The sequence below is a fragment of the Schistocerca americana genome, chromosome 8 (genome assembly GCF_021461395.2).
Source record: "Schistocerca americana isolate TAMUIC-IGC-003095 chromosome 8, iqSchAmer2.1, whole genome shotgun sequence".
Taxonomy (NCBI): domain Eukaryota; kingdom Metazoa; phylum Arthropoda; class Insecta; order Orthoptera; family Acrididae; genus Schistocerca; species Schistocerca americana.
In genome coordinates, this window is record NC_060126.1 from 522,025,841 (window position 1) to 522,131,135 (window position 105,295).

The window sequence follows — 105,295 nt, forward strand, 5'->3', positions numbered from 1 at the left end:
ATTAGCTTTCTATTTATTATACGCTTTGAACTGAATAACCTGAATCTTTAAAATTGATAGGTGGAGCAGATTCATCGAACAACGAAATAAAGTAGTCTGAATATCGACTCTGAAATTCAAGCCTCCCATGGAAGTTTACGAAAACTTGCACTAAATTTTTAAGTTGAACCGGTTTTTTAGATTACAATCCTATTCTTTTCTTAAATAATTCAGTGAGGAGGATATCTAGATAATTCACATGTACATGGCTTTTATTCACTAGAAGGCTACGCTACTTTAGAATGCATTCTGCATAGCTACATTGACAGTGATAAATTTCACTTTTGCCTTGAAATATTATTCAAAGTATATTTTATCTGATAGACTGAATAACTTCTAATGCTGAAGTAAGGTCTAAGTGAAATCTATCACAGAATTGGGGTCCTTAAAGTGGCGGTTGTGCCTTTTATATTTTCTAATGACTACACCGATGTCTGAAAAACGCGCGCAAGCTTCTTTGCAATCTAACAGAACTGAGATTTAAAAGTATAGACCTCGCGTAAAAAAAGACGCTCAAAATAAAATGTGTTATACCCCAGAAGAGGACGGACAGTCGCGTAATCAGATACTATGGTGTTCATTGTCTTTGTTCTAGACTCTGCCGTACGTTTATCCATATTTAAAGAGAGCTGTCAGCCATTAAACCAAGGGAAAATCTTGTGCAAGTCTTTTTGCCTTTCCTTACCAACTTCCAACGACGATACCCTCGTGTATGCAACAGCATCGTCAGCGATCAGTGTTACAGTGCTGCTGATCATATCTGATAAATTGTTTGGTATCAGAAGTTACCCACTAAACAGTACAACACGGGGTCAGTTATACGCATGATCGATAAAGATTACAGCAGGTATTTCAGCCGTGTGAACTGGATTACGGTGACTCCTGTCAGCATCAGGTTTACTGCCGTGCGTCTCGACTCGATAATATTACTTACGGACTTGATGCGTGCTTAGTGGTGACAAAGGAAGGCAATAACTAAATCTAAATCGTGTCCTACGACCCAAAGGAGAGTAATCGTGAATTGCTGAAAGAGTTCATTTAGTACATGGAAACAAGCCATGCCTATTATAGGGCATTAGACCGAAAAATATCAGAATAAAGCGAAGAGGAATGACGCAAGCAACATTTTTCCAGAGGACATAGCAACAGAACGTGATACGGGGTAGTCCTCATTTTTTAAAAAGTTAATACGTTGAAGACAGATTGCAGAAGAGGAAAAAATTGAAATGAGCGTGTGGCGTTGTTGCCCGGGAAGCCTCATTCGGAGAAGTTCGGCCGCCGAGTGAAAGTCTTACTTCAGTCGACGCCACACTGGGCGACTCGGGTGCCGGTGATGAGGATAAAATGATGTTGAGCACAGCACAACACAACACCCAGTCCACGAGCGCAGAAAATCTGCAATCCGGCCGGGAATCGAACCCGGGCCCAATGCATGGGACGCAAGCACGTTGCCATTTATTTATTTATTTTTTCAGCTAAGCAGGCGAACTGCAGAAGAGAACAAAAGATAAACTGGAAGGTGAAATTTCCTGGGAGGTTAAAAGTGTGTGGCGAACAAAGACACGAACCAGAGACAGTTGCAACTCGCGGGCAAGTGCTCTACCGACTAAGGTGCCGAAGCCTCATAGCTTCACTTTCGCCACTACCTTCCAAACTGCACAGGAGTTCTTATGCGTAACTTGCAGGGCTAGTGCTCCTGGAACAAGGGATATTGCTGGGACAGGGGTTGGGTAGATCGGAACGCTTGCTCGCCAAATGTACAGTTCCAAGGTTCGGATCATGGTGCGGTACACTCATCTAATTTGCCAGGAAGTTTCACATGGGGGCGCACTCCGCTGTAGAGTGAAAATTCAGTCTTTTACTGGAAGGTAGTTACAAATCCGACTCTATGGGGTCAGTAGCCAACTTGTAACGATCACCTCGAAAAATTCGAGCTGCGACCACGAAGCCTGATGTCGGTGTGTGTCTTCCTCTACGTATTCTCCCTTCAGTGTGACACATTTTTTTTTTTTTTGCAACGTCGGTTGACTTTGCAGAGACCTTGGTTGTAGACGTCTGCATTTTCGCTGTTAAGGAAATACACTGCTGGAAAAAAAATTAGTAGACAGTATTAGAGGTTTCCAGTTCACTCAAGATTTATTGTTGCAGTGGTGCGTATGAAGTAATGAGATGATTACATCTACAGATCCGTAGGACAAGTGATTCTGACGTACCAGGTATTGACCCATGCTAAAACACCCATTGTAGTACGCTGTGTAACCTCCACGGCCGGCGATGCAGCCGCGGACTCTGGCATCTGCTCGATCGTACAGACAGCGAAAACTGTCCTGGCAAACATTATGCTGCGCCGGGTCGACCTCGTTGCATAATTCTGTAAGAGTTGTTGGTTGACGAGTTAGTTCAGTCATCAGTCCCCTGCAACTTAGAACTACTTAAACCAAACGAACCTAAGGTCATCACACACATCCATTCCCGAGGCAGGATTCGAACCTGCGACCGTAGCGATCGCGCGGTTCCAGAACCGTTCGGCCACACCGGTCGGCTGGTTGACGAGTTGCACGAGTCACTTTCGTCCCATGACATTCCACACGTGCTCGATAGGACACAAGTCCATAGATCGTGCCGGTGAAGGAAGTTGCTGCACGTTTTGCAGAACACTCTGAGTTTCAAGGACCTGCGTTATCTTGCTGGAACAACATATCAGCTTCCTGTTGCAAGAACGGCAAAAGAACGGGCCTCTCGACATCCTGCGCCTACCGAGCACGGGTTAGTGTCCCCTCCAGAAACACCGCAGGTGAACGAGGGTTGTAACTTAAATCGCACCCCAGACCGTCAGGCCTGGTGTGGCGCCAGTTTTTCTCGGACGAATGCACTGTACGAGACGGCACTCGCCACATCTACGTCATACGCACATGCGGCCATCACTCGCGTGCACGCAGTGTGGTGTGCTTTCTCCTAAGTGATTCTTCGACAGCGCCATCCCAGCCGTGCACGTCGGTGCTGTGGCGTGAGTGGAACGTGGGCTGGAGGTGTGCTCGCTCCTAGTCCCACTGCTGATAACCCGTTGGCTACAATTCGGGTTGACACGCCTGCGCTCACAAGCCCTCTCACCTGTGCTGTGGTGGCTGTACGGTCTGCCGCTGCCGCCATTACAATAAGACGACGCTGGCGGGCGTCTGTGCTGCGTGGATATCCAGAACCTCGTCTACCGGTTGAAGTGACCACAGATACCAGCATCGTTGCAAAACTGACGCAGCACTTCCAACTTATGCTTCAATTCTCCAAAAGGACCTTCCCGCCACTCGGAAGGCCACAATTTGACCCCTTTAATTCGCTCAGTTGGCTGTAGGAAGCTGGAGTGCGTCTTCATTGCCTGCTTGCTTCCCACTTCTGCACCACACTGAGCCTTCTCCCTACGAGCATTCCCTATTAAGTGGCAGACGCAGATGGCGCCCTGGTATCTGATCTGTGCCACTGCGCTGAACGGACGACGTCGAAACCATTATCACTAAATCTAGTATCCCGCAGGTGGCAAATGCCGTCATCTAATCCAAATCGACGTCGTCTTTCCAGGTGCACTAATTTTTTTTTTTTTTTTTTCCGGCAGTGTATGTTCCGTCTTTAAGATCACCTCGTCGTATTCATCTGACGAAGAAAGGAAAGAAGTTAGTTGGTGTCGTGTTAGGGGAATATGGTTGGGGGAGGGGGGGGGGGAGGAGGAGGTGTCCAATGGAGCAGCGCGTGCGGCTGTGTTTCGTGCAGAGCAGCCTTGAAGCGTGGAGCAGACACACACCCTTTTCGACAGCTACCGTGAAGGCTCCGTCTTGGACGCCACCCGTAACCTCGTCAGAAGATCTTGGAGTATGCTGCTGTAACGGTTTGCCTCTTAAGAACGTAATCTGTTTCTACCACGACAGGCTGAAGAAAAATCAAGATAAATTCATAGGATTGTCGACCTGGAAAAAGCATTCGACAATATAAAATAGCGCAGGATGTTCGAAATTCTGAGAAAAATAGGGTGAACTATAAGGGACGACGGGTAATACGCAACATGTACAACAACCAAGAAGTGACAAGAAGAGTGGAGGCCGAAGAACGAAGCGCTCGGGTCAAGAAACGAGTAACACAGGGATGCAGTCTTTCGCTCTACTCTTCAGTCTGTACATAGAACAAGCTATAACGGAAGTAAAAGAAAGTTTCAAGGTTGGGATCAAAATTCACGTTGAAATGATGTCAGTGATAAGATTCGCCGATAAGATTGCTATTCTAGTTGAAAGTGAAGAAGTATTATAGGAGGTATTAAATAGAATTGACTGCCTGATGCATACAGAATTTGCATTCAGAGTAAATTGAAAAAAAGACAAAAGTAATGAGAAGTAGCAGAAATGACAATACCGTGAAACTTAACATCAGAATTGGCGACCAAGAATTAGACGAAGTTAAGGAATTCTGCTACCTAGGCAGCAAAATAATCCGTGGTGGACGGAGCAAGTGGGATATAAGAACCAGCCTCGCATTAGCAAAAAGGGCGTTCCCGGCGAAGAGAAGTCTAGTAGAATCAAACGCAGACCTTACTTTGAAGAAGAAATTTCTGAGAATGTACGTTTGGAGCACAGCATTGCATGGGTAGTGAAACATCGAGTATGGGAAAACCGAAAGAAGAGAATCGAAGCATTTGAAATGTCCTACAGAAGAATGTTGAAAATCAGGTGAACTGATGAGGTAAGGAGTGAGGAGGTTACCGTCGAACCGGAAAGTAAAGGAGTATACGGAAAACATTAATAAGAAAAAGGGACAGAATGATACGAGACGTGTAAGTCATCGGGGAATAACTTCCATGATATTAAAGGGAAATGTAGAAGGTAAAAACTGTAGGGGAAGAGAGAGGTTGGAATACATCCAGGAAGTAACTGAGGATGTAGATTGCCAATGCTAATCTCTGATGAAAGAGAAGAGAGGAATTCGTGGCATCAAACCAGTCAGAAGAACAATGACAAAAAAAATTCACAGCATGATACTGAAAAAAAAGAAAAAAAAACGCCTCTTTCGGAGGTGGTGCGTTCACGATTCCTCTGGTCGGCCGCTCCTCTGACTCGGGGTCGCAGAGACGGACCCAGCACTCGTCCGTGGCGATTGGACGGGATTACTCTGAGATAGCTGCAACATTCCGGATTTTAGAATGGGAATGTTCAGACACTGCCATCTTTGTCGTGTTCAAGATAGTGAAAATCGATCCATTACTGATTTTCACTTTTTCCACTATCGCCTCGATTTTGATAAACTTGCCTTAGAGCACCATGGTTTTCACTTGTGTTATTCCCGGTCAGCCATTTCGTTTTTCGCCGTTCAGACCTGTTTGTTCACACTGAGAGCGTCTGCGCGACTTACTATTTCATATGAAGGTGTATTGTTGCTGCCCGCTCCCAGGCACTCAGCAAGGATTTTTTACACCGTTGTTCCACTTAAAACACAAAAAAAGATTTACCACACGATACTCCACTTTATCAACGGCCGTTTCTTGGTCCCGTGGCATGATGCACTATTGTGACACAGGTACTTGCGTGTGTACTACAACTAGAGACATGCACTGCAGACAAACAAGAAATTAATTACCAAACTTCATTTCTAAGGTGATAATTAAAACTTTAATACCGCCTCCTGTATTACAAATGAGATAGATAGACCACCGCCCTAATATTGCAGACGCGTGTAGGTCTTCAGATCTTCTGCCGATTGCAAGACATGGTAATGTTGCTCTGGGTCTTTTGTATGGCGGAACAGCAGCTGTTACGATTGCATCCCTTTTATCTTATAACTTCTGTCAGTATATCCGGATTTAGCTTTTCGTTAGTTTCCCTAAATCGCTTAAGGCGGATACTAGAGTGTTTCGTTTGAAAAGGACACGGGCGGATGCATTTCCCATTCTTCCCCAGTCCGAGTTCATGTTCCGTCCCAAATGAACTCTTTGTCGACCTGGCGTTGTCACCTAATGGTCCTTTATTGACTATTACCAAAGGACTTCAGAGTGTGAAAAGGGTAAACACATTTCTTCCTTCATCAATAGGTAATGATGCTGATCACATGACTTCGAGTAAGTGAAAATGGAAATACGTTTTTCGAATCGTTAATCAGTCTTTGCACTGTCCATAACGCGTCTTCTTCTGCATTTTTTTCAGTGCAAGAGCTAAGTGAACTACGTGTGTTCTATGCTTAAGACAATGAAATCAACGAGTGACGCTTTTACGCTTGTGCTTGCACCCTGTGCAGGCGATATGGATCTTTGCTTGCTTATCATGCACGCAGGTATTTGAGTAGCCAACCTGATTCGTCTAGATATTGGTAACAGAGATCACTGTGGTGCAAACTTTCGCCATATAACCTCGAATTCCGCAGTTGTGTGTTTCCTTTTGAACAAATAATACCTATTATTCTCTATCGCCCACTGAATGCAAAGCTGTCTGAAGCCTCATGGAACATTAATTGAATTTGGCTCTAACTTCTATAATAAAGCGGACAGCGGGATTTTTCACAGACTTCAGAGGGGCCAATGTGAGCACAAAATTTGAATATATGCCGTCTCATACATTTTCATTCCAGAACAATTACGGTTAATGAGCTTATCAGTATTACATGATGTGTAGGAATGCACATTAGGTAGACGTTAAGTGTACCAAGTTGAATACAAGTAACATGTATTCATAAAATGGAGCGAACTCCTCAACTTCACGAAACATTCAACACTCAAAAAATCCTATCACTACGTTTCTCTTAGGGGTATCAGTTCTCCGCAAGTGATCAGTATTCAGCGAGAATTAGGTTAAGTGAAGAGCGCAACATGGACATTCAGGTGCTACAAAAATTCACGCACTCGAAGGTTATGGTTGGTTCAAATGGCTCTGAGCACTATGGGACTTAACATACATGGTCATCAGTCCCCTAGAACTTAGAACTACTTAAACTAACCTAAGGACATCATCACACACTTCCATGCCCGAGGCAGGATTCGAACCTGCGATCATAGCGGTCGCGCGGTTCCGGACTGTAGCGCCTAGAACCGGTCGGCCACACCGGCCGGCGAAGGTTATGGAAAGCCTAGTTCACCATCTCTAGCGCAGTTCGGGTTGTGAAAATTGGCTTATGACACGAAGCTTCATTGGGATTACGATGAATGAAGTGAATCGTGGTCTGATGAACCAAGTGGACCCCAACTGAATCATGTTAAAGGATAGGAAATTTCTCACTAGCGAGATTCCCGTAAAAATGTTTCCGACAAATGAATTAACAATTACAGAAACATCCTTTCACGAAAAAAGACTCACTCCCAACCAAAATCAGATTCAAATCGTAGACAGGCGTGGGATGTCACACTCAGATGAGTCCCGAACAGCGACTGATAATTCTGAATAACATTCTGCCTGCCCCAACTCCATGGACAGAAACAGATAAAAACTTGGCGGTGGCGAACCGACCAATCGACAAAGCAAGTTTGCAATGTTACTAGGTGTCTCCTCCAAGCAGGAGATGGCAGACACAACGCTTAGGCTCTCTCGACATACACATGTGCATCATACTCAGCAAGCTATCCAACGGTGTGTGGCGGGGAATACTTGTGGTACCACTCACTGATCCCTCCCTTCCCTGTGCCACTCGCGAATGGCGTGTGGGAAGAGTGACTGTCGATAAGCCTCTGATTTCTCGAATTTTCTCTTCGTGGTCATTTCGCGAGATGCACGATGTGGAAAGAAGTAATACGTTGCTGGACTATCCCCGGAAAGTTCCCTCTCGATATTTCCATAGTAAACCTCCACGTGATGCACAGCAGCTCTCCTGTAACGTCTGCCGACTAAACGATCCCGTGACGAACATGCCGCTCTTCGTCGGACCTTCTCTATCTTTTCTACCTGGTAACGATCACGGATTGACGAAAAATACTCAAGAATCGGTCGAACAAGCGTCTTTCATGCCACTTCCATCGTAGACGACATATGTTTCCTTTACATTCTTCCTATGAATCTGTCTGGCATCTGCTTTCCCTGCTATTTGTTTTATGTGATCATTCACTTTGGTCGGTCCGGATAGTTACTCCTAGACACATTACGGCAGATACTGACCCCAGAAATTGGTCATCAATAATGTAGTTGTACAGTTGTAGACTTCGTTTCCTATGTGTATACAGTATGTAAATTTACGTCCCTGGTCAACATCGAGAGCCCGCACCATTCATCAGTCCTCCGCAGTTCGTTCTGCAAGTCGATACTGTTTTGTGGCGTTGCTACTTCGTTATGGACAACCGCATCATCGGCGAACAGCCTTGAAGAGCCTCCGACGCGTTCTACTAGATCATCAGAATCAACCTGAGAGGGTTGGCTACAACTCTATGGATGTCATAGAAGAAAAGAGTGAGCCAAGTTTCGCAAGATCTGTGTTTGCGGAATCCATGTTGACTTTCGTTCGCAAAATACGTCATAATTCTTGAGAGAAAACACATTCTATATTTATAAAACTGACTAACGTGAACGGTATAGGCCTATAATTATGTGCACCTGTGCTACGACTCTTCTTCAAAATGTTAAAGACCTGCGCTTTTTTTCAGTTGCCAAATACCCTTCGTTGCTCCAGCGATCTACGATTAACTGTTACTAGAATGGGAACACGATCTTTAGTGTAATCATTTGTCAAATCGTACAGATTTGTCGTCTAGTCCGGTGCCTGTCCACTGCTGAGCTTCTATTGCTCCTTTTCTACTCCGTGAACGGCTATCTTAATATCTGCCATTTCGGCGTTCGTACGATCTTCCGCGGTGATACAACTTCGGAAGACGGAATTCAGTAGTTTGGCCTTTGTTATTTCGGTACCGGTATGGTCACTGAGTGAATGAACAGAGGATTTCGATCCGCTTACTTGTTTTACGTAAGACAAAACTTCTTAGGGTTTTACACAGATGTTGTGAGTACATGTCCTTCTGAAGTTACTGTCGTCTACTGTACGAAAAGTATAATATGGAAATACTAATATTTACAATGATGTATAATACACAGATAATGAGTACAAAAATAAAGATACTTTTGTAAAAAAAGTCAGGAATGTAATGTGGAAATGACGTGGATGCTACAGCTGTATGTGAGTACTATAATACCTTACAACGCAAGTCGCACAGCAACTTTCAGTTGTTACAAAAAAATGGTTCAAATGGCTCTGAGCACTATGGGACTCATCTATGGTCATCAGTCTCCTAGAACTTAGAACTACTTAAACCCAACTAACCTAAGGACATCACACAACACCAAGTCATCACGAGGCAGAGAAAATCCCTGACCCCGCCGGGAATCGAACCCGGGAACGCGGGCGTGGGAAGCGAGAACGCTACCGCACGACCACGAGCTGCGGACTCAATTGTTACAGTTGGATCTATTGAGTCGTTTGTTTTTTATCCAACACTGAGCACTGAAACATGTAACTGAATATAAAACCACCTCAAAATGGTCACAAGCCAAAAACCGGTCGCATATTAAATAAAATCATCTCCTATTGTGGCTGGTGGCTGTTATTATTCTATAACAATAAAGGAACAGTCACGGAGTCCAACTGCATCCATTATGGATAAAATTCAAGAAATAGCCGGTTTCTTTTTAAAATTTTTACAAACTCTGAAGTATTCGATAAAGTCAGATACTGTTAGGATTTGCTAATTCTAGAGCCTAACGGTTGATGTTAAATTATCCATGAAAATATCAGAGCTGGTTGAATGGTGTGTGTGTGTGTGTGTGTGTGTGTGTGTGTGTGTGTGTGTGTGTGGAGAGAAGTGAAAATAAGAACCTAGTTTGTTATGAAGCTATTCACTTGAGAGGTGCAACGTTTTTTATGCGGTGAAACCGCCTGTGTTCAATCACGGAAGTAGTAGTGCAGATAATACTGCTGCTCAGTTTCCCCGGTATTGCTTGCGACACCATAAATATAGGGTGAGAAGTGGTCTGATGGCTCCGTGACAAATGTCGGACTTCAAGTCAGGGTCCAATACTGGACACCATTAGGTTTGTTCACGACGCTGTAAGTGACGTGATTCGTAAGAGAAGTGATTGAAGCGCGATTCGAATTCCAGGCTAAACATTAAGTTTCCCTTTATAATTGTATGGGTAAGCGAGTTGGTAGACCAAAGGAAGCCAAGGGTTCAAATTCATATGGTTCAAATGGCTCTGAGCATTATGGGACTTAACATCTGAGGTCATCAGTCCCCTAGAACTTAGAACTACTTAAACCTAACTAACCTAAGGACATCACACACATCCATGCCAGAGGCAGGATTCGAACCCGCGACCGTAGCTGCCGCGCGGTTCCAGACTAAAGCGCCTAGAACCGCTCGACCACCCCGGCCGGCCTGAAGCCAAGGGCACAGTGCCTTTACAATAAGTAGTGCTAGAGACTACCTGTAGATCCATGGGCACTTCTACAAATATTCTACCTGTCTACAACAGCGAACGAGGAAGAGAACGGACAGAAAAGTTAAATAATAGCTCAGACAAATATAACAAATAAATTATTTATTACTAGAGAATTACATTATTACAAAGTAGAATTTCGAATTTCAATATTCATGTGTTTCGCAAGTGCTTCAAAATACATCATTTACACTGACAAGTATGTAAAAATATTGAGTGTGGTGACTTAAACGTGTAATGGATGAAGAGGATAAGGAAGGATTATTATTATCATCAAGTAAATATGTTTCATAATTTCGCTATAAAAAGGTATAATTTAACTTATTTTAAATAATATATTTTGCTGTTAATTTTGCTAACGTGAGTCTTGGAGAAAGTGGAGTGTGTCATGTGTCAAACGAGGAGGAGGGGGGGGGGAGGGGGACAGTGTTTAACGTCCCGTTGACAATGAGGTCATTACAGACGGAGCGCAAGCTCGGATTAGCGATGGATGGGAAAGAAGTCGGTCGTGCCCTTTCAAAGAAAACATCTTGACGTTTGGGTGAATCGATTAAGGGAAATGACGGAAAACCTAAATCAGAATGGCCGGACACGATTTTGAATTGTCTTCCTTCCGAATGCGAGTCCAATGGAAAAAGAGTGGTGCTTTCGGGTGTTACCGTTCGGATTTTAGTCTTAACCTGAGATGTACCCGCATAACGTGAACATGAGCTAGAGCACAAAATGTGCAGTTTCACTGCAGTTATGCTGACATATGATGTGACTGATGCTGCGTTCGTGCAATTTATTGTTCTCAGAGTTCTAAAATGAAATGTTAGGCAGTAAAAGACCATTTCTTTCTTGGAAAATCTATGCTCCACATAAATGTAGCGGTACCAGTTAAAAAATGTAAAGTCCTCGTCGCAGTAGAGCCGAATAGCAACTAGATAAACGGTTTCGATTGAGCAACAATCATCTTCTGTTCATACTTCCACTGTAGTTGATTCCTAAACATAAGACAGTCTTAACTACCACAAAACCGTTGCTATCAGTAACTTGCCAAAACATCCAAAATCTGACCCAGAGCATGCCTTTCGGCGTATAGTACCAGATCACGAATGTTAAAACACGGTTGTATCAACAGCATCCGCACAGTCCCATGTGATGCGGAATTGATCACTATATGTCGCGAGAGCCGAACACGTCAATATAAAACAGAAGCAACAGCAGCAGACTGGGTCGGTAAAAGTAGCCCGGTCACTTGGAACGTGGACTAGTCATTGGGTCACTGTTGAGTAACAGATCCATTAGTGAAATTTCAACCCTTCTAAAGCTGTCCAAATCTGTTGTTGATGTGGCTGAGAAGTGGAAACGCAAAGGGACGACCAAAGCGAAACCAAGACCACGTAGGCCTCATGTACTGGCGCACACAGGCCGCCGATCATGCGGAGGGCGGTTGTAAAAAAAAATCACTTGTAATGAGCGGAAGGTGCCATTTGTGAGATTCAAAGTGCTGCCGGTACTTCAGCTAAGACAGTGACTGTCCGTAGTGAGCGTTTGTGTGATCAGTGCTAGGCGGCACTTGGGATGATGCAAAGAGCGGCGAGACTGGACAGTGACTGGCTGGACTTTTGAATCACGCTATATGTGGCAATCTGATGGTAGGGCATGGGCCTGGCGAACACCTGGAGAACGTTATCTGCCATCATGTGTTGTGCCAACAGTGAAGTGCGGAGGAGGTGGTGGTGCGGTTTACGGGGGCGTTTTTCGTGGTTAGGGTGTGGTCCCGTTACTGCGCTTAATGACGCGGTAAATGCAGGACTACATTAATACATTTTACACCAGCATTAGGCACTGCGTTCAGTGGAGGAACAGCTGGGACACGACGGTTGTATCGGTATGACAGTGCGGACTGTCGCAAAGCAGATCTTTGAGGCACTCGCTTGTGAACAGTAACATTCTTAGAACGGACTGGCCCACCCAGAGTCCCAAATTGAACCCAGTGGAACAGCTTTGGGATCAGTCAGAATGTCCACTTCGTTGCAGACCTTAGCCGCGTCCAACATCACTACCTTCTCCAGTTCCGGCGCTTGAGGAAGAGTGGGTTACCGTTGCTGCACAGGCAGCCAGACACCCAACAGAGTTCAAGCAGTCATAAAGGTGAGGTGTGGACAGACCCGATATTAATGTCCACTAATTGGTGTCCCGATACTTATCACAGTATGAGGTGTGCAAGAAAAGTAATGAGACTGACAGCACTGAGAGCGATCTGGCAGCGCTGTGTTCTGCTTCTGCAGACCGCTCTGTTCATCCCCCAGTCCGAGTATCAGCTCCGTACGGCCATCACGTTATTTTTGAGAGCGCCATCAATGAAGTCACGTTTTTGTTGTGTGTTACTAAAATGGAGCAGCGGAATTTAGACCAACGTTGTAACATCTCGTATGCTTGGGAAATCCACGAGTGTGACCTTTGAAAAGTTGAAACAGGTCTGTGGGGGACATTTCTTGCAAAAGCACAAGTTTTTCGCTGTCACAAATCCTGTTTGGAAGGCCCGCTCAGGGAGATCTTCGGCTTCAAAAACCAACGAAAACGTTGAGCGTGTGCTTGCTGTTTTGAGATCAGACCCATGTTTAACAATAAGGATGATGGGTGACCTGTTAAACTCGCGCTTCCACCGTACATCAAATTTTGAACCAAGATTTATGCCAAATATGTGGCGACAAACCTCACAACTGAGCACAAGTACAGTCTTGAGAGGGTTGCCAATCATCACGAAGGAGATCACAGGTGGTGAATCCTGGATTTTTTAGTACGATTCTTGGACAAATTTGCAGAGTCAGGACAGGCACACTGAGACATCTCCTCGACCGAAAAAAAGTTGGATTGAGCAAATCAAACATCAAAACAATGCTGATTTGTTTTTTGACAGTAGGCGTGTCGTGCATGAAGAATGTGTTGCTCCAGGGCAAAATGTCAACGAAGGTATTTACAAACATTGTCCTAGAAAGGCTCAAGAAAAGGGTGACTAAAGTGATACTGGACATTGCAGACGAGTGGATGCTGCACCATGACAACGCCCCATGTCACACGGCCACTTCCATCATGGAATTTTTGACCTCAAAACTCATTACTGTTGTTTCACAGCCCTCCTATTCACCTGATCTGAGTCCGTGATTTTATTCTTTTTCCCGAAATTAAAAAATCTCTCAGAAGGACGTCATTTCGGGACTCAGGAGAACATTCAAAAGAATGTCATCGACATGCTGAAGGCTCTGTCAGCTGCTACCAAGACTGGGTACGACTACTCCGCCGGTGCATAGCTGCCGGAGGGAACTACTTTGAAGTGGACAAGATTGCTGTTTTAAAAAAAAATAAAAAAAAGCCTGGTAATCAAAAAGCCGGTGTCTTCATTGCAATGTTGCGAGTATTCAGTCCAGTTGTCAATCGTGTGATTATTGCCAAACATGTTTCGGAACAACATTATCCCATTTTCAGGTGCTTAATGCCATTAGGCCTCATCACAACTTAGAAACAAGTTGGACACGTGCATTTTCAACTCAAACCATAAACATAAAACATCACAAGCAGGTGCATGCATGGTTGACGGGGTCCAGTTTGCGACTGTTGTGACGAGGCGTAGTGGCTTACAAAAAAATTAAGCCCTTGAAAATGGGATAATGTTATTCCGAGACATGTTTGGCAATAATCACACGATTTATAACTGGTCTGAATACCGTCAATATTCCTTGAATAACAGTTATATGTTGGCTGGACATCAGTTACTGGCGTCACAACGGTTCTCAAACACCTGTTATAGTGTAATCCTGAATGAAATGTTCAGTGTGCAGCGGAGTGTGTGCTGATACGAAACTTCCTGACAGTTTAAAACCGTGTGCCGGACCGAGGCTCGAACCCGGAACCTTTCCCTTTCCTGGGCAAAGTGCTCTACCTACGGAGCCACCGGAGCATGACGCACCATCCGTCTTCACGGCTTTACTTCTGCCAATACCCCATCTCTTGCTTTCCAAAATTCAAACTTCACGGAAGCTCTGCTGGGAAACTTGGAAGAGTAGCACCTCTGGAAGGAAGGATATTGCGGAGACGTGGCTTAGCCACAGCCGGAGGAACGTTTCCAGAATGAAATTTTCACTCTGAAACAGATTGTGTACAGATATGAAACTTGCTGGTAGATTAAAACTGTATGCTGGACCTAGACTCTAACTCGGAACGTTTGCCTCTCGCTGGCGAGTGCTCTATGTACGGAGCCATCGGAGCATGACTCACGATCTATACTGACAGCTCTAATTCCGCTAGTACCTCGTCTCCTACCTTCCAAATTGTAGAGAAGCTCTCGTGCGAAATTTGCACGACTAGCAATCCTGGAAGAAATGCCTTTGCGGATACACGGCTTAGCCACAGCCGAGGCGATGTATCCAGATTAAAATTTTCACTCTGCAGAGGAGTGACCGCTAATCGTAAGTCGTGCTGCGGTAGCTCAATCGGTAGAGCACTTGCCGCGAGAGGCGAAGGTCCCGAGTGCGAGTCTCCGTCCGGTACAGAGTTGTAATCTGCCAGAATGTTTCGCCTCGTGTACTGTATTTTGTAATACACTAAGTAATAGAGATCGTCGTGTCATCTTCGTGTGACGATGTGTGACGTGTGGCATTATTGGCGTCTGTGCGATTGTCACAGACGATACGTCGTCTGTGTCGGTTGAAACAGTACAGGAGACGAAAGAAGTGTCTGAAGGAGCCGCACAGTGGTCGGTGAAGCGGCCCCAGACCTGCTGCCGGCTAGGCCCCCTGGTGGTCCTCCCGGATGAGGTCGGCGGCGCGCTCGGCCAGGGCGATGACCGGCACGTTGGTGTGTCCGGAGGGGATGAGCGGCATGGCGGAGGCGTCGACGACGCGCAGCGCCGCGACGCCGCGCACGCGCAGGCGCTCGTCCAGGACGCCTCGCGGCCCCATGGCCGCCGTGCAGCACTGGTGGTAGATGGTGAAGGAGAGGTGGCGCGCGGCGCAGCGCCAGTGCGCTTCCGAGCCGGCGGGCAGGCGCGCGCACGCGGGCACCGCCAGCGGCAGGGTGCGCGCCCCCAGCCGCCGCAGCGCGCCGCCCCCTGCCACGCGCTCCGCCGCCCGGATGCCCGCCACCACCAGCTGCAGGTCACGCGGGTCGCTGAAGTAGCCCATCTCCAGCACCGGCCTGCGGGCGCGCCACACCTGCGTACACTCTGGCCCACATTTGGCTCCCACTACGGGGAGAAATTGCCACTGCTGCGTTATTCGTCTAGATCTATACAGCCTGCAGGCACATCGCACATTCAGTCCGCAGTACAGGGATAGTGTGCCACTGCTGCATTGTTCGTCTAGGCCTACACAACATGTTGATATGTCACAACTGCATGCACTATGGCCCACTCTCTCCCAATACAGGGAGAGCGTGCCACTGCTGCGTTGTTCATCTATGTGTATACAACCTGTGGACATGTCACAAATGTAGTTGCTGTGGCCCACATTCGATTCCCAGTACAGAGAGAGCATGCAACTGCTGCATTGTGCATCTAATACAGGGTAGTATTGGTAAATGGGGTACGAACTGTAGGAAACGATCCGTCGCAGGGTACGATGCTGTCAAGACCGTAGAAAATGTCGTCAAACATGCCTGCAAGCAGTACATTTGGCACCTTGCCAGCAGCGCCGAGGGTCGGAGTCGACGGAATGGTGAGGTACTTTCCAACGGGCGTAATGGGGGAATCCTGAGTACACTTCGTACAGTTTAGAATGATACAAGATTAAGACGATCACACGTCGACGAAAGCGTCCGAGAGAAAATCGCCGGCAGATATCGCAGAGAGGGCTGTGTGCGCCCATAACGTACAACGTAATTAAAGCTCACAGAGGGGCGGATTAAGGGAGAGTAGATATTTAGAGAGTAATCCGAGCAACTGGAATGCAGTGATGCTCTTCAGCGGCACCTGATGGAGCAATAGACACTTCAAATACGAGAAGATGGTGATAGACTCTGGTGCAAACTTGGCAATTTCAAGCTAAGTAGCAGTTTTCAGTATTCATTAGTACAGCTCTGAACAGAGACTGCCAGTCTGTGCCCAAAGAATTATATTACAGAAATTTTACTCAACAGCAAGAATAAATTCTTGTCTCTTGTACTATAGGCTAATTGGCCCTTGATTGATAGTGAATTACTTCAAAGTGTTGATGATTCATGATTTAGGACAAGTAGTCACTAGGTAGCAGACTGAGTGGCAGTGAAAGAATGTGTCTCTGACGAAGCCCCTTACTAATGTTTGTTGAAGGAACCTGACATTTTTTTATCAGTTTCAGTCTGACACCTCAATAAACAAATGTGTTGATAGGAAAATAAACCGATTGACTAAATGTAATAACTTAATACGCCAGCCCTCTCAGTTTCATGAAAATTAACAACCTGTTATAACTGGACATCCATCCCGCCCAAGGAGATTTCCTCCCTTTCACCTCCGCTATAAAGATCGACAAACAAGTTAACTAAACCCATGTAATCGTTAACTTCCTCATTCCGCTGTGCAGATAACACCGAAACCAAAAGAAAAAATAGTTGGTGTAGGGAAACTGCGCTGGAATGTGACAAAGCTAAAAAGGTCATATGGGATATGGACTTAGGTCCAGAAATGCGTTCCAAGAGGGGTACGCCCACCTGGACTTGGAAGATCTTTGCAGTGTAGGTTTCAGTAATCTAAAGCACTCGTGAGATCGCCCAAGGCAAGTGAGAATATTCTGTCTGTACTGCTGTTACAGGTCCACACTCAATAGGGTAGTGAGCTCGAGCACTGTCATGTAGTAGCCACAATCCCTGTGTGCCACCAAAGGCACTTCTTGCAGCAGAATGTAAAGATATTCGTCGCCCTTTAGGTCTTGTGGAAGGATGACTCCTCCCATGACGCTTTCGCCAATAATCCCCGCCCATACAGTGAAGTTCAATCAGTGCTGATTGTTCGCTACCACAGTACCATCGGGATTATCCGAAGCCCACAACTGATTGATGCGGAGGTTGATGATACTGACCCTCCTAAAGGTAGCCTCCAACAAATTTCACGCCTTATGTCCAAATGAGGCTCTGTTTCTCCTTATCCTCCTAGGGCTGGTCCCTTGCAGCATGTCCCCATGTAACAAAATCACCCTGTATATAATCAGCAAGTAGACTCGTAAAACTACGGTAGGCTACGCTAGACTACCACACTAAGTAGCTGTAGACTGCGGTAGTTTATCTTTGGTCGGTTGAGGTTGTACCTGCGTTAGCTGTACGTCAGGTATGTCGCATACCTGTACGGAGTAACCTCACAACGATCGCTTTGTTTGTTTTATGTCATCACTGGCTTACTAGATTTCCCTAGAAACCAGAAATCGTGAACTGTCTAGAAACAGAGAGAGCATGCATAGGTGGCCTCGCAACTTACGACATTTTAGTTCTGCTTAGTTATCTTCCTGTCTCTTACTTAAAAATAAACAGTATTTCTAGCAAAATTGAAAATTTCAATGTTCAACTGAGATTTTTATTCGAGAATGTTTTATTTATAACGTCAGAAACGGGGGAAAGGAAAAAAATAGCTATACCACGTAGTGCTAAAAAATGAAATTTCCAAAAAAAAAGTAAAAAAATTCAAACATCGCTTCAATACTTCGTCGAACTTACATAAAACATGTTTTTTGTTCATAAACAACTTTCGTATTTATCAGTAATAACAGGAAACTCTTGTCATTTATAATGTTGATCAACATTCTATTGAGCACAAAATGGCAGCCGGCCGTTGTGGCCGAGCGGTTCTAGCCACTCTAGTTCGGAACTGCGCTGCTGCTACGCTCGCAGGTTTGAATCCGGCCTCCGGCATGGATCTGTGTGATGTCCTTAGGTTAGTTACGTTTAAGTAGTTCTAGGGGACTGATGACCTCAGATGTTAAGTCCCATAGTGCTCAGAGCCATTTGAACCAAAGAATGGAAAGCAGAACGATGGAAGGAGTATATAGAGGGTCTATACAAGGGCGATGTACGTGAGGAGAATATTATGGAAGTAGAAGAGGATGTAGATGAAGATGAAATGGGAGATATCTACATCTACATCCATACTCCGCAAGCCACCTGACGGTGTGTGGCGGAGGGTACCCTGAGTACCTCTATCGGTTCTCCCTTCTATTCCAGTCTCGTATTGTTCGTGGAAAGGAGGATTGTCGGTATGCTTCTGTGTGGGCTCTAATCCCTCTGATTTTATCCTCATGGCATCTTCGCGAGATATACGTAGAAGTGAGTAATATACTGCTTGACTCTTCGGTGAAGGTATGTTCTCGAAACTTTAACAAAAGCCCGTACCGAGCTACTGAGCGTCTCTACTGCAGAGTCTTCCACTGGAGTTTATCTATCATCTCCGTAACGCTTTCGCGATTACTAAATGATCCTGTAACGAAGCGCGCTGCTCTCCGTTGGATCTTCTCTATCTCTTCTATCAACCCTGTCTGTTACGGATCCCAAACTGCTGAGCAGTATTCAAGCAGTGGGCGAACAAGCGTACTGTAACCTACTTCCTTTGTTTTCGGATTGCATTTCCTTAGGATTCTTCCAATGAATCTCAGTCTGGCATCTGCTTTACCGACGATCAACTTTATATGATCATTCCATTTTAAATCACTCTTAATGCCCACTCCCAGATAATTTATGGAATTAACTGCTTCCAGTTGCTGACTTGCTATTTTGTAGCTAAATGATAAGTTATCTATCTTTCTATGTATTCGCAGCACATTACACTTGTGTACATTGAGATTCAATTGTCATTCCCTGCACCATGCGTCAATTCGCTGCAGATCCTCTTGCATTTCAGTACAATTTTCCACTGTCACAACCTCTCGATATACCACAGCATCATCCGCAAAAAGCCTCAGTGAACTTCCGATGTCATCCACCAGGTAATTTATGTATATTGTGAATAGCAACGGTCCTACGACACTCACTTGCGGCACACCTGAAATCGCTCTTACTTTGGAAGACTCCTCTCCATTGAGAATAACATGGTGCGTTCTGTTATCTAGGAACTCTTCAATCCAATCACACAATTAGTCTGATAGTCCATATGCTCTTACTTTGTTCATTAAACGACTGTGGGGAACTGTATCGAACGCCTTGCGGAAGTCAAGAAACACGGCATCTACCTGGAAACCCGTGTCTGTGGCCCTCTGAGTCTCGTGGACGAATAGCGCGAGCTGGGTTTCACACGACCGTCTTTTTCGAAACCCATGCTGATTCCTACAAAGTAGATTTCTAGTCTCCAGAAAAGTCATTATACTCGAACATAATACGTGTTCCAAAATTCTACAACTGCTCGACGTTAGAGATATAGGTCTATAGTTCTGCACATCTGTTCGACGTCCCTTCTTGAAAACGGGGATGACCTGTGCCCTTCTCCAATCCTTTGGAACGCTACACTCTTCTAGAGACCTACAGTACACCGCTTCAAGAAAGGGGGGGGGCGAGCGATTTTAATTGTTTCTCTATCCCTCTGTCGTCTATTTCTATATCTACCATTTTGTCATCTGTACGACAATCTAGAGAAGGAACTACAGTGCAGTCTTCCTCTGTGAAACAGCTTTGGAAAAAGACATTTAGTATTTCGGCCTTTAGTCTGTCATCCTCTGTTTCAGTACCATTCTGGTCACAGAGGGTCTGGACATTTTGTTTTGATCCACCTACTGCATTGACATAAGGGCAAAATTTCTTAGGATTTTCTGACAAGTCAGTACATAGAACTTTACTTTCGAATTCATTGAACGCCTTAAGAGTTTGACAGAGCACTGGAAGACCTGAGTCGAAACAAGGCCCCAGGAGTAGACAACATTCCATTAGAACTACTTAGAGCCTTGGGAGAGCCAGTCATGACAAAACTCTACTATCTGGTGAGCAAGATGTATGCGACAGGCGAAATACCCTCAGACTTCAAGAAGAATATAATAATTCCAATCCCAAAGAAAGCAGGTGTTGACAGATGTGAAAATTATCGAACTATCAGTTTAATAAGCCATGACTGCAAAATACTAACACGAATTCTTTACAGACGAATGGAAAAACTGGTAGAAGCCGATCTCAGGGATGATTAGTTTGGATTCCGTAGAAATGCTGGAACACGTGAGGCAGTACTGACCCTTAGACTTGCCTTAGAAGAAAGGTTAAGGAAAGGCAGGCCTACGTTTCTAGCATTTGTAGATTTAGAGAAAGCTTTTGACAATACTGACTGGAATAGTTGCAAATTGTGAAGGTTGTAGGAGTAAAATACAGGGAGCGAAAGGCTATTTACAATTTGTACAGAAACCAGATGGAAGTTATAAGAGCGAGGGGCATGAAAGGGAAGCAGTGGTTGGGGAGGGAGTGAGACAGGGTTGTAGCCTATCCCAGATGTTATTCAATCTGTGTATTGAACAAGTTGTTCAGGAAACAAAAGAAAAATTTGGAGTAGGTATCAAAATCCATGGAGAAGAAATTGAAAGTTTGAGGTTTGCTGATGACATCGTAATTCTGTCAGAGACAACAAAGGTCCTGGAAGAGAAGTTGAACGGAATGGACAGTGTTTTGAAAGGAGCATATAAGATGAACATTTAAGATGAACATCACCTCCGTCCCCGGTAGCTGAGTGGTCAGCGCAACAGAATGTCAATCCTAAGGGCCCAGGTTCGATTCGAGGCTGGGTCGGAGATTTTCTCTGCTCAGGGACTGGGTGTTGTGTTGTCCTAATCATCATCATTCCATGCCGAAGTGGCGCCAAATCGGAAGACTCGCACCCGGCGAACGGTCTACCCGACTGGATGCCCTATTCACACGATACTTTCTAACAGAAGCAAAACGAGGATAATAGAATGTAGTCGAATAGAATCAGGTGATGCTGAGTGGATTTGATTAGGAAATGACACACTTGCGATACTAGTTAAGTTTTGCTATTTGGGGAGCAAAATAACTGATGATGGTTGAAATAGAGAGGATATAAGATGTAGACTGGCAATGGCAAGGAAAGCGTTTCTGAAGAAGAGAAATTTGTTAACATCGAGTATAGATTTAAGTGTTAGGAAGTCGTTTCTGAAAGTATTTGTGTGGAGTGTAGCCATGTATGGAAGTGAAACATGGACGATAAATAGTTTGGACAAGAAGAGAATAGAAGCTTTCGAAATGTGGTGCTACAGAAGAATTCCGAAGATTAGATGGGTAGATCACATAACTAATGAAGAGGTGTTGAATAGGATTGGGGAGAAGAGGAGTTTGTGGCACAACTTGACTAGAAGAAGGGATCGGTTGGTAGGACATGTTCTGAGGCATCAAGGAATCACAAATTTAGTATTGGAGGGCAGCGTGGAGGATAAAAATCGTAGGGGGAGACCAAGAGATGAATACACCAAGCAGATTCAAAAGGATGTAGGTTGCAGTAGGGACTGGGAGATGAAGAAGCTTGCACAGGATAGGGTAGCATGGAGAGCTGCATCAAACCTGTCTCAGGACTGAAGACAACAACAACAACAACAACAACAACAACAACAACAAGAACCTTTTAGCAGGAATAATCATCTGTAAACGCCGTTTGGTTGTTAAATGTGATTGCGGCCGCTACTTTTTCAACTGGTGTAGTACTTCGCCTTCGCACATCTCGTACGACTGGGTAGTTTTCACTGAGCACATAGCCTGTACTTTGGCGTGTTTTCTGCTGGGTGAGTGAGACGGCGAGTACTCACTGGTGGTGTGGGTCGGACGAGGCGAGGCGCACCCTGCCGCGGCTGCGAGGCCGCAGGGGGAACGGCACGACGGTGAAGCCGTGCTGGCCCTCGTACGGCCGGAACACCGCGTCGTACACGTCGTCCCTCAGCCCCGACTGCCAACACACGGTCGAGGGCTCAGCAGCGGAACTGCCTGCAGGGTGGGCCGCAGCGCGCTACAGCGCCAGCAGCTGTACATCGTAACCTCAATTGAGGGAGGGGCTTATTGTACAGGAATCTCCCAAGACAAGGATCCGTACGTGTTGTAGGAGACTTGTGGTAGTGTAGCTCTTTGAGTTTTCATTTGGTATTGCAGCTACAAATTAAAAGGGGGAGGGATCAGAGGGAAGGAGTGGCAGTGAGGTCGATGGGCAGGGGGTAAGGGGGAGGCCGGGGTGAAGTGAGGAAGCTCGGGAGAGGGATGAAGGGGGCAGACAGAAGGAAGAAGGTGGGATACTGGGGTTATGAGAAGGATCGAGGTGGGTGGCCGGTGTTTGGGTGGTGGTGATGGGCTGGGGGTGGAAGGTGAGAGACTGGGGGAGAGGATGGAAGAAGATTTGAGGATGAGTTTGGGGCAGGATCGTTGGAGGCTGAGCAGAAGGGAAAAAAGGTCAGGCATTGAGGAGGGGGGAATAGGAATGAGATGCCAGGAGGAAGGTGGGATAAAGTTGGAGGGTGCAGTTCAGTGACAAGCTGGAAGTGGGGAAAGTGGAGGTGGAAAGGTATGAGGAGAGGAGGAAAGTATGAGGTCGAGGCAACGAAGGTGGGTGGTTGGGGTGAAGGGGAGACAGGGGTCGGTGGCTGAGCATAGAGGGGTGGGGCAGGGGGTTGCGGATTGGAAGCACAGTGCTATAAAGAGGGAGTTTGCCGGTGGCAGGACTCACGGCGATCCTGATGAGCACCGCGTTCATTTCGGTGACGGAGGCGAACAGCAGCTCGACGTCCGGGTAGCCGTCGCCGTCGGCGTCGTAGAAGGCGGCCGCCTCGGCGCCGCCCAGCGTGGAGAAGGGCCCGCCGTGGCGGCGCAGGAAGGCCAGGTAGGCCGAGGCGTTGGCCAGCAGCTGCCGGTCCTGCAGGTCGCCCGTCGCGTTCACCAGGAACGTCAGCCCGCCCAGCGTCACGTGGTCCTGCGCACAGGCCGGCTGCTGCAGAGGTGGGCTCAGTAAGCAACCAGCCCTGGGAAGGGCTGCCGCAGAGCTGGCCAGCATCGAAGATGCACAAAGTCGTGATTTCCATGAACTAGTCAATTGGTGTCTACATCTCCCACATGCTCTGTACCGAGTACTTCGCTGTCTCTTTACGTTTGAGTCACTAAGAGGAACAGACATGTTTACTTACCAGTTGAATGCAACACAAAGTGGTCCACACTGCAAAACAGCCCGTGTTCATTGTCAAATATTAACCAAAACACAATTCGGGAAACACGTGTGCGTTACTGTTTACACAATAATTTGAGACATAAAGTATTTCTACAAAACCTCCGGCAAAGTCTGCATTGTAACACTTGTGGCAAAATGGTGCGAATCAGGCTCTGTAGCGAAAGAAAGTGTACCGTCTGAAAAGAGTTCGAACACAGGAAACATGACTCGAGTCTTATTACAAATACTTTTCAGGCCAGTTTTATTTTGATGACCGTGTACGAGCACACCAGCCTCTGTTTATGCGTCAACGTCGTTGTTAAATGTCAGATACGGGATGTATCGCTGCGTGGGTCACATATCCAGAGCCTAAAAAAAAAAAGACAGAGAATGTGGTATTGGAGAATGACAGAAAATGCTTAGTAGATAGATAACATAAGAAACCAGGGAGCCCGGGTTCCCGGGTTCGATTCCCGGCGGGGTCAGGGCTTTTCTCTGCCTCGTGATGACTGGGTGTTGTGTGATGTCCTTAGGTTAGTTAGGTTTAAGTAGTTGTAAGTTCTAGGGGACTGATGACCATAGCTGTTAAGTCCCATAGTGCTCAGAGCCATTTGAACCAAACCAGGGGGTCTTGAAACGAGTTCGGGAGAGAGATTTTGTGACAAATACCCTTTTCAGAAAATATAGCATTCACAAGTGTCTTGCACGTGACACTATACAAAATAAAATCGAAAGTAAACTTGGAGTGAGCAGAAGATAACAACAGTTGATACACGAAGATCAACAGAAAATATTAGCAATTGAAAGAAGGAACTGAAGCTGGAGATAAGTGGTAATAATGAACCTTAATTGAAGCCCGTAGATAGACGCACTTTGCTGACTGTGGACCTGCCAACAGCCAGAGCATTATTGATTATTCTGACAGGATGTACCTTGTACGTGGTCATTAACTGCTGAACCTGTGGACAAACCGTCTTATGCAGTGTCTCCCGCAGCTACAGTTCTGACGTGCGCACGGCAACAGATGGGTTGCCGACATTCACCGTAGCAGACAATACTCTACACTGCTTTGACCAGTTGCTGCGAATGATGAAGAGCGAAGAAGTGCAGTGTAACAATGTTCCATCCAATCAATGGTGAGAACCGTCGGTGCCAACACTGATGCGCCAATGCTTCACAATCAGGTGATGGGCAAATATTCCAAAAACCCATAAAGTCTCCAGTATGTCCAGAAATCTAGTTGCCTAAAATCCAGTAAATAATTTGAATTGTACTCATCTACCCTATCATTTTATGTCTGTAATGTTTATTAACCCAATACGTTGCTTCAAACAATACACCTTTCTTTCAGTAAATCAAATGCTCCGAGTACAGGCTCAGCACTTAACTTACTCAACGTACCTTCCTCCAGCGTGGTGAATTTAGTCGTTGCCTCTGCTGCCTTCTGAGAGCCCCAGTCAGTCAGGTGTTCATACTGTACATCACTTCCGTAGAGGTACTCATTTTACTTTACGCTAGTGTGTTGTTTGCAAACTTCCTGGTATCCGTTACCGACACTCAGGGAGGGTTAAAAATTTGTAACGGCACGAAGAAATCGTCGGAATAGAATGAAAAACACATTAAAGATACTGCATTCAGACATCGCTCTCACGTACTTACAGATTTAATAAAAACGGAACAAAAAGAGTGTACCCATCATGACTTCGAATAAACGACATGTTTTACCTGTTCGTGAACTACTTCCCGCCAACTACATCCTATACAAAAGCCAGTGATGTTTACTGGTTACTGCAACTTACAGGCTAGGGAGCCATTTTCCTGTTCTGCCTCAAAGAAAACATGAGCACACGGATCATCATGTGTTGTGGCATTATCGTGTTGAAATATAGCAGCAATTATGTATACTGAACTCAGTTTCAGCTGCCGTACTTTTGGCTTAACCTTTGCTCTTGGAGTATGCGAAATTACCAGCACTCCTCTCCATCGATGATCATTCAAGTTTCTGTAGCATCTTACCCTATACTCATTGGATAAAAGGTACTGAAACGCGCCTACATTATGTACTGGACATTCTGTAACTAATTCAGTGGAAGGCGTACGAATCAGCAGATAGTCGCACTGTCTGAGGAATGCCGCTCATCTGTGGTCACAGTGAGGACCACACAGGTATGACATGGCTATCATTTTACGCACTTGTCGAACAGTGGTCTTGTGGAAATCTTACATGCGACGAGTTTTGTTCCCAGCAGTAACTAAAAAATGGCTCTGAGCAGTATGGGACTCAACTGCTGGGGTCATCAGTCCCCCAGAACTTAGAACTACTTAAACCTAACCAACCTAAGGACATCACACACACCCATGCCCGAGGCAGGACTCGAACCCGCGACCGTAGCAGTCCCGTGGGTCCGGACTGCAGCGCCTGAACCGCACATTTGCTAGCAATGTATGGAATAAAACAGTTAACGCGAAAATGTCGTCCTGAACTTAGTACCAGTGTACAATGGGGTCGAATCTATAGAACCTGAAATGTAATACCTTACGCTGTTCTCACACGGACGTGACTGTCATTGACAAATAGACCGAACATGGTTTTCTTCTTGGTTGGTTTCCGGTAAGAACCAAATTGGCTCATATCACGGAACGTGCTCCTCATCGTGATTTCATTCGCGACCGAAACGATCTCCAAGGCAGATTTCGGCTGTTTCTGGAACAATAACAACATAGTTCGTTGGCGAAAATGGAAGTGCATAACATTTCCGCGTTGATGACATTAAAATGCACATTTCCTCACTTGACCGCATGCTATCCATGTTCTTTTGCTTGTATTATCCATGCAGCCATACGTATTATAAAAACAGATGTATGCATGTGTGTGTGTTCCACATCTCCTAAACCATTGGACCGAATTCAACCAAGATTGGTACAGATATCCCTTACTCCCTTACTATCAGGCAACAATCGATGTGAAGACAAGAACCACATACTTAAAATAGTTCAGGAGATAAAAATAGTTGAGGAGATACAAAGTCATAAACATTGAGACGCGTCAATAACCAGCGCGTCATGCATGACGTTTAAATTTATTACTTTGTTGCTACTAACTCTCTTCGTAACATACACTGAAGCGCAAAAGAAACTGGTATGGGCATGCGTATTCAAATACAGATATATGTAAAAGGCGGAATACGGCGCTGCAGTCGGCAACTCCTATGTGAGACAACAAGTGTCTGGCGCGGTTGTTAGACAGGTCACTGCTGCTGCGACGGCGGGTTATCAGGATTTAAGTGACTTTGAACGTGGCGCTACAGTCGGTGCACGAGCGATGGGGCACAGAATCTCCGAGGCAGCGATAAAGTGGGGGATTTTCCCGTACGACAATTTCAGGAGTGTACCGTGAATATTAGGAATCGGTAAAACATCAAATCGCCGACATCGTTGCGGCCTGAAAAAGATCCTGCAAGAATGTGACAACTACGATTGAAGAGAATTTTTCAACGTGGCGGAAGTGCAACCCTTTGGCAAATAGGTGCATATTTCAATGCTGGGCAATCAACAAGTGTCAGCGTGCGAACCATTCAACGAAACATCGGTATGAGCTTTCGGAACCGAAGGACCACTCGTGTACCCTTGATGATGACTGCTCGACACAAAGCTTTACTCCTCACCTGGGCCCATCAACACCGACGCTGGAGTGTTGATGAACGGAAACATGTTGCCTGGTCGGACGAGTCGGTGTATGGAGACAACTTCATGAATCCATGTACCCTACATGTCAGCAGGGGACTGTGCAAGTTGGTGGAGGCTCTGTAATGGTGTGGGACGTGTGCAGTTAGGGTGATAAGGGACCCGTGACAAATCTAGATACGACTCTGACAGGTGAAACGTACATAAGCATCCTGTCTGATCACCTGCAACCATTCATATCCATTGTGCATTCCGACGGCCTTGGGAAATTCCAGCAGGACAATGTGACACCAGACACGTCCAGAGTTGCTACAGAGTGGCTCCAGGAACACTCTTGTGAATTCAGACACTTCCGCAGGCTACCAATCTCCCCAGACATGAACATTACTGAGCATGCCTGGGATTCCTTACAACGTGTTGTACAGAAGAGATCTCCAACCTCTCGTACTTGTACGGATTTATGGATAACCCTGCAGGATTCATGGTGTCAGTTCCCTCCAGTACTGATTCAGACATTAATAGAGTCCATGCCACGTCGTGTCGCGGGGGCCCTACGAGATATTAGGCAGGGGTAACAGTTTCTTTGGCCCTTCAGTGTATTTCGCAACTGTATTCACATAAGCCGCTGAATGCACTTACCAAATGTATCATTGTACGACACATAGTTCATGCCATATTATCGTGATAAACCCTGAGATGTGTGAAAAAAATCAAGTTTTAATAAATTTATTATTTGCTACTAAGACACTCCTACAGTCGAATCAACTTAAGGAAATCCGCGACACCTGGCAGCGCTGTTGGCAGTTTTCAGCTGGAAAGCGCAAACAGCTGTAGGTGAAAACAACAACAGTCTGTACAGCTATGAAGAGGCGTTGCCACGGAGACGTCTACAAAATCACGTTGTAGACACGCAAAGCAGCTGCTTCAAAGGTGTTTTCACAAGCTCGTGGAAGTGAAATTTTTTCGATGCCCTTGATCGTCAACTTTCGCACTGTGGCGTCACAAAACTCGACCAGCTCAACGTCCCAGGCGTGGCGCGAGGGCTGCCTCGGCGGCCGGGGCTCCCGCCCCGCTGCTGTTACCTGCAGGTTGAGGCCGACGGGCAGGTCGCGCAGCACGGGCACGCCGTGCGCCTCGAGGTGCCGCCGCGGCCCCACGCCGCTCACCATCAGCAGCTGCGGCGTGTTGACGGCGCCCGCAGACAGCACCACCTCGCGGCGCGCGCGCACACTGCGCCGCCGGCCGTGGCGCTCGAACTCCACCCCGGTCGCTCTCAGGGTCGTCCCGTCGATGACGACCTTCCGAGGAGGAAAAGAAACACAAATACTGTGCGTCCTCCCAGTAGCAGCTGACTGCGAATATCAGCACGCTGGCGACAGCATGCGCAACCAACACGTTCCAAAACGCCGCGCATAATTACGGATTTTCCGATGCTCGTACCTCGGGTTCTGTTGGTGATAAAACGGAAGGATCAAGTATTCTGGATAGCCGTTGAGCTAGGGACCACATTGTACACCCAACAGAAGGATCGTCTAGAGTACAGGGTCAAAGTATGAATATACACACTTGCTCCTACTTAGGCAAATGCAGTAAATCGGTTCGTTCTCTTTGCATTTGATGTGGTCTACGGTAGACTTGATGGGAGGAGGCACCGTTACTTCATGGGTGGTTCTTCGGAAAACGTACAAAAAGTTTTTTTGCTATACTTTTGCTGTCACCAATGGACCAAAGCCCAGCCGAGGATTTCAAGACGGGTATGCGCAGCAGATGGCTGAAATTTATGCTATATATTCGTAAGATATATTACTACTTAATTATATCTGCAAATAAGACAAAGATGATGGTTTTGAAAGGAAATATCCAGTCAGGTCGAAAATAATAATAATAAATGAGAAAATTTTTAGGACAAGTATCTACTTTAGTTATCTAGGATGTGATGTTGGTTCTAATTATGACAAAGACATTCAGAAAAAGGTTAATAGATATCAAGCTATCTGCGGAACAATTGGAAGAATTCCAGCAAGAAAAACGAGAAAAGAAACACAAATGAAACCCCATAGAGTTACGGCTATGCCTACTCTTGTATATGGTTACGAATGATGGACAGTATACAGCCAGCAGAGATCAAGTTCCTGAGTCATATAAGAGACTGTAATAAAATGGATAAAATTACGAATGAAACAAAGAGATCAGATTTAAAAGTATTTTCAGTCAATGACAACATAGAGGAGAATAGAATGAAACGAAAGGATCACGTTGACAGAATGACAGAAAACATAATGCCGAAAAAGATAATTACTTATCGGCCGAATCGAAACACAGAACTATCTTGACCTCGTAAGAGATGGGTAGAGATCGGAAAATGGGATTACAATACCTAATCCTTGGAAGAGGATTATTATTATTATTTCTTTTCTTTCTCAGACCTTATGTCTGGTTAAAAATGGAAAGTGACGCGGACCTTGATCAAGCATGACTTACTTTTAACTGTACGGTATATGTTACATTGCATTTGGGAACTTACGGGTAATTGAACAAGTATCAATAATTACAGATTTCTGTAGTTGTATATATAACTTTGGATGTAGCTGTACTGCTTTGATGTACTGGTGGATATTGTGTGGTATGACTCCTGTAGTTGATAGTATAATCGGTATAATGTCAACTTTATCCTGATGCCACATGTCCTTGACTTCCTCAGCCAGTTGGATGTATTTTTCAATTTTTTTCTCCTGTTTTCTTTTGTATATTTGTTGTATTGGGTATGGATATTTCGATCAGTTGTGTTAATTTCTTCTTTTTATTGGTGAGTATGATGTCAGGTTTGTTATGTGGTGTTGTTTTATCTGTTATAATGGTTCCGTTCCAGTATAATTTGTATTCATCATTCTCCAGTACATTTTGTGGTGCATACTTGTATGTGCGAATGTGTTGTTTTATTAGTTTATGTTGTATGGCAAGTTGTTGATGTATTATTTTTGCTACATTGTCATGTCTTCTAGGGTATTCTGTACTTGCTAGTATTGTACATCCGCTTGTGATGTGATCTACTGTTTCTATTTGTTGTTTGCAAAGTCTGCATTTATCTGTTGTGGTATTGGGATCTTTAATAATATGCTTGCTGTAATATCTGGTGTTTATTGTTTGATCCTGTATTGCAATCACGAATCCTTCCGTCTCACTGTATATATTGCCTTTTCTTAGCCATGTGTTGGATGCGTCTTGATCGATGTGTGGCTGTGTTAGATGATACGGGTGCTTGCCATGTAGTGTTTTCTTTTTCCTATTCACTTTCTTCGTATCTGTTGATGTTATGTGATCTAAAGGGTTGTAGAAGTGGTTATGAAATTGCAATGGTGTAGCCGATGTATTTATATAAGTGATTGCTTTGTGTATTTTGCTAGTTTCTGCTCGTTCTAGAAAGGATTTTCTTAAATTGTCTACCTGTCCATAATGTAGGTTTTTTTATGTCGATAAATCCCCTTCCTCCTTCCTTTCTGCTTAATGTGAATCTTTCTGTTGCTGAATGTATGTGATGTATTCTATATTTGTGGCATTGTGATCGTGTAAGTGTATTGAGTGCTTCTAGGTCTGTGTTACTCCATTTCACTACTCCAAATGAGTAGGTTAATATTGGTATAGCGTAAGTATTTATAGCTTTTGTCTTGTTTCTTGCGACCGACCGAGGTGGCGCAGTGGTTAGACACTGGACTCGCATTCGGGAGGACGACGGTTCAATCCCGCGTCCGGCCATCCTGATTTAGGTTTTCCGTGACTCCCCTAAATCGCTCCAGGCAAATGCCGGGCTCGTTCCTTTGAAAGGGCACGGCCGATTTCCTTCCCGATCCTTCCCTAATCCGATGAGACCTATGACCTCGCTGTCTGGTCTCCTTCCGCAAACAACCCGACCCAACCCCTCTTGTTTCTTGCTGTCAATTCTGTTTTCAGTATTTTTGTTAGTCTTTGTCTATATTTTTCTTTTAGTTCTTTTTTAATATTTGTATTATCTATTCCTACTTTTTGTCTGTATCCTAGATATTTATAGGCATCTGTTTCTTCCATCGCTTCTATGCAGTCGCTGTGGTTATCCAATGTAATCTTCTTGTTTAGTGTGTTTTCCCTTGACTATGCTACTTTTCTTACATTTGTATGTTCCAAAAGCCATATTTATATCATTGCTGAATACTTCTGTTATCTTTAGTAATTGGTTGAGTTGTTGATTTGCCCGCATCTCGTGGTCGTGCGGTAGCGTTCTCGCTTCCCACGCCCGGGTTCCCGGGTTCGATTCCCGGCGGGGTCAGGGATTTTCTCTGCCTCGTGATGGCTGGGTGTTGTGTGTTGTCCTTAGGTTAGTTAGGTTTAAGTAGTTCTAAGTTCTAGGGGACTTATGACCACAGCAGTTGAGTCCCATAGTGCTCAGAGCCATTTGAACCATTTTTTTTTGAGTTGTTGATTTGTTGTTGCCAGTAGTTTTAGATCATCCATATATAGCAAATGTGTGATTTTGTGTTGGTATGTTCCAGTAATATTGTATCCATAATTTGTGTTATTTAGCATGTTGGAGAGTGGGTTCAGAACAAGGCAGAACCAGAAAGGACTTAATGAGTCTCCTTGGTATATTCCACGCTTAATCTGTGTTGGCTGTGATGTGATATTTTGTTTGGATATTAAGTGTGGTTTTCCAATTTTGCATACTACGTTTAGAAACTGTATCAATTTAGGATCTACTTTGTATATTTCCAATATTTGTAGTAACCATGAGTGGGGTACACTATCAAAAGCTTTTTGGTATTCAATGTATGCGTACTGTAGTGACCTTTGTTTGGTTTTAGCTTGATGTGTCACCTCTGCATCTATTATCAGTTGCTCTTTACATCCTCGTGCTCCTTTGCAACATCCTTTTTGTTCTTCATTTATAATTTTGTTCTGTGTTGTATGTGTCATTAATTTCTGTGTAATGACTAAAGTTAATATTTTGTATATTGTTGGTAGGCATGTTATGGGACGATATTTAGCTGGGTTTGCTTGATCTTTAGGTTTCAGATAAGTTATTCCTTGTGTAAGTGTTCAGGGAATGTGTATGGGTCTGCAATGCAACTGTTAAATAATTTAGTTAGGTGTGAATGTGTTGAGGTGAACTTCTTTAGCCAGAAATTTGCTATTTTATCTTTTCCAGGGGCTTTCCAATTGTGAGCAGAATTAATTGCTTGGGTGACTTCATGTTGCAAAATTATCACTTCAGGCATTTGTGGTATCATCTTGTATGTGTCTGTTTCTGCTTGTATCCACTGTGCATGCTTGTTATGTTGTACCGGGTTTGACCATATGTTGCTCCAGAAGTGTTCCATGTCTGTTATGTTTGGTGGATTGTCTATTTTAATGTGTGTGTTATCTATTGTCTGGTAAAATTTCTTTTGGTTTGTGTTGAATGTTTGGTTTTGTTTCCTTCTATTTTCACTTTTTTTGTATCTTCTAAGTCGTTTGGCCAATGCTTGTAATTTCTGCTTCTTTTCATCTAATTGCTCTATCATTTCTTGTTGTGAGATTTTACCTAACCTTTTTCGTTTTTTGTCTGATATTTCATTTCTTATAAATTGTGTTAGCTGTCCGATGTCTCTTCTCAGTTTTTCTATTCTGATCTGTAGCCTGTGTTGCAATGCTGGTTTTGTGGGTTTCTTCTGTGTCTTGGTTGGTTCTGATCTCTGCCTAGCGTGTCTATTTAGTGTAGTGAGTGCTCCTATATAAATCAGTAGTTGTAACTCTTCCATAGTTGTATTTTCATTTATTTTGTTGTGTATGATTGTGTTGATAGTTATTGTTTTTTCGACTTGTGGGTTATTTGGTGGTCTATGCAAGAATGGTCTAATGTCTGTATTTGTGTGTTTGTATTCTATATATGTCAACTGAAATTTTTCTTCTATATCTAACTCGTGTGTCACTTTGCGTTCTATTTGTGCTTGTTTTCCTCTGATTGTTTAATTGATGTGTGTTGTTCTTTTTCTGTTTGCTCTGGGATGTTTGAGTGCATTACTGTATTTGATTGCACATTATTTTGTTCTAGTATTTGTTGTACTTGTTGTTTGATGTTTTCTAATTCTGACTGGGGTATCCCGTTATTTTTTATTATTACACGGATCTGATCAGCTAGTCGTTGTTCTGTTAAAAATTTTAATTCTGGGTATCTGGTAATAAATGTTGTGTGTACTTGTGATCTTTATCCAGTTGTGTTGGTACCTAAATTTGTTGCTTGGTAATAACAGAACATGAGGTGTCGGTTGACTTCATCTGACCATCTCTTTTCCTTGTAGAGTGGTTGCAGGAAGCATATCCTGCAAAACACCTCTATTTGGATTTAAATCATTTTCCGTGTGGCTAGCAGTGTCGTTACCATTGTGGACGGGCATAGGGTTCAAGCGTCGTCCCCGACCATGACTGCGCTTGTCCGAGGCTTCATTAGTTCTGTCCTGAACCAAATAATCACACTAGAAGGGGGGTTAGCCCTATTAGTGGTTTGGGTTTGTTCTTTTCGTCGCCTTTTACGACTGGCAGAACATACCGGAGGCCTATTCATTTCCCGGGCCTCCTCGGGTTTTATTATTATTATTCTAAGAATCCGATCTGAAAGGTCCTTTAAAATGTTCTTAATGTCTTTATCGTTTCGAAGATACAGTGTTTCAAAATTATCTTACTTGTATACGTCAAATAGGCACGTAAAGACCAATGTAAGGCGAAAACGTAGTTTATAAAATCGCGTAGCATTGAGAAATATGACGTAAAGTGTCTCCGTTATCATCACAAGGGCTCTGTGGACCTCTACTTGTAGTACCGAAGCACATACAAAATTTTTTGTGTTCGTAAAATCGGGTAGGTGTGAAAAATTAGTTTGTGTTATTTTACTTTTACGCAAGTAAACTATGTTATTTTAAGGACCAATAAAGTTCTTCTCATATGAGTCACCTGTCCTGTTGCAGCAGGGAAAAGGCGACCAGCGAAAAAATTCTCCTATCAGAGCATAAAAAATGTGAATGTGCCGCTTAAAAGACTCTGACTGAAAAGTGGGGCACCAACTGCTTCATTCTACCTTTCTCAGTATATTTGAAAATTTTCACAAAAAATTGGCATGCTGAGAGATAAGGAAGACAGCAACATTCGCAGAGAGACGGAAAAAGTAATAAATATTGGAACATAGCACACAATGGTTACATAATAGAAAACGAAGGAGACAACGGCAGTGTCTGAGAAAGAGGGGGACACGGTGGCAGCGGAACGCAGTTGACAGTGACAGAACAGTGCCAGGAAAACAGTGAGGGAGACAGTGCATGCCAGGGGCGGGATGCGCAACCAACATCCGAACTCCTATAGGAGTTCCGAAATCTGTGAGTAGTGGGTTCATGGGCGGTGGTCGGTGCGGTGCGACTTGTGGGAAGTCTTTCCGGATAGCTGGGGCGGTTAAGGTAACCGTTCTAGAGAGACCGAACATCTGGGATCGATTACCGGTCCGGCACAAATTATCAGCTGTGTCCGTTGCATAGCCAAAATGCCCTGTGCGACTGGAGGTCATTATTTGCTTTCTCTTTCCCATCCCGTTTCCTTTCCATTTGTTTCGCATGTTTTCATGACTGCAGATACCTAGAAGACACGATGAATTGCACGAGAGACTGTCTACCTCCTGAGTAAGAGGAGTTCTCGCATGACACGACTTCCAGTTTATAGAGAGGTGGCAGAGGATTGTAATTAGGCTGAAATAATCTTTGTTTTAATTTAGGCCACAGTAGGTCGGGAGTTTCAGATGTGGTTGTTGTGGAAGTCATGGGAGGCGTGTTACATTGTCTTCTTGCTTACTACATCAAACTTAAAAATTCTCCAGGTGTGTGAGTGGGGGCGTTATATTCAAAGTTTGTCCCCACTGCTGACAATAATACCTGTACCAATGAACGGCCATGGTAGCCAAAATTGCTTTCATAGTTCTTATCAGGCAGTGTAACGCAGAACCCACTGAAGACCATCTTGCTACAGCCCAAACTGAGACAGAAGCTGAGTCACAAGCCACAGTAGTGAGAAGAAAGTCTTAAGTGTGATCTTCTGCCGGTGTTCTCTGTAAACACACGCTGTAATACGTGGACACTCTAGAAATCGACTCGGCAGACCACATTACATAGGTACTTTGTTCGGAATGCCAGCTCTTGCTCTCTTCACTTAACTGAAAACTCGTACGGAAGGAGACGGCGCTGTGGTTGAAACATCCGTCCGGCTTTAGGTTTTCTGTTAATCGTCAGAGGCAAATGTCGGGGTAGTTAATATGCAAAGTACACCCCTCTCGAAACGAGTTTGTGCGCTATCTTTAAGGACCTTATTGTCGACGGGGTGCTAAAACCCCAAGTTTTTCACACCTATAACGTGCATTCATGTTGCGTATGAGACTGGACGATAGCTTATTGATGATGATGGTTTTGTGTGTGGAGTCTCGGACCATAGTAGGGTCAGTGTGTTACCTTGACAATCACATTAGTTACAGTGATCATCTTACTAGAGACAAAAATAGTCCTTAGTAATCCCGTCTCTCCACCAGTAAGTTGAATTCTTCTCTCCTCAACATTAAATTCATCAAACTAACTTTACCCGTAACTCCTGCTGTCATGACACTTGACGCAGAGGCTCGAGGTACCGGATGATCCGGGGCACTCAGTTAATCCTCGTCAGAGGTCTGCGGGGTACGACGCGACAGCAGATCTAAGATACACTGATGAGCCAAAACATTTATGACCACCTGCTTCTTTGCAACGAAATACGTCACTGATCCTGCGTATCATTTACCCGACAGTCTATTGTTGGTATGGTTGTGAAGGTATGTGGCATTAGATGTCTACGGACAGGTCTGTAAATCATGTAAATATCGGGCCGCCGATTTGCGTATGCGGTGATGATGGCCGATAGCGACCCAGATGGCTTCCATAGGATTTGAATCAGGTCAGCATGGTCCCCGAGACGTGAACGTGAGTTCACTATAATGCTCCTGAAACCACTGTAGCACTGCCCTTGCTCCGAGACACCGACAGTTATACTGCTGAAGGATGACTGACATCAAGCATGTCAGCGTGTCTTCAATTACTACCACAGGTTCCGTGCAAGCGAAGGAGAATGTCTCCCATAACACACACTGCTCCCAGCAGCCTTCGTCCGTGGCGCGCTCACGTTTCGAGCCGCCGTTCACCTCAGTGACTGACTGCGTCTGAGACGACGACCAGCGACCTGGTTCACCGGAAGAGCCGGCACGTTTTAGCCGGCCGCTGTGGCCGAGAGGGTCTTAGGCGCTTCAGTCTGGAACCGCGCGACCGCTACGGTCGCAGGTTCGAATCCTGCCTCGGGCATGGACGTGTGCGATGTCCTTAGGTTAGTTAGGTTTAAGTAGTTCTGAGTTCTAGGGCTGATAATGACCTCAGATGTTAAGTCCCGTAGTGCTCAGAACCATTTGAACCATTTCGAGACGTTTTCATTCATCGAGCGTCGAACTCCGATGGTCCCGTGCCCACTACAGTCGTAACTGACGATGTCGTTGGCTGAAGATGTGAACGTGTAGGGGTGTACAACGAACTGTGTGCTGCGAAACAGTTGTGCGTGCACCAGCATTGTGCTCTTTTGGCTGAAGGTAAAGTGGCGACATTGGACTGAGCAGCGTTGGGAATTTGTGCGGGCACTGATAACCGCGCAGCTGAAGGCCCCACAATCCAGTCATCATCATCATCATCTTTCGGCAGAGATGCCACAAATGACCATTATCTTACTTTACAGAACAGGCAAGTCTCCAAACACCACGTTCTGTGAAGAGCCGTGGACGTCCAACCACTTAGCTTCTAGTGGTAGTTTCTCTGTTCTTTTACCTCTTTCCGTAGTTGCTTACGACAGTAGCACGCGAACATCCGACCAGCTTCGCCGTTTTCGAGATACTCATTCACAGCCCCTGCCTAATAATAATTTTCCCTTTGTCAAAGTAGTTTGTCTGAATAGATTTCCCCATTTGCAACGTATGTCTTCGCTAGAGCGATCCTGCCTCCATGTCTGCTCCGCTTACGTACTTTAAGTTACCACGTTACGCGGTCGGAACGCCACCAAACGGAATCCAGTTGGCGGCGAGCAGTTGTTGTAATTTTTTAGCTTGTCGGTGTCCATCGACACAGCGGCTATATAATTGAAAGTTTATACCAAATGTGGATTCGAACCCGGATTTCCTGCTTTTTGCGAGCATTTGTGTTTAACTTAGTCCGTTTCAGCACGTTTCCAGATTTGCCTCAAACGTTTATAAGCACAGATGTTTTCCCTAGTTCCATAGATTCTCTCACGGAGTAGCAGCACTGGCGAAACGGATTTGGTGGATCGCGGTTCACCCTACTGCAAGAGGTAAATATTAATTAAATTCATTGAAACGAAGTGGTTGGATTCATGGGAGGTGAAGTCAGTGAAAAACAAATGACATGAAACGATATCGGCAAAAACCGGTCAGAAATGATGGATCCGCAATTTAATGGAGGACATATCATTGTATTAGCGAATCGAACTGATGTGTACCAGTTGCGTCATGATAATCCATTATCCCGATTCTTTACCCCTCCCGCCCCCCACCCTGTGGTCCTATTAAGTAAACATACCCCGCAGGAGAGCCTCGGACTCTAGTGTCCACCTGTCGGATGTCCATGCTAGAGGAATTTGGTATTGGCTAATTGAAAACATCCATGTCTTTCAGAGAGCTATCGCGGTAGCGACTGTTGATTTTTTTTTTGTATTGTTTGATTGTAGTTAATTTCAGCAGTCTCACTGCAATAAAGAGACTGCAAACATTCTTGCTTTGACGCGCTCGAGTTAGGCTTCTGACAGATGCGGTCTAAGATTCGAATATACAATTCCTTTTTTCGGTGGAGGTGGAGGGTGGGAAATGGATGCGATTTAATTAATAATGCTGTTAATGAAGCCTCCCTGCGTCGTTAGTACGAATGCTATTTATGTAAACATAACGCATATTTTAAAGGTTTATTTGTTTTGTGGGAGGTGACATCTGTTACTTCCGTATTTTCCCGTGGCCCCCCCCCCTCCCCCCCACCCCCGCCCCAAAAAACAAAAGCTTTTGCATTTTAATGTTATCTTGCTAATAAACCGAAAGGGTATTGTGCGAAAAACAACGTAGAGAGAGTGCGTCTTTAAGACGACATAGTGTGATAACAACGCAATCTCTGTCGTTATCCGTCTATGAGGAAAACTGAAAGACAAGTACAAACGTTCGAAAAGCATTGCTTCATCTGGTTTATAAGTGGAAGGTAACAAGTATTTTCAAATACGGGAAAAAAGGCACATGAGAAAGCAACGCTTACACCCTAAAGAAGTAACGTTATTATTTAGTGACTGTGTAGAAGAGTGCTTCACTGTTGCTCATTTTTTTCTTTCTTCCACATCGGTGATCAGGTGATCTGTTGAAGGAAGGAAGGAGAAAAAAGAAAAGGAAAGAAACGGATGAGGCGAAGAGGAAGGAACAAATATGACATTTGGTGCACCTGCGGCGGGGCGGAGTCGGTCGTCCGCGTTTTTGTTGACGCTATCGTTCAGTCCACCTACCTCGATAAGATACTTGTTCAATGTCCCTTCACTCTGTGCTAGCAGATGCGTGCTAGGCAGTGTAAAGCAGCGTGGATGAAACCACTACCTAATACCTGCCACACAGAGGCCGAGTAACTCGAGTTGAAAATCAGTTCCTGAAAGTTCATGATTAAAAAACTGGGCGTTCTGGATCTCCAGTCTGCATGCACAAAAGCGTTGAAAATTACATTAACTCTGCTTCTTATTCATATTGAAACACATGAAATGGCTATCAAGTCCGTATTTAATATGATAAAACGTTATCATCCAAAGTTCACTGCTTTTATAACAAATATTCATTCGAAAAGCAGCCAGAATTTTAGTTAGTCCGACCCGACTAATTTTCACCTTCTACCAGTCACAGACCCACAACTATTCGCGAGTTAAAATTTCGCTCGTTTCAGTGGTCTTCTTCGTAAGAGGTGCTCTCCAAACTATTCCCTACAGAGCACGAAACACGCCTTGCGGAGATGTTACTACGATCAGAAAGTTCACACGCTCATCTCTCTCAAACTATTTAACTTAGAAACACCACACTTTCTTTAAAATGTTCGTAACTCCAGTCGCTTCAGTCACGATATGTTCGAACCGAAGTTAGCTCACTATTTCCTGACCTTACAGACTATTTTTTAAGGAGCGATCTAGCATCGTGTTGTTCGTAGACCGGCTAGCAAGCGACTCCTCTCGACGTACTCTCCTCTTTTCGGGCGGGAACAGCTGAATTCTGATTGGCTGTTGTTCCAAACGACTAATCAGAACGTTCCTACCAGATCATTCTCGCGCCAAATCTTGCCTTATCCAGTGACTAATTTGACTGTAATTAATGTCAGCAGAACTTCAAATTCCTGTATTATGTTTAATCAAAATAAACCAAGTGCGAAATATTCTTCAAATTGATAAATATACTTATTCCGGTTCTAACTTCCATTCTGGCTGCTTTTATACAAAAGCAAGCACACACCGACATACGTCACCTGAGTAGTGGTTGCAACATAAATTTCCCACGGTTCGTTAGTACAAGGTTTTACGTAAAATGAAATATTAAATTTTAATGTATGTCCCACATAATCATTATCACGCACTCACGTGGCAAAATATAATCAGATAATAATTTTGACCGATTTTTTTGTATTATGTAATGCACTGTGACTAAAGTTTTAGAAAGAAAATTGTAATTAATTGGTTTTTATGCACTAAAAAAAATGAAATGATCGTATGGCATTGTTGGCCGGGAGGCCGCATGAAGGGAAGTTCGGCCGCCGTGTTGCAAGTCTTTTTTAGTTGACGCCACTTCAGCGACTTGCGAGTCAATGATGATGAAATAGACAACACCCAGTCATCACGAGGCAGAGAAAATCCCTGACCCCACCGGGAATCGAACCCGGGACCCCATGCGCGAGAAGCGAGAAGGCTACCGCAAGACCACGAGCTGTGGACTTCACGCACTGATATCTTTGGAATGACTTCAAATGATAATGAAAGTCAATCTGATGTTGTTCCTAACTTGGTTAAAAAAAAAAAAAAAAAAAAAAACTAGCGTAGGTTTTAGGACTTTTAGGTAATTCTCTTTATCTCCAGAAATATAATAAATAAAAATCTGAAATTTCGACAGCATCATTCCATCAATAGCAAAAGGCTGTGTACCAGATTTGAACAAAATCGGATAATACCTAATATGGATTATCTAGATTCGTAGAGGGTATCAATCTTCGTATCGACTGAATGTTACGCTATGCAGTTCTCCCGACAGGCAGCGTCAGCTGTGCTGTGAACAAAGCGACAAAAAAAAAAAAAAAAAAGACATCCTGCAGCCACTGTACTAAACGGCTGTGTGCCTTACTGCAACGAATGTTATCTCGTAATAAGTTGCTGCGTTACACACTGTATTAATGATATACTAGCCAAATATCAATTTTTACAGAAATTGCACTCAATGTTCCTTAAAAGCGTGCTTTTTTCGGTGGGCCCTCAGTTTTTTATCTTTTTTTGTTTACAACGACTTCGTAAGGTAAATGACAAAACCAACTGTGTATGTTACCTGGTGTGTTCTACAGAGACACCAGTCTGTAAGTTGCAGGTATTGTATCGTATTGTATGTTAACCGGGGACCTAGAAACGACGGAGAGGCTCCGTCCCCGCCGCAGCCGCAGTGGTCCACAACCCCACGACGACTACCGCAGTCCACTTCACCCCTCCGCCGCCCCACACCGAACCCAGGGTTATTGTGCGGTTCGGCCCCCGGTGGACCCCTCAGGGAACGTCTCACACGAGACCAGTGTAACCCCTATGTTTGTGCGGTAGAGTAACGGTGGTGTACGTGTACGTGGAGAACTTGTTTGCGCAGCAATCGCCTACATAGTTTAACTGAGGCGGAATAAGAGGAACCATACCGCATTCGCCGAGGCAGACGGAAAACCGCCAAAAAACCATCCACAGACTGGCCGGTTCACCGGCCGGGCGGGTTCGTGCCGGGGACCAGGAGCCCCTTCCCGCTCGGAAAGCCGTGCGTTAGACCGCACGGCCAACAGGGCGGGGCAACTTGCAGGTACTGCAATGACGCTGTACCCGAAAGGTGAGTGTAATGAGACAGGAGGGAGGCTGGTGTGAGTGTGCGGCTTACCTTGGTGACGAGGGAGCGCTTGCTGACGTGCAGGTTAGGGCGGTGCCTGGCCGGCAGCAGGTAGGCCCTGGACGTGCTGCACCTGGTGCCGTCGCGGGTGGTGCCCTGCACACGTGACAGGTGATGAGTGACGGAGCGGCGCTGGAACTCGTGGTCACTTGTCAGAGAGATGAGTAAAAGAGCGGCAAATGTAGATAAATAACAAGTGGACTAGCATAGTACAGGGAAGATTGTGTTCACACCTCACCACCCACCCTCCTGCCGGCCGCTTATATTAATGAAACTATTGTGCAGTGTCTTAACTGTCACGTGTGTTACGCTACGTCCGTGCAAAAGTCCCGCCCTGTCTCGACACGGCGTGGATTCCGAAAGTGGTTGGACGTCCCCTGCAGAAATATTCAGCCGTGCTGCCTCTATAGCCGTCCGTAACTGCGGAAGTGTTGCCAGTACGAGGGTTTGTGCGCGAACCGACCTCTCGACTACGTCCCATAAATGTTCGATGGGATTCACGTAGGGCGATCTGGATGGCCAAATCATTGGCTCCAGTTGTTCAAAAAGTTCTTCAAGCCATTGGCGAAGCGTTGTCGCCCCGTGACATGGCGCATTGCCATCCATAAAAAAATTCCGTCGTTGTCTGGGAAAATCATGAATGGCTGTAAGTGGTCTCCAAGTAGCCGAACACGACCAGGATCCACTTCATTCCATTTAAACACAGCCCACACCATTAATGAGACCGGCCTGTACGGTGTCTTGTAGACAACTTGCGTACATGCATGCGTCACACTCGAACCTCACCTTCAGCTGTTACGAACTGGAACAGAGACTCATCTGACCAGGCCGCAGTCTTCCAGTGTCTAGGACCAACTGCTATGGTCACGAACCCAGGACACGATACGTTCGTCGTATATCCTCTCATTGATTGCTGCTGTTATTCCGCGCAGTGTTGCTTGTCTGTCAGCACTGACAACTCTACCCAATCTCCGCTGCTCCCGGTCGTTAAGTGAAAGCTGTCGTCCATTGCTTTGCCCGTGGTGGGAGGTAATGCCTGAAATCTCGGCGCTCTCTTGACGCTATGGATCTCGGAATACTGAATTCCAGTGTACCTCTCTTTTACACCTTGCGTACGCGATAATACCGCCATCTGTCTGCGTGTATATCGCTCTTGCACGACTTTTGTCGCCTCAGTATCCTCCGCAGAATGTAAGAGTCGATGCCTACGAAGAGGTATCTGATTCTCTCCTTAAAGCATGCTGCAAATGTAGAAGGGGAAATTCAACAATACGTAAGCACGCCCATCTCTAGCTACTCGCGAGGGATAATTTGACGCTGCGTTGTCCCTTTTCCTTTCACCTTCCTTCATTTATTCTGGCTGTCGTAGAAGCGGTGTCTTAAGTTTACATTATTAAACATGGTTCTTTCCTGTTACGGCTTTAAAATAACTTATTTTTTATTTATTTTTGCTGAAATTTCCAGTATTACCACTCATCATTAGGCAGAAGTCTCAAATATGAATATAGACATTGGCCTAAATATAGCCCCTAGCCCAAGCATCAGCGGCTATATGAGTCCAGTAAATAAACATTAAATTGGCTGCTGTAACGCAAACATTTATGTTAAATAATTTTACGAAGCCTGTGGACCGACCCTACTTCAAACTATTAGTTTCCCTGAGTCGTTCGAAAGAACAGACACCACTTACTCGTATAACTAACTGAAGCGGTTGGGTTTACATGAAGAGTGCTGGCATGAGAAGGTACTGGCAGACGCGTATCGCGAATGACCAGGTACTGCCAACCGTGGGAAGCGAGCAGACATGGCGCAGAAACTCCTCTGGAGGCCGTGAGGGTTCCGGGACAGGTGACTTCAATGTCGGATGAAAAATGCTAATGTGACTATAACAGATAACGCTGTTCATTATGAACTCACAAATAAATTTACTCAGTCTCTGTCCGTTTTCCAGTTCCGCACTTCGATAAAACTTTTACTCATTGTCTGTAGACAAAGTGGTAGTCGACCAAAGAACTAAATCCATCTTTCCAAGCATTGTGATAGGGACAACATTTAAACGTGGTAGAGCGTGTCGTAAAAAAAGTTATGTTTCCGCTGACCGTTCGCTATTTTGTTCTGGACACTGAAAAATGCTTTTGGATGAAAATTTCGTAAATTACTATTGCCACTGTATTGGCAGTAGCAGTTACAAAACAATATCACGCTGTACACATTCATTCGAAAGTGCTGTTATTAATTATTTCGCGTGGGTTATGTCGGAAGATATACATTTACTACACTTTTGATTGTAGGTAAAGTGCTTTATCGTATTTTGTCACATATTGTGGTACAAAAATAAAAAAAAATGATTATAAGAAAGAATAAAAACAAGCGAGATGCCACACTGGAGAAGACTTGGGCTGCCATTCGGGAAGCCGAGAATTCCGATTCCTGCCGGTTCATCCATTTTTAGGTTTTCAGTGGTTCCACTGTATCAGTTAAGGCCTATGCGGCGATCATTACATTCATAAGAACACGGTAGATTCCGCTCTCCAGTGCTTGTTCTATCCCAGTTTGTGTTCTATCTCGAATTACTTTCGTCGATACGACGGCAAATCCTAATTATTGATCCTTTTGATAATAATGATATTATTATTATTGTTACTGTTGTTGTTGCTTTACCTACATCGTTGTTTAATTAGGAAGCGGTTCACTGGGCATTTTGAGAAGGAGATAAAATTTCGTAAGCAGTTATTGAGTTCAGACATGAAAGTCGATTGTCTTGCAAACAAACTACTCTTGGTGACGCCTGACATTAGGAATGTAGAAAGCGATCTTTATGTAGTTTGTTGAACTTTAATTTGCTTTACAAAAGTTTTTAATACCCAGATCGCATTTACGTAAGAAGATTAAAATTTCATGGCTGACTAGTTTCGTATGATCGCGTAGGCTCCGCGGCCAGATCCATTCGACATGAAAGTGGGTATGGTACCGCGTGATATCGTATAAAACTACTGGTGGAGAAAAACCAACGTTCTGGCCATGGTTGCAGCAGCCTTCTTCTGGGTGTCGACATTATTATTATTTTCAATTCTGCTGATTCAAATAAAATACCTAATGGGATGAGGAAGAGGATTTATCCCTTCAATAATAATTGTATCTAGACTATTAGTGAAGATAGGAGCTGCACCATTCCATTTCTGATTCCCAGAAGTTATAGGTGCATCAAGCTGAAATAACTGCTTAACACTAATAACATAACAAAAAGAATTGCGCTGTAACCGTGGCCGAATCGTTGGTGTTTCTGCAGCAGTAGTTGGATACAGTATGACGCGCTACCATGTCCATAGATTCGTCACAGCAATTTTCAGATCTCTGAAGAAGCAAAATGCCGAAAATCGCATTACGAAGAAACATCATTATAAAGTGATATTAAAAGTATAATTTTTCAAGAAAACACAGAATACAAAGATAAAGAGACGTATATAAAAAATTATGTGAACGTGATCAGAATTGACTGTACAGAGTTACACTGACAAAAAGTTTAATGCTTTTAGTACAACGTGCCATGGTCATATTGTGTGCAGGTTAAACGCTAACTGATATACCAGTAATAAACATCGAACAGGGGGGTGCACTTGTGGAGAAGGCAACATGAATAGGAAATGTAATTCTAATAACAACAACAACAACAACAGCAGCAGAGGTCAGCCTGGCTGGACTACACAAAACAGCAAATGGCTTATCGTAATTTTGTCCACACCGGATAATCTTCAAAATTTTGTTCAAAATGTGTGTGAAATCTTACGGGACTTAACTGCTAAGGTCATCAGTCCCTAAGCTTACACACTACTTAATCTAAATTATCCTAAGGACAAACACACACACACACACACACACACACACACACACACACACACACCCATGCCCGAGGGAGGACTCGAACCTCCGCCGGGACCAGCCGCACAGTCCATGACTGCAGCGCCTTTCAAAATTTTAAAATGACTGAAGGGAACGTCATGACTTGGCTATCAAACCATCTTTCGTAGTAAAAACGGTGTGACACTGTAGTCGAGTGTCATGCGCGTAGACATAAATTTTTATGCGCGGCTTTTTTACCTACGTTGTTATGTATTGCCGTTCCTTCCAGATTATTAGCTTTCAGCTTCATATTTTGTGCTTTCTTCAAAGATTTCTACTTTAAAGATTTCTACTTTGAAGATTACTTTATAAAGAGGTTTTTCTAAGGCGATTATCTGTATTTTCCTTCTTTACGGATCTGAAGACGATTGTTACTAGCAACCGAAATTACTTAGTCATCATATTTTAATCTTCTTATGTGAGTGTGATTTAAAAATACTTTTGTAAAGAAATTTTAAATTTTCCAAAACATATTACTCTGTTCGATAGCCACATTTCAGTGCGGCTAACGAACTTGGCAGCTATACTGAGCTGCCATTGCTTGTAGCATCGGTATTAGGGAAATAAACACGCTTAACTTAAACGCAGATATTTGTTCATCTTGAGGTAAAACTATCGTCTGCCTGAAGACCGATTTGGACAGAGCGCTGCTTTAGTCGGCGTGGTTCTATTGGAGATAATGTGCTGTTTTCCCCACTGAGTAACTTCCGCAGCCAGTCACAGCCAAAGTTGGAAGTGTAAGTGGCGGGAAATAGTCGTAGGACCGACTGGGGATGCAACGCCAAGTCGTCTGGGTTTGTAATCGGATATACACACACACACACACACACACACACACACACACACCCTCCCCCATCCTGAGCAACGTCGAGAACAGTGACATCTGGATAATTAAATAAAGATTTGGTCACAATTTAGCGACACGTGCGATGTTTTAATGTTTATCTGATAGTAATGGGTCAGGATTGCGTACGGGAAAGTTGTAAGCACCTCCAGAAGTTGTATGCGTGGCGCGCACCTGTAGACGCTGTAAGACGTCGTGGTCTCCTGACTTTCATTGCTTACATATTCCGCCCTCACAATCATATTCCGCACATCAAGACGCGTCATTCGAACCCAAACTCGATAAGATAAAGTCAATGTTGTATGAATTCATGTAAACGATATGAAAATAACTAATAAATCGCAAATGCGCACCGAGATTGAAATACTCGAGGCTGGCGTACACACACACACACACACACACACACACACACACACACACACACACATTCAAGACACGACGGTCGCAGGGGCTTTTAGTTCGGGAGATGCAAACCGCATGCTGGGGGGCCGGTCCCTTCAGAGGACGACTCAGCCTATCTACGTTGGCGCACGACCGCCTGTGTAGCGGGCAGCGTGGGCCCAAGTGAAAGGGGGGAACAACCCTCTGTTCAGCTTAAAAGCAAATTCCGCTACATTGTGTGGGAGCGGCCAGCCTATGCATTCTTTACAAAAATAGCACACAGTTTGAGATTTTCACAGGGAGACAGCAAACGCCAAACGCCAATGCTACAGGTTTCCGGATTGGTCGCCTTAAACGAAACGTCATTCTCCCGTTTTAGAAGCGCAATGCTGATTGGAAGACGATATTTCTGACACGTTGAGCTGAAGGATTAATGGAAGAGACCCAAAGATATACCCCTTCATGTCTGGCGTGCAGAGGCGCCTTTCCGCTGTCGCTCTTGGAGCGAGGAACAAGTCTCTCCTCAGTACTTCACTGGGAGAGCAGCTCCGTCGAGAGCGAATCGAAGGGCGACTCTCTATATTGAGTCCTTGCGATTAAGCGTTGTTCACTGTGTTGGCCGACACACTTATTGTGTGGTGTAAATGGACAGAGTTATAGTTAAACGCCTGCGAGCGAATTTTGAGTGGCATCGCGGTGGACTGGTTCTCTGACCGGTGTACCATACCCATAGACTAGGGGCGAATAGGAATCCTTGACTTCATCAAGGCACAGGGACAGTTTGATCGGCGAAGGTCAATCCAGATAGAACGAGAGGTATCTTATTTGTCAGCAGCGAGCGGCGCAGACAGCAGTCATCGCAGCTTACGGTATTGTGCGCTACAGATCTTGTGAGCCCCATATTTCCTCCACAACAGTACACTTCACTGCATTTCTCACGCGACATCCTCGACCGTACCTAGCAACATTCTAAAGGATAATTATTCAATTTGAGTAGGTGCGCCTCTCAGCCATTCTGCCAAGTCAACAACCATCTTAAACTTTCTATAGAAATTTCATTAGCGAATCCTAACCTTGAGAGGTAACTTCACATTCCGAAAAGAACCAGGATATAAACTGGAAACATCCCCCAGGCTGTGGCTAAGCCATGTCTCCGCAATATCCTTTCTTTCAGGAGTGCTAGTTCTGCAAGGTTCGCAGGAGAGCTTCTGTAAAGTTTGGAAGGTAGGAGACGAGGTACTGGCAGAAGTAAAGCTGTGAGTACCGGGCGTGAGTCGTGCTTCGGTAGCTCAGTTGGTAGAGCACTTGCCCGCGAAAGGCAAAGGTCCCGAGTTCGAGTCTCGGTCGGGCACACAGTTTTAATCTGCCAGGAAGTTTCAGGATATAAGTTGTTCAATTTGTAACTAAAAGTCCCATTGTGATTTCTCAGAATTTTTGCAAAATAAATAATAACTTTCGTTAGTTTCATGTTTTTCTTACACTAACTAGCACTACTCCAGTACCCAAGTATCCCACTAGTTACGTAAAGAAATTTTGTGAATTTTTGTGTCATTTCCTTACAGCGGACGACTCCGGAAGATATTTATTGCTGGAAGTTTTTCAGGCATTTCTCTTTAGAACGTTAGGAGCGTCTGTCTGACTTCTGTAGTAGTGTGGGGGTGGAAATTGCATCTTGCAGGAGCCACAGGGTAAAGGGTACATCTCAGATTAAGCCGTTGCTCAGAATGACAGATCAACCCCACACCTCAGAACGCTGTGCCAGACGAGACGTGTGTACCTGCAGGAAGCTGACGGCGGCCTGGTCCTCGGCGTTGTAGTCGGCCAGCGGCAGCCGCAGCTGCTCCTGAGCGGCCGACACCCACGCCGTGGCCAGCGGCGTGCGGAAGGACGGCCGCTCCACGGAGACGGGGCCCGACGTGCCTCTGAACTCAGCGTCCGCCGCTGCGCACAGTAGCAGAGGGGCAGAGAGACCAGGGGGTCAGCAGCAGGCGAGGCAAGGTGCAGGCTGCGGAACTAGGGAGCAGACTCTAACGAAGACAAGTCAAGTGCCGTAACCCTCTCAGTGGAAGAGGGGTCAACATAAGCAAACACTTGTCCCGGCGTATCTACAGATAATCGACTGTTTTCCAGAAAACGACCGTCAAAGTTTTCGAGGTAATTTCTGTGCCCTTTACGGAATATACAGTCAGCCGAAGCTGCTGCACAGTGGCTAGAGTCGCGGCTTTACAGTTTCGCGTCCATTGTTCGATGCCTGATTATTACTTTTATTTCTGCCGTTCATTCATCTAACCAAGTCCGTAGAAGATTAAAACACGAATGTTTGCCAGTGTATACTGAAGTAATATTGCTTCTTTTCGTTTATTAGCTGTATATGTCTCGTCAAAGAATTTAAAAAAAATGGAAAAATGGTTTAGAATTGTTTTCGGTGAAATTCCTGTGGTGTATACTGATTCATGAGCAACTGCATGCGCCAGTTTTCGGAGAAGTGATCCATTATGCGACGTTAGCAGTTAAATAACTGCCAACGCGTGCAGTCTGCAGCAGTGTCAATGACGTTTCTTTCCCGAGTGAAATTCGTACGAGGAGAGGCAAACCTGCCTTCGCGTGATGCTCGTACTGTTGGGAATTTCTCTGTGTCGATTGTTTGTACGATCGATATCGTCGAAGCGAATGCACCGAGTCGTCCTGAAGAATAAGCATATAAATGAAATATAAGAATAGGAGAATTAAGAACTGATATAAGAATGAAATATAAGAATACGAGAATTCAAAAACATACCTGAATATACCATACACGCATTTATTAGATAACATATGTATGACAGTTGTTGTCTAACCCAGTTCTAATTTTACAATTCGTATAATGCCCTTCCATCTCCTGCCTTGATAAAAACGCTAGTGCAATAACCTTCTACGGAAACTTGCCTGTCATACAGGAAACTCTTTCATTTGATCATGATGAATAACTTGTTATTGAGTAGAAAATAAGAATAATTACGTACATTTTTAATGTTTGTACATGTAAACACTACTTGCATAAAAAATAATTGATTTGGTTACGTAAAAATGCAGAAGTTAAAGGGCTAACACTAAACGATGTGCGGTTCTAATTAAGTGGAGAACAAACAAACATGGATAACACGTCGGTTCCCTTTTTCTCTTTCACATTTTATTTTACATTTCTCTCCCTACCAATGCTACCGGTAATCCTACAATTTACTAAGTCATTCATGTACTCTACCAAAACTACCGAACCATAGCTTTGATAGAACGCAACTTCGCGCTACATACATTACAGTTTTGTAATGTGGTGAAATTAGCTAATCGCTAAATTATGGAATAAAGTGGTTATTACAAAAGTTAAACAGCCTACGCAGGAAAATAACTTCGCTCAGGAAATCCACAGCGGCTGTGAATCCGTCGATTGTTGGTACACCATGTGATCAAAAGTATCCGGACACCTCACTGAAAATGACTTACAAGTTTGTGGCGCCCTCCATCGTTAATGCTGGTATTCAACATCGTGTTGACCCACCCTTAGCCTTGATGGTAGCTTCCACGCCGCCTGTTGTGGCCGAGCGGTTCTAGGCGCTTCAGTCTGGAACCGCGCGACCGCTACGGTCGCACGTTCGAATCCTGCCTCGGACATGGATGTGTGTGCTGTCCTTAGGTTGGTTAGGTTTAAGTAGTCCTAACTTCTAGGCGACTGATGACGTCAGATGTTCAGTCTCATAGTGCTCAGAGCCACTTGATCGATTTTTGAACAGCTTCCACTCTCGCAGGCATACGTTCAGTCAGCTACTGGAAGGTTTCTTGAGGAATGGCAGCTCATTCTTCACGGAGTGCTGCACTGAGGAGAGTGGTATCGATGTGAGTCGGTGAGGCCTGGCACGAAGTCGGCGTTCCAAAACATCCCTAAGGTGTTCTGTGGGATTCAGGTCAGGTCTCTGTGCACGCCAGTCTGTTACATGGATGTTATTGTTGTGTAACCATTCAACAATTGGAAGCATGAAGATACTTAAAACATCAATGTAGGGCTGTGCTGTGATAGTGCCACGCATAAAAACTAGGGCTGCAAGCACCCTCCATGAAAAACACGACCACACCATAACACCACCGCCACCGAATTTTACTGTTGGCACTACACACGTTGGCAGATAACGTTCACCGGGCATTCGCCATATCCACGCCCTGCCATCGGATCGCCATATTGTGTATCGTGATTCGTCACTCCGCGCAACGTTATTCCACTGTTCAATTGTCCAATGTTCACGCTCTTTACACAAAGCGAGGCGTCGTTTGGAATTTACCGGCGTGATTTGTGACTTATGAGCAACCGCTCGACCGTGAAATCCAAGTTTCCTCACCTCCCGCCTAACTGTCACAGTACTTGTAGTGGACGCTGATGCAGTTTGGAATTCCTGTGTGATGGTCTGCATAGATGTCTGCCTATTACATGTCTCTTCAACAGTCCGCGGTCTCTCTCTCTCAAGAGACAGGTCGGCCTGTACGCTTTTGTGCTGTACGTCTTCCTTCACGTTCCCACTTCACTATCACATCGGAATCAGTGGACCTAGGGATGTTTAGGAGTGTGGAAATCTCGCGTATAGAGGTATGACGCAAGTGACACCCAATCAACTGACCACGTTCGAAGCCCGTGAGTTCCGCGGAGCGCTCCATTCTGCTCTTTGAAGATGTCTAATGACTACAGAGGTCGCTGATATGGAGTACCCGGCAGTAGGTGGCAACACAATGCACCGTCACCTAATATGAAAAAGTATGTTTTTGGGAGTGTCCGGATACTTTGGATCACATAAAGTATATGTTGTAGTTCCATTTGAAGAAGCAGTGTCGGTTTCACAATTCGGCAGCTATAAACGTTAAAAATTACTTGCGTACTACAGAAAATACCCCATACTACATGCTGTAACTTAGCGCAAACTACACCTCGATAGATTTACTCACTCTGGGCGTAATACCGAGCGAGATGGCACAGTAGTTAGCACACTGGACTCGCATTCGGGACGTCGGCGGTTCAAATCCACGTCGGCAATCTTGATTTAGGTTTTCTGTGATTTATCGCTTCAGGCAAATGCCGGGATGGTTCCTTTGACAGGGCACGGCTGACTTCCTTCTCAATCCCTCCCGATGAGATCGATGACCTCGCTGTTCGGTACCCTCTCCCCAAATCAACCAACCAAACAGCCTGTTCGTATTTTGGGTGGACAGTCGTGGCTACCCCATCGTGTTTGAGGTCAGTTTCCGCTATACGCGAAAGGCTGTTCGTGTGCCACACGCGTGCCTTTTCTTTATTTTCGAAAGCTGTAATACAAACTGGGCTTCTTACTAGATTCATACACTAGGCAGATGGAAGGTATGTTTGAGTTTTGTAGATAAATGTAGCACTGCCTGCCATCCAAGATAATGGGCGCACACAGGTAATGCTAGAAGCTAAATATTAATTACTAGTCACTCCTCCGTCACTTTCTCTCCTACTTTTGCCTCACCATAACTTACACGCCCTATAAACAGATAAAATCTCAAATGAATATTGCCACCAAAGCACAAATACCGTGACAGAATGATCCACCTCGTTAGTTGGCAATACTTCTTCATACAGCGTAAATACATGTAAAAACGGAAAACGTTTAGTGGGGATAGGAAAACATGCACATAAATGCTCACAATAGGACAGCCTAGATTTTAGGATATAACCAAATTCAATTCCACAGCGGCATAGTTTTGAGGAAAGTACACACTTAATCTTAGTGGATTGTTTAAAAAGTTCTGTAATTGTTTTTATTAACTTGACAATAGGAGTTTAATTTAGAAATGCGTTTAAAGATGTTTTAATGTGTACCTATTTTATAAACACACCAAAACCAAATTACATGTTACTGGACACAAAGTGTGTTCAAAACTAAAACGGGCAACACGCATATGACTGACAGTATAAAAGCTGTTTATTTAGTCGCTGAGACAAATGTTGCACACGAAGGAGCAGTTATCAAGTTAGCGGCTTAAGGAACCAAAGACGATATACAAGGTAATTAAAATAAAAAAATTACAAACTGGCATGACACATCGGACTACAACAAGGATCAGTACAAGGGTCGCAAAGTCCGTCCGGGGCTACTAAATGGCGTTGCAGTCAGCCATGGGCCACACCACAAATTGACTCTCGCTACAGAAGACGCTCCAAGTTTTGCCCAGATACATCGAGACACGCCTCACATCGACGCTGCATTGAGCAGCTCATCCTCTCAAAGATACTTGATGTACCTCGAAGATACCCTGTTGTTGATGTATCTCTAAGAGATCCTGCTGCCGTAACAATCCTACACAATAGGTCCTCTGGCGATGTAGCAGGTGTTTCGCACAGAAGGCCCTCCAGATACCCCCACAGGAAAAAATCGATTGGAGGCAGACTGGCTGATCGTGGCGGCCGTGAGACAGTGCCACCGAGACCAATCCACCGACCGGGAAAGGTGGCCTGCAGATGTGCTCTCACTTGTCTCTGCGTCGAATCGCATGGGAACATCATTCAGCGTGTCCGACTGAACCTCTCGCAGGAATAGGAGATACGTGCGACCGTGAAGTCGACCCGGGAGAATGTACGGTCAAATCGTAGTCTCCGACGATGCCAGTCTACACGTTACCGTATCGCCTTCTCGTGGCTTTTGCCACCCAATAACCGTGTATAAAACAGGGTACGTGTAGTTACTTGTTTCAGGCGATTTTGTAACCACTGCAAGTTTTAAGTTTTTCAAGAAAGGGGATAATACGGAGTTATTACTTAGGGTAAAATGGTACGTTTTTCGGAGTGCAACCCTAATTATTATAAAAGAGGACTTAGTTGGCATTAAAGGAGTCTTCCGCTTTGTTTTCTGCAGTGTGTCCGTGTAACCACTGAAAGTTAATATTCACAACGTGATCAAACGTGTGCGACTGCCGTGATTGTGGCAAAAGTTCATAACGGCGTACGTACTAATTGCCGGCTGAAGTTACGTGAACTCGCACTGAGGTACCCAAGATACCGACGCACCGTGCTTACCACATTTAACGCTACGGTTTGGATATGACAATGCTTTCCGCCGGCCGCCGCCTGTTAATAATCAGTGCAAGGATGCTGTTCAAGCCAAACCCAACAAATTACAAACACGGATACTACCTGCCGTCACACTCAGGTGCCATTGCAAACGGCTCGGACACTTGGTGCAATGCAGCGGGGCATTCTCTTCCAATGGTGCATGTCATCGTATTCTTCAGATTTGCTTCTATGCGTTACATTGCCTTATCAAAACTTAAGCAAACGAAAGACAAGATCGACAAAGACCTACATCAAATGATGGTCATGTAGAAGAGAAAGACGGATTTTTTGCTCCTGTGGACAAATAATAATGTACTGATCGCACTGACAATTTAAAAATTCGGTGGACTAAATTTAATAGAGTACAAGATGACCATATTCATGTATTAAAAATGGGAACCTTAACCTGCCCATTTAGTTTATCCCTCGCAATATCATATTCACGATGCGACACAGAAGTAGCATCGAGATTGAAAATTACAGGCTCCAAGTCAAGTTTTCGGCAAGGGACTAACGCGGCTACGATCACATCACTGAATCTCTCCTGGGAGTCCAGTAGCTTGTATCCGACGCACCACCGCCCATTTACCTTATCCGTCGCATCCTCTCCGCCTGAAAATAATACAAATTTTCAGACGGAGAACACCTTGAATTTCCCTCGTATCTGTCGACATGTGCTTTCGTTCCGTGTGAAAATATTTTGGACAGAATCATGTGAAGCCGTTTGGTTCAAATCAAATGGTTCAAATGGCACTGAGCACTATGGGACATAACATCTGAGGTCATCAGTCCCCTAGAACTTAGAACTACTTAAACCTAACCAACCTAAGCACATCACACACATCCGTGCCCGAGGCAGGATTCGAACCTGCGACTGTAGCGGTCGCTCGGTCGCAGACTGAAGCGCCTAGAACCGCTCGGCCACACTGGCCGGCGAAGAGGCAGTTTGGAATCGCATCTTTACTTTGTCAGCTAGTGCGCGAGCACTGCTTTAGACGTAAAGTTTGTTTTGTCAGCATCTCGCAACACTTACTTACCACAAAATTCATCTGCGTTATTCTGTCACCAATATGTGTGTAATTGCTTTAATATAAACATCACTAGGCGCATAACGTCTTATCACAGCAACAATTTTGGTGCGCGAGAACATTGCAAGGGCGGTATCTCTCAGTTGTGCATATGAGCGCACCGTCAGAATCTTCTTGTACTTGATGTCCGATATCCTAGCAGGTACGGTGTTGTTGCTGTTCGCAGATGTTACGTTACGTTCCATGCAACAAATTACTTCGTTTTTAATACTTGTCTGTGTCTCGCAAAGATCCTGCCCATGTCGAACAACGTTTCATAACCAGCAGCCTCCACGCCTCTTAATTAGGGCTTACTTGCGTGCCAACAAATCAAGGACGTTCCTACTTGAGTGCCTGATAATTTAAAGGAATATACACGAACGAGAGAAAAAAACCTGTTAATTATGACTGCATTACAGGTATATCTGTTAGTATGAAATCCGAACTATCCCGATATTTCACTTCAAATACGCAACACCAGATCATGTAGCTATCAAGAAATGTGTTCTGTGGTGAAAAGAATAAATGTATTAAGTGTGGTAGGCATTTAAACGTTCCTAATCTAGTGTGACGTATTACATTTTTTTTATCACATAACTGTGCTTCTTTAAATGTCCAGTACAACAATCTCTCAGATGTCTGTGCTTCAACTAAAGTACTCTTATGGACGAAATAAATGCACCATAAAGTGAGAATGACAGAGTTGCAAACGGGGTGGGCAGTTTCTGAATCGGAAGACAATTCAATAGTTCTATTTCCACTTTTGCGTAACGCACACCTGAAAGGCACTCCAGTGTTACCCATAGGTCACCCACTGTGTGATATTTTATTTTGCCTTGATCGCATCCTGATACATTTCGGCGCTTGCTGTCGCCCTGGTGGATACTGAACTCGGAAAGAAAAGAATTTCTCACAATTAAATACAATTCTTTGGCATTAGTTACTCCATTTGCGTCTTTTTCGTACAAGACAAGAGCGGCTTGCACGACCATGTTGGAAGATTTGTCCGGTGAGCGGCACGCCTTGTTCCTTGACCAGCTTGCGTAACACGGCTCATCACGGTCTCAGCTGACGGTGCGAGTGCAGTCTCCACTAGTGGTGCGCTCTCAGTACGGTCAGCAGTGGCTGCTCCTCCCACCTGGTGGCCCACGCGTGTGTCTGCACGCTGGAGCCAGGGCGATGGGCAGTCGGCAGCAAATCTGATAATTAGGTGACCCATCTCGTCCGAGGTGTTGGGCATCTAGTCGGAAGGCCTATTCAGCTTCCAGCTGGCCAACCCTTCGGCAGGATTGAAATACCTTTAATTCCATGAACTGTGGTCGTCAGCTCCATGACGGCATGTTTACCATATACTAACTCAAAACAAGACTCGGTTTAATAGACCACTCACTGGAGAACTCAGATACATTTGTCGGGGGCTTATTGTTTTCCTGCACAATGCAAGTTTCTTACTACGTCCTCGACATGGCACTTAAGACCATTGCCCACGGTCAGTTCGCCATGAAAAATATGTCGTATGTCGTATCTTTACATATACCTACACAGAAGCGCCAAGGAAACTGATATAGGTATCCGTATTCAAATACAGAGATATGTAAACAGGCAGCATACGGTGCTGCGGTCGGCAACGCCTATACAAGTGTCTGGCGCAGTTGTTAGATCAGTTACTGCTGCTACAGTGGCAGGTTGTCAAGATCTAAGTGAGTTGGAACGTGGTGTTATTGTCGGCGCACGAGCGATGGGACACAGCATCTCCGAGATAGCGATGAAGTGGGGATTTTCCGTTCGACCATTCACGGGTATACCGTGAATATCATGAATCCGGTGAACTATCCAATCTGCGACATTGCTACGGTCGGAAAAAGATCCTGCAAGAACGGGACCAACGACGACTGAAGAGAATCGTTCAAAGTGAAAGAAGTTGCAACCATTCCGCAAATTGCTGCAGATTGCTCCCATCAACAAGTGTTAGCTTTCAAACGATTCAACTAAACGTCTTCGATATGGGCTTTCGGAGCCGAATACCCACTCGTGTACCCTTGATGACTGCACGACACAAAGCTTTACGCCTCGCATGGGCCGGTCAACACCGACACTGGACTTTTGATGACTGGAAACATGTTTCCTTGTCGGACAAGTCTCGTTTCAAACTGTATCGAACGGATGGACGTGTACGGCTACGGAAACGGCCTTATGAAACCCGGTACCCTGCATGTCAGCTAGGGACTATGCAAGCTGGTGGAGCCTCTGTAATGATATGCGGCGTTGCGGGTTACGGATGATTCTTTCGTCGTAAATGTTTCATTACTGTCTCTCGTCGTCCTGTTCACTACAAAAGTTCCACCAACCTCACTACGGCGTCAGATCACCAGCCCGTTTCTCTGCATACGTAGATACTGTTCAGACGATGTTAAAAGCAGCGTTGAAGTAAAACACCGTCAATACTTACGTTTGCAAAGTCCCCGTAAACTCTAGTAGCAAGCTATCCTGTAATATCTTACAACAAATTTCCTGTGGAGGGGGACTGCTTCATCTCTTTAGAAAAATGGCAAAATTCTGCAACGAGTTCCTTTATTTCTTTTGTTTCAAAACTAAACACTTCCCATCAGCTCGTATTTAATTAACGAATAATACCAGTGCCCTCAGCTCACAGTCCATACAACCCAGTACACACACAAGGCAGCCAGGAATGTACTTAAGTCAGACCTGAATTATTACGCGATTTACAGTCATTACTCTGCTACAAAATACGAGTTTCACATTCGGTCCTTTTGCAGTGGATTTGTAATAAAGAATAGCTCGCCACATATTCCATAGACGAATATGAAACATGCCACGCGGAATTTTACAAAGGCGGAAAGTTCACGCGTGGTTCTCTTTCCAACAAAACAATTCAAAAATTTCCAAACTTCACAAACCTGTCCGTAAATGCAACTGCTATTACGGCCACTCAGTCTGGACGCGAGAAGCTAATTATTTCTTCATTTTACACACAACAAAGACGGAAGCGTTCAGCATGACCTGCACGTCCGATAGCTGACTGGAGACTCCTCACTGCCGTTCCTTCCGGGGCCTATAACTACTTGCAATGCGCGGGAAATGATTACCTCTGGTTGGTTGTACAAAATGACCAAACAATCAGAACAATCGTTCGAGTTCTTTCTCGCGCTAAAACTGTCGTACGCCTGTCAGCATTCACAGATGCACTTGCGACACTTCATAATGCAAATAAAAATAATGTTTAACAAAACCAAACGAAAATAAAACTAATCTTCAAATAACTTTAGAAAACTATTACTCTGCAAATGGCTATTCTGGCTGCCTTCTTAGAAAAGCAAGTACCCTTGGGCATACGTCATCAGCACGGTGGGGAAATTACATTTTTCATTGCAACTTGCTTCTTAACACTTTCCCATGACATAGTTACGTAATGTTTAACATGAGATGATGATGAATTTCTTCGTATTTCCCACATACACAATCTCACTCACTCTCATTTGCTCACAGAACAACACATTAAATAAATACTGATCTTTTCTGCATTTTATATTACGAAAATGAGAAATAGTTAACGTTTTTAATTACGAAAATTCAAACAAATTGACCTAGCATTTTGTGAACTTCAGTAATGATTCCAAATGACACTAAAAGACAAACTGTTATGAATCCTAACTGACTTTAATCTTACAAGTCTCGGCTTGGGGTGTTTTAGGTAATTTTCGCTAACTCTGAAAGTATGCCAGCTAGATAGCTGAGATTTTTACACAATCTTCTTTTTAATAACAAAGGGCAGTATATTGACTTTTAACTAAATTGAATAATATTTCATACAGTTTATTTAGATTCTTCAGGGCTTGAGTATTCTGTCGCTCGAACTGACACAGGTACCGCTTTCCACAGCTAGGCTAGCGACAGGTGCGTTCGAGTCACGCTAAGATACAAGCGGCTGTTTCTGTCACCGCCAACGGCTCCAAAGCTACGAGCCGTACTGCAAAGTAGTGCAAGAAATGCTATTGCGTATTGACTCGCGACGTGACAGCGTGTGAAGTTGGAGTGATATGGGACTCATGGCACATCTAGATCCAACTCTGAATAGGTGACACATACGTAAGCGTACGTCTTACCACCTGCATCCATTCATGTCCGTTGCGCATTCCGACAGACTTGGGCAATTCCAGCAGGACAGTGCGATACCCCAGGCGTCCAGTATTGCTACAGGAACACTCTTCTGAATTAAGACACTGTCCCTGACCATCAAACTCTCCCTACGTGAACATTATTGAGCATATCCGTGACGCCTTGCAACGTGCTGTTCAGAAGAGATCATCACCCCCTCATACTCTTACAGATTTATGGACATCCCTGCAGGATTCACGGTGTCGCTTCCCTCCAGCACTCCTTCAGACAGTAGTCGAGTCCACGCCACGTCGTGTTGCGGTACTTGGGTGTGGTCTCAGGGGCCCTGCACGGTGTTGTGCAGGTGTACCAGTTTCTTTGGCTCTTCTGTGTATTTGTCATCATACGCTAGTGTACTCTTTCTTAGTATATGTTATGAGATTGTACACTAAATTCTTGAAAGGTTCTAAGGTTGTTACGCGCAAAGAGCGTGAGCCAGTTGTCAGCTGAAAGGAGCGTATCAAATAAATTAGCGGTAAAGAACGTAGCTCTGTAGTGAGAGAAACACATACGATCGGATTTTACAACTATTGTTAGATGCCATCGATAAAACAGATTTAGTTTACAGCTTCAGTGGGATACGATCGACTCAGGTCAAATGTTGGTTTTCATATTAATTTTCAGCTGTTGGAGTAGTTTTTGATATCACACTTTCTGATGTCTGCCTTAATCACACCTACAATGGATTTCAGTATATAGCAGTATGCGGTATTTTATTTCTAAGTTTTAGTATGTGGCAGCCTTTTTTATACTAACTGTCAACATGTATTCAAAATGGTTCAAATGGCTCTGAGCACTATGGGACTTAACTTCGGAAGTCATCAGTCCCAGAACTTAGAACTACTTAAACCTAACTAATCTAAGGACAACACACACATCCATGCCCGAGGCAGGATTCGAACCTGCGACCGTAGCAGTCGCACGGTTCGACTGTAGCGCCTAGAACCGCACGGCCACTCCGGCCGGCAGCATGTATTCTTTCATGTTTTTAGGGTTTCATGTACCTGATCATTGTCATCGACAGCATTAACGTAAGGGCTCCTTCGTCTGGAGTTAAGTCAAACTGACGATTTAAAAATCAATTTTCCTTATAAACTAATCGATCAAATTTAATGATAGGTTTCTGTGATAGTCTCTGCCGGCACTCATGTCTCAAATTTATGCTTTCTTCGGGGTACCACGGCCTGAAAATTTACGCTTCCCCACTGACTGCTGATACTGGGTTCAATCATTTGAGGTACAGGACTATACGTTACTGGGAGGAAGAACGACAGGACGTTGGTGACAACAAGCTGCTCCCCAGCCGTGGCTTAGCAGCTTCCAGCCACTGCTGCTGACACGTCTCCAAATAGAACATTCACCACTTCGATACATACAGTCCTCTGCCGGGGAGAGAACCCAGCAGTGTGTGGTACTTGCGGCGCCCAGTGCGTCTGTTGGCCGCATTTTTTGGAAGAGCTCCCAGTTTTCTCGTAAGACGGGAGTTCGCGGTTTGCCACTGGTCCTAGCGTCTTATCATCTTTTGGATATTGTAGCTGTTCTTAATTTATTGGTCGTTCGGTTTGAGTAGTCGAGTGCTTACTAAATATCCGTTTATGAACCACAGTTTTACATAAAAGTGGCAGGAAGGTACACTTAGCGTGTTCCAATCAAAGCAACAACTACAACAGCAACTGAGGTTGCTGTTAGTAAAGAACCACACGGTCCAGTCACATTAATGTGACCACCGCCTGTGTTCGATGTCAACTCGCAGTGACCAGTCACAGACAGCAAGTCGCAGCTCTACCACTGGAGGGTATATAAAGGGTCGGGGTGGAGGGCGGGACGCGGAAGAATGTGCAGCCTTTGTCAAAATGCGGAAAGGAATTATCTGACGTCCAAAAGGGCACGATCACTGTCTTTCGAGCTAAGGGTGGAAACGTTGCGGAAACGGCCAAGTTTGTAAACTGTTAGCGTGCCGCCGATATCCCGTGCGTGGGAAAATGGCGCTATTTATCGAACTTCCGCCGAGGCAACTTTGGTGCAACATGGGCCACAGATGACGGGGGTGAAGGACTGCTGCGAAGATGTGTACGGGCGAACAGACGTGCAACTGACAGCCCAGATGAACCGAGGGGCTGCCAACAGTGCCTCGTCAGAAACCGTTCATCGAACGGCGCCTCTGCAGGAAGCGACTGATCCACGCACTCACGTTGACAGCTGCTCACCGGCGACGAAAGCTGGAATTGACACGCCAATACCTCAACCGGACGCCCACTGAACGGCGACAGGTGGCCGTCTCAGATGAAACAGTCCTATGCTCCATCGGACAGATGGCTTTTGGTGGACATGGCCCTTCAACAATCTTCGCAAAAATTGAGGGCAGAGGAGGGAGCGACGATATGTTCTGCGGAGTGATTTTGTGTCACTACGTGGGTGATTTCGTCATTGTGGAAGGCACTGTGGATGAACTCAAGTAAGCATCTATCTTTGGGGACAACGTCCTACGTGGAGTTTGACGATCTACCAACAGGACAATGCAGTGTGTCACACGGCTCGCGGTGTCCTTGCGTGGTTGGAAGAGCATCAAGATGATTCTGCCGTACCCTCCTAGCCACCAGACCCCCCCCCCCCCCCCCCCCGCGTTTTAAACCCGGTTGAGAATCTGTGGGACACCATGGATCGGGCTGTTCGCACCATGGATCCTCATCCGAGAAACCTATTGCAGCTGGCCATAGCACTGGGCTTTGCCTGACTGCACGTCTCTGTTGGTACCTTCAAGAACGTCACTGACTATCTTTCTGCAGGTTTGCTCTGCAAAAGGTGGTTGTTCAGGCTATTAACAGGTGCCCACATTAATGTACAGGACAGTGTTTATTAAGCGTCAATCCTTTCCATTTCGGATCTCGTCTGATTTATTTGTATTAAAATGTTACTGCATTCCTGTTGTAGCAGTGTGTTATTTTTCTTGCTGTTTGTAATGATCATTTAAGTATGACTTTATAATAGCTTAGGCCGATTGCTAATGGCCTGTACTAGCATATTGTGCGTGTTGAACATAAATGTGAAACTGCAATATGCCTGGTGCGTCATGTAATGCACGGAGAGGATTCTGTATTCGCCAGACTTTTCAGTCCAGTACTGTACCCACCCCGGTGCTTGCCAGGGTGGCAGGCTCTCGGCAGTACTCACCCAGGTCTGGAACGCCGGAGACGTTCTCCAGCTTGCGGAAGTAGGGGAGGAGGTCGTCGTAGCTCCAGCCGGGGTTCCCCAGAGCGGCCCAGCCGTCGTAGTCGCGCCGGTTGCCGCGCGTGTGGATCATGTAGTTGACGCTGCTGGAGCCGCCCAGCACCTGGAGAGCGGCGCGGGTCTTAGCCATACACAGTGGCGCAGGTGGCATCTGTAAGGGTCTCTGTAGTGTAGCGTGTTAACACACTGAGGTGACAAAAATCACGGGGTAGCGATATGCACATGCCGAGTGGCTAGGGCCTCCCGTAGGGTAGACCGTTCGCCGCGTGCAAGTATTTCCATTTGACGCCACTTGGGCGACTTACGCGTCCATGGAGATGAAATGATGATGATTAGAATTACACAACACCCAGTCCCTGAGCGGAGAAAATCTCCGACCCAGCCGGGAATCGAACCCCTTAGGATTGACATTCTGTCGCGCTGACCACTCGGCTACCGGGGGCGGACTGCACACATACAGAGGGCGGTAGTATCGCGTACACACGGCATGAAAGGGCGGTGCACTGACGGATCAGTCATTTGCACTCAGGTGATTCGTGTGAAAAGATTTCCGACGTGATTATGGTCGCACTGTGGGAATTAACAGACGCTGAACGCTGAATGGTAGTTGGAGCCGGATGCATGGGACATTGTTTTGGAAATTGTTAGGAAATTGATTATTCCGATCCACGAAATCAAGGGTGTGCCGAGAATACTTCTCACTAAACCAACGAGAGTTGCGGCGTTTGCGTGGAGTTGTTAGTGCTAACAAACAAGCAACACTCCGACAAGTAACTGCAGGAATCAGTGTGGGACGTACGATGAAGATATACGTAGGACAGTGCGGCGAAATGTGGACTTCAATAGGTATGGCAGAAGACGACCGACGCGAGTGGCTTTGCTAACAGCAAGATATCACCTGCTAAGCCTCTCCTGGTCTCGTGACCCTGTCGGTTGGACCCCGGCTGGAAAACCGTCTTGCGTTCAGCTAAATCCCGATTTTAGCTGGTGAGAGCTGATGGTAGGGATCGAATGTGGCACTGACCCCACGAAGCCATGCACCTAGGTTGCCAGCAAGGGGCTATGCGAGCTGGTGGTGGCCCCAACAATGGTGGGTGCTGTTTTTACACGGATCTCAGTCTATCCATTATTGAAAACCGTATACACAGGCAGAAAACGCCTCAGCGAACTTCAGTTAACAATGAGGTGATGAAAGTAATGGGATAGCGATATGTGCACATACAGACGGCGGCAATATCGCGTACACAAAGTGTAAGAGGGCAGTGCATTCGTCGAGCTGTTATTTGTACTGAAGTGAGTCATGTGAAAATGTTTCCAACGTGATTATGGCTGCACTTCAGGGACTAACAGACTTAGAATGCGGAGTGGTAGTAGCACCCAGACGCATAGGACATCCAGTTTCGGCTGTCGTTACGGAATTCAAGATTCCGACATCCACAGTGTCAAGAGTGTGCTGAGAATACCAGATTTCAGGCATTGTCTTTCACCACGGGCAATACAGTGGCCGAGAGATTTCACTTAACGACCGAGAGCAGCAGTGTTAGCGTTTAGAGTTGTCAGTGTTAACAGCCAAGCAACACTACGTGAAATAAGCAAAGAAATGAACGTGGGATGTACGAGGAACGTGTCCATTAGGTAAGTAGAACTGAATCTGGCGTTAACGGGCTATGGCAGCAGACGAATGACGTGAGTGATAGTGCTAACAGCATGGCATCGCCTACCGCGCCTCTCGTGGGCTCACACCCTCATCGGCTTGACCCTAGATGACTGGAAAACCGTGGCGTGCTCAGAAGAGTGCCGATTTCAGTTGGTAACAGCTGATGGTAGGTTTTGAGTGAGGTTCAGGTCCCACGAAGCACGGACACAGGTTTTCGGAGGGCACTGTGCAAGCCCGTGGTGGCTCTATAATGATTTGGCGTCTGTTTGCATGGAATGGACTGCGTCCTCTGTCCAACCAAACCGGTCATTGATTGGAAATGATTATGTTCGGCTACTTGGAGACCATTTCCAGCCAGTCATGGACTTCATGTTCCCCAACAACAGTCATGTCTCTGGACCACAATTGTTTGCGATTGGTTGGTTCAAATGGCTCTGAGCACTATGGGACTTAATTTCCAAGGTCATCAGTCCCCTAGAACTTAGAACTACTTAAACCTAACTAACCTAAGGACATCACACACATACATGCCCGAGGCAGGATTCGAACCTGCGACCGTTCCAGACTGTAGCGCCTGGAACCGCTTGCCCACTGCGGCCGGCCTTTGCGACTGGTTTGAACAACATTCTGCACAATTAGAATGAATGATTTGGCCACTCAAGTCACGCGATACGAATCCCATTTGAACATTTATGTGGCATAATCGAGAGGTCAGCTCTTGCACAAAATCGTGCACCGGCAACACCTTCGGAATTTTGGACGCCTATACCGGCAACATGGGTCAATGGTTCAGCAGGGGACTTCCACCGGGCAAAAGGAGGTGCACACCGTATTAGGAGTGACACCGTGACCTTTGTCGCCTCAGGCGTATGACATGTATAGGCCAGACCGTGACCTGCACCACCAGTGTTTAGAATTCCTACACAGACATGTAAGTTGAAGGATAGCAGTAGGTGTGTACACCGGCAGCCGCCACCCACCCACCCACGCACCTTGCCCCTGGGCAGGTTGCACTGCTGGCCCACGTAGCCGAGGCAGGCGGCGGCGTCGGGGCGGCTGCGTTGTCGCCACACCTGCGGGCCGAGCTGCAGCAGCGGCGCCAGCAGCGGGACGCCGCCCGGCACCAGCGCCTCGTCGCCGCCCGCCTCCAGCAGCAGCACGCTGCTGTCCGGCCGCTCCGACAGCCGCGCCGCCAGCGCCGCCCCCGCAGAGCCCGCCCCCACCACCACGAAGTCGTACTCGGCGCGCGGCTCCGCGTCCGCCGGCTGCGCCCCCGCGAACTCGCGCGCCTCGCGCAGCAGCCGCGCCGCCGCCCCCGCCAGCGACTGGCTCGCCGCCCCGCCGCCCCCGGACAGCACCAGCAGCAGCTGCTGCACAGCTGCCAGGCGCCACAGCACGGCCCCGCGCATCGCTCTGCACACCAGCACAGTGGACGCATTTGAAACACCCCCGTTTAAATTCTTTATTGGGTTTTGTACAACTTTCCGAAGCCGCCAAACAGTTAATTATATTATATGATTAATTATATGATTATATGACCGTGTGCTTAATGGACGAAAGGCTATCGGTTTTTCTGCTGTGGTTTCGGGGGTATTTCTACCGAGTGCGGCTGTTTTGCAACTGAATAGTGGAATGATTGAAAGTTTGTCTGTTATTAAGGACCACAAAGGTTGCGATGTACAAACTGATATATTTTTCCTGGTAACACACAAATGCTGAGACAGTTGTTACCTTCGCCTTACACGTCTAATCACAGTTATGTCTTTTATTAGTTGTTGATTTTAGGTACATCGTCACACGCAATGATGATGGTTAACATCCACAACAATCCTCACTGCAATCCACGGTTGCTGCTGGCCGACGCGGTTGACGCGAAACACGTGATTCGGCACTTGTCACTTTCTGTTTCATATCACTCGCGAATCGGTATCGATGAGAGTCCACCCCACGACGATTAGGGGGACGCGCTCATCTGTCACAATTCGGTGAATTTACTCGACCACCATTCTTGCCCGTCTCTCCAGCACTCGACACTCTTCAGTGCTACTCCTCGGTCGACACTCGTCTCACTGCCTCCTGCAGCATTTGGCAATCGACTCCTGTCTACTATCGACCTGGGCGTCGGATACTAGCGTCTATGTTGGTGGGACCACGGATCCCTTACACGCACAGGGTCTGCTGCTGGCAGTGCCGTCACCCGTCCTCACTCTGTTGTGCCGCTGAGACGTCCTCAGCCAATCAACGCTGCCCGTGCGAGCCAGCACAGAGTGGCAGCAGGGTGGCGGCGCCGCCCAGCGCCTGTCAGCTGGCCACCTCCTGCACGCTGCTCGGCGACACCTGCTGAAAGAATCGAGTCGCACGCCCTGCAACGTTTCTGAAAGATTTCACACAAACTGCTGCAGAAAAAAAATTTTTTTTGACGTTACCTGTATCTTTACTTGTCAGCTTCTGGATGAACGTCTCAAAATTTCGATAATGGTCATATTTTATTTGATTTTTGCATCTAAGTACGACACTGTGCGAAATTTGAAAAATTTGCAATGAAAAATAGAGGTTGTTATGATTTTGTTTGGTGCATATTACACTATATGTACCTGTGAATGAAATTTAGCTAATAATTTTTTTTAAAGACTTGCCATGCCTCTCTCTGTCTTCATTCTGGAGAAAATAGAATTTATGTAACGCCCTCACTTCCGACTGCACACGCACGTGAATGAAATATTCCTAATATCCCTCAAATATCCTAAAACATTGGAGATATCGATACAAGATGTAGGCAAGTGATACCACACAAAGAGGAGAGTATTTTTCTGTAAGGTTAACACCCAGAACTTTCTTATCTATGGCGATACAGCACAAGCTATGCCCTTTATTTTCGATCCAGTGCTGTAATTTTACCTATGATTCTTCGACAGCTGTTGAAAAGATACATGCAATTTCTTATCTTACGTTACCGCAGGCCGAAACAATCAGTTTTTCCATAAGCTATTGACCCTTCTGATCGATGCCCAGTCGCAGCTAATGTCTTTACTTCCCTTGTGTCTCGATTCATAGTGGCTGCAGGACATGTCTGAAAGAACGACCACCACTTCTGTATGATAATTTGTTTTAAGAGGGTCTCCCTAGTGGCTACCCAGTTTCGCCATTTTACAATAAATAATTATTATCAGCCAGACGAACCGTTTGTACTACGCGCAGACGTAGCGCCGCCTCTCACTCACTACAAAACGACTGCCTCTACCAGCGAAGGATGTTGACGCCTGACGGACCAGCTCGACTCAGCTCTCTACCTCGCTCGCCTAGCTGTCAGTTCTGTTCCCACTTGTCGTCTGGACGACGCATCTGGAGCCGGGGCAGCGCTGGGCGCTTCTTGCTGCAAGCCATACAACTGAACAAAAAAACGTGTCTGGTCTCCATTGTGTGGGAAGTAATTGACGTTTCCCAGTCACACCGATCGTTTACTTTCACACAGTGCAGGCAATTCCTGGTCGACCGGTAACTAAATTTTAGTAGATGTGGATGTCTAGTCCATGTCTTGTCACTCTTTGGCGATATAAACAGACAGAACGTTTTAGTTTTCCGACAGGAACAGGCACCAGTCCTGTCTGTTATTGACATGTCCCACGTTACCACGCATCTGTTGGAACATATCCGTCGCTGGGAAGAAAAGGTACTGGTGAACGCCATAGCTTCTCTTGTCCACTCGACGAAGTAAGGCACTTGCTCGGAGGCCTGCCAATGGCGCACAACCAGTTCTGCTCACGTGATTAAAAAAATAAAAATAAAAAAATGGTTCAAATGGCTCTGAGCACTATGGGACTTAACATCTAAGATCATCAGTCCTCTACAACTTAGAACCACTTAAACCAAACTAACCGAAGGACATCACACACACCCATGCCCGAGGCAGGATTCGAACCTTAGACCGCAGCGGTCGCGCGGTTCCGGTCTGAAGCGCCTAGAATCGCTCGGCCACACAGGCCGGCCTGTTATAAAGTTAAGGTATGTTTTTGTTCCACGTATTGTAGTAAAACGAAATACGCCCTCATTGAAACAAGAAAACAGGCATGGCAAAACTGGCAAGCACAGAAAACAGAAGAAAGCAGATTGAATTTCATTACAGTTAGAAAACTGGTAGATAAAAATATAAAAAGGATTAAGAAGACACATGAAAAGAAAACTCTCCTCCAAATTGATGAAGAATTTACTAAAACACAAGAAGCTTTTACAGAACTTTCATACAAATTTTATCAAGATACAAAGCACCCACCCTCCAATTTCGAGATGTAAATGGGACCATCGCTCACAATGAAGAGTGTTATAAGACTGGGTTGCAAAAAGAAGAACCTTAAAGTAAATTGCATTGCTTTTGCACATGATATGGCCCTGTTTGCTGAAGCAATGGAAGAAGCACGAGAGAAAATCCTTGAGCTAAAGAAACAAGGAGGTGAAATAGGTCATCACTTCTTCTTTGAAGAAACCATGATATTGACAAACATCAAGGACTCGTATAAATACCTCAAAGTTCAAGAACAAAAGGTTGAAGTAGTAAAAGAATTCGAATATCTCGGAGAATGGATAGTTGGAATGCTGGGGAAAGCAAAGAAATGGAATTCGGAAAAAATAAACTAGAATTGGTCTTCCAACCAATAAGAAATACATACAACAAAAAATCCCTTTCATGGAAGTCCAAAATTACACATTACAAGACAGTGAATAAGCCAGAAGCACTGTATGCAACAGAAACACTAAACATGAATTTCAAAGGCCAGATGGAAGAACTTGAGATAATGGAAAGAAGAATTTTAAGAAAAATCTTAGGACCAAAATTTAAAGACACTAAGATTATATACATAAAAAATGAAACTCTCCATAAGAAAATTGAAAAACTTTCAGATACTATGCCAAAAAGGAGGATAAATTTTTATGGTCATTTTGGCCGGCCGGAGTGGCCGAGCGGTTCTAGGCGCTACAGTCTGGAACCGCGCGACCGCTACGGTCGCAGGTTCGAATCCTGCCTCGGGCATGGGTGTGTGTGGTGTCCTTAGGTTAGTTAGGTTTAAGTAGTTCTAAGTTCTAGGGGATTGATGACCACAGATGTTAAGTCCCATAGTGCTCAGAGGCATTTGAACCATATCGTCATTTTCTCAGAATGAATTCCAACAGATTAACCAAACAACTGTTTGACTTTTTCCGTAACCGCAATACGAAACCCAACTGGTTTAAAGAAACTGAGAAAGACCTAGTAGAATTAAAGATTTCAGAAAATTCACTTATCGATCGAACAGCTAAATTAATTACTAAAGATGAAAACATAAGGTTCCAAGACAAATATATACAAAAGTCCAAACCGTTCATCTCGGAAGAAGTGAGGAAAGGAAGATCAGAAAGAATGAAGAAATACTGGGCCCTAAGAAAAGAACAACGCATAAAGAAATGATTGATCCAGCGTACCCCAAAGAGGGTGAAACGAAAGAAGAAGAAGAAGAAGAAGAAGAAGAAGAAAACGAAATATTTATGTTCATTGTTGTATCATGCTACTTAAATATTTTTCCTGTCAATTTCGGTGCTACCCTATTGCAGATCCGGAAATGGTAACACAGTACTGCCGACGTAGATCTAGTAAATGCTTTATTAGAGATTTGGCATTTGAAAGTATCTTGGAAGTCTACATTTAATGTCCAGACCTCCGGCGAAGATTCAGCTTAACAAAAGGAAAGCGCGTGGCAACGGAAAAACACTTTCAGTGCGCTCATAGACAGTACCAATATTAATAAATTTCCTAGAAAGTTTGGAAGATAGGAGACGAGGTACTGGCGGAATTAAAGCTGTGAGGACGGGGCGTGAGTCGTGCTTGGTTAGCTCAGATGGTAGAGCAGTTGCCCGCGAAAGGCAAAGGTCCCGAGTTCGAGTCTCGGTCCGGCACACAGTTTTAATCTGTCAAGAAGCTTCATTAATAAAGTTGTTATCCAGCACCCTATTACTATGGCACCATAGGCTACAGAGCTTACAGTATCCGCACAGAGGAAAAGCTGAACAAACAAATGTCGATTACCGTTGTCGCTTTTCAAAGTATGACATCACTCGCGACATCGAACAACTTACGATGCTGTAGTGCATGTTTTATTCCGGATTACGATCCAAAGTTCCTTATGACATGCGCGTATGTCGTAATGAACAGGCACTGCGACTACAGCCTTCATGAATACATGAAATATATTCGCACTTGCGAATGTGGATAACCATCAGCTGTATAACTGACTGGCGACAGTGAAAACTTGTGCCCGGTCGGGGCTCGAACCCCGGTTTCCCGCTTACCGCGAGCGGTCGCCTTACCGTTTGGCTGTGCGAGCGCGACTCACGGCCAGACCCAAACGTCGTCAACCATGTGTCTCTACAACCTGTACTCGTACATCCATTATGTATGTTCCCGTACAGAAGAGACATTTTACTGGAAAGTCGCTTGCCAGGCGTTGGTGGATAAATAAGGTATTGCAGTGCTTGTGTTACTCCGAATTACGGTGCAAAGTTCTTCGGACACAAATTTTCACTATCATCATTCCATTATACAGCTGATGGTTGTCCATATTCGCAACTGCGAATATATTTCATATATAGAAGAACTTTAACAAATTCTCTAAAATAGACTCTGTGTCAAACCACCTGCCAATTTAAATGCGATGTACGACAGGTAACGACAGACAACAAACACTCCGCGTAGTGGACAGGTAATGCGTTACAGTGTAGGATGTGCGGTATAAACGACATTCGCTGTCTGATGTAAACCCACTGACATACCAAACAAAAAGCAGTAGGCACTTCAAGTCTTCAAGAAACGAGTGAAGGCGTATTGGGTAACTGCACTTCGCTGCCAGCGCCTTCTGCGCCGTCGTGTCACTGTACCTTCGGTTTAATGCACTCAGGGGCGCGGAAATCGAGCAGCACACACACGCTGCTCGTCTTCCACTCGCGTTGTTCAAGATGGCCGGACGGAAACCTCGGCTGCTGCACGAACAGCCGTGGACTGCAGCCGGCGCTGACCCCGACCGCTTATATAAACAGTACGCGCCTGCCGCTGCCGACGACTTGGGTGTCGCTCTTATCTGCCAGTTAGCAGGTAATCATCGTCCTGTTTTAATTAACGTATAATTATCAGCATCCCACATTGCACAACCACAAAATTAGAAGCAGAGCAAAACTAGAAGCAGAGCTGGTCGGGGTTTAGCAGCACGCATATGCGTGCTACATGTTCTGTAGGAAGCAAAAAAAAAAAAAAAAAAATGCCTCGAATGGGTTGGGAACTGTATTGCATCTTAACACGCGTACCAACTTGACGTTCACTAAGTCTCATATTACGCAAATTGTTGGCTTATTGCAGAACAAATATTTTTGTTCCTGGTGTGAGTTAAATTTAAGAACAAATTAGATATTTGACGTAAGTGAAGTTGCAAAACTAGAGATACTTTCATTGTGCACACGCAATTTCCGCATGTTCTCGCGTCATTTAAACATTTAACCTTCGGCACTGTGGCACTGGATTTGACGTTCCACTTAGTGACGCGATTGATACGTACATCTTGTTCTTAGGTTGTGGTATCTAAGTACAATAGAGAAGTGTTTGACTAGGTTTTGATTTTTCTGATTAGGGTGTTCAATGATGTTCATCACGCAAGTTACGCCACTAATTTACTTCATATCCATTATGAAGAGAAAATTTTAAAAGCTGATTCAACCTACAAATGTTTTAAGCTTTATTAGTCACTCATGAACTCATTGTTGAATATACTATGCAATCGAATATCTTGAGTGAACGACATTTCCTTCCACGTTTCAGACAATGGACGTCTTCGAAGGACTGTGCAAGAGGAATAAAGTAAAAAACAGGAATAAAGTAAAAAAGAGAAAGTAAGCCAGTAAACTCCATTCGGCGATGGTATGCGCAGTTTAAAGCTTCTGGATGCCTCTGTAAGGGGCCTGCAGTGAGCGAAGAAACGGTTGAACGCGTGCGGGCAAGTTTCACGCGTAGCCCGCGGAAGTCGACGAATAAAGCAAGCAGGGAGCTAAACGTACCACAGCCGACGGTTTGGAAAATCTTACGGAAAAGGCTAAAGCAGAAGCCTTACCGTTTACAATTGCTACGAGCCCTGACACCCGATGACAAAGGCAAACGCTTTGAAGTTTCGGCGCGGTTGCAACAGCTCATGGAAGAGGATGCGTTCAGTGCGAAACTCGTTTTCAGTGATGAAGCAACATTTTTTCTTATTGGTGAAGTGAACAGACACAATGTGCGAATCTGGGCGGTAGAGAATCCTCGCGCATTCGTGCAGCAAATTCGCAATTCACCAAAAGTTAACGTGTTTTGTGCAATCTCACGGTTTAAAGTTTACGGCCCCTTTTTCTTCTGCGAAAAAAACGTTACAGGACACGTGTATCTGGACATGCTGGAAAATTGGCTCATGCCACAACTGGAGACCGACAGCGCCGACTTCATCTTTCAACAGGATGGTGCTCCACCGCACTTCCATCATGATGTTCGGCATTTCTTAAACAGGAGATTGGAAAACCGATAGATCGGTCGTGGTGGAGATCATGATCAGCAATTCATGTCATGGCCTCCACCCTCTCCCGACTTAACCCCATGCGATTTCTTTCTGTGGGGTTATGTGAAAGATTCAGTGTTTAAACCTCCTCTACCAAGAAACGTGCCAGAACTGCGAGCTCGCATCAACGATGATTTCGAACTCATTGATGGGGACATGCTGCGCCGAGTGTGGCAGGAACTTGATTATCGACTTGATGTCTGCCGAATCACTAAAGGGGCACATATCGAACATTTGTGAATGCCTAAAAAAACTTTTTGAGTTTTTGTATGTGTGTGAAAAGCATTGTGAAAATATCTCAAATAATAAAGTTATTGTAGAGCTGTGAAATCGCTTCAATCATTTGTAATAAACCTGTATTTGCGATTATTTTAAACTGTCCTTGCAAAGGCCATACTTCAAGAATTGCAAAAGGGTATTACTGTTAGCGATAATGTTCCGTGAGACTCGGATGAGGAGAAGCCGGAAGTGATACGACACTTGCTTTACCTCGTGTCATGTTCACTCTCATTTGGGTATAAAGTAAATGACCTAGTGTTTGACCTTGATCAGCAGCAGCAGCAGCAGCAGTAGTCGCTATTTAATATCAATTTCTGGATAAAGGCCCCGGCAGCAGCTTTCCTTGCACTGCGGTTTCCAGCCACACGCATCCACGTTGTTCCTGCAGGTTTTCTAGTGCCCTCTTCTCACATCACGCAAGGTCCTTTAGAAGCGACAACCTTTTTCGCCTACAGCGTCGGTAAATGGATTTATTTATTTCCGATCGTATTTTTGGCTGTGTAGCCATTTTCAACTAACAGATCAGCACATTAAGAAGTGCGTGGAGGTATGCTTATTTCTCTTAAGAACACATCATTCGTGTTAATGTTTTTTATATGCGTAACAGAACGGGACCTACCACTTCATATAATTATTCTTATCGAATTATGAACTGCCTGATGAGTAGCATGTGCACATTTGTCACATGAGTGTCCACCCTTCGCCTTTATGACGGCTTGAACTCTGGTGGAGAGGCGCTGTCAGTGTAGGTCTGGATGTCTGCGGAGGAATGGCTGCCATTCGTGCTGAAGAGCCGCCGAGACGAGAGCAGGCAGTGGCTTTAGACGCTGCAATCTGGAGGGAAGTCTGCGTTCTCGCCCAATCCAAAGGCACTCCATTAGGTTCGGGTTGGGGCTCTGGGTGGACCAGTCCATTTCGGGAGTGTGTTGACCACAAACCATTGCCTCACAGGTGTTGCTTTGTGACAGAGTGCATTGTCATGCTGATACTGTCTCTCTACTGTACGAACGTCACAATGATCAAAAATTGCAATTATATCCTTCCGCGTTTAGCGTTTTCTTAGTCGCACCTAAGCGGACCACACCCTGACACGAAAAACACACCTGTACCGTACCACCAGCTCCTCCGTACTTCGCTGCTGGCACTGCTCGTGATGTCAGGTAACGCTCTCCAGCCATTGGCAAGAGCCAAATAATTTCATCGCATTACCACAGGGTGTAGCGAGATTCATCACTCCGATTGACTCGTTTCCGGCCATCCAGTTCAGTGGCGTCACTCGTAACACCGCCTCGAGCTTGGTTCAGCCTGGAGCACAGAAATGTGTGGCTAATGAGCAGCTGCTCGACCACTGTGTCGCATGCTCACCATCTCCCTACGCACAGTTACCGTGTTACGTGGACTGCTGCAACTCGTGAGTAGTTGCCCCTGCTGCTCACTCTTCGTCAGCGCGTGAGATCTGTCTGGTCTCGGTATATCCGCGGTCGTCCCCTCGCGTGTCCACTTCAGAACCGCATTACCAGCAATCTACTTGAGCAGCTTCAGAAAGGTTGGAATGTCGCTGATGGACAGTGACTGGCCCACATCAGAGATCATTGACTTCTTCTGACGGTTCTCCTGTTGCTGCTTCTCTGCTGACGTCACAATAATCAGTACGTGCTTTAATAATGGCGCGTCCGCATCTCGTGACATATAGTGGTCAATTCCGCATCACATGAGAGTTTCAAGATACTTTTGATCAAAAAGTGTAATAGAAAAGCTTACGTCATCTATTTAAGAGGCTGTAGCATGTCACATAATTATTCTGATCGAATTATATGAACTCCTACATCCTGTTACATAGGCGAGGAATCATCTTGTGTTATACATGTGAAAAATATCAAGAATGACACAGGGATGATGTCCTCCTCTTGAGAAAAACGAATCTGAACTGACACACATGGTAGTGAACTGTTACTTGGGAATCGCACAATAACCGAAATAACAATCGTAAATAAATATTCACATCTAATAAAGATTCCTGCGGAAAATAATGTGATTTCTAAAATATTGCAGAACTGTGGTCGCAACTAAACAGACAAAAATTATACAAGGTCATCGCTCGTTGCCTGTCTCCTCCTAAGTATTGTAATCCAGCCAGGAACTTGCTTGGTGCGTCTACTATCCATTTGCCTGGCTACGTATCGTGTCCATATCTATTTCATCTTCGTTGTGGTCCTAATTAGATTTTACTGCGGATATAGGTTACGGTAAATATCCGGTTATGTAAACGGACTGCATGCAGCTCTGGTCACAAAATTCAAGTTTTTCAATCGAAAAAAAAGACTCTTGGGTGTAATAAGAAATAACAATGCGAAAAGCTAATTTAAATGACAGTGTGAACTGTTAAGCGACAACCTATGAAGACTGAGGGAAGAGAATGAAATTACTTGGTGAAAACTGAAAGGAAAGTCTGACAACTATGTGAGTTCTAGAAAAAATTTTCAAATGTGTGTGAATTCCTAAGGGACCAAACTACTGAGGTCATCGGTCCTTAGACTTACACACTACTTAAACTAACTTATGCTAAGAACAACACCCTCACCCCTGCCCGAGGGAGGACTCGAACCTCCGGCGGGAGGGGCTGCGCGATCCGTCACATGGTGCCTTAAACCACGCGGCCACTCCGCGCCGATGAGTTTTAGAAACAGAACTTCATTTATAATCTGTAGTGACCACGAGTCTTAGGAAGCAAAGGGGACCTGAATCAGATACTTCTGTGTCGTGTATGCACTCGCAGATGATGCTTACGACGTGATGCATGAAAACCCCAGGCGTATTTCTCTGTGCAGTCGGGAAATTTTCCAACGTTCAGACCGAGGATAAATGATTTATTGCGAAACTGGTGACTCAGTATTGCGTAAGAAAAGTCTTGTCACGGCTTAACAAGGTGCTAGAGATAAATGTCATTAGGCAAACTGGTTCCGGCATAATGTGACTCACGTGATGTTTTAGTCAGTTCTCTGGCGTCTCATGTTAAGTGCTAGATTTATTCTAGATATTTCAGACTCACGTGAAGATGCCTTAGGGACCGTTTCGTCCAGCCCTTACAAAGGAAGAGTACCGAGTTATCCAGTCTTCAATCTACAAAAAAGGCGCAAATTTGCTCTATAAAATCAGTTTTGTTCAGGATTCTGAACCGATGTGTTGCTGAAGTAAAGGACGATTGGATGGTAAGGTCAAAGTAATTTTGATAATTGCGAAGTGTATAGTTTAAAAAGTCCTTGGAAGACAAAGAGCTGTTCAGTTCAAATTGGCTCCGCGGCCACTTCGGCTCCGGGGAAGACTTTTTTTTTTCGTTCGTGTGCTCGAGTGGGACCACTTCAGAATGGCGAAATCTGACAGTCTGGAAATCGAGTCCTGAGTGCAGCTTTCCGTGTAAGGTTCGGTCCAGGAACATTTTAGTCTCTTGTGGGTGCACGGCGCCTGGACACGAAACCTACTGGAAACTCTACAGTTCCACTCTCACGCGGGCTGTCCTAGATGCTGTTTGTTTCCGGTTCGTTCGTGAAAATAGGCGCAGAAGTCTGCCGCTGTCTTAGCTATTGGTATGTATTGACTCCCATCATCTTGGAGTCAGATGTGCACACAGTCATCGTGGTGAGAATCAGGTCACGTCGCGAGAGGATGCACACGACCACCGCGATCCCCGGAATGAAGAGCGCACGCAGTCTGCTCTGAATGAGAGAGCAGACTGCACACCAAGCCAATATGCTACTGCAGTAAGGCGCGTACACACCATCCCAAAGAAGGCCAACCAACGTCAAAGAGTGGATTCGGCCGAACGTTGGGCGCCAGAGCATTGGCTTTCGGCTGCTCATTACAATTTAGTAGACCGGTATTATGAGGAAGCAACGGGATTTAGCGGTCGTCGCATGTACAGCGTTTATTTCACTGCAAGAAGGTAGAAAAAGAACAACAACAAAGGACGCTGGTGGACGACCTCCCTTACAAAGATCAGGGAGTGGTGTGTTGGGACAAAATTAATGTCTACCTTAAAGCTGAATTGGAATATGGGCTATTTAAAAACTTTTTTCCAAATGAAAGGTACAGATGTCGAATTGTTGTTGAGTTGTGTGGGCCTTAAAATTTCCAAGGATAACACCTGTTTTAGGAGAACTGTTAATAGTCACTCATAGTCTTGCTTGTTTCTCTTTGCCACTCACGCCGAAAAGATCTCAGTAAAGACACAATATTCTTTATCACATCGTGCTTACCACTTTTCGACATCTGAGTTATTTTCCTCCAAGCGTCTAGTCTTTTACTGTGTTTTTATAACCGCAGTTCGTTGGTGCCACAAACATTCCCGTTCACGCTAAAACTCAATGCTCTTTCCATATTCCACTCTGTACTCCAGTATTTTTAAACACAATAAATAGACACCCTTAGCGAGAGCAGGCACTGCCTGCAGAGGAAACAGCGAATGTTGATTTAAGGACAGCGAGAGGTCGTGCTCAGTAGGTTTCATTGACTGTTTCCGCTCTTTAACAGCCGGCTACTGTGCTTTGAATTCTAAATTCCACAGTTTGTCATGATCGTCTTGTTAAATTAAATAGTGAAAATTTTAAGTAAAACATAATGCGTTTTGTGCCCGTTCTGAAAAAATAGGCACCCGTTCTAGAGACACAACAAATGGCTAATGAACCAAAGAAGATTCACACAGTGTCCACACGAGGAGACGAGTCTCAACGCCTACCGACCGCCAACGCTTTGATGTTACCGCCAGCAGACCGAACCGCAACCAAGGCCACCCGCTTCGTTGGCTCCGACTTGCCGCCGCCACACTCACCAACCAAATCTCGGCTGTCGTTCGTGAGCCTAGTGCGTACGCGCCTTAAGAGTTCCCGCACGTGCTAGCGTTTGCATTCGAAACTCATTCATCCTCATGGACAACAATGTCTCCTCTTTTTCTCTGAAGGCTGTTTCTCACTCTTTTTACAAGTTACAACTCTATAGTGGCTGGACGATTTTTGATTCATCTTTCGTGTTGTTTTAGTAATTCATAATCCCGTAGAGAATCGGCGCTTACTGTGGACAATAATGCATTGAGAATTGGTAATGTCCCGGTTTGTAAAGGTTTCCTCGCTTTTCATTTGTGTTAATGTCTCAATATCTAGAAAAAATTATTTGACGTTCTACCTCCCTGTTCCGCGTCTGTGGCTTTCTCCCTGTCCCTTATTCTGCAGCGATTTCTGGCTGAAACACCTCCTGTAGGTTTCGTTCTCCAATGCTGCCTTGGCCGCTGAGACAAAGATGTCTCCGGTAAGCTGATACTTATCTGAAGATAGAGCAACGGAGCTAGTTAGGTCACCAGATCCGACAATCAACATCAAAACTGTTCCATGTCAACTTGCTGTCTCATTGAAGTGTTTCTATTGAGACTAACGTAGCTAACTTTCATTTAATACTCGGGTCGTAAGCTGCCGACTAAGTGGCGAACCCCTTTTAAACAGCTCAAGCTTAGGGCGTTCGGAAATTCCGTTTACAAACTTGTAGGACTTGCGGAGGGGAGTGAGTACGTAACATTTTGAATAGGAAATGTTCGGAAACTTACCGTTTCCGTGCGTGTTTGCAAACGTGTTTGCTAGGTGAGTAAGCAACAGGGTATTCGTGGTGGACGGCGGTTACGTCGGATCGGCTGATGTATTTTGATGCCTGTCCTACCTCTCTGACCTCATTCACGTGTCTGTGAGTGTTACAGCAACGTGGCTGAGCACACGTTCGCAGAATAGACCGACATGATTTTTCTGAACTCGAGGAGGAGGCGATCAGTGTTCAACGTCCCGTCGACAACGAGATCATTAGAGAAGGCGCATGAGGTCGGGTTAGGGAAAGACGGGGAAGGAAATCGGCAGTGCCCTTTCAAAGGAACCATCCCGCCATTTGCCTGAAGCGATCTAGGGAAATCACGGAAAAGCTAAATCAGGATGGCGGGACGCGGGTTTGAACCGTCGTCCTCCCGAATTCGAGTCCAGTGTGCTAACCACTGCGCCACCTCGCGTACCATTTTCGCCACAATTACGCAATGGCTTCGAGAAAAGGTACATCACCATGAGCAGGCGTGGATGTGGTGCTCCAAGGAGACACCGCACATCCGAATTGTAAGGGGGCGTACCGCATCACGTTGAAGAGGTTCCGTCAAAGACTACACTATCAATTTCTTTGGTTATTAATGAGTGGAATTATAAAACAAGTAATACGTCACGACTAATTGATTACTTGCAAAAATGGTCGCGTTACCAACATGTTTTCCATTGGTTGTATCACGGGATGACACCGGCCATGAGTTCCATTTCAAAATATTATGTACTCAATCTCCTTTACAAGTCCTAGAAGTTTATGACAGGAATCCTCGAACATGGTGTATACAGGATGTTACAAAAAGGTGCGGCCAAACTTTCAGAAAACATTCCTCACACACAAAGAAAGAAAATATGTTATGTGGACATGTGTCCGGAAACGCTTACTTTCCATGTTAGAGCTCATTTTATTACTTCTCTTCAAATCACATTAATCATGGAATGGTAACACACGGCAACAGAACGTACCAGCGTGACTTCAAACACTTCGTTACAGGAAATGTTCAAAATGTCCTCCGTTAGCGAGGATACAGGCATCCACCCTCCGTCGCATGGAATCCCTGATGCGCTGATGCAGCCCTGGAGAATGGCGTATTGTATCACAGCCGTCCACAATACGAGCACGAAGAGTCTCTACATTTGGTACCGGGGTTGCATAGAGAAGAGCTTTCAAATGCCCCCGTAAATGAAAGTCAAGGTCAGGAGAGCGTGGAGGCCACGGAATTGGTCCGCCTCTGCCAATCCGTCGGTCACCGAATCTGTTGTTGACAAGCGTACGAACACTTCGACTGAAATGTGCAGGAGCTCCATCGTGCAGGAACCACATGTTGTGTCGTACTTGTAAAGGCACATGTTCTAGCAGCACAGGTAGAGTATTCCGTATGAAATCATGGCGGTGAATCGAGCAAGTACAGTACATACTGACGAAACTAAAATGAGCTGTAACATGGAAATTAAGCGTTTCCGGACACATGTCCACATAACATCTTTTCTTTATTTGTGTGTGAGGAATGTTTCCTGAAAGTTTGGCCGTACCTTTTTGTAACACCCTGTACATTGTGAGTCAGAACTCCACCTACAAAATTTGTAAGTTGTTCGTGGACTTTTTTTCTGAGTATTCTGATACAAAGAGACCAGTGGTCTCCGGTGGCGCGTTACACAGTAATTGCATTCCCTTTAATTTCTTGCCTCATCCGTCTTTGTATCCATGTTGTACTGAAGATAGCTTCCTAACGCTTCAAATGTCGACAGCATCCACTGTGTGTCTTCTTGCGTTCGGTACTGTTCGTTGCTGATTGTTTTTTTCGGATGAGCTAGTCACTCGTTAACAGTGATAGACAGCAGTACGGATGGGTTGACTGACGTAGAGTTTGCCGAAATTACGTGTACGGCTTCACTGAATGCGGTTGAACGGCGGCACGACGACGCTCAGCTGAGGTGTTCTCCCATAGAAGCAACCGCAGTAAAAAGCTTTAGGGTCTGCGAGAGTGTTGTTGCATGACTATGTTGTCGTATTTAAGTCGTTTCCAATGTTGTAAAGGTATTTTCCCATAAATAAAAGTAACCGGTGTGACATACTCCACAAACGACCGAAGCCGACATATAACCGAAACCGGTATGTTGTCCTCGACAGCAAGTGCTGGTCACAGACAATAATATGATCAAGAGTGCCCATGGAAGTGCAGACCGCAGAGTTACTTTCTGCATACATAAATGATCTGGCGGGAAAGGTAAGCAGCAGTCTGACGGAGGAGTATACAAGACAAAGTTTCTAGTTGATGTGATGAATGGCAGCCACCTCTAAATGTAGAAGACGTAGGTTAATGCAGCAAGTAGGAAAAACAAAGCCGTAATGTTTTGAATACAGCATTGTGGCGTGACGTCGATTAAATGTCTGGGCGTAACGTTGCAAAGCGATACGAAATGGACTGAGTGTGTGAGGACTGTAGTGGGGAAGGAAAATGGTCGTCTTAGGTTTAATGGGAGAATTTTAGGAACGGGTGTTTCGTCTGCAAAGGAGACCGCATATATGACACTCGTGCGACCCACTGTTTAGTGCTGTTTGCGTGTTTGGGATCCGAACCGGGTCGGATTAGAGGAAGCAATTCAGAGGCGAAGTACTGGATTTTTTTACTGGGGGGTTCGAACAACGAGCAACTATTACGGAGCTGCTTCGGGAACTCAAAATGGGAATCACTGGCGGTATGGTGATGTTCATTTCGAACAGTTTTGGGAAATGCAGAGAACCGGCATCTGAAGCTGACTGCAGAACGATTCTACTGCCACCAACGTACATCTCGCGTAAGGACCGTGAAGAGAATGTTCGAGACATTAGGGCTCACGCAGCGGCATATAGATAGTCGTTTTTCCCTCGCTCTATTTGCGAGTGGAACAGGAAAGGAAATGACTAGTAGTGATGCAGGATACTCCGTGCCAAGCGCCATACAGACGCTTGCGGAGCAGGTACGCAGATGAATAAATGATAACTCTCTCATTACTCTGTTACGAGCCGCTGGACACAACGGCTCGTACTCCCCGGAAGAACCTCCGAAATTTTGTCTGTGGTCTTATAGTTCACCCTGTTTACCAACACCAACTAGAACAACCACCACCACATTGTAACGTACTTACCTTTGAAGATCGACGTTACATTACAGTCACAGAAGCTTCTGAAAACAACACTGAAGGACAGAACGCAATCTGTCAAAGAAACACGACTATGATGTCTTCAGTTTCTGGTTTAAAGCTCAATACACGAATTGTTATTCCATCCGTGCCATCGGTACAATTTAGAGTTAAAGACTTCCATTCGTCACTCACCGTTTTATCCCTGTGGGTCTTCTCTTCCAACTGACAACTGAACGCTTCTAATTACTCACTTCTTTTACCTCTTTTCTATCTTTGTTTCGAGGTTTTGCTAGTTACAAAATATCGAAAATAGCATTCTGCTTCTCTAAGTTTATTAATTAACTAGGCAAATGAACTAAATTAACCACGAAATGCTTCACTGCTAAGTACACTGAAGACTCAAAGAAACTGATACGCCTGCTTAATCTCGTGTAGGGCCTCCGCGAGCACGCAGAAGAGCCGTAACACAACGTGGCGTGGACTAGACTACTGTCTGAAGTAGTGCTGGAGGGAATTGACACCTCTGAACCCTGCAGGAGCGTCCATAAATCCGTGAGAGTACGATGGGTGGAGATCTCTTCTGAACAGCACGTCGCGAGGCATCCCAGATACGCTCAATAATGTTCTGCCTGGGGAGTTTGGTGGCCAGCAGAAGTGTTTAAACTGAGAAGAGTGTTCCTGGAGACACTCTGTAGCAATCCAAGAAGTTTACAGTGTCGCATTGTCCTGCTGGAATTGGACAAGTTGGTCGGAATGCACAATGGACATGAATGGATGCAGGTGATCACACAGGATGCTTACGTACGTGTCACCTGTCAGAGTAGTATCTAGACGTATCAGGGTTCAGGGATCCCATATCACTCCAACTGCACACGCCCCACGCCATTACAGAGCCTCCACCAGCTTGACCACTCCCCTGCTGACACACAGTGTCCATGGATTCATGAGGTTTCCATACCAGTACACGTCCATCCCCGCGATAGAATTTTAAACGGAACTCGTCCGACCAGGCAACATGTTTCCAGTCACCAGAAGTCCAATATCGGTGTTGACGGGCGCAGGTGAAGCGTAAAGCTTTGTGTCGTGCAGTCATCAAGGGTACACGAGTGGGTCTTCGGTTCCGAAAGCCCATATCGATGATATTTCATTGAATGGTTCGCACTCTTGACACTTGTTGATGGCCCATCAGTGAAATCTACAGCAATTTGCGGAAGGGTTGAACTTCTGTCACGTTGAACAATTCTATTCAGTTGTCGTTGGTCCCCTTCTCACAGGAACTTTTTCCGCCCCCCTCCCCCCCCCCCCCCCCCCAGCGATGTCGGAGATTTGATGTTTTACCGAATTCCTGATATTCACGGTACACTAGTGAAATGGTCGTACGGGAAAATTCTCACTTTGCCGCTACCTCGGAGATGCTGTATCCCATCGCCCGTGCGCCGACTATAGCAACACGTTGAAACTCATTGAAATCATGATAACCTGGCACTGTAGCAGCAGTAACCGATGTAACAAGTGGGCTAAGCAGTTGTTGCCTTATGTAGGCAATGCCGACCTCAGTGCCGTTTTCTGCCTGTTCACGTATGTCTGTATTTGAATACAGTTACGAGTACAATAACGTAGCCACTGGAATAGCGCATCGCTATGGGATGACGTAATTGCCCAACGAAGACTGAATCCCGAATCGTATCATCCCTTACACTTTCCTGCTGTGCAGTGGACCGTAACTGGGTCAACTTGTTTTAAGTAACGAACCAAGAACAGTTGCCAAAGTAACATCAGTTGAAAGACAGCTGAAAGGTATAAACCGAAATAGTGATGGGTATCGCGATCGTGGACAGTATTTGAATATATTCAGGGATCACGTATTATTCATCTGTTGTCCGCTCCAGATACAGATCACCATAAGACAGCGGTGGAAGACGGAGGGTGCGGGGTAGAAGAGGAGGGAGGAGCAGAAAAAGAAGAACAAGAAGAGGAAGAGGCGCAGAAAGAAATCGTAAGTGGTGGGAGAGACTGGAGTGATGGGAGGACTGGACGGTGAGACAGGTGGTAGTTGGGGGGGAGGGGGAGTGGAATAACTAGTCCCTCGCGTCATGTGCTGAACTTAGCAGTGCTTCTGCACGATCCGACTTCTTATAGGAAAGTAGTGTTTCTCCTACTTGCTTTCTATTTCGGCTCCACAACACATGTGCGTTGCTCTTTTATTTTGAAGATTCTTTTTGGAAAATGTTGTTGCTTAATCCAAGGTGCGGTGCCCTTAATGGAGCTTAGTTATTGTCTGTTTCCTCTCCTTCTCCACGATAAGTTTCCAAAATATGTCTTACGAGACGAAAGTAAAATTTATGAACTGAAAACTTTCTTCCAGAACGTGTGAAGTTGGCCAGATTATGTAAACGGCTTTTGTGTGCCGTTCGTTTCCATTCCTGAGGCATTTTACAACTTCAGAACTAAATCGACTTACTGAAACTCATATATCTTCAGTAGCAAGTGATGCAAAGTTAGGCGAAGAGCAGTGTGACTGAACACTTCCGGCACCTACTTGCAGTACCAAGGTAATCTGCACCGCCCGGGCAATGAACGAATTAGAGATAACACCCTTATTTGTCCCAATAATTGTGATGGTTACAGCGATGTATTTGTGTAAAGCCCGTGTCCTCAGAAGTTAATTTGTTTCGTATTTTTTAACAGCCCATTTTCGACCCTTGAAGTATTTTGCAAGTAAGCCCTGGCGCAGGAAGGCGCCAGTCTCCCAGTATCCTAGTAAGAGGCCGAGGACTGGCATTCGCATTACCTACGGACGGGGCATAAGTGATTGTCGACTTCACATGACCGCCACAACTTTACTCTCAGATTTTTGCATGATTAGTGCCTCTAATTGTCACTAGTTGTGTAGTCAAAAAGTACTACATTCTTATATTTTGGCAATTGCACAACTATACACGTATCTACATCAAGAGCTAGTCACCAGTCACTGGAGCAGATTGATATTTAGACTAGTCCCGATTCGATATAACTATGAATTTGACCAGGAATGTAAAATGGTGTATGTGGCTTGTGAAGTTGCACGATCGTTTCAGTTGCCACTTAGAAGATTCTGCAGTCACTTTCATTTACCTTAGTGAAATCTGGCAGTTGATTTTACAACAAAAGGCGACTGTATTCCGACAGCATCACCATAGACGGGTGCACTCTAATGCAGTCTAACGCTGCAGTTTGACACAACTAATGTTTCGCTGCTTTTGCGAAATTTAGATTTTTCATTGTCGGAATACTATCACGTGGGTGTAGTCAGAGAGAGAGAGATAGAGAGAGAGAGAGAGAGAGAGAGAGAGAGAGAGAGAGAGAGAACAAAAATTGTCATTCATTACTGATTTATTTTACCTATCCTGTGGAAGTTCCTGATTGTCGTGTAGACTTGATCGGATTCTATGGTCATGCATGTTTCCTGACTATTTTCATATCATGTTTTTATACTTCTAGATGTGACGTCTTCCTTTATTCGGTTTGAGATTAAATTTTTCGTCGTTGTTTTGTTCCTATTTTTATTTATTAATATGCCATTTATATCTGGCTTTAAATGTCTTCCAGCTGTGTTCTATACACCGGGTCTTGCTACTCTGACGTTTGTTACTGGCACACTCTTCCAGCCACGAATTCTCTTTGGTTTTATGGAAGCGTGGTTTTATCGTGTACTGAGTTTATAATACTTGGAAAGTAAACAGCGAAACAGTTACAGCGCAGGCAAAAATAGCAAATTTCAGTTCCACAGAGTACAAATACACGAATCTAGCGACTTATCGTACACGCTAGCATCAGTAAAAAATCACAAGAAACACTCGAAAATGTTATAGGAGTCAAGTCAAGCGAATCTCCACAAGTGCTAGAGATATCGGCTTAAACTTAAAAAATTGATGTACACGCAATACAGTTAATAACTAAGAAGAAAACCCTGATCTTTCATATTTTGTTTTAAAAACAGTTCATATAGTATATTTCTGACATTGTCGGTATGGGGACGATCTTCAGTATACGGTCACCGAAGACAAGTTCACAAGCCAAGGTCGCTGAAAAAGCATTTTATAGGATGACAGGTTTATTGTAAAACATTAGATCCGAGCATGACAGCGTAGTTCTTTTGGAACCGGTCATCCAATAAATTTTCTAATGTGTGTGTATTCCTAAGGAACCAAACCGCTGAGGTCACCGGTGCCTAGACTTATACACTACTTAAATTAACACACAACTAAACAACACACACAGCCATACCCGAGGGAGGACTCGAACCTCCGGCGGGAGGGGCCGCGCAATCCGTGACATGGTGCCTCTAACCGCGCGGCGGTCAACCAATAGAATGCTTTCATAGAGGGCTTAGCTTGTGAAGTTTTCTTTAGTTGACAGTTGAAAGAGTGCTGCTGTTGCGTGCGTGAAGCCGCAGGCTGAGAGAGCACCGCCTAGGGTAGAGAGCGCCAGCGTGCGTACCTCCTGCAGGCAGCGCAGACACGCACCTCCTTGCTCTGCAGTCTGTCCTCTGCGACTGAAGTAGTGCTCACGTAACTTCCGCTCGCCGACTGAAAGTCGATTACCTTCAAATTTCGACCTCCCCTACCTCCCATTCTTTCCTTAATTCCCCTTCGCTGTTTCTCTCTCTTGGTCCTGTTCTTCAGGGATACACAAACGAATAGGTAGCTGAACAGTCACGTGGGCTAACAGGTTTCGTCCAGTGCAAGATTCTAAGTTTTCTCCCGTCACAGTGAGACGCCATTTCTGTAAGCTTAGGTTGTCGCAACGAGTAGTGGCCTATAAGCATTGGTCTAAAGTATTTTGACACCTTGTTCTCATACCTTAGAAGACAGCAATCACTGGACAGTAGATTGGTGAGCAGCTGAACATTCACGGTGAATTCAGTCTGAGCTCTAAGTGGTTTAAGGTAAATTCACTCTCTCTCTCTCTCTCTCTCTCTCTCTCTCTCTCTCTCTCTCTCTCTCTCTCTCTCTCTCTGGAATATGGTCAGTAATCTGCAAGCCACTTCCCCAAGAACGACGCGCCTCTCTTGGACCTTTGCATTTGCCTGATAGTTCTGGAATGTACGAGGCGCATCTCAAAATTCCGGTGGATGGTCTTGGAAAATAAAGATAACAAGAATTGTAAATGGAATACACTTACTAGCTTTCAAAGTAAGCACTGTTTGCTACAACGCACTGCTAACTTCGACTGTAAAGCTGTTGGAAACTGTCAGCAAACGCGTTTTGTGAAATTTCTCCAAGCACCGTAGTGGCGCGCTGTTGGAAATCAGAAACGTCTGCGGATGCTCGAAAACAGTAGTGCTAGTAACTGTCTTCGCTTATCTTCAACTGTTCTGCCCTCATTCTCAAAGACAGACGCCGTTTTCCGCAAGCCTAGGTCGTTCTCGTTCGATGTTATCTGGGATTGTGTGTGTTGACCCAGACACGGTTCATTACACACACCGTCCTTTCCATATCTAGAAACCGCTCACTCAAACACTTTTTACTCACTGGTTGAATACGGTATACTTGCATTAACATTCCACGAGTCTCCGACACCGTTTTCCCTAATTTGAAGCAAACTTCATGTTAAAGTGTTGCTCCATTTTCCAACAACACGAGTGTGACACACCGATCAATCTGGCGCAGTTGTTACCTCTCTGGACTCGCGTCCGGCCATCCTGATTTAGGTTTTCCGTGATTTCCCTAAATCGCTAGAGGCAAATGCCGGGATGGTTCCTTCGAAAGGGCACGGCCGACTTCCTTCCCTAAGCCGGTAGAACCGCTGACATCGCTGTTTGGTCCCCCACCCCCCCCAAATCAACCAACCACCCAACCACACAACGAGTGTGACAGATGCTTGCGGGGTTAGGCGGCTGTCTTTGAGAACGAGAGCAGAACAGCTGAAGATAAGCAAAGACACTGTGAGCCCTGTTGTTCGCGAATATTCGCGGGCGTTGCAGATACCCAACAACGCGTGACCACCGCGCCTCGAGCGATTCCACAAGAAGCGTATGCTGGCGGTTTCCAAAACCTGTATCAGCAGTGTGTTGTAGGTAATGAAGATTACTTTGAGAGTTAGAAAAGGTATTTTGTTTATAAACGTTGCTTCCTTCGAAACTTCCTGCCAGATTAAAACTGTGTGCCGGACCGAGATTCGAACTCGGGACCTTTGCCTTTCGCGGGCAAGTGCTCTACCAACTGAGCTACCCAAGCACGACTCACGCCCCGTCCTCACAGCTGTACTTCTGCCAGTACCTCGTCTCCTACCTTCCAAACTTTACAGAAGCTCTCCTGCGAAACTTGGTAGAGCACTTGCCCGCGAAAGGCAAAGGTCCCGAGTTCGAGTCTCGGTCGGGCACACAGTTTTAATCTGGCAGGAAGTTTCATATCAGCGCACACTCCGCTGCAGAGTGAAAATCTCATTCTGGTTGTTTCCTTTATTTTCTGAGATCACCGAACTTTTCAGACGCACCTTGTAGATGATTGACAACTTGTTAAGTTGTGGTCCTCCAAAACCAATATCACAGATAAACTCCACGTAAGAGGTACTTCAGAGCTACGTTCGTGCCTTCTTCGATTCACTCGTGCTACGTTTAAGAGCCTCCGGTAGCAACCCAATGGTGCATCAATCAGTACTGAAGAGATGATGTACGTTTCTGTAATACTAGTCATTTGTGTGTCCTCATGGATGTAATCTGCGGCTTGTTTTTTCCTTGGTGTTCCTCTTCGCGAAGATTTGCGTACCGAGCAAGGACTGCTAGTGCTCGTATGCATGCATGCGTAAGTTCATGCTGTGAAATGTGTGACATCATTTTTACCCTTGTAACTTCGATTTTGCCAGGTCATGCCACTTCAATGTAGCCAGTAAAAATTTGTCAAAGACATGTATTGATGGTCCGCAGCTCGTGGTCGTGCGGTAGCGTTCTCGCTTCTCACGCCCGGGTTCCCGGGTTCGATTCCCGGCGGGGTCAGGGATTTTCTCTGCCTCGTGATGACTGGGTGTTGTGTGATGTCCTTAGGTTAGTTAGGTTTAAGTAGTTCTAAGTTCTAGGGGACTGATGACGTCAGATGTTAAGTCCCTTAGTGCTCAGAGTCATTTGAACATGTATTGATGTGTAGAATGCATTGTTCTTAGTTTGTCACTAGGACGGTTACATACACACATTAATACAGAACTGCGTTTATCCGCAGTGCATTTTTACCGCCGATTCGGCGAGAGGTACAATGCATGTTCGAGATAGTTATAACTGAAGAAAAAATAGGTACGAAGGGATAGACTCTTAACAGACCGAGATGACACCATTTTTTCCTCAGTACCCTCCATTTATGGATGTTACCAGTAGTACGCGATACCCGCGTCAGGCTGTCTGTGGTGGGAAGGGCAGGGCCAACGGGAGATTCGACGTCATTCGTATTGTGACTTTTCTCTTTATTTTAACCCAACACACTAAGTTACATTTATTAAACATATTTGGAAAAACTCCTCCAATGATACTGATACTAAGAATCAGAATAATTCACAATCATAAAAGTGTAACACACTTATTAATAGAAAACAGATTAAATACAATAATAGAAACTGTAGCAGTACAATAGAAGCGCTAAAAAAATTTTCTCGTCAGAAAATTTAAGATTTACCGTCCAAAATAGAAGTATACTCTGCAAATAGCACCACATAAGAAAATTACTATACCGCCTGGCAGTGGAGGTGATCAAGGCACGCTAGAAAAATAACCAGAAAACTGTTGATGTGAAATATTGCGTTCTGCATGGTACAAATAGTCATTGAGAACCTTCATGAAATTACCAGATCTCACATGTCGTAGTGTTCGGCCAGTGCACAAACCAACAGTGCATATAAGGAGCAAGATTAACAAACGTTCAGCTGTCTAATGTTTTCTTAAGTTTCGAATGCTTCTCTGATCCTGTATCTACTTTTATATTTACTAAACGCTTATTTCGAACTTGTATGGATACGTTATTACTCATTAGTTCGAATGGTTCAAATGGCTCTGAGTTCTATGGGACTTAACATCAGAGGTCATCAGTCCCCTAGAACTTAGAACTACTTAAACCCAACTAACCTAAGGACATCACACACATCCATGCCCGAGGCAGGATTCGAACCTGCCACCGTAGCGGTTGCGCGGTTCCAGACTGAAGCCCCTGGAACCGCTCGGCCGCATCGGCCGGCTACTCATTAGTAATTCATATTCTAATTGCAGTACGCTAATTATATGTAACATACCTTGAACGGGTGCGCAGGTCCCTGGAAATGGACCTAGTTGGCTCTAAAATCAGTATCGTGTAATTTGACATCAATAGATACAGATGAGTGGAATAACAGAAAGGAAAAGAGGGCAGTAGAAATACACGTGTTTCATATCTTTATCAGCTGACTTTCCTTCCGTCTTCTGTCGACATGGAAACTGCAAAATACACTAATCCAGCTTAGTTCCACTGATATTAGCTAAAGGAGGAGATGGCGGCCGTCCACTGCAGCAGCAGCTCTTGGGCGCCCTGAGCGAGGCACGTCATCGACAGTTCCTGTCTCTCTGTATCTGCTCCACGTCCGAACAACATCGCTTAGGTTCACTCCGAGATGCCTGGACACTTCCCTTGTTGAGAGCCACTCCTGGCACAAAGTAACAATGCTGTGGTGATCGAACCGCGGTATTGACCGTCTAGGCATGACTGAACTACAGACAACACGAGCCGTGTACCTCCTTCCTGGTCGAATGACGAACGGATCGGCTGTGGGACCCCCTCTGTCTAATAGGCGCTGCTCGTGCATAGTTGTTTACATCTTTGTGTGGGTCTAGTGACATCTCCGAACAGTCAAAGGGACTGTGCCTGTGATACAATATCCTCAGTCAACGTCTATCTTCAGGAGTTCTGGGAACCGGGGTGATGCAGAACATTTTTATGCGTATATTTATTTACGAACAATTGCAGTAATAGAAATACTAACAGTAGGCATTATGATAGGGTGCGTGAAGTTATTTATTACGCAAATTGGGCGCCAAACAATTAGCAGTCAAGTGCCAAATGCTTAGAACAATCTGCTTTACTGATTTCACTACTAGATTTATTTCATGTTGCTATCTGTGATTTTGAATATGAGATGGAGTCAGTGTTGTTGGAGCCGTTCCTGCCTGATGGTCTTGTATCAGTTATTACGTAAATACTTTTGCAAGTTGATTAACAACTATACAGTATTATTTGCTCAGCCCGTGAGCTAGCAACCGTTTTCCGTACCATTGCAATCCAAACAAAAAAAATATTTGACTTCGTTATCTGAAATTTCACGAACTACAAATACTTTGCAGTTCTTGTCGTTTGTCAAAATAATTTTGATTGTTGTTCTGTAGGAGTAGTTGCGCAATAACGATTCGGTTATATGTGATTCTACTTTTTTGGCATTTATTTTTTTTTCTTTGGAACCGATGCTCTTTCCCAGACAACAGAACATCAGGTGTTAGTTATCTCAATTATCCGAAAGTGTAGGTCGGTTATAATGTGCATATCGTCGCACGCACTAATGTACAGCATGAAAGGTGTTTTGTTCCAAAGCAGACACCTTTTGAACTTTGACAGTGTGATTAGGATAAAACGGGCATAGAAAGTCATTAGGCAAATCCGAGCAGTTGGGTGGTATTGACTGTTACTATTACCTTTTCAAGTGAACGAGTGATGAAACACGCAGTAGGCGTACATAGCAGCCATGCGTTTTTCATGACTGTTGATATAGGGAAAAAACAGGCATTATCACTTGTGAAACCCTTCTGACATCTGACGGGCGACTGTTGTTGGGGCAGCTGCAGCGAAGTCCAGGGTAGCCGCATGTGTCACCTAGCAGGAGGGCGCTTCGCTGAGCCAGTGATTCCGTCAGTTTGCATAGCACACGGGATGACTTCCCGCTATGTCATGGCGACATTCGTGTCAGTCTACATCTTAGAAGAGGGTTGTCCAGAGACACCTTCTACGAAGCATAGATAGGCTCATAGGTCAACATACGTACTCTGCAAACCATTGAGAATTCTATAGCAGACGGCACGCCGCATTGTACCGGTTATTAGGGTTTCTTCCCGTTACGTTCGCGTATGGAGTGCGAGGAGAATGACTGTTCAAATGCCTCAGTGCGTACTGTAACTTATCTAATCTTGTCCTTACGATCCACTATATTCCCAGAGCCATCATTTGAAGCCGATGCTGGGAACTTTGTTAGTGGACTTTCTCCGAATTGTTTAGATGTATCTTCAAGGGTCCGGCAGTTCAGTTTCTTTAGTACGTCTGTGACACTCCCCCACGTGTTAAACAAAACTTGTGACCATTCGCGCTGCCCTTCTCTGCGTACTGTCCGTAGCCCCTGTCAGTGCTACCTGGTGTGGGTCCCACACAACTGAGCAGCTTTGTAAGATGTGCCACACGAGTAATCTACTTCGTAGACAGACTGCGTTTCCCAAGTATTCTGCTAGTAAACCTAAGTCTACCACGTCGTTTTCCTCTTCGACTCAGCCTGTGTGATCATTCCATTTCACATCCCTAGAAATTGTTAGACGCAGGTATTTGTATGGCTTGACCGATCCTAACTGCGACTCGTTCATATTATAGTCTGAGAATACTGCATTTTTCGTTTTTCGATGTGCACGATTTTACATTTCTGCACATTTAAAGCAAGTTGCCAATATTTGCACCACTATGACAGTGTCTTGAAAGGACGATATAAGATGAACATCAACAAAAGGAAAACAAGGATAATGGAATGTAGTCGAATTAAGTCAGGTGATGCTGAGGGAATTAGATTAGGAAATGAGACACTTAAAGTAGTAAACGAGTTTCGCTATTTGGGGAGCAAAATAACTGATGATGGTCGAAGTAGAGAAGATATAAAATGTAGACTGGCAATGGGAAGGAAAGAGTTTCTGAAGAAGAGAAATTTGTTAACATCGAGTATAGATTTAAATGTCAGGAAGTCGTTTTTGAAAGTATTTGTATGGAGTGTAGCCATGTATGGAAGTGAAACATGGACGATAACTAGTTTGGACAAGAAGAGAATAGAAGCTTTCGAAATGTGGTGCTACAGAAGAATGCTGAAGATTAGATGGGTAGATCACATAACTAATGAGGAAGTACTGAATAGGATTGGGGAGAAGAGAAGTTTGTGGCACAACTTGACTAGAAGAAGGGATCGGTTGGTAGGACGTGTTCTGAGGCATCAAGGGATCACCAATGTAGTATTGGAGGGCAGCGTGGACTGTAAAAATCGTAGAGGGAGGCCAAGAGATGAATACACTAAGCAGATTCAGAAGGATGTAGGTTGCAGTAGGTACTGGGAGATGAAGAAGCTTGCACAGGATAGAGTAGCATGGAGAGCTGCATCAAACCAGTCTCAGGACTGAAGACCACAACAACAACAACATGAAATCTTATCAGGATCTGGTAGAATATTTATGCAGCTTGCTTCAGACACTACATTTTAAATAACTGCATCATTTGCGAAATGTTTGAAGTTTTAATGTTGCGGCGAAGTCGTCGGCTGCGATATGAATAACAAGAGTCGCAGAACACTTACCTGGGGCAACACCCCAAAGTTACTCCTACATCCGTCGATGAGTCTCCATCTAAGGTAACCTGCTGCCTCTTTCCTGCGAAAAAATCCTCACCCCAGTCAAAAATTTCCCTTGATATTGCATACGATCGTACTTTTGATAATAAGCGTGGATGTGGTAATGAGACGAATGCTCTTCGGAAATCGGGAAATACTGTTGCCAGTTCTTTCCACTGTGTAGGGGGGCGACACGCACGGGCTTCACCGAGCACTGTGACCGCTGCAGGAGGCAAGAGCAAAGCAATCCACTGCGTACCACTGCCGGTCGCTTGTAGATCTCGTGGTTTTTCTCTCCGAAAGACATCGTAACATTTTCCATCACTGTATTTGAGTGTTGCAGAATGTGTCCAGAAATGTAGATGTAAAGTGATCTATTGCTTGATATCAGTATTAGATCGTTCGTTTTTTGCTTCTATTCATTATTGATGACGAATTAAGTCTGTACGAAGAGACTGAAATCCGAGCACTTATACATGAATGCTGTATAGTATGCAGGCGATAATGAAATGGTATCTGCATTTCGTGGAACTGTTCTTTATTTTTTGTGTTCATGGAACTAACAACATGTTTGAAGGTGTAATTGACGATTCACCCCTCTGTTCTTGCACTTTTCAACCTAAATTATGGGAAGTTTCAAGGATCCACCTAGAAAAATTTGCAAGAGCGATGTTGTTGTTGTTGTGGTCTTCAGTCCTGAGACTGGTTTGATGCAGCTCTCCATGCTACCCTATCCTGTGCAAGTTTCTTCATCTCCCAGTACCTACTGCAACCTACATCCTTCTGAATCTGCTTAGTATATTCATCTCTTGGTCTCCATCTACGATTTTTACCCTCCACGGTGCCCTCCAATGCTAAATTTGTGATCCCTTGATGCCTCAAAACATGTCCTACCAACCGCTCCCATCTTTTTGTCAAGTTGTGCCACAAGCTCCTCTTCTCCCCAATTCTATTCAATACCTCCTCATTCGTTATGTGATCTACCCATCTAATCTTCAGCATTCTTCCGTAGCACCACATTTCGAAAGCTTCTATTCTCTTCTTGTCCAAACTATTTATCGTCCATGTTTCACTTCCATACATGGCTACACCCCATACAAATACTTTCAGAAACGACTTCCTGATACTTAAATCTATACTCGATGTTAACAAATTTCTCTTCTTCAGAAACGCTTTCCTTGCCATTGCCAGTCTACATTTTATATGCTCTCTACTTCGAACATCATCAGCTATTTTACTCCCTAAATAGCAAAACTCCTTTACTACTTTAAGTGTCTCATTTCCTAACCTAATTCCCTCAGCATCACCCTATTTAATTTGACGACATTCCATTATCCTCGTTTTGCTTTTGTTGATGTTCATCTTATATCCTCCTTTCAAGACACTGTCCATTCCGTTCAACTACTCTTCCAAGTCCTTTGCTGTCTCTGACAGAATTGCAATGTCATCGGCGAACCTTGAAGTTTTTAATTCTTCTCCATGAATTTTAATACCTACTCCGAATTTTCCTTTGGTTTCCTTTACTGCTTGCTCAATATACAGATTGAATAACATCGGGGAGAGGCTACAACCCTGTCTCACTCCCTTCCCAACCACTGCTTCCCTTTCAAGCCCCTCGATTCTTATAACTGCCATCTGGTTTCTGTACAAATTGTAAATAGCCTTTCACTCCCTGTATTTTACCCCTGCCACCTTTAGAATTTGAAAGAGAGTATTCCAGTCAACATTGTCAAAAGCTTTCTCTAAGTCTACAAATGCTAGAAACGTAGGTTTGCCTTTCCTTAATCTTTCTTCTAAGATAAGTCGTAAGGTTAGTATTGCCTCACGTGTTCCAACATTTCTACGGAATCCAAACTGATCTTCCCCGAGGTCGGCTTCTACAAGTTTTTCCATTCGTTTGTAAAGAATTCGCGTTAGTATTTTGCAGCTGTGACTTATTAAACTGATAGTTCGGTAATTTTCGCATCGGTCAACACCTGCTTTCCTTGGGATTGGAATTATTATATTCTTCTTGAAGTCTGAGGGTATTTCGCTTGTCTCATATATCTTGCTCACCAGATAGTAGAGTTTTGTCATGACTGTCTCTCCCAAGGCTGTCAGTAGTTCTAATGGAATGTTGTCTACTCTCGGGGCCTTGTTTCGACTCAGGTCTTTCACTGCTCTGTCAAACTTTTCACGCAGTATCTTATCTCCCATTTCGTCATCACCTACATCCTCTTCTGTTTCCATAATATTGTCCTCAAGTACATCGCCCTTGTATAAACCCTCTATATACTCCTTCCACCTCTCTGCCTTCCCTTCTTTGCTTAGAACTGGGTTGCCATCTGACCTCTTGATATTCATACAAGTGGTTCTCTTCTCTCCAAAGGTCTCTTTAATTTTCCTGTAGGCAGTATCTATCTTACCACTAGTGAGCCAAGCCTCTACATCCTTACATTTGTCCTCTAGCGATCCCTGCTTAGCCATTTTGCACTTCCTGTCGATCTCATTTTTGAGACGTTTGTATTCCTTTTTGCCTGCTTCATTTACTGCATTTTTATATTTTCTCCTTTCATCAATTAAATTCAATATTTCTTCTGTTACCCAAGGATTTCTATTAGCCCTCGTCTTTTTACCTACTTGATCGTCTGCTGCCTTCACTACTTCATCCCTCAGAGGTACCCATTCTTCTTCTACTGTATTTATTTCCCCCATTCCTGTCACTTGTTCCCTTATGCTCTCCCTGAAACTCTCTACAACCTCTGGTTTAGTCAGTTTATCCAGGTCCCATCTCCGTAAATTAGCACCTTTTTGTAGTTTCTTCAGTTTCAATCTACAGTTCATAACCAATAGATTGTGGTCAGAGTCCACATCTGACCCTGGAAATGTCTTACAATTTAAGACCTGGTTCCTAAATCTCTGTCTTACCGTTATATAATCTATCTGATACCTTTTAGTATCTCCAGGATTCTTCCAGGTATACAACCTTCTTTTATGATTCTTGAACCAAGTGTTAGCTATGATTAGGTTATGCTCTGTGCAAAATTCTACAAGGCGGCTCCCTCTTTCATTTCTTCCCCCCAATCCATATTCACCTTCTACGTTTCCTTCTCTCCCTTTTCCTACTGACGAATTCCAGTCACCCATGACTATTAAATTTTCGTCTCCCTTCACTACCTGAATAATTCATTTTATCTCATCATACATTTCATCTACACTCCTGGAAATTGAAATAAGAACACCGTGAATTCATTGTCCCAGGAAGGGGAAACTTTATTGACACATTCCTGGGGTCAGATACATCACATGATCACACTGACAGAACGACAGGCACATAGACACAGGCAACAGAACATGCACAATGTCGGCACTAGTACAGTGTATATCCACCTTTCGCAGCAATGCAGGCTGCTATTCTCCCATGGAGACGATCGTAGAGATGCTGGATGTAGTCCTGTGGAACGGCTTGCCATGCCATTTCCACCTGGCGCCTCAGTTGGACCAGCGTTCGTGCTGGACGTGCAGACCGCGTGAGACGACGCTTCATCCAGTCCCAAACATGCTCAATGGGGGACAGATCCGGAGATCTTGCTGGCCAGGGTAGTTGACTTACACCTTCTACATCACGTTGGGTGGCATGGGATACATGCGGACGTGCATTGTCCTGTTGGAACAGCAAGTTCCCTTGCCGGTCTAGGAATGGTAGAACGATGGGTTCGATGACGGTTTGGATGTACCGTGCACTATTCAGTGTCCCCTCGACGATCACCAGTGATGTACAGCCAGTGTAGGAGATCGCTCCCCACACCATGATGCCGGGTGTTGGCCCTGTGCGCCTCGGTCGTATGCAGTCCTGATTGTGGCGCTCACCTGCACGGCGCCAAACACGCATACGACCATCATTGGCACCAAGGCAGAAGCGACTCTCATCGCTGAAGACGACACGTCTCCATTCGTCCCTCCATTCACGCCTGCCGCGACACCACTGGAGGCGGGCTGCACGATGTTGGGGCGTGAGCGGAAGACGGCCTAACGGTGTGCTGGACCGTAGCCCAGCTTCATGGAGACGGTTGCGAATGGTCCTCGCCGATACCCCAGGAGCAACAGTGTCCCTAATTTTCTGGGAAGTGGCGGTGCGGTCCCCTACGGCACTGCGTAGGATCCTACGGTCTTGGCGTGCATCCGTGCGTCGCTGCGGTCCGGTCCCAGGTCGACGGGCACGTGCACCTTCCGCCGACCACTGGCGACAACATCGATGTACTGTGGAGACCTCACGCCCCACGTGTTGAGCAATTCGGCGGTACGTCCACCCGGCCTCCCGCATGCCCACTATACGCCCTCGCTCAAAGTCCGTCAACTGCACATACGGTTCACGTCCACGCTGTCGCGGCATGCTACCAGTGTTAAAGACTGCGATGGAGCTCCGTATGCCACGGCAAACTGGCTGACACTGACGGAGGCGGTGCACAAATGCTGCGCAGCTAGCGCCATTCGACGGCCAACACCGCGGTTCCTGGTGTGTCCGCTGTGCCGTGCGTGTGATCATTGCTTGTACAGCCCTCTCGCAGTGTCCGGAGCAAGTATGGTGGGTCTGACACACCGGTGTCCATGTGTTCTTTTTTCCATTTCCAGGAGTGTATTTCTTCATCATCTGCAGAGCTAGTTGGCATATGAACTTGTACTACTGTAGTAGGTGTGGGCTTCGTATCTATCTTGGCCACAATAATGCGTTCACTATGCTGTTTATAGTAGCTTACCCGCACTCCTATTTTTTTATTCATTATTAAACCTACTCCTGCATTACCCCTATTTGAGTTTGTATTTATAACCCTGTATTCACCTGACCAAAAGTCTTGTTCCTCCTACCACCGAACTTCACTAATTCCCACTATATCTAACTTTAACCTATCCATTTCCCTTTTTAAATTTTCTAACCTACCTGCCCGATTAAGGGATCTGACATTCCACGCTCCGATCCGTAGAACGCCAGTTTTCTTTCTCCTGATAACGACGTCCTTTCGAGTAGTCCCCACCCGGAGATCCGAACGGGGGACTATTTTACCTCCGGAATATTTTACCCAAGAGGATGGCATCATCATTTAATCATACAGTAAAGCTGCATGCCCTCGGGTAAAATTACGGCTGTAGTTTCCCATTGCTTTCAGCCGTTCGCAGTACCAGCACAGCAAGGCCGTTTTGGTTAATGTTACAAGGCCAGATCAGTCAATCATCCAGACTGTTGCCCCTGCAAGTACTGAAAAGGCTGCTGCCCCTCTTCAGGAACCACACGTTTGTCTGGCCTCTCAACAGATACCCCTCCGTTGTGGTTGCACATATGGTACGGCCATCTGTATCGCTGAGGCACGCAAGCCTCCCCACCAACGGTAAGGTCCATGGTTCAAGAGCGATATCCTACACAAGAGCGTCTCTATTTTTGTTGAACATACTGCTATTAAGCCTCTCGTTTGTCTTACATACATCAGACTGAGAATAAGTAACGACAATAGTACATAAATTACATTTAATTCGAGCTACGTAAGATAAAGTTACAACACCTGTTAAAAACCCTCAGGTTTACACCTTTACAACAACGATAGTCGAGATACGTCAAGCATGACTATTGTAGACGGCCCGGGGTTAGAAATACGCTATAAGGGGAAAAAAAGGACACACCACAAAAGAAGGACATAGAAGCAATTCAGAGGTGGGCTGCTAGATTTGTTACTGGTAGGTTTGATCATCACGCGAATGTTACGGAAATGCTTCAGGAACTCGGGTGGGAGTCTCTAGAGGAAAGGAGGCGTTCTTTTCGTGAATCGCTACTGAGGAAATTTAGAGAACCAGCATTTGAGGCTGACTGCAGTACAATTTTACTGCCGCCAACTTACATTTCGCGGAAAGAGCACGAAGATAAGAGAGATAAGGGGATCGTACATAGCCATATAGGCAGTCATTTTTCCCTCGTTCTGTTTGGGAGTGGAACAGGCAGAGAAGATGCTAGTTGTGGTACGAGGTGCCCTCCGCCACGCACCGTATGGTGGATTGCGGAGTATGTATGTAGATGTAGAATTGTCCGAATGGAACGGAAATCGATAGATGAAACTTACGTACATGCACATTACAATTTTTAAAAAAATTGGCTCACTTATTCGAGAGAAAAAACGCGTTATTGACTTGCTCAATTTTCGAAGCTCTTTCTCTTGAATAAATCATGTAATTGTTCTGAAATAGTAGTCATTTGTTTGTCCGTAGATGTACGTCACATCAATCATTTTCCGTTCCATTTGGGTAATTCCTTCGTGGTGCGTCTTTTTCTTCTGATTTTGAGTGTATCTTAATACTGCGTCTCTTACACAACAGCTGAATGTTACGCAACACAGGTACAAGGATACAAACGTTCTGTAGTGATGAACGTAGATCGCAGGTCGTGTTTTTCCTTCGGCGCTTCTCTTCTACATCTACATCTATACTCCGCGAGCCACCTTACGGTGTGTGGCGGAGGGTACTTATTGTACCACTATCTGATCCCCCCTTCCCTGTTCCATTCACGAATTGTGCGTGGGAAGAACGATTGCTTGTAAGTCTCCGTATTTGCTCTAATTTCTCGGATCTTTTCGTTGTGATCATTACGCGAGATATATGTGGGCGGTAGTAATATGTTGCCCATCTCTTCCCGGAATGTGCTCTCTCGTAATTTCGATAATAAACCTCTCCGTATTGCGTAACGCCTTTCTTGAAGTGTCCGCCACTGGAGCTTGTTCAGCATCTCCGTAACGCTCTCGCGCTGACTAAATGTCCCCATGACGAATCGCGCTGCTTTTCGCTGGATCATGTCTATCTCTTCTATTAATCCAACCTGGTAAGGGTCCCATACTGATGAGCAATACTCAAGAATCGGACGAACAAGCGTTTTGTAAGCTACTTCTTTCGTCGATGAGTCACATTTTCTTAGAATTCTTCCTATGAATCTCAACCTGGCGCCTGCTTTTCCCACTATTTGTTTTATGTGATCATTCCACTTCAGATCGCTCCGGATAGTAACTCCTAAGTATTTTACGGTCGTTACCGCTTCCAATGATTTACCACCTATGGCATAATCGTACTGGAATGGATTTCTGCCCCTATGTATGCGCATTATATTACATTTATCTACGTTTAGGGAAAGCTGCCAGCTGTCGCACCATGCATTAATCCTCTGCAGGTCCTCCTGGAGTACGTACGAGTCTTCTGATGTTGCTACTTTCTTGTAGACAACCGTGTCATCTGCAAATAGCCTCACGGAGCTACCGATGTTGTCAACTAAGTCATTTATGTATATTGTAAACAATAAAGGTCCTATCACGCTTCCCTGCGGTACTCCCGAAATTACCTCTACATCTGCAGATTTTGAACCGTTAAGAATGACATGTTGTGTTCTTTCTTCTAGGAAATCCTGAATCCAATCACAAACCTGGTCCGATATTCCGTAAGCTCGTATTTTTTTCACTAAACGTAAGTGCGGAACCGTATCAAATGCCTTCCTGAAGTCCAGGAATACGGCATCAATCTGCTCGCCAGTGTCTACGGCACTGTGAATTTCTTGGGCAAATAGGGCGAGCTGAGTTTCACACGATCTCTGCTTGCGGAATCCATGTTGCTTATGATGAAGGAGATTTGTATTATCTAAGAACGTCATAATACGAGAACACAAAACATGTTCCATTATTCTACAACAGATTGACGTAAGCGAAATAGGCCTATAATTATTGGCATCTGATTTATGACCCTTCTTGAAAATGGGAACGACCTGCGCTTTCTTCCAGTCGCTAGGTACTTTACGTTCTTCCAGCGATCTACGATAAATTGCTGATAGAAAGGGGGCAAGTTCTTTAGCATAATCACTGTAGAATCTTAAGGGTATCTCGTCTGGTCCGGATGCTTTTCCGCTACTAAGTGATAGCAGTTGTTTTTCAATTCCGATATCGTTTATTTCAATATTTTCCATTTTGGCGTCCGTGCGACGGCTGAAGTCAGGGACCGTGTTACGATTTTCCGCAGTGAAACAGTTTCGGAACACTGAATTCAGTATTTCAGCCTTTCTTCGGTCGTCCTCTGTTTCGGTGCCATCGTGGTCAACGAGTGACTGAATAGGGGATTTAGATCCGCTTACCGATTTTACATATGACCAAAACTTTTTAGGGTTCTTGTTTAGATTGTTTGCCAATGTTTTATGTTCGAATTCGTTGAATGCTTCTCTCATTGCTCTCTTTACGCTCTTTTTCGCTTCGTTCAGCTTTTCCTTATCAGCTATGATTCGACTACTCTTAAACCTATGATGAAGCTTTCTTTGTTTCCGTAGTACCTTTCGTACATGATTGTTATACCACGGTGGATCTTTCCCCTCGCTTTGGACCTTAGTCGGTACGAACTTATCTAAGGCGTACTGGACGATGTTTCTGAATTTTTTCCATTTTTGTTCCACATCCTCTTCCTCAGAAATGAACGTTTGATGGTGGTCACTCAGATATTCTGCGATTTGTGCCCTATCACTCTTGTTAAGCAAATATATTTTCCTTCCTTTCTTGGCATTTCTTATTACACTTGTAGTCATTGATGCAACCACTGACTTATGATCACTGATACCCTCTTCTACATTCACGGAGTCGAAAAGTTCCGGTCTATTTGTTGCTATGAGGTCTAAAACGTTAGCTTCACGAGTTGGTTCTCTAACTATCTGCTCGAAGTAATTCTCGGACAAAGCAGTCAGGATAATGTCACAAGAGTCTCTGTCCCTGGCTCCAGTTCTGATTGTGTGACTATCCCATTCTATACCTGGTAGATTGAAGTCTCCCCCTATTACAATAGTATGATCACGAAACTTCTTCACGACGTTCTGCAGGTTCTCTCTGAGGCGCTCAACTACTACGGTTGCTGATGCAGGTGGTCTATAGAAGCATCCGACTATCATATCTGACCCACCTTTGATACTTAACTTAACCCAGATTATTTCACATTCGCATTCGCTAATAACTTCACTGGATATTATTGAATTCTTTACTGCTATAAATACTCCTCCACCATTGGCGTTTATCCTATCCTTGCGGTATATATTCCATTCTGTGTCTAGGATTTCGTTACTGTTCACTTCCGGTTTTAACCAACTTTCCGTTCCTAATACTATATGCGCACTATTTCCTTCAATAAGAGATACTAATTCAGGAACCTTGCCCTGGATACTCCTGCAGTTTACCAATATTACGTTGACTTTTCCTGTTTTTGGTCTCTGGGGACGGACATTCTTTATCAACGATGATAATGTCCTCTCTGGTAAGCCGTCAGGTATTTTATCGTTTCGCCCAAGGGGGGGTCCCTCTAACCTAAAAAACCCCCGTGTGCACGCCACACGTACTCTGCTACCCTAGTAGCTGCTTCCGGTGTGTAGTGCACGCCTGACCTGTCTAGGGGGGCCCTACAGTTCTCCACCCAATAACGGAGGTCGATGAATTTGCAACCATTATAGTCGCAGAGTCGTCTGAGCCTCTGGTTTAGACCCTCCACACGGCTCCAAACCAGAGGACCGCGATCGACTCTGGGCACTATGCTGCAGATATTAAGCTCAGCTTGCACTCCGCGTGCGATGCTGGTTGTCTTCACCAAATCAGCCAGCCGCCGGAAGGAACCAAGGATGGCCTCAGAACCCAAGCGGCAGGCATCATTCGTTCCGACATGTGCTACTATCTGCAGCCGGTCACACCCAGTGCGTTCAATAGCTGCCGGAAGGGCCTCCTCCACATTACGGACGAGACCCCCGGCAAACACACCGAGTGCACACTGGCATTCTTCCCCGACCTACCCGCTATTTTCCTGAGGGGCTCCATAACCCGCCTAACGTTGGAGCTCCCTGTAACTAATAGGCCCGCCCTCTGTGACTGTCGGGACCTTGCCGGAGAATCGGCCACTGGCCCAACAGGCGAGGCATCCTGTGGTGGCTCGGAAACGATGTCATCACCACTAGGAAGCACCCCGTACCTGTTGGAAAGGGGTAAGGCAGCTGCCACGCGGCCAGATCCCATCTTCGCCTTTCGGCCAGGCACGCGCGAGCCCACCACTGTCCGCCATTCACCCTGGAGTGATGGCTGACCGGTAAGATGCTCACTGCCGGAAGACGCAGCGACATCAGGGGTTCCATGTGATTCCAAGGCCACCGAAGTAGGCATAGGTCTCACCACAGTTGCCCCAACGCCACTACGAGCCGACGCCTGCGCCTCGAGCTCGATGAGCCTAACAGACAAAGCCTCCACCTGCCCCCGAAGAGTGGCCAATTCTCCTTGCGTCCGCTCACAACAACCACAGTCCCTACACATGACTATGTTTACCCTACTCTATATGGTGACAAATTCCCAAGATAATCTTCTAATGAGCTACTCTGATAATCAAGAAACACTCACTGAAATACGAGACGCGAAAACTACGCTAGGTTTTCCCAGAAAAACTATTTAAAAGCTAAGCGCAGCAAATAAGTACAAAAATGCTTTATACAAACAGTACTCGCTGCTGCTGGTGCTCTCGCTCTGGCTGTCACAAGACAACTGCTGATTCAAGTGACTAGTGGCTAACGGCCGCGAAACAAACAAAAGACGGTTTTAGGGCGCTTTCTGTTCTAAACGATCAAGAAAACACTAAGAAATCTAACACGAAAACTACGTAAAGTTTTATGAAGAACTGTTAGTTACTATGCAGAGCAGATAAACACAAATAGAATCCCTTCCTTAGTGGAAGGTCGTAAACAAAATGCAAAATAAACGCTTTATACAAACAGTACTCGCTGCTGCTGGTGCTCTCGCTCTGGCTGTCACAAGACAACTTCTCGCTGCTGCGACCATCAGCTATACATTAATCTTGTAATCACTTAGTAAATTAGCTGCAGGTTTACTGTACAAGTAAAACACATTCCTGTGGGTTGCAATGTTCATAAATTGTTTTAGTTACACAATACACTACTTCAGTGACAGTGGTCTGTTTCCAATACACTGAAACCTGTCGTACAGCTGTTCCATCAGCTGTTCGATTACTAGTACATTAACGACTTGAAAGTCGCCGTTCAGTTGATTAGTTCTGGTTTTGATGATCGACACAGTTCGATGTAATTAACATTAGTTCCTGATAACGATGCTACCAATTACTTCCACGTGTGCCTAACTGAACCGCGATGCTACTGGCTGTTGGCCTCGGGAATTTTAGCTGTACACACTTTATATATATCTCTGTTAGAATTTTTATTGAATTCTGATGAAGTGCACGTTTGTTGATTCCGCGACCGCCGCGACACGGCTGATTGTTACCTCGACGACACGAAACACAAACATGGTAAGTGCACTTTCCGTAGTGGTTCACAAATACATTTGGTGATGAAAACTGATGTAGAAAGTGCAACTCGTATGATGTGGATTTTAACCTTTTTGGCAACGCAGCCGCTGGCGTTTTTGTAGGCCACCCGTCCGGCATTACTCATGACGCCCACTACGAAAGCTCACGCACGACTCTACTAGCAATTACCCTCGCGCTGTCGACAGTCAGCTATCGATACTGAGGCTGGCGGAGGTATTGCTGTACGCTTACTTCTTCATTCTGGTACGTGTCTCCAAATGTTATCATTGCTTCGGGCAATAAAATACCTCTGTTGGATCTAGCACTCATAAGATATTACCAGAGAAATCAGTTGGGGGAATAAATCAGCAGAACGTGTTGGCCATGCAACTGTGCTACCCAATCTTCCCAAAATTGCACAGCTATCTGTGCTGCTGCACGAACATTGAGATGTCCTAGGACTCCGTCAGTCTGGAACCAGAGGTTACTGTGTGCATTTGAAGATGCATTATCAAACCTCTCTAGTATGATACGCTCAAAATCCGAACGTTCTCACGTTAAGCCATCCACCTCCAATGCTCACTACGAATAACCCGTTTCTCGAAGGCGCTGGTGAAATTCAGCAAAGGTTTTGTGCTGTGCAGTGGATAACGCCTGTTAGCGTGGCTTCTGTTTGGCTTCGCTTTACTGTAACGCAAGTCGTGTCCCGGAACTTGACCAATACTTAGTCGATACCAGATCGAGAACCTCACATAAAAACAACGAAAACCACACTGACGAAAAAAAAACACAACACCAAGGAGGAGTTGTGCGACATAAAAGGAAGTTGGGAGGCGTATTTCTGCATCAATTCGTGTCCAAACTTCACGC

The 105,295-nt window shown here is 45.1% G+C and overlaps 1 protein-coding gene across 1 annotated transcript; it reads right to left on the minus strand.

Annotated features, from left to right (window-relative positions):
- Window positions 1-10,675: 10,675 nt before the first annotated feature.
- LOC124545957 (uncharacterized GMC-type oxidoreductase Mb1310-like) lies at window positions 10,676-104,713 on the minus strand. The gene is made up of 9 exons (XM_047124920.1): window positions 104,678-104,713; window positions 64,857-65,231; window positions 62,151-62,310; window positions 48,424-48,587; window positions 41,513-41,617; window positions 28,353-28,568; window positions 23,113-23,355; window positions 22,208-22,344; window positions 10,676-15,656 (listed from the first exon to the last, which is right to left on the minus strand). Exons 1-9 carry the CDS (start codon window positions 104,711-104,713, stop codon window positions 15,248-15,250), a joined length of 1,845 nt encoding a protein of 614 aa, XP_046980876.1. The 3' UTR covers window positions 10,676-15,247.
- Window positions 104,714-105,295: the final 582 nt, after the last annotated feature.

Excerpts from the sequence above, each read along its gene's own strand:
- LOC124545957 (XM_047124920.1), bottom strand. The coding sequence starts at position 104,713 with ATGATAACATTTGGAGACACGTACCAGAATGAAGAA. Across the intron at positions 48,588-62,150 it reads CTCCGGCGTTCCAGACCTGG|CGGCGGACGCTGAGTTCAGA; the intron begins GTGAGTACTGCC and ends TACTGTGCGCAG. Across the intron at positions 41,618-48,423 it reads CCGCCGTCAGCTTCCTGCAG|GGCACCACCCGCGACGGCAC; the intron begins GTACACACGTCT and ends TCACGTGTGCAG.